This window comes from Meriones unguiculatus, chromosome 3 (genome assembly GCF_030254825.1).
Source record: "Meriones unguiculatus strain TT.TT164.6M chromosome 3, Bangor_MerUng_6.1, whole genome shotgun sequence".
NCBI classification, from domain to species: domain Eukaryota; kingdom Metazoa; phylum Chordata; class Mammalia; order Rodentia; family Muridae; genus Meriones; species Meriones unguiculatus.
In genome coordinates, this window is record NC_083351.1 from 163992616 (window position 1) to 164136794 (window position 144179).

The following is a 144179-nucleotide window of genomic DNA, read 5'->3' on the forward strand; positions in this document are numbered from 1 at the left end:
CTTCAGCCCAGGCTAAATAATGATGTGATTCTCCCTGTACATTAATCCATAGCAATAAGGATTTTAAGAAATACCATTAATTAAAATAATGAATATAATTTAATAAAGCAGGCTTACTTTTAAAATACTAAAAATTTGGAAGATATCACAGGCTATATAAAATGCCATCAGAAGACCTTCCTATGTTCCTATTAGTAAAAAATTACCTTGTTTTTCTACTTACTTAATAATATAAACTATCTTTTCTATTTCAGAAGGAAGAGAGGACAAAACGAATTGATGGTTTAGTGTGAGCCTTTTGGTTTAATTGTAACTGACAATACTTTAATGACATGGTGAAGACTTCCATGTGACATCTCCCTACCTTAGAAATAAAGACTTTTCAACTGTTTCCCCTTTCCTAGTCTGTTTATTTATGAAAACGTGAGGGTTTTACGTGCCATTGCCTAAAACAGATTCTATTAAAAATCACGAGCAGTGGTCACTGTGGAAGATGAAAGCCATCCGCAATGGACATACCACACTAGCGGTTGGATGCCTCTGTGACCTGGGCAAACATTTTCAACATAAACACCGTTAATTTCTGCCTGCTCCCCGTGCTCCTTGCATGCCTACTTAAGGGTACTAGTGAAAAACGTAACAGACAATAAGAAAGGAAGTCATTATGTTGTCATAGGATGCACGAAAATTCAACACGTATTTTCCCGAGTCTCACTGGCGTCTCTGTTCATTTGCAATGTTTATGAACGTGGCCACAGTGCTGTAGTTGCTTTGATGGAACGTACTTACCTCACCTTTTCCTTTTTAAAGTGGGCACTGTCTGTCTGGCAGGCCCTATTCCGGGAATGGTCACTATATATATGATCACTGATCTCCAGGTGCTTTGGCAGAGAGTAAGAGAGAGATTAAAAGAGCAACGGCACTAAGTTGTGACCTGGAAAAGGTGATAAAGTGCGGAGAGAACTAATGGGTAGGTGAGGTCAGTTTGATGGAGGAAATTGTACAACCATCGCGGAAGATGAGGGAATATTCTTTTCAGTCCAGGGAAAGGGCTTTCCATGAAAGGAAACACAGCAAATGAACCGGGCATGCCAAGGCAGCATGAATGGTGCCTGAGAGAACATCCGTTACCCTTGGAAGCAGATATTTTAAACAGTCTGTATAGGCTGTATGTGGAAAACCACAGAACAGTTTTGAGAATGATTAAAGAAGACATTTTGGGGGTTGGTCTGATGCTTGTATTTTGATGCTAACTAATGGCCCTCGAGATCTGGTTGCTGCTCAGGTACACCTATACTTGTGTGTAAACATGCCTAAGACATTATTCCTGATTGGTTAGGGAAGAAGGCCTGTGCCTGGGCAGGGTGGAAAGAGGTAGGCGTGGCTACGGCTCGCGGGCTTTGGAGACAGGAGAATCATGGGAAGGAGAGAGACAGATGGGAAGAGAGGAGGAAGAAAGACGCCAGGATGGGTTAGCGTGGAGAAGGAACCACGTGGGCTGGGAGGAAGGACTCCGAGGATGGCATGGATGGAAAAAGCAACCCAGCTGAAGGATAACCAAATATTTATGGAATTATGGATGGAAGATAGGCAAGACAGAAATGGTTAAGGCAGATGGCATTTGACTGGGGGCCTGGAGGTGAATGGGGAGGTTATTGAGATAACGTAGGTGGAATTATTTGCCCAGACCATGGTGTCATAATGCAATTATAAATCTAACAGGTGTTGTGTCTTATTGATTGTGATAGTGGGTTAGATAACACTGCTGTAATAATTATAGGGCAAATTATAAACATTATATAGCCAGATACCATTTATTGCCAGCAACAAAGCCATTTAGAGATGATGAAGGATACCTTGCATGAAGGCTGGAAGGTGAAATATCAGTTCTTGAACTATGATTTAATGAAATCCAGTTTAAGAAATTATTATTATTATTATTATTATTATTATTATTATTTTACAAATTGGCAAACCAAAATTGACAGCCAAAATGGAAGTGTTGTGCCATAACTAAAATAGCCTTGAAAAAGGGAGAAAGTATCAGGGCCAATACTACTTTATTTTAAAGTTTTTATAAACCTACAGTAATAAAAATAGAACATTTGTGTAAATATAAACAGTAAATGTAACAAAATTAAGTGGCCAGAAGTGAACTCACTCAAATATGGACAACCGATCCTTAAGAAATATGACAAGGCAAGCCACAGGAAAGGAAAAAAGCTTTTCCAACAAATGGTTCTGAAACACTTGAAAATCTTCACTGCATACCTGAGAACAGAATGCCATGCTTTATACCATAAACTAAAGTGAATCATAATGTGAAATCCAAAATTACAAAACTTAGGGAGAAAATATTTTGGTTTGAGAGGTAAACATTCTTCTTAAATGTCATATCCAAGTTATAATCTATAAAGAAATGAATTGAAAGTTTTATTCAACCCTAGAAGACATCATTAACAGAATGAGAAAGACGAATCCGAGACCGGGGACTATACTTTTGCAAGGCATAGACAATCAAGGCATCTGAGACAAAGAGCTTACTCGTATCCAGATGATATTAACCAACTCTCAGGACCAAACAATAAGTAAAAACACAATAAAAAAAAGGGAAAAGTAATTAACCGACCCTCCTCACTCAAGCTGTATCAAGTGAGAATAATGGCAAATCAAATAACCACCCAGCCAAACAAATAAAGTCCCAAACAGAACACAAAAACATGCCAGACATAATCATTAATTAAACATAAAATATGAGCACACACTTATTGAAAGGTTGTCCCTCAATGGAGGAATGGATACAGACATCGTGGTACATTTACACAGCAGAATGTTACTCAACAATTAAAAACAAGGAAATCATAAAATTTGCAGGCAAATGGTGGGGTCTAGAAAAAATGATCCCGAGTGAGGTATCCCAAAAGCAGAAAGACACACATGGTATATGTTCACTTAGAAGCGGATGTTAAACATACAATATAGGATAAACAGTAAAATCTGTACACCTAAGGAAGCTAATCAAGAAAGAGGATCTTTGATAAGTTGCTCAGTCCTCATTCAGAAAGGCAAATGGGTTGGTACACCAGTAGAGGGAGAAAACAGGGAACAGGACAGAAGTCTATCACAGAGGGCCTCTGAAAGACTATCCAATAGGGTATCAAGGCAGATGCTGAGACTCATGGCAAAGCTTTAGGCAGAGTACAGGGAATTTTGTGAAGGAAGGGGGAGATGGAGGGACTTGGAGGGAACTGGGGCTCCACAAGGAGAGTAATAGAACAAAAAAATCTGGGCCCAGGGCTGTTTTCTGAGACTGATGCTCTGACCAAGGACCATGCGTGGATATAACCTAGAACCCCTGCACAGATATGGTTCATGGAAGCTCAGTATTCAGGTAGGTTCTCTAGTGAGGGGAACAGGGACTCTCTCTGACATGAACTCAGTGGCTGGCTCTTTGATGACCTCTCCATTTTGGGGGAGCAGCCTTACCAGACCACAGAGGACAGTGCAGCCAGTCATGATGAGACCTGATAGGCTAGGGTCAGATGGAGGGGGAGGAGGACCTCTCCTCTCAGTGGACTTGGGGAGGGACATGAGAGGAGATGAAGAAAGGAGGGTGGGATTGGGAGGGAAGGAGGGAGGAGGCTGCAGCTGAGATACAAAGTGAACAAACTGTAATTAATATAAAAAATAAAAAATTAAAAAAAGAATGGTTGTAATTAAAATAATGACCATACCAACTATCAAAAGCTTTTTAGAAGCCTTAGAACTCACACATTGCTTACGGGATATAAAATGGCTCAGCTATTTGTAAAACAATTTGGCACTTTCTTATAAACGTCAACACACATATGTTATGGACAACACCCTGTCTCTAGATATGTAGCCCAAAGAAGATGTTTCTGTTCAAACAAAACACACAAATGTTCCAGCTTTCTCTGAAATGACTTAAAATTGAAAGCAACAAAATGGTGCAATAGATGGGCTAGTGAGCCAGTCATGGAATATTAATATTTGTACAATGCAATACTACTTAGGAAATAAGGACAACATATCAACACAGAATGACTACAGCTTTCTGGTACTGTTATGGGTTCGGAAATAGCCACACACTGAGCACTCGAACACCAGACTCAGCTTGATGGAAGTTTAATAATGCTCAACAAAAACCGACTGCTCAGGGCCACATCTGGTCTCGGGAGCGAGACGCAGATCTGTTTCTAAGACAGGCTTTTCATGTGAAAAATCACAATAGGCAACAACTCGGTAACCAGGTGTATGAAGTGTGTGTGTGTGTGTGCGTGTGTGTGCGTGTGTGTGTGTGTGTGTGTGTGTGCAGCACCACACCATTTCAACCAGTCAAACAAAGCCTTTCCAAGTATATTGCCTCTAGGTAGCTAGACAAAGCGTTTCAAGCTGATTGACTAGGACACAGTCTTGGGGACTTTCCAGCTCCCCATCGTTCTGGGAGAAAGGAACATAGCAGGACATCACAGTTCCAACTCTAACAGAACACACATGTATCTTTAACCCAAGCAGAACACCCACTTAGCGTCTACTGTTTTATTCGAAGCAGCAAGTACTGAACAACTGAATTTACCCTGGTCTCAGGCATGTCGGGCCTGAGAACTTGAACTTAATTTCACCTTAAGATCAAAATGGAGACTCAAAAAAAAAAATAAGTGGCTTCTGTTATGCTAAAGATGAAGGCAGATGTTAACAGAGGAGCGACGGTTATGCAAAGAACCAAAGGAGGTCTCAATGGAGGGGCTACAGCGTGTAACAGGCCAAGCAGCTTACAAAAGTACTGTAATGAAAAGTAAGATGGGTGCACATTTTATTTCTCCATCCATACCAAAATATAGAGAATATAAATCATTGTATAATGATAGGTTGCAGATCATGGTTAATTTGGGGGAGGAAAGAATGGTCAGAGGTCTGAAGGAATTACAAAGGGCCCTGAGGTAATTTTGGAGGTGGTAGATATTTATTCAACATCTTGATTGTGATGATGGTTTTACATAAATTCTTACCACTTTAAATTTGTGCACTTTACATACCAATTATACTTCAGTGACGCTGACTCACTAAGTTCACTCAAAATATTGCAGAGTTTAAATTGCATTTTTGTAATTTCTTACAGACTGAACATTATGTTACTGAAAGAGAGAATTTCAACCTGGCCGAGTCAGCTCCAGTCCCAGAACAAACCCCAGGTTCCTCTGTGTGAATTCTACAGAGCATGGGGTGTCACCGTGCCCAATCTAGAAATACAAATTCCATCTCCGGCTTCACAGGCGACCCCAGGGCATAGAAGGGAGCTACGGTTGTGACCTCTGTGGACAGCAGTTCCTGTTCTTGTCTTTTTTAATCGGTAACTCTTTCTGACATGGAAGCCAGACTCCAACCCTCTGGAAGCACAGAGTGCAAACAGACTTGGCGTATGAGTTACAACTCTGTAGCAGAGTACCTGACAGAAGCAACTGGGAGGGAGGCTTTATTTTTGTTCGTGGTACAAGGGCTCAGAGTTTATCATGGTGGACAAGGCACAGCCAAAGGGTCACTCTATGCGGCAGGAGTATATAACAGCTACTTGTTACGTGGGGTTGAGCAGAAACCAGAAATAAGGCCTCAGAGTGATGGCCACGCTACCCTCAAGAGCTATTCTCTAGTGGCTTGAGTTCTTTATCACTCATTTTCCAGAGGCTTCACCACACACACACACACACACACACACACACACACACGCTAAGAGCCAGGGACCGGGCAGTGGAACCTGTGAGCCTGTGGGGACATTTCACTTCAAAACTGTAACAGTAGAGAATAGAGTCTGCCATCTGCTGGAGTAGAAGCGATTGCAATCGCCAGACAGCAGCAGATCTGTCTCCTTAAAGAAGAGGAGATCATAAAACCGGAACCTTTCATGTAGTCACAAAAGCTAAAACAGACAGAAAGCAGCATTTCATAAAGCCGCCAAATGCAAACAAAGACGATGAAAAAAGAAAGTACTCACAAACGTGCCAGAAACAGTGAACACAGCTTCAGTAGTGTGCTTTTACCTTTCAGGAATTCCCTTGAATGTAAATGGATTAAATTCAATCTAAAAAATACAGACTGGCTGGCTGCATTTCACAAGGAAGCCAAGTGTATGTTGTTTGTGGGACTCGCTTCACTTATGAGCGCGTGCGCAGACTGAGAGTGGAAGGCTGAGAACAGACATCCCATGCAATGAGCACAGGGACAGCAACGCTTGGACAATAGGCCTTAAGTCAAAAGCAGTGAGACGAGAAAAGAAGGCAATTGCAGAGCAATGCCATGGAAGGAGGCTTTAATTTCCCACCTTTGGGCACACCAAGATCCTCCGGACAGAAAAGAGTCATGGAAATTTTAGATTTCAATTATGCTTCACACTAAACAAATGTTAAGAGACCTATGCAGAACATCCTACTTAACAGCAATAGGACACAGAAGGCGTTGGTGTCTACACAGCTGGAGTCTACCACAAACTAGTTGGAACCATCCTCAGCTTCTACAAAAATCAATACAAAGTGAAAGCATTTGTAAAGGGAATCACCTGAGTTAAGGAGTTGACAAGGCTGATTGGCTGATCAGAGCTGCGATTGTGAAGGGCTGGAAAGTACAGGTCCACAGCAAGATTGCCCTGGGCTATCTTTAGTTGTTTTAGTAGGCAGTGATCCTCCACGTTCTACATATGACCTGCCATTATGGGGATCATCAGGTAAAATCCTCTTGGGAATGAGCAAGCAGACACCTCTACTACCTCAAAAGCTAAGTATCTCACCAGAAAATACCCGAGGCCCATCCCAGAGACTTCTCCATTTTACTGTAACGTGCATGCTTGATAATTTTGCATCATAAATTTCAGAAATACCTTAATTGATGATTTTTCTTTGTTCTCTTACTGTGAAAACCTCACAAAGCCATTACCACATTGGAATGTAACACAAATCTGCGTCCCCAGGTCATTTCCATCCATAGTTAGGTCTAGAATCTGGAGTAATTTTATTATCTATCTATCTATCTATCTATCTATCTATCTATCTATCTATCTATCTATCTATCCATCTACCTATCTATTATCTATCCATCCATCATCTATCCATCTATCTACCTACCTATTTACTTATTTGTTTATTCATTCATTTAGTGTGTGTGTGTGTGTGTGTGTGTGTGTATGTGTATGAACACTTACAAACTCATTTTATTTTATTTTGCTGAGACAGGATCTCACTATGTAGCCCTGGTTATCCTAGAACTCACTATTTAGACCAGGTTGGCCTTGAACTCACAGAGATCTATCTACCTCTTCCTCCCAAATTCTGTGATCAAAGGTGTATGCCACAGTGCCTGGCAATTTATTTTTTACTAAGTCCCACACTAACCTGGCACCAAAACCACTGAAGGACATTGAACGAAAATAATATAACAGAGAGAAAAAAAAATTCTCAGCAAGGTTCCTGAGGGAGTAGATTTCAACAGCACCTCAAAAAAATCAACCACTATGATCAAGTAGGGTTTGCTTTTGAGACCTGAATATTTCCACGCACACGCACACACACACACACACACACACACACACACACACACACACTAACAAAGATGACATGCTACATTACAAAACAAAGAACAAAACCCACGTGACCATCTCAAAAAATGGAGGAAATGTCTTGGTAAGTTTAGACATCTATTCAGGCCTAACAATTTCGGATTATCTGTGAAAAGAGTGCACCTCAGCTGAAGGCCGTATATGACAAGACCACAGATAATGCTATGTACTGAAAAATATTTCTACATGCAGAATCATATTCTCAGTATAGTCCCAGAATTCAAGTGACTGGTTCAAATGGCATGAATATTTTAAAATTATCAGTCCTTACGAAAATCTTGTTTTCTACAGCTTTGGTTATGGGAGCTCTTGTTTCTGCACCTGTTTCCAGATTTTGATGTTTTCAGTGTTGTCGTTGTTCTGTTCTAGAGATTTAGAGAGCTTATTATTTTAATTTTCCTTGAAGACAAGTGAAACTTGCTGTGTTCCTTGTGCAGGAGCACCTGTTTGTGTATGTGTGTGAGCGCATGCATGCGTGTGTGTGTGTGTGTGTGTGTGTGTGTGTGTGTTAGAGCCTCTCAGTGGTCTGAAAATCATCAAATGGAATATCCTGGTGACTAGAGAGTCACAAGGTCTCAGCTATACTCCCCAGCACTTGGACAAGAAGAGTGCACTAGCATGCCTGGGTTTTACACAAGTTTTGGAGACTAAGCTCAGGTTTTCATACATTCTAGGCAAGCACATTATGCACTGAGCCACCTCTCAGGCCCACAAATGTGATTGTTTTTATAGTGCATTTCCTTTTCAGTGTGTTAGCTAGTCTTTCCCTGTTTAACATCTGAATCGTTTCACAACTTTTGGAGGTAGGCTTATTTAATTGGGTATTATGCACTTAGTCTGTAAACTTTTTCTTTTTTTCAAATCAAAAGATTTTTTCCCCCAGTGAAACACAGCATAACTTTTTCCCTAGTTAATAATTAGCAAGAAATTTGCACCATGACAAAATAAAATGCCTGTGCATTTTAGAAATAGATTAACTAGGTTACTTTTTAACAAATGTAAGGTCAAAGAATACTATAAAAGGTTGATTTTCCCCCCAGTCACACCAGTCTCCTGAATATGGCCTCTCTTTTTTTTTTTAATTTAAACATGAAACACTTAAATCATATAGGCTTTATTTTTTTCCTGTTCTCTTTGACTGAATCCCTAGCCCTACCCACAAAGCCTCAGGACATAGGTAAGGAATTTACTTGTGTATCACCAGGAATGGCTAAATTAGAATAATTTTCTTTAGCTTTTAAAAAAACTTTAGTTACACACATGGTTTTATTTATTTTTTTCCTCTCTTTTCTTAGTTTATGTATGCTGATCAATAATTTCAAACAACCCACCACAGACTTTCATTTTGGTTGTCATATTAAGTATTCTGCTAGGTATTTGTGCTCAGAAATAGCCAGTAGTTGATATAAGAGAGAAAGTGTTGTCTTGAGATATAATTTGGACTTTAAAATATTAGTATTTTTTGTAGCAGACATATTTATTCTAATAGAAGAACAATACATACAATATATACATTCATACACACACATACATATAAGTATAAAATTTATACATAATCTTTAAAAATAGTTTTGATTGTCCATCATGACTCTCACCTAGATGGTAAATACCTTCAGAGTAGATGAGACCCTGCTACCCTGCTTTCTTCTTCATCTGTCTCTCTGTCTGTCTGTCTGTCTGTCTGTCTCTCTCTCTCTCTCACACACACACACAGCAACAGACTATAGCCTGTTATAGTGTTAGCCTGGAGGAAAGGGCAGTTTTTACATTTTATGTCCAAATGAGGAAACTTTGAAGTTTTCCTATCCAGAGGAAGGTCTTTCTAAATCCTTCTGACCAGAAAGTCACATATTCTGTACTTGAATATAATTTGCTTTATATCAGCCCAGAAAACATGCATTCAAGTGACATTATGCAGACTGAGCAGGCTGTATCTGTGTATTGAAAAAAAAATATATACATACACATATAACGTATATAGCAACAATTAATGAAAAGAAGAGGCCATGAGTTTGAAAGAGAGTAAGGAGGGATACATGGAAGAAAGTGGGCTGAGAATGATGTAACGATATTATGATATTATAATCTCGAAAAAGAAATTAAAGATGAACATAATTCTCACAAAAGCATCCAGCATATTGCAGTGTTCCTGGCCTGCGTTTTATTCACCAGACTGTCCACGAGGTACCTGGTGATGCTAGGGAGGGGACCGTAGTGAAGAGACGCTGGTTCTTGAGGTCTGCCTCTGCTTTCCTCACATGACAACCCATTTCAGGTCCTGAGATTTTTGTCTGTTTAATGGGTTTCGCGACTGTGCTTTCTCTCCTTTTTGTCGGTCCAGCTGCTTTTTGTTTGTTTTTCCAATAGAACACTTACTACAGTCCCCTGGTGGTCTTCCGACTACCCCGTCCAATTACTATTCCTTCTTTCTACTTGACAAGTAGTTCCTGTCGTGTTCCACTTGTTAGGCACCAACAGAGGGCCCAGCGCATGGGAATGCCCTGTTGCCTGGTATTTCACAGTGTGTAAACACGGTCTTATTACTGTCCCATACGAAGATCTCAGTGCTTCGAACTGAACCCACACTTCTTGGGTTTACAGGCAAGATCATCGCAACTCCCTCGTCATTATTATGAAATAGATTGTGCTTCCCCAGATACGTCTCAAGGCCTCTGGCCGCTGCGCTTTTACTTAAATATTTCCTCTACGCATAAGACGGGGCATCTTACTCTCTTTACTTTCTGAAGTGTTTTCTCAGTCTTAATTCGTATGGCGCTCCCCCTAAATCGTTTCTGGTTCTTTGCTTTGGGATTAAAGCATTCGTCATGCATATTTAACTCTATTGTAAATTGGATTATAGTCATGTGTGCAAGCTGGTTCCGCTGCGTGATTGCTCCAGGAAGGTGGCCTCATTGAGCAGTGTTGACTGTTCCACAGTGCCCAGAACAATGTTTCATAAAAATAACTATTCCAAAAGTGTAGTCTGTGTGAGAGTTGTTGGGAGTGGTGGTACATGTCCATAATCCCAGCACTCGGGGAGGCAGAGACAGGTGGATCTCTGAGTTTGAGGCCACCCTGGTCTATAAAGAGAGTCCAGGACAGCCAAGGCTGCACAGAGAAACCCTGTCTCGAAGAAAACAAACAAACACAAACAAACAAACAATTTGGTCTATGTGGACAAGCATAAATCTTCTGTGATCTGAGAAGATAGCTGTGATTTCGGGGGACCATAGAGATCACACGACTGAAAGCTGCGCTAATGGCCACCGGCCTTGCCTGGATGACATTACCTATCAGCTGATCTTCGTGTAGCGTCTCTTGTCATAAATGATAGGCACGTGATGTGGAGATGGCAAACCATCACTGGCAAATCTAAAATCTGGCCAGTTTGAGATGAAGTCAAATAAATTCAATAATAACTGAATACACACTCACCTCTGATTAGGTCTCGTATTTTTTTGGTGTATGTGTGTGTGTTTTACATTCCTTGTCACATTTGTTAAAATATTTCCACCATAAGTGCTTTAGATTTTCACACTTGAATGCCATGTAAACGTGAAAATATAACCTCAATGACTTTGCTTTTCAGATCACCTCAGCGCTACCCAGAAATTCATAGACGAGAACACCGCTTACCTGTGAGTTGCTCTGCATTCCTTCCCTTAGATGAGACGCTCCTTGTCTTGTTATAGGACATGTTCTAGGAAAGCACAAGCTGCTTAAATATAATTTAATTACACAGCAGCTGCATAAGGAGTAAACACGCTCAGCCTTTTCTGTGAGTTATTTTTAGACACAGCTAGAAATTCTGCAGAAGATCACTGTGTACCGTCCCTGAACCGTTGCAGGACCATTATCGCAGTTTCTCAGTATGTTCAGGAAGCATCCTTTGATGAGGTGGAAATGCTGGTGAGAGCCATGGTGGATCACAAGAATAGGTGCTTGGCTGACAGTACACTTCCGGAGTGTTCAAAAGCAGCTGTAAGTAAACTGCCTGTGATCTTTTTTTTTACCATTTATTTACCTTTATTTTATGTGCATTGGTGTTTTGTCTGCATGTATGTCTATGTGAGAGTGCCCAATCTTGGAGTTACACACAGTTGTGAGCTGCCTTGTGGGTTCTGAGATTTGAACCCATGTCTTCTGGAGGAGCAGTCAGTGTCCTTACTCACTGAACCATCTTTCCAGCCCCCAATTATTATCTAAACAAGACATAAGAATGCTGCTCTGGACACATAGATTTCATATTTAATTGTGTGTGTCTCTGTGTCTGCCTTACATGTGTGCATTCCAGAAAAGGCTGTCAAATTCCCTGAATCCTGAGTTACAGGAAGTTATGGGCTAACAGTGTGGGTGCTGGGAAGCACCCTGAATGCTGAGCCATCTCTCCAGCCCTGACACACAATTTTTATTGTGCCTAATTTCAGTATTTAGGGTAAGGTACTTTCCTAAGGGGAAATGCAGTTCTGTCTCGTGATACATAGGGAGACTGAGCTACGCACTTTCAGTCTCTATGCCTATGACTCGTTGACACTTTGTAATATCTACATGGGCAAAAGAAGGGGTAATATTCTCAGACAACTGCAAAGGGTCAGAGGTTTTCTTAGTTGTTTCTCTTGCTGTGTGCCCTACTATCACATTTCCTCTTCTGGACTGACTCCACATGAAATCTCAAGAAATGGCTGACCACCATGACCAAAGCCACATTGACTTTGTGACTTTGGGAGATAAGAAGAAAATGCACAGAAGATGTTGTTTGGTGCCAAGGACAATCTACAATTGCCATTTTCAATTCAAAGAAGAGAATTTACTAAGCATGTAGCAAGCACAATTAAAAAAAAAAAGTAACAGACAGATGCAACATGTAAACAGGAAAAGAGTATCAAACCAGACGCTTACAGCATCTACAGAAGTGTCCGGCACAGTGAAATTGAAGAGAATAAATGAAGGGAACATTACCAAATTGTAAAATACTCTTAAAATACTCAGCAGGAATGACTGGGTTATTGGAGTTCCCAATAGAGTTCTTCAGGACATCAGTGCTCTCTCAATGGATGAGCATCTGGCTTCTCCTCCCACTGCAGACATCTTTATATCAGGGGAAGAACGACAGTACCCTCTGTTGGAAGGAGCACATTGTCCTTAAGGCTCTCAGCGGCTTGCTGGGCTCCTTTCTCCCCGTCATGGAATTAGGTGGCCAGCCTGCCCCAGACAGGGAGTTTTAGAGGACAGGTTACATGCTTGAGTCCGAGACAAGCAAGAGCTTCCTCGTTACCAGAATCCCCCTTCAACAAGCTTAAGAAGCACACGACACCTTACTGACATGAACTTAATGACATGAACAGAACTGTAATGTAGATGCTACAGAAATAGTAACAGGCGAAGGCGGCCTGCGGTAGGATGGGGTTTCTCAGAGTGTGGGAGAATCTTCAAAGGCTTTAGGTAAACACATCCTGTAGATAACTGTGGGGAAGCTGTAAGCTTTCCCCCAAAGGTGACATTACCCTTCATTGTTTCCACTGAGCCTTCTCAGGAAGTGGAAGAGAGCTCCATCCTGACAGAACACTGCCTTCTTCTCTCTTATCCAGAACGAGGCTATACAGGACTCAATCTGCGCTATGGAGGGGCTGCCCCAGAAGCGTAACTTTTCTCACTGCTGTGACAACGCCAGCATTCCAAGAAGACTGTGTTTCTTCTTCAACAAGAAAGCTAACGTGGAATTTCTACCCCCTTTCCCTACTCTGGATCTAGAAGTGAAATGCCAATCTTATAAAAATAACAGTGAATCTTTTCTAAACCAGTAAGTTTAATTTTGGTGTCAAAGGATTTGAGGTATTATTCTTACTAGGCTAAAATCTATTTTTTTTTTGAGCTTTATAATTTTATCTTCCAAGAAACTTCTGCTTTTTCTTAATTTTTGCATGTGGTTTGTTGATGATTATTAGGCTGATTCATTCAATGTTTATTGGGTCAGGACCTGTACTCAGTGAGGCTGTGGCTATGGACCTGCTTTTAAGACCCTTACGTAAGCGTCTTTTATCTTATAATATGCAGGGAAGAGGTGTATGCACAGATTTGAATAGCTAGGAAACATAGAAATGGAAGTATTTTCTTCTCAAGGGAAGTTTCAGATTTTACCTTGGGAAGACTTAAATTATTAAATATGTAGCCTCAAATTTCTTGCAATAGTATAGTGGATGCAGAAGGAAAGATTTTTTTTTTCTTTCTGGAAAGCTCTTGTGCTTTGAAACAATCACAAGTTTGCTTAAACTTAACTTTTTTATTTAATCATTTTTACAGCCTGATCCAGCCCCCTCCCTCCTCCCAGACCCACCCTCATGCCCACCTCCTCTCCTCTCAGACACGATCTGTTTAGATGACTGTTTTTCTCTAATATGGTAAAGACAGACTTCCTATGTAGCAGGAGGGAAGAAAGGAGAATACACACTGTGCAGAGTTCAGGATGAGAACTGCCAGGGTTGTCCTTAATTTGGAGTTAGTGGCTCTAACGTTAAGGGCTGGAAATTACCAGTTCTGCCGTTTCCATCATTTTTCCAACTTGCTTTTCTTGCCATCTTGTTCCCCTCCCTTTCTTTCCCTTGTCAACCATCCTGCCCCTTCTCCCTTTCCCATCCTTTCTCTCTTAAAAGCCTTAATGTCTTCTAGCTATATGTATGAGGTTGCCAGGAGGAACCCCTTTGCCTTCGCCCCTGTTCTTCTAACTGTCGCTGCTCGGTTTGAAGAGGCAGCGACCACGTGCTGTGAGCAGCAGCAAAAGGCCATCTGCTTTCAAGTCAAGGTGAGTACTACGTTTGTCTCCTCAAAAGGAGGAGGAATCGGCTGATGCCACAGCTCCAGATCTTCCCTTAAAATGAAATGTTACAAACAAAAACAAAAACAAAATAACAACAACAAATCCCATGCCTGCCGTACTCAACATTATCTTACCACACTCACTGATGTTAGAAACGCACTCTTCACCAGAAACCCTTGAGAGAGATTCACTAATTGCCAGGGTCTCACTTTTGGCTTTGTTTCCCTTATAAATTGGAAGAAAGTCCAACTGTGCAAGTGTCCAGGGTAAATGGTGACGTGGTGCCTTCTGTCTGTGACAACCTGTCTTTTGTCGTTCATAGTAAGGTGGAATAACGCCAGTAGTGAGAGTCTCCTCAGGGAACATACTACAAGCCTTCTCCTACCGAGCGCCACGCTGTCATCAGGAACACTGGCCCTACTTTTTTAATGTGCCACAGATTCGAATTTCTCTCAACATGCAAACTTACTAAGATAAGAATTCCATGTATTTTCTGTAGCTGGAAATTTTCTGGAGTAGTTTCTTCACATGTAATTCAATTACTAAGAAAACAGTGAGATTTCGGTCTTATTTCCACAGAATCTTCTTTACCTTTCAGGCAGCTCCAATCACACAATATTTAAAAGCATTGTCTTCTTATCAAAAAACTGTTTGTGGAGCCTTTATGAAATTTGGACCCAACATCTTAAACTCTATGTGAGTTTTGTATTGTGTCTCTTTTATTTTCTTGCTTGTGACCCACATATTTTTGGTTGTTGTTGTTTATGTTAAATATCCAATGACTATTTCCCAGTTCTTGAGTGTTTGGGGTGGGTGAGTTTACCTGGATGGCTGAAAATGAGGTCATTAGGGCAAGATGGGGAAAGGCATTAGGGATGAGCAGATGCCACAGGGAAGGAGGCTGTTCTGAGATACACTTGTAAAGTTTGCGTGATGGTTTTTCTATAATTGCAGTCAGCTCACATGGGATGTTTGGCTGTAGTAATTGTGGGAGACAAAGCCCTTCTAGGGCCATTTTTAGTTAGAATCCAGAACTGGAGGTGGTGGTGGCAAAAATACCAGCCTGCGATGTGTGGGTTGCGAGCCCTCTGGGATTTGAATGTTCCTTTTAAAGGGGTTGCCGAAGACCATAGTAAATATCGGTATTTATACTATGTTTCACAGCAGAAGCGAAATTACAGTTATGAAGGAGCAATGAAAATGATTTTATGGTTGGTGGTCACCACCTCATGAGGAACTGTATTAAAGGGTCACAGCATTGGGAAGGTTGAGGACCACCGGTACAGACCATGTTAGCAATACCATCAGCTGTTAGATAAGAGCATCCGTGGAAACTTTCATTCTCACGCACTTGGTGTTACAGAAGTAAAGGCCTTCTTCGTCTGTTGGCTATTCAAATTATTTTAATGGTCTATTAATGATCTTTTCAGAAACATTGCTGTATTCAGTAAAAAATTCCCCAAGATTGGGTTTGAGGACCTTACTTCCCTCTTAGAAGACGTTCATTCTATGTATGACGGATGCTGTGAAGGGGATGTTCTGCAGTGCCTCCGAAGCCAGGTAAATTTCCTTTAAAATAAAGCAAAACCCAATGATTTTTAGCACTTATTCTTTTAGTTTTTTATATTCTAATTATCACATTAAGACTGCTCGTCGCTATGAGGTTCGGTGCAATACGGTAACACATTGATGTGTAGATGTTCCCTGGTCAGCTTAGGTATTATCAGTCCGTCCTGTCCTTATCTTTAGATACTTCGAGGCTCCTCTCTGCTAGTTCCTCATAAAGTGGGCACTAGGTAACTGTGAACAGGGACCTCACCAGACTAGAACTCCTGCCATCTGTCACCCTTAACTCTCCCTGTCCGTTGGGAAATAAAACAGAAGTCCCCACAAAACCTCAGACAATGACATTATTATTACATTTTTAAAAATGCTGCTTTCTTTGATTTTTCTAAGGGTTTTCTTTTTTCAAATAATTTCAAATGACATTCCTCTTTTCTCCCTTTCATCTTTCCTCTCTTCCTTTCTTCCTTCCTCTTTCTTTCTAACTGACAAATAAATATTGTGTGTGTACACATATATATACACAAATATATATACACACAATATATTTACATATGTATTGATGGCATGAAGCAAAATATTTATATATATATATAGTAAGTATGGCTAAAGCAAATTACTTAATATATATTTCTATATTATTCTCACATATTTTTGTGGTAAGAGTACTTACCATTTACTTCCCTAACAATTTTTAAATTATAAGGCAGACTCTACTAGACATCTATAAAGACTATGCAAACATGGTAGCTATAGTTGCCATGATCTACAGTAGAATTCCTAAAATTATTTCTCCTATAGATCTGAAATTTTGTTTTTGACCAACATCTTCCCAATTCTTGCTCCTACTCAAGCATCTGATAACCCTTAAAGTGACATTTTAAAGGAATATACCAGCAAACATATTGTTGCAGAGTTGAAATTGTTCGTGCACTTTAAAGGCAATACAATACAATTTCATTAAAAATGCATGGATTTTGTCTTAGTTAAAACTAAGTTTTGCTGTGATGGCTTTAAATTTGTTTTACTTACAGTAAAGATGGCGTGTTGCTGAAATGACTTGATTTTTAGGGTGTTGGGAAATATCTGTTTTAAATTAAGCAGTGGACAGAAGATGTCCTCCTATATTATTTTACTCTCGAATTTAACCCAGTTAAAGGGATGCCACTCATAATTTATTTTTGAAGTATTTGGTTTGTTTATGGAAACGTGGGTTTAATAATGTTAAATCGAATTTACTAAATTAGTATAATAATTTAAATTTTCTGTGGCTTGAAGCTGAGACCAGAGGATCATATTGTATTTCAAATTTCCTCCCCTTTAATGTCTTTATGGAGAAATGCAAGAAATTCAATTGTCATTAAGTGAAAATAGGAATGAATTCTTGGGAACTCAGAAAGTGCTGGGCCTAGAACAACACTGGTTTCAGACGAGATACGAGTGTTGGAAGTGTGGTACCAACATCTGTACTCCAGCCGAAAGGCCACCAGATTTCAGATAGAAGGATTAGGTTGAGCCAAGTTAGGGAGACCTTAAGTACCCAGAGAGTGTGGGACAGAGTAGGGTGAAGGTGCCAGAGAATCTGGAGAGGGACCTGAGAGCCAAGTTTGTTTATAAAATTAGCAATGTGTGAATAGATAGGCCTTGCTCCCTTATCCCCAAGCTTTACGGAGGTAAGAATGGTGATGAAGAATGAGAATGAGACAGGACAAGATTTCTCTCTTATGTACTATATATAAATTTATAGTAACCGCATGAAGATGACTACATGAATAAGAAAGCTTCTTTTATCTGGAAAGTCTCTGCTTGGTAGTTTCTCTAATGGTAAATTTCTTAATCAGTCTTTGAGGGTTTTTTTTTTCTGACAATATACTTTGACCACATTCTTTTCCCTCCCCTGACTAGATCCTCCCCACTTCCCTACCCATCCAAATTTATGTCCTTTGTTTTTCGCAAAAAAAAAAAAAAAAAAAAAAATCAAAATCAAAGTAAATAAAGCAAACCAGACCAAAGGCAATACCCAAACAAAACAAAACAAAAGGGACACACACAAAAATGGAGTTCAGTTTGTGCTGCTCCTGAGCTTGGAGCCTGCTCTGGAGTATGGTTGATAAAGCCAGTGTCACGCCATTGGAGGACACGATTTCCCTCTCGCAGCAGATAGCAGCTGTAAAGTTGGGGCTGGGGCTTTGTGTTCACTTTTCTCCCAAGTGTCTGGAAGATGCTGTTTTCTCAGAAACAAATATCACCTCTGACTTTTCTAGTCTTTCTGCCTCTTCCACATAGATCTACGGACCTTTTAAGGAGGGGTGTGATAAAGACATCCCGTTCAGGACCCAGTGTTTCAAAGGCTCTCACTCCCTTTACATTGACCGGTTGGGAGTCTCTGTGTTACTTACCATCCATTGCAAGAAGGAGGTTCTCTGATGAGGGTCGAGCGATAGACTGATCTTTGGGTATAGCAATAGGTCCATTAGGAGTAATTTTATTGCTGTGTGCACTTTTACCAGAATCACAGTTGTAGGTTTTTTCCCGAGGCCCATGACCTATCGAATGGTGGGTTCTTGGCCTCTTTAGTAGTGTCAGTGTCATGTATGTGTTCCATCTCGAAGAGTGGGTCTTAAATCCAATAAAAAAGCAGTTGATTACTCCCATAACATTTGTGCCACTATTGGACCAGTGTATCTTGCTGGCAGGTTGCTTCTGTGGGTGATAGTGATGGTTACTTTTTTTCATCTGGTAGCATGCACACTATCTTCCAGCCCTAGAAATGCCAGTCAGTAGGGGTAAAGCTTCTTGTTGGGCACTGCCTAGATTTCTTCATATTCAATGACACAAATAAGTGGTGTCTTCGACAATATCGCCTTGCCAACAGGCTGTGGAGGATAACCCATAGAACTTGTAATAGCCCATTTTTGGGGGGAGGTCACTGGGACACCTTTGGCCAACAACTCAGCAAGATGTAACCCGTTCATGTTACTGGGGGTTTTACTTGTTAACCTAAGATGTCTAGTTGGGACATTTTCACCTTCATAGTAAGGTAACTCCATTAAATTCCTTCCATACCTGTCTATATGTATGTATATATATGTGTGTGTGTGTATGTGTGTGTGCATGTATGTATATATATTTATATTTAGGAAGCTTCTGCATAGTAGGTCTCACACAGCTTTTCAAAGGGCCTTTAGTTTTAGTTTTAGTTGTCCCCTCCTTTCCCCTTTCTGCCCTCTCACCCTCTCGTCATATAATCCTTCTATTCTAGTTTCTCCTTTGTTTCTTTATAACACTATAGTCCATTTCCTCTTCCTTGGAAGATCTCCTCCTTCTTTTAAAAGAGATTCACTATTTATATTTATGTCTCTATGTGTTTGAGCACCACGTTTGGGCAAGTGCTTACAGAAGCCAGGCTTGCATTCCCTGGAACTGGAGTTACAGGCAGGCACGACCCACCATGTGGGTGCTGGGAACAGAACCTGGGTCCTCTGCAAGATCAGTCAGCGATCGTCACCTCTGAGCCATCCCTCTACCCCCTAACCAAATTTTCATTCATTTGTCAAATGTTTGCGGTGTTGCTATGTCCTTGGAAAGACAGTTTTAATTCACAGGAGGACTAGCTTAGTAGGGGTGCATTACTGCATCTTCAGTGGCCCCCCCAGAAAGCACAGACAGCCCTCATGGGGCACAGCAACATTAGAAGATAAGGTGAGAGTGGGACTAGTGAGCTGGCTCAGCAGGTAAAGACACTTGCTCTCGAGGCGGAGGACCTGAGTTTGGTCCCCAGAACCCTTCTGGTGGAAAGAACCAAATTCCACAAGTCAGATGTTTTCTTCTGATCTCTACACATATGCCATGGCAGGCATTTGTGTCCACTTCCATAAAACTAAATAAATACTGTAATTAAAAAATGAAGTTGTCAATGTATCAGAGAGGTGGGGAAAAGCACTTGAAACACTAACATTTAACAATGAATGTAAGTTTTTGACAGAGCCTATTGTCTTTCATGATTATATGACCTAAATTCCTAAATAAGAGAAAACAGCTACACTAAGTGAAAGTTCATGAATATTAAGTGAACATGAAGTTTAAATGAATATTATCAGTCTAATCAGCTGATGTGCTAATGTTACATTTAGGATAGACTTTGTGAGCAGCCGCCATTCTTTTATGAAAGAGAAGCCAGTCCTGAAGAGGACCTAACAGTCAAAACCTTTTTTGTTCTTTTCTTTTTTTTGATACAGAGCCAGGTGATGAGTCATATTTGTTCAAAACAAGATTCCATCTCAAGTAAAATCAAAGAGTGCTGTGGAAAGAGAACACCGGAGCGTGAAGACTGCATAATCAACACGAACAAGGACGACAGACCTGAAGGCTTATCTCCCAGAGAACCCAAATTTACTGACAGTGAAAATGTGTGTCAAGAACGAGATTCTAACCCGGACAAGTTCTTTGCTGAGTACTATACTTCTTTATTGAAAGTTGAGAAGGCAAACAAAAAAATGCTGGCTGATTTGGGTGGAAGGCTACGACATCATGGTTTACCGCAATCACACAATTTATAAAGATCATGGCTCGTGCATGCAATATTCTGTACAATTTTAACTAAAAGCCATGATAGTATTATAGTGATGGCTGTGATTTACTAAATACTTTATATGTGCCAGGCAATAGGCTAAACATATCATTCAGATTATCCATTTAATTCCAAAACCCAAATGTAGAGTAAGTTCCGTTTTCCTCAGTATTTTGAATGAGAAAACTGAGAAATAAAGGAGTTAAGTGAGCCATTTAGGATCCACAGGTAAAAATGACAGAGGAAGCAACTGCTTCGAGGGTTCCGTGTTTTTGAATATTTATTAGACTCTTGAGGGCTATTCTGTGACAGGGCTAGCTGCCCCCTCCCCAATTGAGACAGAGACCTATTGGTTTATTTAAGCAAGGTTTGGGCTCAGTAACTGGGCAGGTACAATTGAAACTGATTTTGTAAGCTAGTCTGGCCACCTCGCAGCTGCACTCCCCGAGTTACTGGCAATATTCGTCCTGTCTGGGCTGCACCTGCTCCGTCAGGGCCACACCTCTTTCTCCATCTTCTTCCTTCTCTCCCTCTCTCCTTCTCTCTCTCTCCCCCCCCCACACGCATACACAGGCACACATGTGCACATGCATGCACACATGCACATACACAACAATTTAAATCTAGATTCTGTGCTTGACAGAAACAAGCGGTATTTTTTTTTTCTTTTTGTCTTTCTGTGTCAGGCTTATTACTCTTAATATAATGATTTCCAGTTCCATATATTTTTTTTCCTGCAAATGCCATGGTTTAATTTTTTTTGTTTATGGATGAAAAATTCCACCAGGTGTGTATCACATTATCTTTACGTGTCTGCTGGTGGTCCCATCTCTTAGCTTTTGTGAGGAGCAAAACAACCAGACACAGATGTGCATAGGTCTCTGTTGTATGTTGACCTGCAGACATGACATAGTTGACCTCTGTTGTATGTATGTCCTGCAGACATGACATCGTTTTGTTACATGGTTGTGTTATTTTTAGAATTTTGAAAGATGCCCACACTGACTTCCACACGTTTTTTTTTTTTTTCTCTCTTTTTCTTCAATGATCTCTCTGGTGTGTGTTGTTAAGTTTTCATATGCTATTGATTTGTAGTTTTTCTTTTCACTGTGATTTCATGAAATATAAGAAACTACCTCAATCCCTTTGTATTTGCTAAACTTGACTTGTTTCCTAGATTGTGGTCTATTTTAGAGATGGTTCCATGGGCTACTGAAGAATGTGTATTCTGTTTCTGTGTCAAAATGTTCTGTATACGTCTGCTCAGGTCATTTGGCTCTATAGTTGACTGTAGCTGAGGGCTTTTGCTTATTTTTAGCTTGGATGAACTGGGTAAAGATTTGAGTGACTACTAAAGTTATTCACTATTAATTTAGGAGAATGTAGTTTAATGTCTATTAGTGTTCTTTTTATGAAATTGAGAACCTCAGTGTTTGATGTCTATGCATTTATAAGTGTATCTTCTTGATAAATTATTACCTTTATCAATATGCAGTAACTTTTCTAACACTGCGGCTGGTTCTGATTTGAAGTGTAGTCAGCTATCAAGTAAAGCCATCACAGCTTGGGTTCTGGTGCTCATTTGCTTGAGAGATTATTGTCCATCCTTTGACTTTCAATGTGAGCATCTTTATCAGTGAAGTGTATTTATTTCATGTGGCCAAAAGATAGTTGGGTCTAGAATTTTAATCCAGTCAACTAGTCTGTGACTTTTTATAGGTAAGCTGAGACCATTTAAGTTAGGATTATAATCAAGAAAACTTTCCAATTCTTATCATTTTGTAGGCTGTTTTGCTAGTTGGTTGGATTGCAATTTGTCCTTATTTTCTCTCCTGCTAGTTTTAGGGAACTGAGGTTTCACAGTGTTCAGCATGGCAGATTTTTCCCCCAGCTCTTGTGTGTTCAGCTATTCTCAAAAATTTATTTCTTTCTGTGATTTTGTGCTTGGGGGTGCCTTCCCTCTTCCTGTATGTGTAATATTCCTTTAGATATAAACTGAATTAGTGCTAATCCTGAAATGTCCCCTTAACCATCAGTTTTAAAAGGTAGCTTTCCTGCACATAGCAACCCCGTTTGTCAGTTATTTCCTTTCAGGACTTGGAGCACGTCATCCCATGCTTTCCTGCTACAAGAGATTGACATTGCAATGAGTTTGTTTTCATGAATAAGTCTTTTGTCTTGTATTTTTGACATCGTGGCTATGTTATTGAGGTTCTTCTCCAATCATGTCTCCCTGGGGTTCTAAATGCCACTTAAATGTGCTTAAATGTCTGTATCTTTCTCCAGGCTTGGGAATTGGAAGGTCAGCTTAGCTCTTTCTTCTGTCCTATGATTTCTTGATGGTTTACCCCTGTGCTTGGACAGTGTGGTTATGTTTTTTTTTTTATTTTAGTTTTGTGTGTTTATTGATACTTGAGTGTTATATTTTGTCAGCCTTGTCCTCCATCTCAAATATACTTTCATCTGTTTGATTAACTTGATTGGTGCTGCTTTCCACAGTGTTTTCTTTTTTATTTGATTGGTGGATTTTTTTTTTCCATTTCCAATACTCTTTTGTGTCCTGGCCTAATATATCTTCCACTTTGCTATCTTTCCACCCTTATTGCTATTTTTTTTTAACTTTTCTCTTCAGGTCCTGGGCAAATTCAATCTGTTTGGCTTATCTTTCATTGATTGATCTTACCAGAAAACTTTTGAAACCTGCATCTGTGTATCTGCTGGTTTTGATGTGTCTAAAAGTCTTGATCCCCGGTACCACTCAGCAAGGAGAGGCAAACTGCTTTTGGAAGTGACTTCTGCCTCTCCCCAACACCACCTGTCAGGCAGCTGTGTGGCTGAAGCTGCACTTAGTTTTATGTTTTAGTTTTGTGCATACATGTGTATCTGTGTGTGGATATGTGCACATTTGAGTTCAGGTATCCATGGAGGCCAGAGGTTACCAGGTTCAGGTTCTTGATGACTACAGACAGCTGTGAGGCACGCAGCGTGGGTGCTGGGAATTTAACTCAGGCCTTCTACAGGAGGAGTTCATGTTCTTACCATCGAGCCATCTTCCCAGCCGTGTTGCCTACTTCTGGTTAGTGTACCATCTATTGCTTTCTCTGGTCTAGGCTCCTTTCCATTTCTTTCGTAGGTTTCTGAAGCTCTATCTCTCATCTGTCTTTGGAATACAGTGTACTCGTTATCATTTTACCCTCTTTAGCAGCTTGTATAAAGACAGTTTCTATCCCACCATCTTACTAAAAGTCTCTAGAGTGATTTTTGTTTCAGATTTAAACAAAATCTAGGGTATTTACACTTACATTATGAGGTATGTTGGGGATAGGGCCCTAGTTTAAGCATCAATTTCATTTACGCTCCATATACATCTTATGTGCATAAGCTAAATGAAATGAAAATGTATACCAGGTTTTTAGTGCACTCAAAAAGTTTTGGGTCCTGAGGCATTTTGGGGTTCCAATTCCAGACATAGGGAAATTTATCCTGTCGCAGTGCATGTAACCAGCCTAGGGCTTAGTGACTTCAGGTGCAAGGCAGTATTTACCTTAGAGGCCTAGTGCAGTTGAGTGAGAATGTGTCTGTATGTCCAGGATGTCTTTACGATGGAAGTTTGATCCAGAGTACGTACCTACTATGACTTCATTAATGCCCCCTTCACTCCTTTCCCCTTCGCCTCTGCCCCTCATGTCATACACTCTTATGGCCTTGGATCCTTTCCCTGAGGTCAACCTGTGCTTTGTAGCTAGGGAAGGAGTAACTCCCATATTTGGCAAGTGACATGAGGAAGTGATTGGCAAGGCCACCCTGTGTCTCCCAGTCATATTCCAGGAACAAGGGCCTGAACCCCCTACTCCAAGTCAGAAGTGTCAACTCCAAGTGCTTTTCTCAGGACTGATCATTAGGAAGTCTGGATCTATTTCCCAAGCACAGTTTACATCGTGCTGTGCCTATGACACTTCGTGTGTTAAATTACCTAGTAACTATTTCTATATAATTCTATGTTCTTTGATGAAGAAACAATGTTAGTCTGAAATATAACACAGAAAAAAATCAGTGTAAAGTGTTCTATGAAAGACTGGATTTCAGACTTAGCTTTGACAACAGACATAGATTTAGATTTAGATTATACTAGATTTAATGAAAGCGGAATTGGGTGCTTTGTTCTTTCTGAGTTCTGACATCACAAATGTTTGCACACGTCAGGTTTACTTATGAATACTCCAGGAGACATGCTGAACTGTCTACACCGGAGCTTCTAAGAATTACTAAAGTGTATAAGGATCTCCTGGAAGATTGCTGCAGCAGAGAAAGCCCGGCAGCTTGTTACCGCCATGCGGTAGGTCCCGTCTACGTGGATCAGAGAACTGAAAAACCACGGTTTTTATTAAAGCTTTTAGAGTATATTATATATAATTATACAGGTAATATATATAATTATAATATATTATATATAATAATACATAATCACATGTAATGTGTTATACCTAATATAGTTCTATTATAATTGTAATATTAGTTTAAATATTTCTTTCATCTTTCTTTCCCCACATTTGCATAGGTCTCAAAAATAAAATTGAAAAAGTACACTTCTTGGGAAGTGTTTGGACCTTCTATTGTTTAGTATAAGAGGAAAGTTTTTCATTTTGTATCAAATGGTGCTATATTTGTTTGATATTACAGTCACAAGTTTAGTGACTTAAAAGAACAGAAATTTAGTCTCCCCGGGGTGTCAGTGTATGAAACAAACCACACAGGGCTCAAGTCAAAGCAGTCAGAAGGCTGTGTTCCCTTCATGGGCTCCAGTGAGCCTGTGACTTCTGGCTTCTAGCACAGAAAACTTTTCCCTTTGTGAACTTGGCGTTCTCTCATAATGGTGTGGTTTAGTCACCTGCCCTCCTACTGTGTGTGGACACAGAGCATTTTAGTCATGTGTTTACATTCTTGTAAGACATCCATAGGTGAGAATCTCAGTCTACACATTTTCTCTAATATTTGTAGTGTTTTTCTAAGGATAAATCATCAGGTGAGGGGTAAGGAGGTAATGGGGTCAAAATATACACACTTTTAGAAATATTTGACACAAGCTGCTAAGTTAACTTCTAGAAGGTTGGGTTTTTTTTGGTTTGTTTTTTGGTTTGTTTGTTTGTTTGTTTTTGGCCAGAGCTGATTCCCAGAGCCGTGCTTGAGCAACTTGTTTCAATATCACCTTTGCCAACATTTGACACACAAGTTCGGCTTAATAGATTTATGTGTCAAAAAGTATTCACTTGATTTCTAAAATTACATTAAAAATTCCCTATACAAAAGGGTGGATATGATAAAAATAATTGTATGAAATTCTCAAAAACTAGAACAAAATTCTCACATAAATTTTGACATGTTGTTTTAAATTTTCCATAAACGTTTATATGTGTTTGCTTTTAGTTTTGTATTGAAAGCAATAGCTTTTCATATTGACAGTGTTTTCACAATTCCTTTGTTGTGTACTACTTTTGCTTTATTTTATATTTTTCTTTCACATATTATGAAAATCAGTTTATAATCATTCAAATTTAGGCAATACAATAAGAAAACTAGTTTGTTTGTTTTTTGCCATTTATGCTCTGTCCTTAGCAAACCACCGTGTTCCTCATCTTTGGATGAATCATGGTACTAGAAAATGCTCTTTTTTTCATGGGGACACATTTGGCCCGCTATGTCCATGTGTTGCAATCTGGTTCTCTCTCGCAGCCCCAGGAAAATGCCCAGTTTAGGCTGTGACCAAAAATGGTCAAGCAAATAACTGAAGACAGCTATGGGAGGTTTCAAGTTCCAAACCTAAATGAAGGGAAAAGGTACAGATAAAGACAAATGCAGCGACAATGTCCTACAGCAATGGTTATTAGTGAGTCACCCTAGGAAAGCTGCCTAAGTCCACACGGCTGCGTTCCTTTATAGCGAAGAAGAGAACAGCTTCTCTGGCCACTTCCAGATAAGGATCAAGTACACATATTGTCAAGATAAAGTTTAAATTATACCTTGTAAGTCCTAGAGCCCTAAAAAATTATGAGATATTTGAATTGTTTATCTATAGTGCAATAGTTCAAATTCTTGCACATACATACAAAGCTATGCTCAATTTGGTGAATGTATATTCACTAATTACAGCTTGGACATAATCTGTAAACAACAACAACAACAACAAAACAAGGTGACATGTGGCTTCCTTCAATTTTACCTAAAATGCTTGTAATCAGGATTGTTTTTAATTTTCAGGAGGATAAATTCAATGAGACAACTGAGAGAAGCTTTGCAATGGTTCAGCGGGAATGCAGACACTTCCAGGAGCTGGGGAAGGATGCTCTGAGATCCCAGTAGGTTGTCTGCATAACTGGGCTAACGCGGGTGGTTGGGATCAAATAATCTCTCAAATATAGAATATTAGGTCAGTCTTTCAGTTACACCAGTTTCATCAATTCTGCAAAAAAAAAAAAAAAGATCGACAGAAAAGTCAAGAATTCACACTGAGCCTTTTCATGAATCTTTGACCAGAAGTGAGGCACAAATGAAAAAAAAAAAAAAAGAATTCTAGATAACATTCCTGTAATGCTTTAGTGTCTGTGAACTTGGGTTCCTCACCTCCAAATCAGGATTCCTGGATTCTGTCCTATGTGAGAGGACAATGGAGAAATTTTCAACTGTTTCCCAGAAGACCGATGGTTAGCTCAGGGATCAAGTGATTACAGAATTACCAGTGGATTTGTTTAACAGTGTAGTATTTATTCTTTTGGTACTTTTATGAGAATTCTAGAATTATGCACAGTTGATTTAGATTTAAAAATAACGATCAGTGCTGGGTTTATTAGAACTCAACACCTTCAGTTCAAACAGAACACAGTTTAAAGTGTGACTTCATTATTCCTGAAATGCTGCTGTTCGCTGTGGCGCCAACCCCAGCCCATGTAGAGATCTTTGTAAACGTAACCTTTATTCTCCTGTTTCAGCTTTTGTCTCAGAGGCTCACTGCCTCTGTCTGCTAACCTAGGCCTAGTCCTGGAAGCTTCTAGCCTCTGTACAATCAAACGTAGGCCTAGAATGTTTTCAGCCTCTGAGGCTTACTGCTGAATAAACTTATTCTCTCTCTCTCTCCCTCTTTCTCTCTCTCTCTCTCTCTCTCTCTCTTTTTTTTCCTGGACTCTGGGCTGGCTGATTCAACTCAGCTGTTCTGGATCAAACTCCTCTCCCAGATGACTTATTCAATCTGGCCTCTCACTCGGCCTCTGAATTGCTCTGCTTGGCCTCAAACTCACTCCAACAATCTTCCCTAATCTCCTACCTCCTTCTCACTCTCTGGCTCATCCGGTCTTCAGCTGAGTCTAGCTTGTTCTTTCTCTTCAACCTGTCTCTGTAAGACTCTCCTGGTAAAACTGCCTCCCCTCTCTGTCTGTCTCTGTCCGTCTTTCTGTCTCTCTCCCATTGCCCCTTTCCTCTCCTCATGAGAGTTGGGCGTATCCTATTCTGTCAAGTCTTTCTCTGAACTGTCACATTTTTTATGCCACCCAATCAGACATCCAAACATGGGTGCTTCCTTCTACAAACTAACTTTACCTTCATTGTTTGGGATTAAAGGCATGTACCACCACATCTGGACCTAAGCTTTTCTTTGCCTGAAACTTGCTCTATACCAGGCTGGCCTTGAACTCATATCTGCTTGCCTCTGTCTCCTGGATTTAAAGGCATGTTTGTATTCCAGCCAGATCACACAGACCTAGAAGGTCTTTGGATGTGATCTCTTGCCAGAACAGCCATGTTCTGAATTAAAGTTCCTCTACAGATCTTAGTTCTCTTTATCTTATTCCTAACATGTCTGTCAAATGTTCCTTTAAGACTATTTAGTGTCAACACAAAATATTCCAAGAACTTTACTTACTGGCCAAGGTCATTCCTGCCAAGGATGTTCTGTCCTGGCAGGAAGGCCAGGCTGTTTTGGTACTGACTCTCATGAGATTGGTAGTCACTGTTCAAGAGACAATGGGTATATGTGCTTCATCCAGAGCCGAACAGATGTGTATTCTTTCAGTTACCTTGCCAAGTTCACGAAGGCAGCCCCTCAGCTCTCTGTGGAAGAACTGATCTCCCTTAGTAAGGAAATGGTGGCAGCGCTGGCAACCTGCTGCACCCTGAGTGAAGAGTTCGCTTGTGTCGATAGCTTGGTGAGTACAGCCCCGTGTGCCTGACCATTCCCTTGTTTATTTTAATTCGAATTTCTTAAAATTAAAATATAATTATATCATTACCCCTTGCTCCCTTTCAAGTTCATAACCCCTTTTTCTCTGTTTATTATTGTTACACACACACACACACACACACACACACGTAACTAAAAACCCTTGTGTCTATTTAGTGTTACTTGTATGCAATGCTTTTAGGCCTGACCATTGGGTAACTAAATTGGGGGCTCATCCCAGGGGAAGACAAATGCTTCCTCTTGCAGCAATTGTCAGTTGCCTGTAGGTCTAGAGATGGGCCCAAGAAGATTTCCTCTTTCCACATCAGCGTGGTTCAGTATTCTGCCTGAATTATCTCTCGTCTCTGTTTTTAAGATAATCTCCTTTTCCAGTGCTAGCTGGCCTCACATTCACTATGTCAATCAGACTGGTCTCAAGTTGTGGTGATCCTCCTGCCTCCGCCTCTCCAGAACTGGGATTACAGACCTGGTGCTTGATTTTTCTTATTTCCTCCCTTCCAGTGTTGAATTACACAAATTATTTTACCTTTATCTGTTGCTTGCAACATTGTCCAAGCAAAAAATATTTACTTTCTTTTTGGCTTATCGTGTGAGTCCTTGAGAATCAAGAGGGAATGTGCTGAGTCATTTTCAAGGATTCTTCAAATTATCTTCCTTCTTTTTAAATTGTCAGAGATGATTGGTTAGGGCAAATGATTTAGGAATCACAGGAAACCTTATTCACTTATTCTGTGGTTCTTACATGTGCGAGGTGGGATACTACTATACCACTTCCCAGTGGTGTTACAGTTTTGCCTTTGTCCCCAAATGGAGACTTTAGAAGAGAAATACTCCTTTCTTCCCAGTCTTTTAGGAATGGGGTGGAGAGTATGGGCATGGGGGTACACCCAGAAACCCATGTTATCACTTTGGAGTGGCTCTTCACAACTCTGTGTACAATAGAAAATGTGTATGTGACACGAGAGAATTAACCTGTAGGCATTTAATTGATGTAGGTTGAATTTTTCCTATACAGCCTTTAAATTCTTGCAACACATTTAAGCCTCATAGGTACTTGTGTTTTCCTAAGCGTGGTTGCTGGTGACCTTAGAACTAGCTATTTGTCTAATCATATACATATTAACGTGTCCTTTGGAATTTTAAAATCATGTCCATGTTCCACTTCTCCTCGGTATAGGCGGATTTGGTTCTTGGAGAATTATGTGGAATAAATGAAAACCGAACTATCAATCCTGCTGTGGACCAGTGCTGCAAGGCAGACTTCGCTTTCAGAAGGCACTGCTTTGAGCGTCTGAAAGCTGACACAACCTATGTGCTCCCATCGGTCTCTGCACTTGTATCTGCTTTGGATGCAGACTGGTGCCAGACTTACCAGGAGGACCTTCAGGATAAGAAAGACAGGTACAAACTCTCTCCCGGCCCCTCCCTTCTACAGCCGGAAGGCACAGCTAGCTGTCTTGGAGAATTTACCATGATGGCTCGGTACTTTGGCTGATGCAATTTGTTCTGTTCAACAAATTATTTATACTGTTTCTAGCCACAAAACTACATTGTGTATTCATTGCTATTGTTTATAAGCAAACAAAGGTTATCCACCAGGCTGTCATTCGGAAAGACAGGTCAGGCATTAGCCTGAGGGTTACTGTGCAAATGAGCTAGATACTTTTTTTTTTTTGAGAAAGAATGATACGGATATTTTGAAATATTATATTTTATTTGTGTGTGTGTGTGTCTTCGCACACACTTGCATGAAGGCAGTGAGTGGCATTGGCACTCATCATGTACACGAGTTGAGAGGTCAGAGGATAAGTTGTGGCAGTTGGTTTTCTCCTCCCATCATGTAGGTTCTTGGATGAAACTTGGGTCAACAGGCATGGTGGCAGGCACTTTTACCTACCGAGCCTCCTCACCATCTTCATCGGTACGGATTTTTGTCTTGAGAATTTCAGCGTTTTCAAACAGGAGAGATGCAAAGGGGCAGGAGTTTTATTTTTATTTTCACGAATGAAGACCCGTGATTTTGAATTTAAACACCTGTCTCTACCAAGTGTAATAGAAACAGCAATTAACTACTGAGGAAAGGGAATTGATTTTTGGATAAGAATCTTGTAGAACACCTACCATGTTCAGCAGGGTCCATTTGACTACACGGTCCTCAAAGTGTCCATTCTATGAATTAGAAAGTTTCCTAAGACCCTTGTAGAAATGGACCATTTAAACTTTTTACACTCACCACATTTGAAGCCTAGAACATGTGTTTCTATAACAAACACTTGGAAGAAGAGCTACAGAGAGGAATCCCTCACCGACTCTGTTGGGTGTATTTGAACACAGGTTTATGGTCAACTTGGTGAAGTGGATGCCAGAGATAATGGATGAGGAGCGCTTATGTTTGCTCGCAAAGTTCACGGCTGCTGGGGAGAAGTGTGGCCAAGTGCAGGAGCCTGAAGCCTGTTTCAGCCCAGCGGTAGGTAGGTAGTGTTCCCACTGAGATTCCACAGGTGTCTCTGGAAAGATGAACAAGAGAGAATTCTCTTTGGGATCTTCCTCTTCTCTGCTCAGATCCAAGAGTCCTGAGTTTGAGAACTCAGTAATCACCAAACTAAACTTTATTAGATATCCATGATAGAAGCTTTTCAGCATAAGAAAAACTGTCAAGCAAACTTGGTTCCAAACCTTGCTGTCTTTTCTGTGTCGCTTAAACAAAATTACATCCCTCATCTGCGATTGAGTGGCAGGGATGAGCACTTTCCTGATGATGGCCAGGTCCAGCAGAGGAAAGAAGGAGTCAGCAAGGGAGGAGTGAATCAGGTACAGGGTCAGGGGAATCTTACATCCTAGCTGACTGACAGAGTGCTTATTTATACAGAACTCTGTAGGCAGGGAAAGATACATGTTGTTCCACAATATAGAACACATAATTTTTGTCCCTGGACATGTGTTTTAACTTCCCCTTGATCAAAAGTTTAGCCACTATGGATAAACCATGACAGAACAGAGTTGTTTTTTACAATCATTTCCCCTCACCAATCCCACAACCCAGCTTTTAACAGTCTTGCAGTTTCAAGGGCACTAGACAGAAAGAAAAATCTCCAACCCAGTCTGGGCAGATTGCCATGTCCCAAGCAGTGTATTATCAACTTTTAATGGTCAAAGTGCCAAGTGTCATCAGGCCCAGAAAAAGTCCTCTTGCCAAAGCTGCTGCAGTTATTATTCAATTTCTGGCATAATAAGTTTCTATTTTATATTTTTATAAAATTTGTTTCTTTGTCTAATCTTAATATTCTTTTGTTTCTTGGTTATATGGCACTACAGTGATCCTGCATAAGCTAACTTGTCTAAGAAAAGGGGGGCTCTTAACTCTTCATTCTTTTTTCATTTATTCATGCCATTCTTTGTCTGTTAGTATAAGCTGCTGTGTAGGGCAGGGATAGCTCCAGTCAATCTAACTTTGTCACTGTATCTTTTCCTTGAGGAACATATCATATGCCCCCAATCTTACATGCCATGTAAGCACCTATACATGTGAGCGTATAGTAGGGAGAGACTTGTAATTTGATCTGCTGCCAACTCCTCTAGCCCACCAAATCTTGTTTACCTTTTTAAGTTTACTTTGCTCTGATTATCTTGTTCCTGAGTAAGGACAGGGGCAGATGTTCTGAGACTATCTTAGAGCTGGAGCCTCGTAAGGAGGCCTCTGGTGTCTATTTGTGAGCCACGACCTCCAGGGCATAAGGACGACCTTCACGTAGGCCAGATAAGGGTATCTCCCTAAAAGCAGGAGGGTAGTGTGCTCAGGGCTTTCCTGGGGAAGCTTAGAAGCAATGCTCCTGGGAAAAGGCATAAACGGTTCATAAGAACTTTCCCATCAGTTCACTATCCCCAAGTTGTACAAATATCAAAATCCTTCCAAGCACGCAGCTCATGGAGAGCAAGACCTAAAGTGAAGGATGCACGGAGGTAATTGCATTGCATGACTCAGTTTTATGGCTCTAGATCTTTGTCAGGCAGCTGTGCTGGTTTTATAACTTTTTCTCTTCCCATTAGATATGGCTGTGCCAATCATCTGTAAATCAGGCTGGTAGTAAGTGTGCTGAAGTGACACCATTGCTCCTGACTCCTTGACTCTGATTCTCTTGTCATCTTAATGAAATGGGGTCAAGGTGACTTGCCAAGGAAGTCGCGGTCAGCTGAGAAGGGGGATGAGCAGGAAGGGTAGCAGGAAGGGAAGGCTTTGAAGGTGGCTGTGTCATCTTTCTAGATCTTCCCAAGGTCACTCAGTTGACGGTATATGAGGGAGATATGGATGAGGGAGTGGGAGGAAGGGAGGGATGTTTCCCAGCTCCTCTTACTCCCGTGGCTATGGCATCTTTAGTGACCTGCTGTGGTGTGATCCTTGTGCCTGTGAGTATCAGGCCCAGTGGACAGCTCGTGGAGGGCATGATGAAGCCTCCAACTTCCTTTTTCATTCTTCATTTCCTAGCAGCTCATGGTATAATTCACAACTACTTCACAGCTCAAGCACATACATGCACACTCACGAACATTATACACGTATTTCATTCTGCTTAAGAATCCTCTATTTTGTTGAGTGACTTAGTCTTTGGAAATACTATGATAAAATTATTAGTTTGCTAAAGTGTATTTACTTTAATTAGAGGATATTAATCTCCATCTAGCATTTGTCTGAATGTGTCCTTAACAGCAGCATAAAAAGAAAGATGAATTTATTTGTTCTTCATAAAAAGACTTTCTCAAGGTTAGTTAAAATTCTCTTTCTCCATCTCTCTCTCTGTGTAAGTATGTGTGTGATTTATATCCTCATTTAAAACTCAGATGAGCATGCTCCCTAAATTTAAACATGACTATCTCAAACATTTCTTCCTATGATTTTCTTTCTTTCTTTCTTTCTCTCCCAGGGTTCAAAAATTGATAATGAAAGTCAGGCTGCTGAGAAGCAAATATAAATATGAGAGGTAACATTTCTATCTCAATCAAATGTCCAAACTTCATGGGAATGTTCGGCCCCCGTGCCTTTTTCCTTCTTGTGTATCAAATGTCTGTTTCTGATTTGGCCCACACACCTAGGAGCTCACAATGCCCAGTGCAGGCACTCACATGTCTCTCTGGGTGCCAAACAGTGTATGAAGGGCAGGAATGCTGCATTTGTGCCAGGACTGTGCAACCTCAGAATAAGCCTGAGTGACTCGTGTCTCTTACTTTCAGCGTTCTTTTGTCTGAATCAGAAAAGAGAGTCAGCCGAGTCTCTAGAGAGGTAAGCCTGGTATGGTACACATTTCTATAATCACAACACTTGGGATGCTGGAACAGGAGGATGGCTGGAAGTCCCAGGCCAGCCTAGGCTACATAATGAGTTCCAGGCCAGCCAGGAATATTTGCTATAGACTACAGACTTATCTCAAAGAGCTAAGGTGGGGGAGAGGAAGAGAAGTTCTAAATTCTCAGGGAGTACTAGACAGACCGACTACCTCAGTGACCTTCTTTCCAAAATCTTTTTTGAGAGTCTTAAAAAAATCACTCTGCTGAGGCATAATCAACATATAAATGAAGAGCCTTGTAAACAAAGCTATTCATGAAGGATGCCCCTTTCTCTCAAGTTTACACAAGACTTGTGACACCGTTTTCTAGATGGAGAGAGAGACCTGGACCCAGGAGAGGGCTGGCTTGCAACTCCATGTACAGCTCTTAGGTCACACTAGTGATATCTTATTAAATATATGGTGATTGTCTGAGTTCTGTTTCTTTCTCTGCATGAAATATCTTTTTTTTTTCTTTCCAGCCAGTACCAGCTTACAGTCTCCTTCTCTGTTCTGAAGTTCAGTTCCTAAGAAGAAGGGAATAGAAGGTTCTTCTGTAACCCTTACTTGAATCATGTTCCTGTAAAAGGCAATAAAGTGAAAGTATAATGATATTTTGCAGATGATTTCCTCGACCAACCAGATCACAAAATTAATCAATTTTGGCGCGGTTAGCAAAGTGCGTGCTGCTTGTCCTAGTTTGGCTTCTGTTGCTGACAGACATCATGGCCAAAAGTGACTTAGGAAGAAAAGGCTTATCTTACTTTATGGGTTAAAATCCTTCATCGAGGGAATCCAAGGCAGGAACTGAAGACAGGAACCTGCCAATTCCACCCCCATCTCCTCCCATGCCCCTTCCCCAGTCCACTGATAAGGGAGGTCCTCCTCCCCTTCCATCTGACCCTAGCCTATAAGTCTCATCAGGACTGGCTGCATTGTCTTCCTCTGTGGCCTGGTAAGGCTGCTCCCCATCAGGGGGAGGTGCTCAAAGAGCCAGCCATTGAGTTCATGTGAGAGACAGTCCCTGTTCCCCTTACTAAGGTACCCACTTGGAGACTGAGCTGCCATGGGCTACATCTGAGCAGGGATTCTAGGTTATCTCCATGCATGGCCCTTGGTTAGAGTATCAATCTCAGGAAAGACCCCTGGGCCCAGATTTTTTGGTTCTGTTGCTCTCTTTGTGGAGCTCCTGTTCCCTCCAGGTCTTTCTATCTCCCCCTTCTTTCATAATATGCCCTGCATTCTGTCCAAAGTTTAGCTATGAGTCTCATCATCTGCTTTGATACCTGAAGGGATGAAGGAGGGGGCTAAAGCTGGGATACAAAGTGAATAAACTGTAATTAATAAAAAAATTAATTTTAAAAATGGAACTAAACTAGAACATTGACATAAAAAAAAGGACAGGAAGCTGGAGGCAGGAACTGATGAAAAGACCACTGGGGATCAGTCCTTGCTGTCTTGCTTTCAGGCTCTCCTTTAGTTATGTTTCTTATAGAGCCCACGTCCACCTGCCCAAAGGATGGTACCACCTGTAATGTCCTGGGTCCTCCTACATCAGTTTCCAATCCAGAAAGTGCCTAACATACATGGCCAGAGGTCAATCTGATGGTGACCATTCCTCAACTGAGCATTCCTCTTCTCAGGTGTGTTAAGTGACAACCAAGATTAGCCATCCCACTACAATCACAAGGAGTTTGATTCCCAGCACCCACACACGGAAATGTCAGGCATGTCAATATGCACTGTCAATCCTGATCCTGGGGAGAGGACAGAAACAGAGAGACTCTCTGAGCTTCCTCGTTAGTCAACCTGTCTTAAAGAACAATGTGGACAGATCCTGGGAATGGTACCTGAGACTGACTTCTGGCCTCCATATGTTCAAGCACACAGGAGCACCTGTGCCTTCATACATATGTATGCGTGGGCACATGCAAGAGCACACACACACACACACACACACACACACACACACACACATGCACCCATGCATGAGCGTATGCATGCAATGCGCATGGACACAACTGAGCAGTCATGATCCAGTTATCTTGTTGGTATCTCTCTTACACTGCTGGACCTCCTTACTCTCTGGAGGTCAGGACTCTGCATATCCGTGTGTGGGAACAGTGTTTCTGAGCCCCGCTGTTGCCACAGAGAGGAGGAACCAGGGATCTGAGGGCATGAGCCTGTGTTAGCACACCATGGGCCCCACTCAGAGCCAGTTTCCATGGCATGTGCAAAACACGGCTCCAAGCGCTTTCTATGAATCACCCCATTTAGTCTAACAATTTCAGAGTACATATTTTTATTCCCATTTTATTCCCATTTTGCAGGACAAACTTGTGAATACTGCTTCTTAGGTTCATCCATGTGATGTGTAGTAGAAATCTCTTGGTCAGGGATGGCAAGATGGCTCAGTGGGTAAAAACCTAATGACCTGAGTTCAATTCCTGGGCCCCAGATGGTGGAGGGAGAGAATCAGCTCCCATCAGTTGTTCTCTGGCCTCTATCTACAGGTACCCATACACATATGTAAACACACACAGTAAAGGAATACACATAGAGAACCTGAAGAACATTTACAATGTCAGCAGCAGCAGGACGGTTTTCTCTGTGTTCCACACCAGAATTCCTACTCTGCCAGAGCTGTGCACGCATAGCAGAAGTGCCAGGAAGCAGAGCCTGGTTCTGAGTTTGGCTGTCTTGGCTTCTCTAACATAAAAGCCACAGTCAGCGCTTCATGTGTGCCCACAAAGGTGATGACGCTTTAACGTGTAACCCAGGATGCCATCCACAGGGTTATCCTGGCATAGTGTTTCAAACAGACTTTCAGAATCTCACTCGTTTATTCCAAAACAGTTATTAGAACCTTGCTGTGTGGGACATGGCAGATGAGAGAATGTGAGTCAAATGGATGAGGCTCTTGTGTCATTCTGAAGTGGGGGAAGGTATCAGGTCAGCAGGCAGCCAGGCTATAGTGGATGGAGCAATAAGAAAAGACCCTTGCCCTTTGCCAGAGTACTGTGATGGCTGAGGTTGTGCATGGTGGCTGGAGATAGCTCAGATTCTTACTGCTGTGTATGGCCTCAGGGTCTGTGATCCTGGGCCTCAGAGTCTGTGATCCTGTGTGTGTGTTTTGTTGTTTGGAGGTTTGTGTATGTGTGGTGGCTAGAGATACTTCAAAGTCTTACTGCTATGAATGCGATGTAGGGCCTCAGAGTCTGTGACCGTGTGTGTGTGTGTGTGTGTGTGTGTGTGTGTGCGTGTGTGTGTGTGTGTGTGTGTGTTTTGTTGTCTGGGTTTGTGTGTGTGTGTTTATAGTTTTTATTTTTGTATGATATGCTACCTTATTAAAAAGAAATGAACTCCATTACTGTCTTAACTTACCAAGTACATTGGCCACCGGGTGATAGCACTGAATTTATTTACACGTTCACAAAGCTTTTTTTGTGCTTTGATTATTTACCAATATGAGCATAAGAAGGGGTTTTCATTTAAACAACAGGTAAGAGATTATGAACAGGAGTGAAACAGACACAGTTGGCTAGGTTAACTCTGTGCCTAATATTGGAACTGCTTTGGGATCAAGATTCTGCTGAGGGCGGCATATGTAAAACTCAGATTCTGAAAGCTGCTGCCTCCATAAGAACTTTTGTCCCAAAGCATATTGTCACGCCAATGGAGGGCACTGCCATGCCAGAGAGTATACACACACACACACACACACACACACACACACACACACACACACGATTCCGGTGACCAGTAGGATGATAGCCGAGAAGGGGGAAGAAGGGCTATCCTAGAGCCGGAGTTTCCCTTCGCTTGGAGGAGAGGGGATTTGGAGCGAGGGAGCTCACACAGGACTTGCATCAGTGAGTAGAGCTCACTTGGACTTGACGCAGGGAGGGCTCTGCAGCAGTAGAGGTGCCTGTGAGTACAATAGGCCTCACGGTGCAGTCGTGCTCACTAGTCGTGGGCAGTGATCGCTGGGGTTGTTAGGATATCCGGTCCCCGTCTTTGTCCTTTTGAACTACAATGCAGGCAAGGATTACGTTATTCGGCTTGCTGTGACGTCATCACTGGTGGGCATATTAGAGATGCTTGCAAGCCCAGTACTCACTGCAGAGTCTGGGGCAAGAAGATTGAGTCTCAAGACTGACTGGTAGAGAGGGAGACCCCATCTCTAGCAGGCCAGCCAGCAAAACCACAAATCACCGTTTTCTTCTGTATCTGGAGACCCTCCTTTTGCTTAATCTCAAAGGCTAGCCTAAAATGTTGTTTTAAAATTGTTTGCTTTCTAGAAAAATGCATAGAATGAGTTACACCATAAATCCCATCCCTTGGCCACTGTTTAAATAGTCCTCACCACTTAGGTTAACTGTGGTCCCAATTCTACCCTGAAGACTTAGTATCTTTTTGCATTTTCAAGAATCTCTTACGAATACTCAAATATCTATGAGAGGAGGGCTCTTCTGGTGGCTTCAGTTTAGCTGAGCTGGGGGGTGGGGCACAGGATGTCTGAATGCAGTGGCTGTCTGATGTTTTTATTCAAGGCATTGGTTCTGGTGTAACAGTTCCTTTTCTGATTAACCCAGGAGAGGGAGAACAAGATTTTTTTTTTTTTCAATGCAGTTTATTCAGGAACATTGAACAATCCTCGGACCCCAGGGAAAGCCAGCCCCCAGCTTAAAGAGCCTCTGGGTAGCCAACCCAGGCGTGCCACGGGGGCAATGCAGATAGGTCCACATACATGGAAGCAAGCCAGATCCTCGGCCTTAGCCAAATGTGGAGTTGTTCGTGACAGAGAGCCCTCACCATCGGGAAGGTGGAAGGCGGAAACCAGCTCCATCTTTAAGGCATAGCATTCCGCAGCTCTCTACAGTTCCCCCTTTTTGTTTTAGACGCATCAGGCAAGAGTAGAGGTCTGATCTCTGATATTAGAAATAAATTGGGACTTTGTACCAATGTTCATTTAGGTGTCATCCACCCAAAGAGCATCAGACCCGTCTGATACCTTTTTCTCAGAGGCGGGACCTGGGGCATCAACCCGCATGCAATCAGACATGCTCTTCTCTAGGTCCAAAGCGGCTGACCCTGAGTGCAGTGCTTAGCCTCGCATCCTGAGCGTATCATTTTAGCTTTTTATGGTATCCAACCATGCTTGGGGAGAATGTCCTGCTTCAATGGCAGAGAACAAGATCTTAAAGGAAACAGGGTCTTGAAAATATGCCTGGCACTGACTCCTGATTGCTGACCACTTGTCTGGCCGAGGGTAGCACATGTTTGCTTTCTCTTTGCCTCTTTAGAACTTTGCACATGTAAACAAGCTTTTCTATGAAACGAGATATTGTAGACTGGCATTTACCAAACATGTTGATCAATTGTTTTTACAAGGCCTGTGTGTTGTAATCTTGAACAAATCATTGGTTGACATTGCCTGTACTCATTAATGAATACCAATATTTCTTCGTTGTCCTGAATTTCTTCAACTTTATGTGACTCCGTGGGAGCCTGAAGGAAAAGAAAAGTTCACGAGAAAAGTTAATGGTTAACCATAATTGCTTGAAAAGACTATCAAATCTTCATTTCTCTTGAATGGTGGAAATTCATCTGAAACAATGGAGATTGTTAAAACTCTGTCTCTTATTGTTTTTTTCAGCAACATTAAATGTGAGTCTCTCCAAACAAGTTTGCTACGTGCAGGTAGGAAATCCCAGGGAGAGCCTGTGTAGCCTCTGTGTAAGGATATGATGAGTAACCAAGATCATTACTGGCATGTGCCCAGAAAGGCTTATCTTTCTCGGTGGTCATCACTTTCAAAAGAGTCACAGAAAGTTGCTGGACACTAGCGTGTGCAATGGCTACAGAAAGGGGGCTAATCCATTGAGGCCACTCTTCTGGGACTATCTCATTTTAGCTTTTGGTCATTGTTGTTGTTTGTCCCCATTCTACATGAGAGGATGCTACTCTTGAGCCAATGTTTGAATTGGCTAAGTGATTTAAACAGAGCAAAAATATGAATGACTGCAGGAATAAATAGAATAAAAGCTACATTATTTAGTGCCATTATCACCAGGCAGTACTTTGTATATGTTTTCATTTAATATTGTGTATGTGTGTGTGATGTGTTCCTGTGCAATATGTGTTCGTGCGCACATGCCTATGTGTGGTTACATGTGCACATGTATGTATAGGCTGGAGGTTGACACTGGGTGTCTTTCTCAATTGATGTTCAACCTTAATTTTCTTGAGTCAGGGTCTCCTATTGAATGTGGGGCTCACTGATTGGCTGGAATGTCTGGCCAGTGAGCTCCAGGGATCCTCCTGCCCAACAATAGGATGACTGACGCAAGCCACTGTGCTGGGCTCCTATGGTTGATTCTTGGGATCCAAACTCACGTCCTTATGATTGTACAGCAAGCATGGTGTTCACCGAGTCGCCTTCCCAGCCCCTCATTTAATCTTTGTACCCACCCAAAGCACTCAAACTTATACTTCATCCATAAATGCGAAGAGGTTATTTTCGTCCTATCTTTTATAAGTAGAAGTTCAAATCTGAAGAGCTGCCTTTAAAGCCTTTGTTTTGTGTAGCAATAGTAAGAATGAGTGATTGTTTACTTACTTCACAGAAAGCTGCTTGTTTCTTTAGAAACCATTAGTGTGAGAAGGAAGACATAACTCCATTGAGAAGTGTATATCTATGTGGTGAGTGGGTGACGAAGATGGAAATGATGAGCAATACAAACTGTGGGACACACTTTCTTTGCTAAATTAAGCAAACTTGTCAATGTTGGGGATTATATTTCCAACTGTTGACATTTACTCCTGGATGTGCTAATAGCTTCTAACAAAGAAATAAAAGAGTTTTTGTTTTGTTGTTTGTGTATTTGTTTGTTTGGAGACAGAGTCTCCCTGTGTCATAGCCCCTCCTGTCCTGGAAATCTTTGTAGACCAGGCTGGGCAGTGAACTCCCAAATATCTGCCTGCCTCTGCCTCCCTGGTGCTGGGATTAAAGGCATGTGCCAGCACTGCCCGACAGAATAAAACAGTTGAACCAAATCACTTGAGTTTAAATAATTTAGAACATTGTGTCTCTGTGTGAAAGTGTAGACCTGAGGGTAATCAATCTTGTGTGTATGCTTCAGATGCCATCCATCCTGATTTTTAAAAAATATGTGTTTTTGAGATCATAATCCAACTACATCATTTTCTTCTTGCCTTTCTTCCCTCCAAATCCTCCTATGTGATAACTGTTCTTCAAATTCATGGCTTTTTTTCCCCCTATAATTTTTGTTGTTGGTGGTTGACATATGGTATTAGATAACCAGTTCTCGCGGTCTTCCTTAGCTGCCTGTAGTTGTCTATCTATCAGGAGGTCGAGGCCTCACGAGCTTCGACATTTCTTATTCTTAGCATTCCAACACATGGAAGCCAGGGGCCCCAAAGCGTTCAAATCACGGCAATGAACAAGCCCTTTTCGAGCATTTAACACTCTCATGTTAAAATGTGTACTGGTGTCCTCCTGTTTCATGTGGGTTTTGATTGGCTTGGAGCTTGCCAAGCTGTGTAGGCCAGCTGGTTGGTGGTGCCTCATCAGCTCTGCAGTGACAGGCCTGCACCACCATGCCTAGCTCTTTTTTAAAGTGTCTGTTGGTGGTTGAACTCGGGTCTTTGTGCTTAGAAGGCAAGAAGTTTGAATGCAACTACATGCTATTTACTTATAAACAGTGAAAGAGTTCAGCTATGTCCAAATATTAAAAAACAATTCACAGCAAATAGCTTAAGCTCAAAAGAAGATATAGACTGCCAAATCGTTCTTGTCATTACCGATAATGAAAATAAATCTAGAAATTTGTGATTAAAATAAGTGCAGATTGTAGAATTTAAAGGAGGTTTTCAGGCTGGGAAGTGTTTTAGTCCATCTGAGCTGCTGTGCAAAATAGCACAAGATGGGAGAATTTTAAACAGCAGAAGTTTAGGTATCACAGTATCTGAGGCTGAAAAGCCCAAGCCCAAGATGCCAGCAGATTCATTATTTCTGCCCAGTAAGTGATAGCTTTTTGCTATGCTTGCATGTGATAGAAAGGATGAATGAGCTCCCATAGCCTCTTTTATAAGGATGCTAATTCCATGGCTAAGGGTCCCACCTGATGACTGTTACAAACTCCTGTCCTAGGTTAGCATTCCAACACATGGAAGCCAGGGGCCCCAAAGCGTTCAAATCACGGCAATGAACAAGCCCTTTTCTTCCCAGTAAGGCAGCACACTGACCACCAGGATCACCTAGAAGAGAACTTAGGAGTCGCGTGAGTCTGGATATCAGCATTCTCTTTGTTTGAAATTTGAGAAGAAATTACTTTGGGAGGGTAGGGTGATGATGATCTGACAAAGAAGGAAGGGGGCAAAGTCACTGCATATTTAATACTCAGCTTTTATGTTTCAGTGCGAGCATCATGGTCGCTCAGTTTCTTCAGGATGCAGCTTACGGAGAAGTCCAAACCTTAGCTAAAGGGCTGCTGGATCTTGCTGAAAAGTGTAAGAGTCCAAGGCCACATGAATCGCCTGCAGAGTGTGCTCGCCAGCTGGTAGGTGGAGCATAAACTGTTTTTTGTTTTTTGTTTGTCCTCCTAAGCTAGATGATAAACCAAAGATGCCGCTATAAACAGGATTGGTTGAGTAATTAGGCAGGACACTAGAAAGCAAGAATATGCGTGTGAACCACATGCCAGATATAAGCTTTGTAGCTTCGGAACCCACGTTTAACCAAGTTCTCTCTGGGGGCCTAGGTTTGGAGGGCCAGGCCTTCAAGAGAGTGAGTCACAGCCCGGAAGAGCAGTGAGCTTATTTGTGTTGATTTCTCTGGCTGAGTCACCAAAATGCTGGGGTCTGACATCTCCATGCAAAAGACTTTGGGAAATTGATTTAAAATTAAAAGTAAGAGAAATTTCTTTAAGAATAAGAAAAAGAAACAAGTATTTTTACAGATTTCTTTCCCAGTCAGTAGAAAATGAGGAGCATTATCATTGCTTCGTTACAAAATATTTGTCTTGTGACCAGCAATTTCAGTAAAATAGGAATTTCTTGGGGAAAATATTTTAGTTTTTAAATTGTGGGGGGCGGGGGTTGTTTGCATGTGTGTCTGAGACACACATGGGTGTCAGAGGACAACTTGTGGAAACTGTTTCTCTCCTTTGACTCTGTGGGTCCCAAGGCTTGAACTCCGGCCGTCAGATTTGGCAGCAAGTGCCTCTAGCCACTGAGCCATCTCATGCCCCCTTCCTGGGAAATGCTCGGTCAACACTAACATTCTCTTAGAACAGAGTCTCAGGATCAAGTATTTTCATGCTAAATAATGTAACATAGAAAGGAGGAGTGACTTTTCCCCTTTACTCGTGGAGTTGTTTTGCTTCATCTCTTGGGGCTAATGCCCGTGTATCATGTACTAGACTCTGGATAATGAAGGCACATCCTCAGTCTACATTTTAAATGGAGGCTCTTCCGGTGGCTATGCTTATCTTAGAACGATGCCCTTTTAATTTCCGTTTCAAAAGATGACTTTTTTTTTTCTGAATTTATTTATTTTTTTCAAATGTGAAACGCACATGCCAGTTGAGGTTTACCAAAACCCCACACGCTTACTGCCACCTAAAAAACATTTGAAAACACTGAAATCATTACACTTCCAGTTGGAGAGCTGACAACGAACACACACTGACTCAAAGTTCAATTCTTAAAATATGTTCCCATGGAAACAAAACGAAAAGTGAGGAGGAAATAAAGCAAATTAGTAGCTTTTTTTGGTGGATAGTTCTCATTAAAAATATCTTGCCCTGGGTATTCTGAATTATATCTAGTTACCTTTCAAAAGCCTTCTGACTGCTTGACAATGAATCACTTTCAGAGAAGGGAAATGGTAAATTCTCTGTGGTCAGAGTGAGTTTAGGTTTAAAAACCAAAGAGAGGCTGGGAAGATGGTTCAGTAAAGGCACTTGCTGCTAATCCCGACAGTCTAACTTTGATACCAGGAACCCCGTAAGGTGGAAGGAGAAAATCTGCCCCCTCAAGCAGTCCTCCGTCCTCTATAACTGCTCCAAGTTTCAACTTTCCGTGGTGAGGGATGCTGGTCTCCTACACTTCCGGTCTCTTACGGTTCCCCTGTATGTCACCCTTTCCTCCAACAGACGGCCACCTTCCTTACACATATTTGCAACAACCAAGGGCTGGTGGACAACCACGTTCTCACTGACTGTTGTAAGGTGAAAAATACAGCACGACTCAAGCGCTTTCTGTCCTATAAGAAGGATGATGCAGACAGCAGCGACACACCCCTGAGTCCAAGGCCTGAGCTGGCCTGTGAGATGGCTGAGGAGAATAATGCGTCCCTGAAGGCGAGGTAAGCCACTTCTCCCAACTGTTGGAGAATGAAGCAAGCTCATAGGGAAAGGAAAATGGTACATTCTCTGTGGCCAACAACTGGCACATGTGAATTTAGATTTAAAAATCTAGGAGGGGCTGGAAAGACGGCTCAGTAAAGGTAATTGCTGTTAGCTCTGACAGCGTAGCTTTGATACCAGGAACCCATTTTAAGAAGACTATTTCCCAGTTTTTAAGACGGACCCTTTTTTCATTTACCGTACTCTGAAAGCAATGTTTTATTCTATGGAAGTAAAATGGAACTTGAGCTATGATACATTTGTTTTTCTTCCGAAGAGGATGGCCATTAATACCCTGTTGGGTCTATGAGGCCTGGCAATGTCTGCTGTGGATGATTAGAAATGACTAGGCCCTGTAAGGGCTCACCTCCTTGATTAGAGAGAGCAGTAGAAAACAATATTTATGGTGTTGTGGTGAGATACAAATGTTAGTGCTAAACAGATGCTGGGGTTAACACAGCATCACAACACGGAGGAAGGCAAATATGAGGGCTTGTGACTAGGAACCAAACAGCCAACCTGACTAGAGAAGAGGAAGGACAAGACTTGGTGAAGAGGGGAAAGCCACTCTAGTCGGGCTCCAGCTGGCTCCCGTGAAACCCGCTTGCCCTCTGTGAAGAACAAGAGCAAGGAAGGCACCCTTATCCTTTCCCGTAGTGAATGTCTTAGCATCGTGGGTAGCGGCACTTTGTATACGTTTTGCACCTGAAGCATCAGATAGTAACAGATTAAACTGGAGGTAAGAATGCCTCCGAAGGAGGCTGCCATCTGTCCAGGGGGGTGGGGGAGATCATCCCAGGCCACCCCAGAGATGGCCCAAAGGGAGGAGAAATGAAGTCCAGATTCCAGGCCGTCCTTTGCTTGTGCTATTTGGCATAGTTTACCTTGCCCTGTGGAGGCTTGCTTGTCCGCTGCATCCTTGCCTGCTGGATTATTGGTCCAGTGCCGCTGCGTGAGTTCTTGTTCTTAGGAAACATAAGAACCAAGATTGCCTCAGTGCTTGGGATAGGAAGGGATTGAAAAGGTGGCATCTCTGACTCTTCGTGTACAAGAGAGGGTCCAGAGGGCTAGGCTGACCTAGGAAAGCCATAAAAAGCAGAGATCACTGGAGAGAGAGGCCAGTAACAGGCCCCAGTCCTGGGGAGCTGTCCCTCAGACATGACACCTGAGAGGTGCGCTATGGGGTCTGTCATTTGAGCCAAGAAACGAACAATAATTGTAGATTAAACAGGAGTGAGTCTTCGGCTAAAGATAACAGACCATGTAATCCCGGAGCGAGAGAGAATATTATGGTATTACCAAGACGGTTGTCTGGAATCCTAATTAGCATGGAGCTGCATCTGCTCAGAGTCAGGTGCTAATGAGGAGTTAGGGTTTAGGGCCAGGAAAGGACAAGGGAACAGAAGATTCCTGTGGCTCCCATGGAGTGCGGCTGTGGCATATTACTTGAGTCAGGCACTGAAATGAGGAATAAGTCAGAGCTCCAGCTGCTGGATCCAGAGCCTGGGAGCTCAGTGGTGATCTCGTGGTAGATTTTACCTATGTTAGTCTAGGTAAACGAGGAGACTAGACAGCAGTGAGGTGAGTAATCCAAATCTCTTTAATCCACCCTTCCAGGGGGCAGAAACGCCCTCAGAGATTTCTGCAGCTTCATGAAAGAACCATGTACCATCAGACAGTTAGAAGAGACTAAGGGATCATGTATCAGGCACATTCCGAAATGTGTGGCATTAAAGGGGCAAAATATGAATATGGTTACTCTCATGTATTAAAGAGCTGTTGCTTACACAAGCTTCAGGCAATCCCAATGCATCCCCACAGCAGATAAGAAGCACAGCCAGTACAGTGAAGGTCACGGTCAGGGACTTGGGTCACCTGGACACCTAGCTCCCAAACAGAGCTGTTACTCCTTGCTGAAGGGTCTCCTCTTGGAGGCCTCCTGGCCAGGACTCTCAGTAGAGGCCTTCCTGCTCTCAGTCTCATTAGCTCTTTTTCGCCATTGCTCCGGGGTCATGAAACTCTAGGAGCTTTTCCCAGGGCTCCTTGAGGACTGGGAAGATTCAATATATATGGTAATTCCTTTTTTAATAAAAAGTCATTGTGCACAAACACGTACGTGTGTGTGTGTGTGTGTGTGTGTGTGTGTGTGTGTGTGTGTATGGGGGTCAAGGGATAACTTTGTGGTGCTATTTCTCTTCCTCTCCCCTCACATGTGTTTCAGGTACCATACCAAATTCTAGTCACTAGGTAGCATGGTGAACCTCTCTACCCTAATGAGCCATCTTGTTGATCCCTATGTTGATCGCTGTTACCCCACCTGGCCTGATCATCGGGGGAGACAATAAAACAGAAGACCCGGCAGTCTTTCTTTATCTCTCCCCTTTTGTGACCCTAGTAAATAGTTAACTATAGTGTGACTGTGACTTTCATGCTGGCTTCCAGCCTTACTTGGATACTTTGACATCAGTTTTTCCAAGCTCAGCTCAAATCCTGACCACTCTTATATGCTGAGTAACTGAATCTCAGATGCCTCTGCTTTGGATTACACCCTCAAGAACATGTGTTTAAAGAAAGAGGATTGAGAGTCTCTCAAAGGAATAAGTGGTCAAGCCTAGAAGTGAGGCATATCATGTCCATCCATATTTTATTGATAAAAGCTGCCAACTTTACTACAAGCTGGAAATGTAGTGTCCTGAAATACACGGGAAAAGGAAATGGATTTGTGTGAATGTACAAGTTTTGGTCTATGGTGTTGACTTTCGTTGAATGCATATTCATGTATGCGTGAGTCTGTTTTTGGGGAAAAAAAGTTCCACAGACTAGTGTGAGGAAACACAATTTCAGGGAATTTAGTAACAAGTAAAAATACGGAACGGCAGGTGTTAAAAGACAATGACATTGACTGCAAAAGTCTAGAAAGGGCTTCTGGATGACCTTGAGAGATTTCTGACCACCATGAATACTTGTAAAGCCAATTCCTGAACCAGATGAATAATCGTGCATTATAGTGAAGCTTAACCTACTCAGCTTCCTACCTCTCCATCTCTCTGAGAAAGTGGGGAGATTAAATTTCTGATTATGTTTACCCCACTTGTCACAGTCACTTCATGGGCACCCAGGGAATGATTCTGGTGACTTGTTCACAGGCAACATTTGATGCTTTTAGGCAAAGTTCCACCAACTCTCAATCACCAGAATTTTCAGAAGTTTCATATAGACACAAAATGCATAAACGCTGTGTGTTCGGAATGGCGTTGCCATATGTGCCTGAATGCCAAACCATACAGCATGGCAATTGTCATATTACAGGTGCAGCTATGAAACTTCTAGAAGACATCCATTCTTATATGGACCCACTATCTTGACCGTGTCTTCTTGCTATGAGTCAGCTGTTCAGTCATGTTGTCAGGAGGAAAATAAAACAGAGTGCCTGCAGACAAAGGTATTGTATACATTGCTCAGTTGTCGCTTAAGGCTTTCCTATGGAAATTGGATTGTAGATCAACAGCATAACATCAAGTCACAGCATGTCAGAGATGCAGAATCCAAAGCTCTTCTCCAGACCTAATAAATAGAGTTCATTTTAAAAAGAAACAGATCTAAGTCTTGAAATGTGACAGCTTTTTTTTTTTGGATGAAATATGTTTAATATTTTTTTATTTATTACAATTTATTCACTTTGTATCCCAGCTGTAGCCCCTACCCTCATCCCTACCCAATCCTACCCTTCTTTCCTCCTTCATCTCCTCCCATGTCCATTCCCCAGTCCACTGATAGAGGAGGTCCTCCTCCCCTTCCATCTGACCCTAGCCTATAAGGTCTCATCAGGATTGGCTGCATTGTCTTCCTCTGTGGCCTGGCAAGGCTGCCCTGACCTCAGGGGGAGGTGATCAAAGAGCCAGCCACTGAGTTCATGTCAGAGACAGCCCCTGTTCCCCTTACTAGGGAGCCCATTGACAGTTTTGAAAATAAATGTTTAGGCATCCCAGGCACTGTTGATACATAACAGAACAACCCATACTTTGGAGGTGTAAAACAATGATAAATTTTTTTATTGCCATTAACATTGTGATCAAGAATTCAGGGAGTAATTCCCTTGGGTGTTTTTGGCTCTTGACCTTTTGTATAACTGTAATCAGATAACACCTGGATCTGGGAATCAGGAGGCATTGGAGTCCCTGATCACTAGTGCACCCTCTCTTCTTCTCTTCTTCTCTTCTTCTTCTCTGTGTGCACAACCTCAAGTGTGTGCATGTAGTATTTTTGCTAGGGCTACATTGGGCTGTTTCACAGCATGGTGCCCAGAGGGCAAAGGCTTTGGAAAAGAGTCTTCTAGTGGACAAAAAGGAGGCTGGATGGCCATTTGTAATGTAGCCTCAGAAATCATTTCTACCACATCCTCCTGTTTGAAACACTGTAAGACCTCACCATTGGAATGGGCCATTATGTAGGCTTTACTTCTTGATGGGGTAATGATGATCAGTCTATTGTCAGAAAACCACAGGGCAGGAGATGTTTCAGCCTTTTGGGCCTCATTGATAGATGCAAACCAGTGATTAGTTTTAGGATTAAAAAGTTTGTGTGCATGTGCTCATTAAAGGCTCTAAACATAGAAACATTCTAAATATTAACAGAGCCATGTTAGGGCCACAGGTGTGTGGGGTTCCCCATTGGTGGGGAGAGAACATCAGGCTATTTTTCTATATGCTGTGCTGAAAAATAACGGTAGTTTGATAATCACTAAAACAAATAACTCAAGGCCAACTATGGCTGTTTTTGTCTTGATGTCTTCATTGTTCACAGTAAGAAACCATCTCATTTCCTCTAAAATTCATAGAATTTTATCTCTTTATTCTACCTATCTCCTCCATGTATATTAAAAAACAAACAAACAAAAAACAAAAAGCAATAGTGTATCTGAAGAGATTCTGCCCTGGGCTAAAAACTCCGTGGTTGCAACTATCTTCACTGAAGCTATTTCTTTATGTTTCTGACCTACCTATTATTATCCTGGTGGATTCTGGTTCCTTCAGAAGCCAATTCTCAGTTCCTAAGCAAGGCCTTCACTTCTCTTTCCTCTTGGTTTTGTTTTAATGAAAGCCTGGAAGTCCGTGGTTATTTACTGAACTGTTTCGTTGTTTAACACTTCAGACTAAAATACAAATATGTTTGCCTATTTTCCTGAGGGTCTCTGAGACTTCACCATGCTCTGATCACAGGCACAATTGGTATGCGATATAATCGGCAGAACCAGAGCCACTTGGAACGGATATCACAGCGACACTGCACACACCGCAATGGGGAAACCTGTTAGCTGGCTTATCGCATCTGCTCATGGTCAACACCGTAGGGTGTGCTGCGCATTTAGGAAAATTTTCCAGTGAAGAAACCGAATGTGAAGGAAACATTGTGACCTGTACGCTACACTTTAAAGTAGAAACTTAAGGTTAAAGAAAACAAACCTTCGGAGGTGAAGAAGTTAACATGCAGTGCAGAATCGAAGCATCTATCGCAGCCAAGCAGTTTGATACACTTCCAAGATAAAATGGTTAATGACTTCCATAAAAGAAAAGTGCGGCCACCAGGCAGTTTTTGAGTCTCTTCTGGTGGCTCTCTAGACACTAGTTTGCTTATGAAGATTTAAGACAATTGATCTCTGGGGAAGTTAGGTGTTGTTTTTGCAAAAGCCTTGTCATGTTATTCCTCTGCGGTTATTCCCTCTTAAGTCAGTAGGCTGAAGACTTTCTAATGTTGAGAACGTACATGATTTTTGGTTTTCTATCTTTTCCTAATGATGTTATTAACATTTTCTGTTACTAACACATTTCTTTAACAAGCTGTTTTCTGTTTGCAGCTAGAACCCATCCGAAAATATATTAGAGGAATATCTGTGAGACATCGTCATTTATGTGGAATTGGGATCAAATTCAATGACAAAGTAGCCAGAGCAGTGTAAGTGTTCTATGTGAATTCGTGTGCTTTGTTTCTGCTAGGTCAGCTGTTTTGACTACTTTGAAAAGCCATTTACTCATTATTTAACAGTGTTTGCCAATATATGTCTGGAATCCTCTATATCTATGCAGCTTATCTGTTTAAAAATGGCACGAGAGCTGCGTATGAAATCACAGTCCTCAACTGTCCCCATTATATCCTTCATTAGTTTATTTCATCAGCTCAATGAAGGATAGATTTGGGGCACTAAGATGCAAGGACTTAGGGATGGAGATGAAACATAGATACTGTTCTTGCAGAGGACCCAATTTAGGTTTCCAGTAGCCACATCGAATGGCTCACAATCAATTAGCTGTAACTCAGCTCTGGGGAACCTGCTGCCCTCTTCTGGACTTCTTGGGCACCTACACTCACACATGCACATTCTCATAATCAGGCACACACATCCAAATCATTACAAATATAAATAAAACTTAGAAAAAATATGCAGAGACTTGGCTGGGCATGATAGCATATTGCTAATGCTATCATGAGTGGTAGATACAGGAACATCAGCAGTTCAAGGTCATCTTGAGCTACGTAGTATGTTCAAGGCCAGCTGGGATTATAGAGGGTAATTATAACAATAACAACAGTAATAAATAAATAAATGTGCAGAGACTAACTGAATCTTTATAATAAAGAGTAGAGGAAAAAAACCTTTCTTAAAAAATTAAAACAAAGGGATGGAGAAGGTCCTAATGAATCCTTTCCAGCTTGAACTCATGTATTTTTTTTTTAATCACCATTTTTCCCAGTGAGTGACATCACTGGGCTTCCTGGAGAGCAGGGATATTTTATTTCTGGAGAAACTCCTGGGACTTGACAATAGGGACAGATAAGCCCCATGCTTCATTCATTTTTCTGTGTGATGAGATTAATGTTGGAAAGAGGCTGTCATATTTCCAGGGCTATCAAGTTTACATTTCAATGTCTCCGCAACTCAACATCTTTAAATGATGAAAAGTACTGTATTTGACGTTATTGAGATTTGATCTTTGTATGGGTATGAATGATCACCAAGGAAGTTAAAATTTTTTTCTTAATACCTGCTAATGTCTTTAGACACCTTTGGTTCCTTGAAGTAGAACTTCAAAATATTGAAGAAAGGAAAGGAGGAAATGATTTAATTATATTATAATCTCAAAAATAAAATAATTATATTATTAAAATAAAATGAAAAAAAAAACCAAAATACTATGCTCATTCTAAAATGATACTGTTTAAATGTGCTTAATTTTCTTTACAGAGAGTTGACTCTGCTCACTAAAAAGCAACCTAAAGCTAATTTTTCTGAAATTGCCAAATTGACCACAGATATTAAAAACCTGCATGAGACCTGTTGTGAAGGAAACACAATAGCGTGTGTACTGGGCAGGGTAAGGCAGCTCTTCTTTCTTTGTATCTTTTTAATGAATTAGGTTTGTTATTTGACAATTTTATATATATGCAATTCATACTAGTTGCTATTATCCTCTCTCACATTAACTTTACAAAGTTTAAAATTTGTAAGCAATGACACAGCGGTAAATAACAAAACTAGAAAAGTAATGATTACTTCTTTTTATCAGTAGACTACCATCTTCCTCCTTTCTGTCTCCAAAACATGCAGCAATTCTCCTCCTTCCCTTGTCTGATTTCCCACATTCCTTTACTTGTTGGATTTTAGAATTGGCCAACAGCTCTCTTCCAAATTGCAACTATATTTAATTCACTGTTGTTTCTTGCAAAAGGCCTAGAATTTCATCTGACATCAGCCAAGGGGGAAAGAAAACCTATCAGTGTACAGGTTTATACATATATCAGCGTGGGGCATACAGGACATGAGCACGTGGACAAAGACCCAATATCCGAATATAAAGTCACCACATCCCAAGGAAGGAACGGACTGAGGAGTGCCAAAGCCTCCCAAGGCCTTCTCAAATCACAGGTCGTGTTCTTACCGGTCTGAAGGTCTGAAGGATGGCTGGTTCTCACCACAGAGAAAGAACCCCAAGACTAAGACAAAATGAAGCATCATTTCATGAGAAAGCGCAAATATCCGCTAGGGAAAGATCTCTCCCCCAACCACATAGTTCCCATTACAGGACAATATAGAAGTTAGGAACCGAAACACAGTTAAAATGGGCAAGCAGGAGGATCCCTGAGATGGCGAATTCTCACACTTCACTTCCACTGGGACATTGTGCTGGCTCAAACAACATGCTTTGGCAGTCATCATGACCGTCAGAGCTACACTCAGCTCTGCCACTCAGGGACAGCAACAGCTGCCCCTTCCAGTTCCTAGAGCTCTAGATGATGGCCAGAATCATAGCCATCATTTTTTGTATGCTTTCGGGGGGGGAGGTGCTGGCTCTTTGTGATAACCCAGGGCCTTCTGCTTGCCAGGCGAGTGCTCCACTGCTCAGCTCAATCCCTTAGACTAGCAAATCCTCTCTGACTAAAGAGTAGGTACATTTTGGTCAAAAATAAAGGGATGTGTGGCCCTGACAGAACCCACCCAGCCCAGACAAAACAAAATCTCAGAGAACCCTTCACACATATATCACACCTGTGGCTTGCCTGTGACTGCATGACTTCTGCTGTCGGAGGCTGGGTAAGCAGCAGGCATGCCAGACAGTCTGCACTTGCCTAGTTTTATTGTTGCGTATTCAAAAACAAGTTAAGGCAATCCTGTCCTGATCTAGATTGTAATGGAAACAGCTCTAGGGTTGCCGGCTTGCCAAAGACAGTGTTTATATACACGTGTCCAAAGAGTTTTCATTACACACCAGGGAGGTTTTGTTCATTTGCGTTTACTCAGGATCGGTTCTGAACATTAATACGTAGGTACTACGTTCTTACCTTTGGATGATCATTTGATTTCTATCTTTTGTCTTATTCACCGATGGATTTTTTTAAAGTGAAAGCACTTTTCATACAAGTGTGAGGACTGGTGTTCTGGCCCTGAGACCTCCTGTAAAGCTGAATGTGGTGGCATATGCTTGTGGTCCTAGTGTGCCCTAGTGTGAAAAGGGAACTGGAGGCAGGAGACTTCCCACAAGCTCTCCTGTTAGTCCTTGTTAATTCAGAACATGGCTGTTCTGGCAGGATATCACATCCAAACGTCTTCTAGGTCTATGTGATCCAGCTGGAATAGTTATGGCTTTAATCCAGGACACAGAGGCAAGCAGATATGAGTTCAAGGCCAGCCTGGTATAGAGCAAGTTTCAGGCAAAGAAAAGCTTAGGTCCAGGGTGGTGGTACATGCCTTTAATCCCAAATAATGAAGGTAAAGTTAGTTTGTAGAAGGAAGCACCTGTGTTTGGAAGTGATGTCTTATTGAGTGGCAGAAAAAAGTGACAGTTCAGAGAAAGACTTGACAGAGTAGAATACACCCAATTTTCGTGAGGAGAGGAAAGGGAAGCTACTTAAGGGGCAATGGGAGAGAGACAGAAAGACGGACAGAGACAGACAGAGAGGGGAGGCAGTTTTACCAGGAGAGTCTTACAGAGACAGGTTGAAGAGAAAGAACAAGCTAGACTCAGCTGAAGGCCGGATGAGCCAGAGAGTGAGAAGGAGCTAGGAGATTAGGGAAGATTGCTAGAGTGAGTTTGAGGCCAAGCAGAGCAATTCAGAGGCCGAGTGAGAGGCCAGATTGAATAAGTCATCTGGGAGAGGAGTTTGAGCCAGAAAAGCTGAGTTGAATCAGCCAGCCCAGAGTCCAGGAAAAAAAAAAGAGAGAGTGAGTTTATTCAGCAGTAAGCCTTAGAGGCTGAAACATTCTAGGCCTACGTTTGATTGTACGGAGGCTAGATGCTTCCAGGACTAGGCCTAGGTTAGCAGATGGAAGAAATAACAACCGAACCAGGAGAATAAAAGTTCCTTTTACAGTGCTGCTAACACTCCAGTGACTCACAGAGACACTGCTTCAGACAGGTGGAAGGCTAGGACTGACACTCGAGGGTGTCCTCTGACTCCCACATGTGCACCATGGCACTCACACACCCACATACTCAAATATGTACACACGAACGCACTGCACACCCGTCAGAAAGGCACAGTGAAAACGTATTTCTTACATTTTCGCCATTTTTGCAAATCTTATTTTGTTGTATGTCTGGACTTGATGTTCATGTGTTTATATTAGAGTTTTCTCATTCAAGCTATGACATTTTAAATATGTATACCTTATAAAATTTTGATATTCGTTTATGCTAGTTGCTAAAAAGGAATTTTATTTTTTTTCCTTTTAAAATTTCTAACTTTAAAAAAAAAGCTTTATTTTTGTTTTATGTGCATATGGGTATTTTCCATGTGTGTGTATACCATGTATGGGTAGCACCCCAGAGTGTTTGCCTTGCGTGTGTGTGTGTGTGTGTGTTTGTGTGTGTGTGTACCACATATGTTCCACACCCTATAGGGCCAGAAATGGGTCAGATCCCTTGGGACTGGAGTTACAGGTGATTGTTAGCTGCCAAGTGGGTACTGGGAATTGAACCCCGGTTCTCTGGAGGAGATGTGCCACTGAGATATCTCTCTCAGTGATGTTTCCAAACAGGATTGGTGTGGAAGGGCTTGAGTTTGTCCATTGAACCTGAGACTGAGGTGGAGATAGAAAGTAGCAGGACGCTTTTCTGTTTCTTCTGCTGTGTGTCAGCCTCCATGCTTTTCCAGCAAATCCTCACAGGGCTATGGCTATGTGCATTGGGAAGCTCAAAATTTTGGCTGCCCTGAGCATGCATAGGCCTGGGAACAACCATGGAAGTGCTGCTGCATTGGCTTTTGCATCTGGGAAAGCAGATGAGTTCAGAATTACAGAATCTACGCACAATGAGGATTTGCTGTATTTGGAAAAGCCTTGAGCATCAGAATTACCAAGAAAAACCTTCCCATTAAGCATACTGCAGAAAGAGGACTTTTGTTTACCATGTGCAGGCTGGAATGACTCCAGAACGGTGCCTTTCCAAATATAGCAGTGAAATGCTGTCATAGGTGCAAGATGATGATGATGTGTCTAATAGAAATCATAGAAGATGAGTTTCCTCCCTGCCCATGTTGTGATGCTACTGGTTATGAGTTCAACCCTTAGGAAACAACAGCCCGTATTATATAAGCGCCTGGCACAGAGACATGCACTCAGCAAGGCTGTGTCTCGGTTGGTTAGTCGATTGGTTAGTGGTATGGCCAGGGGCTCATGGGAACCCTGAACTTTTCCTGGAGTGACATTGATACAGTATGCACCAATTCAGTGTTTAGACTGAGAATCAACTGTTTATTTTGTCACGTATTTAATGGCTTTCTTTTCAAAACATTTCACTTATTAGCATTTTCCCATTTAGGGATAATGAACTCTAGATATACCATCATTGGAAATAAAAAAAAAATCAATTATTATAATTGTATGTTTTTTTTTCTTATGTATTTGGTCTTCTTTTTAATTAATTGGCTCTAAAAAGGAATGGTTTGATTTATTGGCCTTCCCCAAAACAAATTCTTGGATTTACTTGCTGGGTTTATGCTTTTAATCACATTGACTCTCTTCTTGGTGTTGTCTGTTGCTTCTATCACAGATGTTTTCTTTGTCTTCTTGGTGGAATTTCCATTCTTTTAAAAGTAACTGAGTTAAAAACTATTTGATTCGAACAATAATTTATTCCCTCCCCCCCTTTTCTTTTGCCGGGGACTGAATTGAGGGTCTTGCACCCCCTAAGCTGTTGCTACACCAGTGATGGAAACTGCCAGCCCAGCCATTTCTTTTGTATCCTATCCTCCACTATTCCTGTTATCTTGATCTGTTTCTTTCTTGAGTGAGTTATTTCTCCTACTGCTCTGAGGAGAGATCTTAGAGTGCATGTGTCCAAGCCTTGTCTACTGTTTCCAGCGCTTGCTACATCATACCGTGTTGATTCACAGCTCCACACTGACCAAAAGGAGTGTGTTTATCCCCAACATCTATCAGCGATGTTGTTATAATTTAATATTCTCGTGTCAACCACTGGAACTCAGGAAGGCTCTCTCGGCTTCCCTCTGACTCCGCAGCTCCGTAGGAACAACCATCTAAGACTATGTGGTCATTGCCACCATCACTCACTTTTTAAATGCTCGTGCCCGACGCTGAGCCTAACCATTTCAATCTTATTGACAAAAAAACTTAGAGCAGCAGTTCTCAGCCTGTGGCTTGCTGCCTTTTAATGATCGCATATCAGATATCCAGCATCTGAGATAGTCACATCATGATTCATAACAGTAGCAAAATTACGGTTATGAAGTAGCAGTGAAAACAATTTTATGCAGAACTGTAATAATGGGTTGCAGCGTTAGGAAGGTTGAGGACCCCTGACTTAGAGCATCTAATCGATTCTTGAGAGATATTTCATTTATTTCCCACAGCATTGAGTATTGGTCTAATACCTTTTTTTTTTTTTTTTTTTTTTTTTTTTTTTTTTTTTTTGCAGACTAGGATGTTAAAGCACAAAAAGTGAGAAAGTTCCCTAAATTTCCAGAGTCAGGAGGTGGCAATTCAAGGGCAGCGCCTAGCTGTCAACCATTGCATTCATTTATTTCTCCACAACAGACGGTGATAGAAGTTTTCACCTTGGAGTATCTATGTTCTTATGGTTTCTTCCATCAGATTTCCCCTCTTCTTTTCTTACAATCCTATAAAATTCATTGTTTCAGGCATCTCTGTTCCCAGTTCTCTCTCTCTCTCTCTCTCTCTCTCTCTCTCTCTCTCTGTGTGTGTGTTCGCGTGCACTGGTAGAACTGGAGAGTCACCCAGTAAGGACTCTGTCTTCTCTTCCTGTCTAGGCCGTTTCCGACATACATCGTATTTCCTGCCTCTCTGAAAACTAGGTGAGGCCACTCGCCTGAGTCCTGGTTGAAAGTTATTCAGACATTTCAGGTCAAGCTCTCAGCTGTCTCCTAGGTTCCATACTATAGCACACTTTCTCCTGTTATAAGCATGGGCTATGGGCCCCGGAGGACAGTTGATGAAATATCTAGATTTCTAGGCTCCTTGACAAAGAACCATAACAGGGACACATAGTTAGAAATAGAGATTGTTTCTTTTGAAAGGGAAAGAATGCCTGAGAGTAGCAATGGGTGGGTGATTTAAGGGGGAAAGCACCCTCCAACGTCACCCTCCACCTCCCCCAACCCCACGCATCAGGCCTCCACAGCACGACCCTTGTAGGATGTGTCCACAGTACTGTCTCTCCCTCATTTGTACAGTCTGAGCCTTTTCGCAGCATGCTCTGTTCATTAGGTGAAGTCCAGGTGAAGAAGGGCTCCCTATCTGTCTTTCTCTGAAAACTGGCTCCTTTTGTGTTCATCTTGATGTTTCAGTCTCTAGCGCCGACTCTCCCTTCACAGTCTCTTCCTAGTAGCTTTTAATGCTAAGGCCATTGCCAAAAGCCACAGGTAGCAAAGCTGGTCTTCTCTCCTGGAGGAGGTTCACCTTTCCTCCCTCCCAGGAGGGAGCAACACCCTGATTTTGCTGAGCTGCTGAGAACACACTAGCTCCCTGGCAACCCAAAGCACACACTTCCCTCAGAGGCTCAAACTGACCCATAATTTGGCTTCTGTATACCACTCTCAGACTTAGAGTTTCGGGTTATTCTTTCCTAGATTTTCCTAGCACCTGCTAAGGCTTTGGGCAAAGCTCCCTGTAAGTGCCTTACAGATAGATGCCTGAACTCACCAGCCACAGGAAATCCTTCAGTTTCACCCTTCAACCACCAGGCGCATCTGTTTTTGCCCCTGAAAGTCAGTGACTTATACATCCCACTCTCCCAAGCAATCCCAGATCTTCTCCTCATCCCTTTTGCTCCCTTTTGTCAACATTTTTTTTTTTTTTTTTTTTTACCTCTACCAGTCAGTAGCCCCTAGGGTAACCAAGCCTCAACTCAGTTTCTCAACAACTCTAAGATGACCCTCTCCCAGCCATGTCATGCTTTCTTCTAAGATTTTTATATACATACAGGAACAAATAATTCTAGAAGTCTTTGTTTTTACTTGTTTTAAATTAACTTCTTGTCCTTTGTGACTTGGGGCATTCAAGACCATCCCTGTGACCTCCATCTTATTTAGGTTGCCTGTTTCTCTGATTTCTTCCAAAGAATCATATTGAACTCCTAAATATTACCATTTTATGATTGCTTAGTTTTTTGAATCTTTGAGGAGGTCATGTAGAGACTAGCTCATTCACACACAGAACCAATTATCTGTGGATTTAAGCAGATGTAATTAGGACAGCAACATGGAATGCATTGAGTAACAAAGAGAGAGAGAGAGTGTGTGTGTTGTGTTTCTGAGACAAATGCTTCACAGACTGGAGTCTTAGAATAAGAACAACAATAGAAAGAAAATAGAACCCTCTGTTTGTAGTTTTTGGGCTAAATGTGGAAGCATTAATACAAGCTGTCTTCTCCTATCTTCTTAACAGGTAGATAAAAGTTTGAGACACTAAGTAAGGTCAAAAAGACATTTACTTCTTTCCAAAATGAGTTATAATGAATGTTTCTTTGGGTTTTCCAGTTTGTCTGGGGTAAAGCGCTGTGTGGTATCAAGTTTTCCAATATTCTAATTACAGCAAACTACGTTGAAAATGAAGCAATCAAAGAATAACTGCCCCTCCCCTCTTGTCTCCCAGGACCAGCTTATGAACTATACCTGCTCTAACCAGGCCATTTCATCCAAGTTTGCCGAGTGCTGTGAACTGCCAGAACCATTCCGTGGGGAATGCATCATCAACTCGGAAAATGACGACAAACCCAACCTTTCACCCCTGCCACTCAGGAGGTTTACGGAGGACCATTCTGTGTGCGAGCACTTCCGTGGCCAGCAGGACGACTTTCTGCAAGAGTAATATAGCTTTCCTCCTAGAGCTGACGGATTCCTTTGAGAGCAGTTGCAAACGTGATCGAAAACGGGGCCAGGAATGGACAACACGGCTGAGAGGAGTCTGAAAGTTGTCGGTAGCTGTTCAGCTCCGCTCCTCACGCCGTGCGGGAATGTGGGTTCGGTGGTTGGGAGTAACGTGAAGGGGAATCTAGACGGTCCTTTATTCTCAAATGCGAACAACTGGCGTAAGGCTCTAAGAAAAGAGCGTGATTATAGTCAAATGGTATAAGCACTAGGTTGAGGGGCTTAGAGATAAATAAGAGGATCAAATTGGTATTTCTGGCAAGCACGTCCTATTAATATTCACTCACAAATGCACCCGACATTAAAGAGTTGGGATATTAGCATCATTGGTCGCGATTTGTGCATTAGAGCAAAGTGATTCCAACATATAATATCAAGACAATAACACTGTGCACTTAAAAGGCTTCCAGAGTCACTTGTGCAGCCATGAGAACAGAGTCTTCCTCAAAGTTAAACGACCTAAGTTATATTTTACAAATTAGGCCTGATACTAGCTGATAAAATCGAATAGCACTGTCTGAAACCACTCATATAAATTCTTCATCTTTGGTACTGACAAGTCAACGGACTTGTGCTGACTAGACTCGGTAGTAAAAGGCAGCTGAAACTGTCAGTTGTGGGAACCTGTCTGGTCTATGTGGCAGCTTGAACTCCTAGGCAGGGTGCTCCAACCGAGAGCTGAGGTAGTCGAAGAGGAAGCATCAAAGGTCTCGTCTTAATCCTGTAAGAGTTTTGAAAATGTTCAAGAATCCATTTTATTTTCCTTTCTAAAAAGATTCATTATTATCATTATCATCATCATTATTGTTGTTATTAATTGTGTATATGTGTGTTTCTGTGCTTACTGGGGCTAGCAGGGTCAGATTCCCTGGAACTGGAGTTACAAGCAGTTGTGTGCTCCTGTATGTGGGTTCTGGGAACCAAACTCTGGTCCTCGCTGTTAACCACTGGGTCATCCAGCCCCCATTTTTTTTCTGATGACCCAGATGAGTGTGTAGATTACAACTGTACTACTCACACTTAATTGCTTATTTGAAAAAGAGGGGAAAGATGGTGATTTAATGCCTCAAGACTATACTCACAGGAGGTCTTTTTTTTTTTTTGTCCCAAAGGTAACTGGAAAATACATCTTTACATATAAATACTTGAAACTGATGTCATATAGAAGTATCTATATTCTGAGGCAGAAATTACTAGCGAGCCAAGGTCTTTCAGGTTCAAGTGCTGAATCTGCCATTCCCTATCGCATGAGTTTGGAGAATTATGTGATTTTACCAAGTTGGTTTTCTTATCTCAAAGCATAGCAATAAAAGCCCCTCTGACAGGTTCCTAAGTTTTCTAAATGCCTTAAAGTCAATTCAATTTCATGGTCTCCTTGGCTTTTTGAAAAGCAAAGCAAAATAAAACAAACAAACAAACAAAACAAGACACAAACGTATGGCCTGTGGGTTTTATTTTTGTCTTCTCATGTGTCTCATACAAATGCAGGTTTCTTTATGAATATTCAAGAAGACACCTGGAGTTGGCAGTTCCAGTGATTTTAAGAGTGTTTGCAACATATGAACGCTTACTGGAGAAATGCTGCAAGTCAGAAAACCCGGTGGAGTGCCACAGACATGGGGTGAATTCCTTTTTTATTCATTTAGGTTTTTTAAACATGTTTCTCAAGAAGTTACAAACAGTGGAAGTCCCAGTGCTGTTGGCAGCACATCCTTTTGCAAAATGAGTTTTACACATGTTGGTTAATCACGAGCACGAGGCAAAAAGCAGAATTCTCCCTAAACCAAGGGCATGTCATCACATGTACCATAGGGACTTGTCTGTCTTATAGACTGTTTCCTGAGACCCCTGTAGAATCCTTACTGAAGAGAGGATTGGCACAGTAGCAGGATGGTACAGCCCATCTGGGTCCCATGTCTTGGGAAAAGGCTTCCCTTGCAGCTAGCAGTCTGCTGGACCACAAACAGCAGCTCTTGTTATGCATTTTTACGGAGAAGCCAGAGTTGGAACAAGCTTCAGCTTCGATAGTTATCCATGCAACACCAAGGCCCAGGCAGCTCCGATTTTTGTTATGTTAACTGATGGTTTACACGCAGGAGACCATGGCGAGAGTGGAGAGGAAAGGCTTATCTTTCAGTGTGTTTCTAGAGAGAAAGTTATGAGGCCTTGCACCCTCTCAGAACATCACTGTTAGGCTTCTGTGCTGGACAGTTTTATGTCAACTTGACACAAGCTAGAGTCATCGGAGAGGAGGGATCTTGTAGAGCGCTTTCTTAGTGATTGAGGTGGAAGGCCAGGTCCACTGTGAATGGGGCCATGGCCGGGGGAAGGGGGACAAAGGGTGGGAGTCCTGGTTCTATAAGAAGGCAGGTGAGCAAGACAAGGGGAGCAAGCCAGTGAGTAGTATTTCTCCTTGGCCTCTGCGTCAGCTCCTGCCTTCAGGTCCTGACTTCCTTGATGATAAATGGTGGAAGCAAAGACTAAATAAACCCTTCTCCTCCCCAAGTTGCTTTGGTCACGGTGTTTCATCACAGCAATGGTAAAGACAGCTTCTCCAGTGATCCAGCTGTGTCACAGTGAGGGTGCCTGGTTGGGCAGTGGCTGCATGGCGGCCTTACCATAGCACCCAGGTGAGTCTCTCAGTAGAGAAAACAGGCAAAATGCTACAGCTACTGAATGTTTTCTGTGGGTAAGAAGGCTACAGTTCAGAAGGTTAGGCAGTTTGCCTGACCTTACACAGGCAGTAAAGACAGGGGTAAGAATAAAATCCAGGCCAGCAGCTTGCAAATCTGAGGGAATTTTCTCTGTATTGAATCCTGCTTATTAGGATAAGGTACACTGTGTTGGCTTACTAAGGGGATGTGCTCCTGTCTAAGAGTTGAGCCTCCATGGTTATGAATGTCCTCTTACTGGGGCCTATTTCATGGTTCAAGAATGCTTTGGTTTATCTTTAGCTCTGAAAATCCCATTTGGTTCCTTTTGGCTCCATTTGTGGCATGTTTTATAGCCATGACTGATATGTTTATATTAAACCGTGATGTCTAAGAGTGCATCAATGTCTCCATACCTGTAAATCTGTGCTTATAGGTATGTGTTCATGTTGCTAATATAAGAAGCCTAATTATTAAATGGAACAATGAATAGACAGACAGACACACAGACACAGACACAGAGAAAAAAGATCTGGAAGCCACTTCTCCCTTTCTCTTTCTGGCTTGAGGAGTGATCTGCCTTGTAGTTATAGAATTTGACATTGAGGCCCATAGAAGGGTTTATATTATGGTAAAATGAAATCTCAGTCTCACTGTTTCACTTGTTTCCCACAAAGCGTGTGATGATTTCTCTTTCAGAAAACCATGATCATTTTTCTTTGAGTTTTCCAAACCCACTAACTGCAAAAACTAAAAACAAAGAAAAAGCCAAACCAAAGAAACAACAGAAAAGCAAATGTAGTTATTTTGTTATTAAAAATGTAGCAAATATTTTTATTAACTATGAGGGAAAGTGTCTTTGTAATCCTACCTCAAGACATATTGTCCTGACCCTGGGAAAACACTAGCAACACCTTTTTTTTTTTTTCTAGAAAGAGATGCTCCAAAGAGTGGCACTTGACAGCCGTGACCGTGTTAAAACTTACTGTGACTTGCATGAGAAGCTGGGCAGTCGTAACTTCCAGAACAGGTATGTTCCTGAGACGTCCCAGATCTGTCCCCGTCAGTGACTACTGGTTAATTCCCAGTGCTAAGAGCTGCTCAGAGTTTTCATCCACTCTTCAGCTGAGTATTAGCCAGTCCTCTGTGCTGACTCAACAGATATTTATGTAACCTTGGAACCTCCATCCTGCTTCCAAGGCCAGTCCCCCGATGCCCCTGAGATAAGGGAGTAGAGCAGGCCATGCAGGGCCACCGTGAACGCTCATACCTGGCCATGGGGCTGTGACTCGGAATCAAACCTGCAGCGGAGATTAGAATCTAGGCCTCCTTTGTCCCTCACTGGGCAGGTTCTTCAGGTGGGGTTAGTATTTTGACCACCAAGTGCAGAGCTAGATGAATGCCTTGCTTATCTGTCCAAAGGAATCTGAACACCTTGGGTACAGAGAGCCCATTGAATCCTATTTATTAAGGATTAAGTAATAAAAAAAAAAAGTCCCCTTTAGGAGTCTCTGAGGTCTTTCTAGAATGCTCTATTTAGAAACACATTACCTAAGAAAAGTTCAGTTTGATTCAGTATCTCACCATACTGAGTCGAAACTAAATGCGCAAAATAATGAATCACAGAAAAGTATCCTGGTTCTTTTAGGCAGGTTTTTCGGTTTAGTACCTGCCTTTTATGTTGTGTTCCTTTGCTGATGCCCACTGCAAAGATTAGATTTGTGGTTCTCCAAACTTAGAATGTGACAGAATCTTCCAGGAGACTCTAGAACCCAGGCCCCAGGAAGTCTGGTTCAGGAAGTCTGAGGAGAGTCCTGCATTTCCAGCCGTCCCCAGGGAGGCTGACCCTGCTGTAGCAGGGTCGCTCCTTAAGGTCTTCTGTCTCCCTGGACGCTGTAGAAACCATGCCCTTCTTCCACACGCGTTTCTGCCGGCAATGCAGCAATTAATTGTAGTTGTCTGTGGTCTTGAACGTGTGGTTCTATAGCCTTTCTCTTTCAAACCACTTCATGTCACGCATCTTCCTCACTGCTTTCCCAGTTCAGGTCATTTTTCTTTACCTGTGTTGCCAAAATGGCCTTAAAATGGTTCCATTCCTCGATCTGACCCCTGGGAATCCCCCATGCATTCTTCTCAAAGAAGGCATCACCTTAAGACGATGTAAAGCTGATTTCATATCTAGCTTCCCCCCCCACACCCCCAGTCCCCAAACCAAAACCAAAACCGTGAATGACTTCCCACACCCTCCTCTCCTATCCCCTGCCCTTCACCCGACCCCTTCAGCAGCTCTGGCATGTCTCAGCTCTAGTGACCTTCCCTTCGGATGCCCTGCCTGACCCCCCCAAAAGGCGCACTAGGTCATCTTTTATGCACCGTTAGGGAAACACTGTTAAGAACAGAATTTGCCAAGAAAGAAGTCACTCCCCCTGGTCACAGCTAAGCAGGCACACCACACCACGCACAGTTAGTGGACTCATTCCCAACAACGACTGGTCCTCAAGAAGATCTGACAGCCCCACTCGCCAGTTTGTCTGACCGAATCTCCAGAGGTCAACAGTCGCCCACCCCCGCCCCTACCCCTACCCTTGCCCCCAAAGCTCTTCTTACACCTCTAAGCAAGGAGATAGTTCTGCAGCTTGCAGCAGCCAAGCTTCCCACAACGTCCCCAAGCCAAGCTTCCTGCCCCTGGAAGCTGGGAGAAACGGGAAGTGTCTGTGTCCCTGGATCCTGGGCCCCCGAAGAAGGTAGTGCTGGCTCCTAAAGCTGATGAAAAGGAAGATGCGTTTTTCAATACGTTTCAAATAGTGTTGAAATCCTTAGGAGGTTTTCTGAGGTGAGCGCACTAAGGATGATGGAGAGGGAGGCCTGAGCCCTTTGGAGGTTCTGACTCGGCTCCTCTGCGCTGCCCATACCCCGTCCTTGTCTGCCCCTGCTCGCTGGGGTGTGAATCCCCGGAGAACAGGGCCAGCTTCCTCGTGGTTGCTGTGCTTCTGCCCCGCACAGTTTCTCAGATAAGTTGGCTAAAGCAGGGTGTGGGTGGGGGATGGCGATGGCGAGAGTGAGCGAGAAGTTATCCTTTCAGGCTCACAGTCCTGCACACTAAGAAAGCCCCACAGATGTCTGCCCAGGAGCTGGTGGTGCTGACGAAGAAGATGGCGGCGGCTGCTGGCAGGTGTTGTCCACTCACGGCTGAGCGCCAGTCCGCCTGCGTGGAGGACCAGGTAAGCACACTCGTGAGCGACACGCCTGCCACCGCCCTGAGGTTCTGCTCCCCGGTTCCTGGGAGTGAACCTCATTTCCCTGGATATCTCCACGACCTACCAGAGGGCATTAGGAATTCCCAGAGAGGGTCTTTGCAGGCAGCTCACGCCAACTGTCTTTAATTAGCAGCAGGGAGGACCGGCCCCTCTCAAACTACTGTCGTTAGATCCACAAAACTTTCCCCTGGGTCGTATACAAGGTGCTTGGGTCTTAACGTTGACGGAACTGACTTGGTTAGCTGTTTCAAAGATAGCTGCGGGTGTTCGCTTAATGTTGGCAGAACCACAAGGGGTCCTTAAAGCAGCGGGGTCCTCAAGGCCCTGAGATTTAGCTTCCCAAGACGCACGGATTCAACATTTCTGGTCCCTTGTTTGGTGATAATTTCCTCTGTCCTATATTCATAGTGGATTGTATCCTTTTTGCTAACTTGCTGTGCTATAGCCTTTCTCCTAATAAAGCATATTTATTTGAATTAATAATCAAAAGTTATCATCCAGCCCTGCCTCCACTTTAGCTTTAATTTTTTTTTTTTTGGCATGAAATCATGCCTTCCTCGGGGAATTCATTTGATTACATTTGTACGTTCCCAGAGGAAATTGTCTTGGCTACTTCTAAAAGTGGATACATTCGTAATTCATGAATTTATTAATAAACACTTATGTTTATTAATTATATGTTTATGCTGACTGGCTTGAATAATTTCACCCCCACCCACGTAAGTGACAGGGCATTTGGGTGGCCAGTATACTCCGAGGGGCACACAGGCAGAGCTTCTAGACTCTGTGTGAGGCAGCACCAGTCCCCCTGATCACGCGTTTGAACAGCCACAGAGCCTGGGCTTCAGTTCTCGTCGGGAGACACCGGATTCGGGCTTGTTGAGAAGTGTGACCAGCAGCCGCACGTTTGGGTCACATTAGGGGGTGAATTAGTCGATGCTGAATTAGTCCTTTGGGTGGATGTAGGAAGTATTATCTCCTGTTGATGCTGGCCTATCAGGTGGCAGAGGAAGGAGCCTGTCAGAGAGCTCGGGCCTCACTGAGAACCTGTTTCCCACAAAGAGTGAAATCTTGGTGGTGCTAGAAGAGTGGGGATGCTTCACTATAACCTCACTGTCTACAAATTAATAATAATAATAATAATAATAATAAACACAACCTCGATGCTCCTGCTTTAATTCTCTTCCGAAAAAGGCGAAGCTGATTCTCGGAGCTCTGTGCAGAAGGCACGATGCCAATCCTGTCAATGGTGGGGTGGGCAGCTGCTGCGACGGCTCGTTCGCCTTCAGGAAGCCATGCTTTGATGACCTGCAAGTCGACGGAACGTACGCTTCTCCACCTTTATCTTGTGACCGAGTCATCAGCCTTACAGAGGACTTGTGCGGAGCGCAGGGGGAGGAACTCCAAACTGAAAAGCAAAAGTAAGGCTGTGTTCACTTTTTTCTTTCCTACTAACAAGGGGGTTGATATGGAGAAATTTAGCCAGCTGCTGATACGACTCTAATGAACACAGCAGCTAAATTTCAGTTGGAAGTCAAGTGGAATTACATTTACCAAACAAATTATCCAGTACAGCTGCTGCATTGTGACCCCTGCTTGATCAGTTCACAAGAATGAAGCAAATCTGTAGGAAAATGTTGGCAAAGGGTAATTTAATATAAATTTTCCAAAATGTCGAAGCCTAGGCATTGGTCTAAGAAGGTGTCCTATGCAAAAACAAAAACTAAAAAAGTTTGGAAATTATTTACCTCCTTCCATTCTAGGAAATTAACAGCACTAAAAAGAAGTCAGAGAAATCTTGCAGTTAGGCAGTCTGGTCTGTTCTTCTTAAGAGTCAGTTATGGGCCGTGAGAGGCCGCTCAGTGGTACACTGGGCTTGCAGAAGGCCTTGGTTGTGTTCCCAGCATTCATGTCGGGTGGAAGTCGGTCACAGACTTGCAATTACAATACAAGGGATCCGAGGGCCTCTTCTGTACTCACTTACTTTTAGACATACGCACTTTTAAAATCAAAATTGAGTATTTTTTTAAATAGAATCATTTAGGGGATGTCAAGATGACTCAGTGGGAAGAGGTGCTTATGCACAAGTTTTATCTCTGGATCCCACAAGAGGCAGGGAGGTCCTCTGACATGTACTGTACTGTGGTACACGTATTCCTGCACACCACACACACACACACACACACACACATACACTCACACACATTAATTAGTTAAAAGTTTAAAATGAATAATTTAGACAATGTAACTTAGAAAGATTTTGCAGGACTTGTCTGTTGAGGAGGTCCTTTGTTCTGTCCCATTACAACGGGGAATATTACCTCGTTATATGTTGCTATATTCACCAATGGCATCTTCAGCTGCTATTAGGAGCATCTGTTTGAAACAGTGGGGTTTTGTTTGTTTGTTTTGTTTTGTTTTGTTTTGTTTTGGATGATAAAAGGAGGTGACAGCTGGTGGCGATGCATCAACAGTGAATGCAACTCTTCAAATCTTTGTTGTTGTTATTTCTTTTTTGAGGCAGGGTCTCATGTAGTCCAGGCTGGCCTCAACTTACTAGTAAAGGATGACCTTGAACTACTGAGCCTTCTCTACCTTGGAGTTTGGATTACAGGCATACACCTGTTTTATGTAGCACTGGCGATTGACCTTGAACTCTGGACCTTGGGCTCGCTAAGAAAGCACGTGCTAACTGAGCTACCTCTGCAGGCCTTCCTTTTTCTCCTGAAATTTGATAAGGCTTTGTAGTGACTTACTATAGTACAAGACAGCAAGGTATCCATAGATATTAACCATGTAAGAAATAAACCTTCCAGTGCTACTTTTTATGAAGACATAAAGTCACAGCATCATGAAAACAAGGGACTTTTAAAGTCTGTCTGACACCAGCAAATTTTGGAAACCCTTCAAAATACACTGCATAGTTTCTTCATAAATATTCCCAGTCACAGCCACTGATTGCATCATTAGAAATGTTTAGTTATTAAGAAACACCCTTTTGCTGAATAGAAATGTTTTCTTGTCACTTCCCATTACAGTTCTACTTTTGAAACTACAGTGAAGAGTACTTCATAGGCGTTCTGTGTTGTGAAACACATATTTTTCATATATATTTTTTCTTGTTTTTTTTGATATTTTAGTATAATTACGTCATTTTCCCTCCCTTTCCTCCCTCCAATAATAAGAATGGACACATTCTTACTACCTGCTGGTTAAGTCTTGAAGGTAAAACAATTACATTCTAAATCTGCAGTTGGACCTCCAGGGAGGATGAACAATGCCTTGCAAACTTGTATATGACCATGGAAATGTATATATGCCTAGAACACTTACACTAAATATAAATTGAATATTGGTTCTTTCCATTAAATCTATGGTAAGTTAGTGACAGTTAGTCCAGGCATGACGTGAGACTATAAGAAAGAAGTCAATTTCCCCTCTAGAAATCAGGGTGTGCCGCTCCTTGGATTTGCCCGGATACAGGTAGGGACCATGTTATGTCATTACTCCATCAATTCCTCCCTGTAAATCTATGAGGTAGGTAACATCATCACACCATTTTAACCATGAAAAACCCAGGGGATGAAAAAGCACGGCTCACTCTGAGACCGCACAACAGGTACAGGAAACAGAAGCTGAGGTCACAGAAAAACTGAAGAGGTAAAAAGAAACTAGAAACTGGGCATGCTGGGACAAACCTGTGGTCCTAGCTACTCAGGACCGTGGTTGAGTCCTAAGCAAGCCTGGGCTACACAGTGAGTCTGAGGGCAGCCTGGTCTACATAATGAGACTGTCTTCAAATCTGAAAAAAATTAAGTCTGGAGATACAGCTCAGTGTACATACACAGTATCTAGCTGAGTACATACCCTCCCAAGCGTGAGTAAGGCTTTGTCTTTATTCTGCAGTACTGAATACAAGAAAAAAAAATGATAATAAAAGTTCAAAGAAAAAAAATGTAAAAGCAGGTATAAAAAAATCATGCCAAGCCGGGCGTGGTGGCACACATCTGTAATCCCAGCACTCTGGGAGGCAGAAGCAGGCAGGCCAGTTCGAGGCCAGACTGGTTTATGAAGTGAGCCCAAGACAGCCAAGGCTACACAGGAAGCCCTATCTCGAAAAACAACAACAAATTGCGAAAAGTTAATTTTAAATAGCATACCAACAGAATTTGTTTTAAATGAATTGATAACGTAGTGAACATTGAATACGGCAGAAACAACCTGGAAACAAACTGGTCGTAAGTAATAAGGGTCAAAATCGGACAAAAATTTAAACCAAAAACCCCCTGAAGTATGGAAAATACTAGGGACCCAGAGGCTGCCTGGCGAGACTGTGGCTGGGGAGCTGAAGGGCAGAGGAGGCGAACAACTCCAAAAGGGCCCGAGTGTGTGACGGTGGTGGGGGTGAGCCCCGCTGGAAGGCAGCACCGCCCTCCCACCCCCATCCCCGTTATAGAAAGGGCGGCGGCTTGTGTGTTCCCGTCTGAACCTCATTTCCGGAAGTCCTGAATCCGAGCGATGGGAGAGGGAGACCCATTCTTGCTTTTCAGGCAATGGGCTGTGTCCCCCTGTTTCAGGGCGAAGTTCCAAACTCAACCCTGGTGTTCTTCCCCCCTCTTCTGGCCATTCTGAGAACTGCATCCATAAACTGAAGGGCAGGCGGAAAGCAGCCAGCGGGGAGGGAAAGGAAAGGTATTTCCATAGACCAGCCTGGAGCATTTGGGGGGTGTGAAGTCACGGAGATGTTAGGGAACTCACAGCTGCGAGACAGAAGAGAGTGGGGGGGGGTGTACGTGAGGAAGCTTCGTTATAACTAAGACTTCGTTAGGCTAGTCAAGACGCCACAGCCTGCTTAGGTAGCATTTCCGTGCCAGTTAGAGCTTAGGAGACGCTCCTCTGCTTTCCCAGCCTCCAGAAGCTCTGCAGGCCCTGACACTACTCTGGACTCACAGGGAGTAGCCCTGCCCTAAACCATCACCCTCCAGGCTCTCATCCCTCTCCTCTCAGGAAGGCTGATGCGCCTTCGCGGTTTGCAGGAGAAAACAACGCTCCAGTACTTTTCCAGAGACAGTCCGCCACACTCCCTGTATGACTTGGAACCGAGTCTAACGGAGACCCAGCAGGCAGCCAAGGAGCCCCTTCCTGAATGCACACACCAATTCTCTCTCATTACGTAGACCTCTTGTCATGGCTTTTGGGATGGAAACTCTTCCCACAGATTTGTGAGTTATAGCCAAAGATTCTGAAAACACTGTTACAAATGCAAGCTGGAGGGCACTTTCAGATGAGAACAGAGATCATAACACTATCATCAGTAAAATTACGGGACACAGCACGCTCAAAAGATGAGCACACTCGACAGCTGACAGCTACTCACATTATTTTTAAATATTTCTTTTTAAAAATATCACTGTGTATATTATATCTACAATTTGTCATTCATTATTCTCCACAACATTTTAATGACCCTTTAATGCTCTATCAGATGAATCTAAGCATTTACTGTTGTTGGACATGAAAATTATCTTCAATTTCTACTATAAATTACTACCAGGAAATTTTGATTTATACTCTCTGTCACCATATCTGGTTTTATTTAAATCCCTTGGACATAGAACTGGAGAAAACATTGGCTTAGATGCAATGGCCTGAATTCCCTTGGCTCTGCTGTGTAACTTCTCAGAGGTAGGCAAATACTATGCTTCAAAAGCCAACCATGGTCTTCTGGAAGTATCTCAAAACAGTGTGGCCTGTGCTGTGTCACTGCCTCAGCATTCTGTGTCCTCAGGTGAGGTGAAGGTGTGAGTTAGTGGGCAGGGAAGATAGGAACTTCTGTGTTCTGAGATAGAGTTTCACTATGCAGCTCCAGCTGACTTGGAACTCCCTATGTAGACCAGACTGGCTTCAGACTCACAGAGATCTGCTTGGCTCTGCCTCCTAAGTGCTGCGATTAAACCTGTAGACCAGGCTGGCTTTGAACCCTCGGAGATCTGCTTGGTTCTGCCTTCCAAGTGATGGGATTTACAGTATGCACCATCCTGCCTGACAGAAACAGGACTTTTTAGGGAAGCATGCCAGTCGGGCAGGACACCAAGATGTCCTCAAGATGCTGAGTCTGCGAGCTACACTCACCCAGGGTTTGTAGGACCTTGGGCACCATTTGAGTCAGATTTGGGGAACCTTACCTTACCTTGCTTCTAGAGCCCAGCCTGCCTGGCTATGCCAAGTACTGCCCAGAACCTGTGTGTTTGGGACACACATGGCAGCAGCTGGGAGACAGTAAAGAGCAGCAAGCACTTCAGTCTTGGAAACAAAGGTCCCTGTGACCTGCTTTGTTTCAGGCCAGCTCCCCATGTTGAGACAACAGGGAGGAGAGCCATGCCTCGACCTGAGTATTATAGGGACAGAGAAATAGACCATAGCATGGCCTCTTTGTTCCCACTTGATGATAACTATCACAGCTATTTCTGCCACTTGGGGCAGCCCATGTCATTCTAGTGAGCCAAGATGTATGTGTGTGTATGTGTTGGGGGGGGTGGCTAGGGTTTTTCATCTCCCAATATTAGTTCCAGTTTTGTCTTTGAGTCAGAAAAGCCTGAAGTATTTACTGTCTGAACCCAGGTATAGACTGTCATAGACGCATACCTTAGAACTTTGAAGTAGTTGCTTTTATACCCATTTATTATAGCACTGGCAATTACCAGTGTGTGTTTGAAAAAAAAAAAAAAAGAGTGGTTTTGAGATAAGTAGTATAATACTGATTGATGCATATGTCCGCTTCTCTCTCTCTCTCTCTCTCTCTCTCTCTCTCTCTCTCTCTGTGTGTGTGTGTGTGTGTGTGTAGGTGTGGGTGGTATGTGCATGTGTGTGTATACATGTGCAGAGGCCAGAGGAGGACATTGGGCTCCTGCTCTATCATGCTCTGTGTAATTCCTCTGAAACAGGGTTTGTCATTGGTCCAGGATCTAGGCTGGCATGAGGAAGCCCCAATCACCCTCTGTCCCCATCAACCCCACAGGGCTGGTGTCATAGACAAGGGAAGGAGGCCCAACTAGCTTCCTAGGGAGATGCTGAGATCCAAGCTTAGAGTCTCATGTTTGCACAGCAGACTCCCTTACTGGCTGAGTCATACCCCAGCCTCCTGTTTCTTATTCTTCCTTCTCATTTTCTTTGTGGTTAAATTTCTCTTGTCCGAAGCAGGTTAAAAAAAAAAGTTGCTAATGTAAGCAATGTTAATTAGAAGGCTTAGATGTGGATAAGTAGGAGTACGTAGACCAGATTGAAATTCTAAGTGTTCATGGTGGCTGAAATGCTCTTGCCAGCCACAGGGGAGTCATCTGCGAGGGAAATTGACAGGCAAGCCACTGTGTCCTCAAATCCACTCACAAGTTTTGTCCTTAACAGCATGCAGGAGGCTCTCAGTTTCTGCCCCGCCAGGCTAGTGATGTTCACATGGAAGTTAGAATGCAAAATGAAATGGGGTAGAAAAATAAGGTACTGCGCTTCACCCGTATACAAGAAAATGGTGCGAAATAAAGTCGCTTACCTTAGCAAGAGCCGTATAACGATAGTGATCACCATGTTAAGGAGGTGGACTTGCAGAGAGGTGTTTCTATAAAACAGAGCTAGAGATGAGCATTTGCGCATGCTGGGAGACCATCGGGTCACTTTTCACTCCCTTTAACCTGAAGAGAGTCTGGGTAAGGAGATGGCAAGGATGGTGAGGAGACTCGAGGATGGTCGATGGACCTAAATCAGTAGGATGGCCTTGCAAACTCAGGCGCTAATGCCCCTCCCCCATGTCTGCCTCAGGCTCCTCAGTAACCTTGTGAAGCAGAAGCCGTGGGCTGCAGAGGAGGCGTTCCAGTCCATTGGCGAGGACTTCACACACCTGGTGGAGAAGTGCTGCCATGCAGAGAGGAGAGAGATGTGTTTTCAGGAAGAGGTACCCATTCCAGCAGATATGCGGAGGGGCTTGGGAGGGTCACTGCAAGGAAAACCCTGTCCCCATTGTGGCCATGAAGTTAGCAACAGTGGAAAGGAAAGACCATGGGCCTCATGGGTGGGAGTGACTGACCATACTATGCCCGAGCTTTGGGTGTCTTTATATTGCTGTATGTTTGGACAAGCTAAAAGAATCAGACACAAACAGACGAATAAGACACAACCACTATGGTGCCAGATGGGGGGAAGAAGTGGGAGGATGAACCGAAGGCCTGTTCATTTAAAAATGAAGAATCCAAAGAAATTAACAGTTTAAACATCTGTTCAAGACACCTGTGAGATTTTTTTTTTTCCAATAGGAATTTCTGGGGTCACAAACAGGAATTGTGGCTCACTGTTGTTAGAAAGCGTAAGCATAATCAGTGGGCAGAACTTCACGAACAGAGGAGCTGAGGAGTACAGAAAGGAAAAAGCAGGATGAAACTGCACACACACACACACACACACACACACACACACACACACACACGCTAAACTATTCACCAGGAGGCCAATTTTCTATAATTAATACCACTTATGTACTTAACAAGTAAATGATTTTTCACAGGACTGTAAAGTTGCACAACCTGAGTTGCTCAGGACATCATGGGATGCAGCTCAGCAAGTCTGTAGAGAGTCTCAGAGAGGAATCAGTGCAGGGGAACGGGGGGGGGGGGGCAGCTTGTCTGAGGACGTGAGCGGGCAGTAGACGCGCTAGGCGGCAGGGTCTGTGTTGGGGCATGTGAACACGTAGTTAAGAAACAGGCTCTTGTACAGTTAGGAAGGCAGGCTGGGGCTAGTCAGGGCTGGGGCTCCTCTTAGCAGTGGCTCTCGGGAATATTTTTAGAGGTGATAGCCTTCATTATTTCTTTACCTACTCGAAGTGGCTCCCTTTTGCTTGTTCTCTGGAACTTGGGCTTCCAGGAAAAGCCAACCATCTAACAGAGCTCTCTCAGTGATGGGGTTATGTGCCGATAGGTCTGCTCTAAGTTGGGATAAAGGTAAATTAAACATTCAGCTAACATGAGTGCCAGGCAGCACAACTTAACAGTGCTATGCACGTTTGAGCTTAGTTGCTCAGTCTCCTTGTGTGGCTGAGTGGGGCTCACCCCTGCTGCCCAGCACCTTGAGGGGATAGCACACACATTGCAAGCTTGGGGAAAGAGAAGAATTCAAATTGAAGTGTGCATGGCTTTCACATAAACTAAAGTAAAACAGAGAGAGCGGGAGAGCTCTAAGCTAAACCAACATAAACAACATAAACTGGGGACCATCCAGACAGTCTGTGCTATAGTAGTTAAGCTGTAGCATTTCTTCTCCTCCTCCTCCTCCCCTCCTCCCTCTCCTTTCCTCCTCCTCCTCTTCCTTCTTCTTCTTCTTATTTATAATTTATTCACTTTGTATCCCAATTGTAGCCCCCTCCCTCATCTCCTCCTGGTCCCACATCGTCCTCCCCTATCCCTCTTCCCTAGTCCACTGATAGGTGAAGTCCTCCTCCCCTACTGTCTGACTCCAGGTACCATCAGGACTGAGATTTTTTTTTTTAACTTATCAGCCATAAAGGTCAAATATCATTCCCTTTCTTTTTTTTCCCCTTCATTCCTTCTGAGATTCCTTCTCATTCAAGAAGGCCGCAGAAGCTATCTGAATGCTATACTATACTAATTAAAAGTTGCTAGGATAGATAAATATTAAATAGATGTTGCACTGAGTTGTCTCTCGTTTGGTCGTTTGGTCAAGTTTACTTTTGTGTGCTCGTTTCAGGCAAGGCCTCTTAGATTTTAGCATGTATAATCTGGAGGGCTGCTAAAATGAAGCGAGTGTGCTCTGCCAGCAGAGCTGCTGATTCAGGAGGTCTGTATGGAGTCTGAAGACAGTTTCCCAGGCACTGCTCCTAGAGGTGGTGCGGTGTGATGTGGTGTGGACCACACTGCTGGAGCCCTTTTCCACCGTGAATGGTCACCCTCTTCCCCTCCCAATAGTAAGTCTGACAGTGAATGAGAAACCAGAACAAAGGATGATAATAGAAATAAAGAAATCAGCTGAGCGCAGTTGGACACACCTGTAATTCCAGCACTTGGGAAGGCAGAGGGAGGCGGATCTCTGTGAATTCAAGGCCAGCGTGGTCTACAAATCGAGTCCAGGACAGCCAAGGCTACACAGAGAAAACCCTGTCTCAGGAAACCAAAGAGAGAGAGAGAGACAGAGAGAGAGAGACAGACAGAGACATAGACAAAGAGAGAGAGAAAAGAAAGAAGACCACTTGAAAAAAACAGCATAATTATGAAAAAAATACGGGAGAATTGGGGGATATTAAATGAGTATTTAAGACTATAGTATATTTTAAAACAAACAATGTAATGTATAAAGGAGCTCAGTTACCTAAAAAGGTAGAAATCAATAATGAAAATATTTTGTCGTCTGTACCTCTGGTTTCAGAGTTGGTGATCAGATTTTGGGTTTGACTAACAACGAAGAACAGTATGTTGGAAGGTCCCAAGAGTCTTCCTGAAGCTGGGATTCCAGGAGAGGGCTCAGCCTGCTGGACACCTGTAGAGGCTAACTGCGCCCCCGCCAGCACCTGGAAGCCATTTCCTTTGTTTGTTTCCATAACTGACACTGACTGTCAGTTATGGCAACTGTAACTGTTCTGCCTGCTAAAAGAGAAAGTGTGTGCTTGAAACCTTCCCTCCTCCCTGTGGCCAGTGAGAGGGGAAAGCATTTTAGGACAGGATAGAGGACTCACTGTAAGATGTAACCCCACGACAGAGGGAACGTTCTAAGAGGGAAAAGGAGACTAACCAAGATCAATGTCAGAATGCTGGTAAGAATAAGAGGAAAACCTGGAGACAAAATAACTGGGGACCCAGTCCATGTTTCCTGATGAAGAGAGGCCTAGGGTGGAGAGCTTCCTTCCCCTCCTACCCACACACCTGGGTGAATCTGGACAGTCCAAGGGAGAAAAGCTCCACAGTTCAGGAAACTATGGGCATAAAGGAATGAGCCTTAGCAGGCACAAGGAACATACTCTATTCACAGAAGTTCCTTAGTCATGCGAAATCTCCCATGAGGAAGGAGAACCATGGAGACCCATCCATCGCCTCACAGAACGTGAGAACCAAACAAAGTCAGAGTGATTTAGCACAATTTGGGTGTGATGGAACATAGCTGCTAATCAATGTGGAATGAAAAAGAAAGGTGAAGCTTTGCTCTGAGATGTGTCCTAACACAAGTTCATGCAGAAAGAAATGGTAATTTTAATAGTCAAGATTGTATGGATAAGTCCCCCCAGCTTAATGGGTCTACTGTCAAAGCTACTGCGAACGGTACGATACAATTATGAAGGAGAAATGGTGATCTGATTAAGCAGGATGATTAGCTAAGTATATATTGATCAGGTCACTCTGAGTTACTGACGTCAGTTTCTTTTGGTAAATTATGTGTTTGAATATTAAGTAATACATGATGTGGCTCAGAACACCTTAAGAGGAGCAAAGAGGAGAAGGGCACATTCCCTGTTCTAAGAGACAAATCTTTAAGTCTTTTCATCCTTTTTTGATTATAATCTTGGAATAATTTTAAGAAATATTATCATCACTTAATTAATTTGGTGTTAATTATAGTGAGTGTTAACTTACACTCACATTGACCTCCACCTCAAATCTGTCTGCCTGTGTGTCTGTGCATCTGTCTGTCTCTCTCTTTCAGTTAAAGTATTATTAGTTCACTAATTGATTATATTCTAGTTTTTGGTCTGTTAACTTGACTTAGCATCTCATGATTTTCCTGGACCTAATTAACCTGTCTAAACTTTCTTCACTTCCAAATGCAACCATTCTCATCTCGTAATGGTGAGAAGTCATAAAGGTAAGAAGGGCAGGAAATCATTCCTTCCACGTTGCCTGGTTTAAAGAACCTGCTTCTCAACTGTAACACATATGCTCTCTGCTAACAGGCTGCTACTAAAAATTAGAAGCATATAGTCTATTCCATGGCAGGCCTACTTGAAATATTATTTACAACAGCAGGCTGGGCTGCTGGTGGTTGGCGATTTCTCCTGTTATCTTTTAAAAGATGTTACAGCGAAGATGTTACAGTGAAGTCGTGTCTCTTTTGTAGCCTACCATTGCTGGCATAAAAGTATGCCACATCTGTTTAGTTTTATAATTTGAAGTTGTAGTTTCCTGATACCTACTTTCTTATCAGAATGAGAGTATTTAATTGCCCTTTCCCATGCTCCAACGCTCCCTCCCTCCCCCCCCCAAAAAAAAAAACAAAAGAAAAAAGCACAAAGCAGCTACTTTTTACCACACCATTGGAATAGCTCTGGGTTTTACTTATGTAGTTTCTGTAATAGAACGTTGCATTTTCTTTCAGTTTGGACTGAATTGATTTTAGATTTAATTATTGGCTGGCCCCATGGGGTTATCTTCTTCACGAAGCATTGGGAAAACTGGAGTGTTTTATTATCTTATACTGGCTCCTTTTTTTGATTGCTTAAAGTTTTCTGAGTAGCATATGCTAAACTTATGTTTGTCAGTATGCATGTTGGCATCTTTTTTTTTTTTTAGTCTGAATACCTAGGAGAAAACCATTGTGTATATTTGCACACACACACACATACACACGGGGGGGGGGGAGAGAGAGAAAAAGAAAGAAAGAAAGAGAGAGAGAGAGAGAGAGAGAGATAGTTAGGATTGAAATTAAGGTCTCACTCATGATAAGTGCTCCACCACTCAAGTATACTTTAGACAGGGTCTCACTAAGTTGCCCGGACAGGCCTTGAACTTGTAATCCTCCTGCCTTAAGTTCCTGAGGGCTGGGCTTACTGGCCTGTGCTACTACAGCTGACATTTGGTTTTTCAAAGATTATTTTCTCCACCTATTTGCACAGTGCTCTTTCTGGTCTGCCAGTAGAAATTCTTTAATTCTAAATAACAGGACTAAATTCTGGCTAACCTGAATGAAAACAAGCTTATTGAAAGGACATTGGTAGCTCCGAGACTCTGGGAGGTCAGGAGGGTGGTGGATGCTTATAAGGGCCAGTCCTTGAGAGGCTGAAACCAGAAGACCCAGGTTCAAACCAGCCTCAGGCACTCAGGCAGGCTGGCTCTTCTCAGAAATGGAAAGGAGGGAAGGAGAGGGCAGTGAGGGTTGGAGAGGAGCGCCTCAGAGCAGCTTGGCCTAGGCACTCCAGCCTTTTGCTGCTGCTACCTCTTCCTCCGTCGCTGTTCAGAGCTCCCAGCTCCAGCATCAGTCACAGCTGCCTTCTTTTTAAAACTCAAATTGACAAGCACCCGGTTGTTTGTTTGTTTTTAAATGTTATCAGTTTTTAATTGGTGATTGTATTTTCCTGTATTTTCTAAATCATCAATGGGATTTTATTTTATTTTATTGTAATATTTTAGTTATACTGTAATATCAGAATGGATAGAAAACTTATTGCTATTTTATTTTTGGAGTGTGGTACATGTATTCATATGTCTGTGTACCTATGCACATACATACACAGGCCACGGGAGGATGTTGTGTGTTCTATTACACGCTGCCTTATTCCTTTGAGACAGCGTTTCTCATTGTACCTGGAGCTCACAGTCTGGGCCATCGCAGGCCTAGGGAGCCTCCTGTCTCTGCTTGCCTGTCTCTGCACTCTGCACTGAGGCCACAGGCTTGTATGACCACTCTCAGCTCTTACCTGGGTGCTGGGAATCCAAACCCAGGACTTCATACAAGGGCGCTTATGGAGCCATCTTCTCATCCCTAAGCATGTCTCAAAAGGGAATCAGCAAACTGTTCTGTGCAGGGAGTATACCGAAAGAAGAAGGACTGACAGTCACATCGCAAGGGCTACAGGACGGAAGCTGGGTAATTCCTTCTTCTCATAGATGCTTGTGTAGGTGTGCTTAGCAGTCTACAGAAGGCCTGGCGTCACAGGAGGCCACGGAGGGGAGATCTTGACTGTGTGAGGAAGAGACCTCTTTTTTCTCTTGTCTTTCTTTCTTCCTTCCTCCTTCCCTCTCTTCCTCCTTCCCTCCCCCCTCCTCTTTCTTGGAAGAGTGTTACCACATAGCTCAGGCTGGCTTGGAACTCACTATATAGCCAAGGCCAGCCTGGAGTTCGGAACAATCCTCTTGTCTCCGTCATCCCAGCCCTGGGGTTAAAAGTGTTTGTGAGCATGCCCACCCAGCCTGAGCCTACTTTTTCTCCAGCAGTCTTGTGTGAGCTTCATGTGAGGCCATGTGGTTTGGTTTCATTCTGGACCATCTTGGGGCTAGACTGTTTTCTGTTTTTCTGGGCTCAGGATGTAGCTACATAGCTTCCTGATGGAGCCTTCACTTAGCACATGGCCCTAACTTTAGTCCACAATGCCATAAGAGAATAAATAAATCGGTTTTCCTGGATGCCTTCCTCCTACCTTACTTTAGCCAGAGATGTATTTGCACATTTCTGGTCACTATAACAGTTACAATTTATCAAGAAACTATGGAATAAATGACATCAGAAAAGATAGACATGGAGTAGACTTCTGTTACCGGTAGCTTCAGAGACATGAAGATCAAATAAGGTCTTGGGTTAAGCTTTTGTGGTGACTTCCCATGAAAACTGACCTAAAAACTCACAGGTTATTGAAAGAGGAGGGATTTCTTAAAGTCCAGAAGCATATGTCCAAGCAAGTCTGGAAAGATGCTGATCTGCCTAAGTGACGGACTGTGATGATGCCTGAGGCCGGGAGGAGGGACTAAGTTAACACAGCCAGCATTCTCCCAGGAACGCCAGGGAGCTAAGGAATGCAAGTCAGCTCAGGTGTGTGCGCACAGGTATGAGGATAGGTGTGCGTGTGTGCCACGTGTACCTGTGCATGTGGGTGCATGCATACATGAGTGCATCTGTTTGTATGTGCACACATGTACATGTGTGTTATCCTGCAGAAAAAAAAAAGTTTGCCTCAAGAAGAGATGAAAATATTTCAGACCTGAGGTCCCGAAAGTGAGAAATGACTGCGGTTAACTGAGTCTTTAAGTGACTAGGCCTGTGGGGAAGGCTGACGCCCAGGGAAGGGGCATCTTGTAGCCACCTCCCACATCCAACATGGAAGCTTGAAGACTTTTCCGCTTAGGGACCAGGACTACATAGTCTTGACTTCTCCTTCCCTCTCACAGTTACGCCTGTTCTTTTCCGTAGGGACAACAACTGATCACGAGGTGCCAGTCCCTCTTAGAGGCCAGCACATCCCAGGGCGTGTTGCTGTAGGGTCACCGGTGGGTGAGATCAGCACTACTGAAGATGACAAGTCAATGGACCGCCGCCGCCTCACTGGCTCAGGGGGTAGCAGAACGCCGGCTAGTCCACACTGTCTTTCCCCTCCCCTTAACAAATGGCTCCTAGAGGAGTCCCTCCTGACGCAAGACCCGCCTCTCAAGTGCAGCAGAGAAAAAACCATTCAAGGCCTCCAGCCAATTTAATATGCAGCTGTTATGCCAGGTTCACGGGACCCTCAGAGACCACCAGGAGACGACTCCATGCAATTGCAAGAAAGCTTTATTATGAGAGCGATCGAACTCGGGACCCAAGTCTCACTGACGCAGCAGTAGAGGAGTGGGACCCCAGCTCTGAGTGAACAGGATTCTTAAAGGGAAAGTCTGTGAGCCGGGGGTTTCCATGGCAGCAAGCAGGGGGCACAAGTCTTGGCGTTAAATAATTGGGTGAAGTTTAGCAGGGCGGGGTGACCTTTTCTGAGGCACACAATCACAATGGCTAAGGCATATAATCATGATGGCTATTTTTCTAAACCACATCTGAAACATTGGGGAGAATTTTCCCACCCGATTCACAAGCGATTCCCATTGATTATTGCCAGGGAGTTTGTCTCTATTTTCTATGAAGCATTTATTCTGTTATATTTCCTAGAGGCTGTTGCTAGGAGAGTTAACTTTGTTTTCTGCCAGGTGTACATTCTGTGATATTTCCTAGTACCTGAATTCAGTTCCCAGTCAAAATCTTTATTTCAAAATGGAGTTATATTTTGGCTAACTTAAACTCTTTACAGCCACATCTTGCTGGGAACTGATTGCTGGGCCCCTGCAGCGAAGACTTCCAGGTCAACACGCAGCTGTCTGTACCACTTCTGGGGATGACTGCTGATGAGCTGAGGGAAATATGCTGATGAGGGTACCTTTGTGGATGTGTTCTGCCTCCTGTCTGTGTGCAGTGTCGACATTGCCAGCAACGGCTCTTGATACATTTATATTAATTTGGGCATCTTTGGGTGCCTGCTCTTTTCTCCGGAAATTCTACTGAAAATAACAGGACTCATTGGGACTTTTAAATTTTTCTATGATTCTCTTATCTGATAAAATAAACATTAATAGTTTAGTGCTTACTAAATAAGTGAATCATTTTGATTGAAGAAACAGAAAGCTTTTCATGATGCTCTTTACTTGATCTTAATTGTTTTCTTCCTACTCTAGAATTATCAATACGCTTACATACATTAGCAACATTCACATTTGTTGACCATCCCATCCATGCATTCAACGCACGGTGCAAAATACCGTGGTGGAGACAGAAGAGACAGCTGCTAAGGGCACATACAGTTCTTTTAGAGGGCCCAAGTTTGGTTCCCCACACCCACATTTAGCAGATCATTGTTGCCTGTGTCTCTAGTTTGGAGGACCACTCTTCTGGCCTCTATAGAGACTTGTTCTTATGTATAATGCACACACACAGAATAAAGATAAACATAGGAAGCCACTGATGTGTCGATCTAAGACTCAATCAATTTAAGCATTATAATAAAGGCATAGTTCACATTTCCGGTATTCCAAACACGAAGCAAGCAATCACAGTGCACAGGGGTTGGAGACCACTTGGTGAAACTGAGACCACGAAAGGTCACCGAAGGATAGAGGCTTACCCAGAACTAGACAAGCATGGCTCCAACAGCTGGACACATAGCAAAAGAGACTCAGAGAATGTGAGTGACCCATTTGGCCGTGGTTTTTGTATTGTGTTTGAATCTTGTGTCTTTGTGTCTGAGTGTGGGCACACGCCTGCCATGACAGATGTGTGACAGCAGAAAGACAAACTCACATGTTGGCTATCACCTCCAACCTTTTTTGCCACTGTGTTCACTGGGCTAGCTTGCCCACGAGATTCTCGGGGTCCTCCTGTCTCCACTTCCCATCTTGCCATAGGAGCCCGGGGATTACAGGGCTGCATCTGGCTTTACTTGCATTCTGGGGATCTGAACTCAGGTCCTTATGCTTTTGCGGCAAGCCCTGTACCCACTGAGCTATCTTCTCAGCCCCACTTGGCTAGCCGTAAAACAAAAATAAAGTAACTGAGGGCAATCAGGGTTAGTGGACGAGAAGGCTGCAATGGGGGAAGGGTGTGTGTGACATACACTGATTTGAATATGACAGATCCTTCCACTCAGTACTTCTTACACGCAAAGCACCAGCATTTGTTTAGCGAAGCAACTACAAGCGTCTCCCTTCTGCTCCTGTGTATTCTGTTGACTGGAGTAGAGACCATTAAATATTGCTGTGCCAGTGTTCTTCCTTGTCATTACTCCCTAAACAATACATTGTAACAGCTATTTACATATCATTTGCATTGTCCTACTTATAAGTAAGCTAGGGGTGACTTAGAGTATCTGGGAGGCTGGAGGGTATACACAAATTGTCCATTTTATAGGAAGTACTTTAACGTCATTAGATGGCGATGTCTGAAGCAGGGTCTTGGAACTAGTCTCCTGGGATTCAGTGCTCAACATCCATCATGCTGGCCATGGGTTCCAATCCTACCCATTCCTTCTGATTAATACCTTAAGTCAATCTCCTAGCCTTTCTAGGATTACTTTCCTCATATATAAAGTGGAATTCAAAGAATAACGTCTTAAGATTGTACACAGGTTGGTGTATATAAGCTGGGCAAGGCAGAAGGCAAATAGGACAAGAATTATATGAAATCTCAGGTTTTGCTGATCAAATATTGATGTCAACCTAAAGTATTAAATGCTATTGCATGTACAAATGATTACCATTAAAGGCTGCCTTGCTAATTCCATCCTATCATGCGTTTCCCATGTACTTATTTCAACACGGTGAAGTTAGGTCTGCCGTGTCTCTCCTTCATCGGCTGCCTTGGAAATGGAATGCTTACTATTTCAGTTTCTCAAACCAATCAGCACAGCCTGCAACTGGATTCCTCTGTAATGCCGGCTAACTGAACATTTCAGAGGCCTGAGCTCAGGAAAGATATTTTTGGTGGTGGGTTTTTTGGAGGGGCAGTTGATGTTAGATAAGAAAATAAACATAGCAACGTGTCCAGCTACTGGATCAGACTTGTGAGCAAGGAGATGTACGTACAGTAGAGGTTGTAAGAATACTTTAGGTAATTCATGAATGCATGAATTGTCTATTCATTTTATTGAGCACCTCCTAGGTACAAGACATGATATGAAGTACAAAAAGTACAATGATAAATGCAACAGACTATGATTAGTGTGTAACTCTCAATGAAATATCTGGGTCACCTAAAACAATGAGAAGCCCTTAATTTTGGACAAAAGTTTATGGTTTTTCATTATACAAAAACAGCTGAAGTAGATTTGGCCTCAGAAAGCGCAACAGTCATCTAGGGCTATGAAGCCATTTTACCGTTTAGCTGAAGTTTCTGATCTCACAGTTTCTGAAGACCTGGTACCCCAGTGCCTCTAGCAGGTTCTCTGGCTCAGGAAGTTGCGCCCAAGCGATTAGGATAAGTGCCGCCTTTGAAGGCTCCAGACCCACTTAGGAGACAGCTGGGGAGCCTGCTGGCTTTCTGCGGAAAGCCCCAGCTCTCCATCAAGGCTCGATCTTGTCCTAGGCTTTCCCCAGGACGGCCTAAGGAAGTGATCCAGCGGGCATTCAACGAGCCTCAGCAACTCCGTGATCGAATCTCCAGTCCCTCGCTCTCCCTCTCACCTGCCTTGCTCAGTCCCTTAGAACTGCTGCTGAAAGCGTGGATAGTTTAATGTTCTCGATGTGATTAATTTGCCTGGGTCAAGTCAGTCCACATCCTGGTCTAACCTAACCTCGCATCGAATGCCACACGTTTATAATCGTTTTTTAGGGAAAAATAAGCAGCAATCATTACGTCCTGACGATCTGCAGAAAGATTAAGGAGGACAGATAGTAAAGGGTTTTTTTTTTTTTTTTTTTTTTAAACTTCGCAAAGGTAAGGTCAATGGCTCATTTGAATAATTAAAAATATTTTGCATCCAGTGAGAATCTGTTCTTGTATGGACTTCTTACTTTTTGTGGAGCACGTTCATGCAACATATCTTGCATTTCCTGATTGGAAAATTAATGCATCATTATATAATGTTTAACACACAAGAGCTAGAGAGACAAATCACAAATAATTGCATAACTTGGTTTGGGTTTGTGAGTGGATATACAATATCCGTGTCCGTGTGCAAAACACAAGTAAATATATAACCTAAGAGACGGATATTTCACAATATGGTTTTCTATTCTTATCTTCATAAAGAGATCTAGATTATAAAAATAAAAATTTAATGATTGTAACATTTTGAGCAAATTTTTTTTTGCCTTTTAAATAATTTTTTTCTGAGCAAATGTTTTGACTTTTACATATTTTTTTTTTTGTTTTTGAACACTTAACTCTCCTTACATCCTTTTGTCACAATAAACGTCAGTGTAATAACTTTGAAGAACGCCTCTGTATCTCTGATGTCTATACAGCATCTTACAAGGCTAATCTTACATCTAACACATTCAGGGGAAAAAATCCATTTGCTGCAGCACGCGTCGTCCCTACCCGTTGACTAGTTTGATCTTTGCGAACAGTGATCTTGTTGAGCCGATATGCCAGTTTTTATTTTCTCGGCCCCAATTCAGTTTGAGATCAGCCCTGTGAAAACCCGGGGGGGGGGCAGCGGTGGGTGGAGCGGACCCTTTTACAGCTTCCTCCGCGCCCTGCACAATATCATACTTTGCCAGCAGAGGGCGTGCTAGAAAACCATTGCGGTTTCTCGGGCTCCAGGAAAGAGTTTTCTGTTTGCATTCAGAGATTTCTCCAGGGCTAGCAGCTAGGATGCCAAATGAAGTAGTTTGGGGACAGACCTGTGTGTACCTGGAGAGTAACTCACAGGACAGCAAGGACTCTGGGATGCCTCGCCCGGCTCAGCTGCAGCAGCTTGGCTTTATCCACAGCAATCATCAGCAACAGCTGGGCGTCTGGGGGTCATGTGTTCTTCTAGCTAGTAACAGGTGTATTTGCGGTGTATTTGCTTACAAAGGTAAAAGAAAATGAATCCAACCGATTTTTAAGACACTTAAAACAGCTTGGAAGTTGGCCTCAGGAGAATAGAAGGGCAGGGAGCGAATGAAGGGCCTGGGTTGAGAAAATCAGAATTTAAGGTTGTTTTGTTTTGTTTTGATAAACAGTATTTACTTATTTTTACGGGCGTGGGTGTCTTGCCTGCCCGTATGTCTGTGCAACCTTGAGCTTGTAGAGCCCACAGAGGTGGGTGTCTTATCCTCCAGGACTGGCACTGCAGACCTTTGTGAGCTATCACATGGGTGCTGGGACCTGAACCCAGGTATTCTGGAAGAGTAGACAGCGCTCTTCAACACTTAACCATCTCTCCAGCCCTGAGTTTAGGTTTCTTTACAAAGTCCCAGACCATTTTATTCTGAAAGGACAGATGGAGCTAAAACCATCAAGGTCGTAGATTACGTCTAAACTTTCTGTAAACGCTCTTACACAGCCATGAAACACGGTCAACTGAGACCCCTGCAGGCTTGAGAATGTGTTTCTTGTTGACATCAAGAACTGGGAGTGTTTATTTCCAGTCACTGGTGAGGGTCAGCCAATATCTCAGTTCTCGTACGAGTGAAAGATAAAGCGAGTTTCAAGCGCATGACATCAGCAGGGGCCGCTCCAACCTCGGAATGTGCTACCAACGATATGTGGACTGCATGGTACCCAGGCTTCCTTCAGTTACTGAGAGGGGGTCCAGTCTTGCCTTCGTCCAACTCTGAACCGCAGCCAACCTCATCGTTGCGAAGGGGAAGGAGGTCGTTTGCCATTGGGTTTTCCACAGCTGCGAGGTTACAGGTCTCAGAACCCGGGAGCCGACCGTACATTCATTCAACAGTGTCCTCTCCAGCTCAGCCAGGAGGGCCAGCTGGCAGGAGGGGCTGGGCTTCTAGACCGTGGTCTCTGTCTTCGCTGCCTGCTTCCTCTGGAGACACTTCAGTATAAAGGCCCTTTCCGTATTGAATCTGCAAAAAGGAAGAATGGGTGAAACAGGGCACCTGGCGCGCCCTGAATCTACCCCCGGCGCGCACCCCTGCCTCACCTGGCCATTATCCTTTCAGTCTCCATTTTCTCTTCCTCGTCTAATCTTTGAAGGATGGATTCCAAGAAAGAAAAGTGAAAATTAATGTACTGAGCCACCTGAAAAGGAGAAGAGAGGGGCTTATGTAAGAAGTGCTGAGTCAGAGGGAGATGCGAAAACGCAGGGAGGCTGTGGGCGGCCATACGTTACTGCTGATCTCCTCTGCATCTTTATCCATGAGGAAGATCCGGGCATTGCTTTTGGATGGGCCTTGTAGGAGCCTCTGCAGGAGTGGGACATCGGTCTTCTTTAGCTTTCTCTGCTCTGCAAAGGAAACAAAAGACGGCCACGCCCCATTACCCACGCGACGCTGTAGGTGGTATATAGTGCTGTATATCTGTTTTTTTAATACATGTCTATACTAAAGCTTAATTTATGAATTAGTCATAGTAAGACAGAACATCACTAGTAACAAAACAGAACAACCCCACCAATTATTCTAATAAAACTATCAGCACTGTACTTTTATACTTCCTTGATGACATCACCAAAAAAAAAAAAAAAGACAGACACACTGTGGCGCCTCACTCTGATAACTAAGCTGATGCTAAGTGACTAAAGGGGAGGTTGCGTCTCCAGTGTGGATACAATGGACAAATGGATGATTCATCCCAGGGAGAGGCAGTGCTGGACAGCGCAAGAGTTCATCGCTATACTTTGACAGTATGCAATTTAAAGCTTATAAATTGCTATGCCTGGAAAAGCCCACTCAATATTCTTGTACTATGTCTGACACTGGCTAACAGTAGCCACACGAGGTGATATTTCAGATGAGAAGAGATTACTATAATTTGAAATGGAAAAAGATAAAAATTAAAAAAAAAGATAAAAAAATATAAAAAAAGATAAACGACAAATGAATTTCTTCCTCTCAATATGTGGTCTGGCTTACAAGTTCAAATAATTTGACCTTAGTGTCAGCTAGGTCGTTTAGACAAAGCTGTAGTCCTACTGACGGAACAATGGCTCCGTTCTTTATAATTTTTCATTTGTTCATCCACTTGTTCATTCATTCATTGACACAACATTTATTTCCAAGTTCGGTTAATGTAATTCCATCATTATAGTTGTTCTTAATTCTTCCTTTTGTTTCCTCCTCACATTCAATTCTTGGGTATTCCAAGAACTAAAATATAGATGCGGAGTTAATGAGATTCGTCCTTGTCATTTATCTGTGGGTTTCATCCATTCAGCCATGAAAATGAGACAAAAGAAAATTGATACATTCTCAGAAGTTCAAATTTAAAAAGTTAGAATAACCCCACCACAAAGCTACTTCTGATATTTTGTCAAAGTAATCTCCTATCTGGGATTTCCTTTTAATAAAAATGACGCACATAGAGAAGCCCAGTGTCATTCATTTTTTTTTCTTACTTCTTTTCTCAGAATGATCAAATCTGTTTCTTGTTTCTGAATTCACTTTATTCCCATTTTCATTCCCATTCAGTGTGTGCTGATTTCTTCTGCGAAGCCACAGGAAGCCCTCACAATTCTGCTCCTCCCCTCAGCACAGTGGAATCCTCTCTTGGCCTTTAAGCCTAAAGCTAACTTGGTTTCACAACCCCATTCATGTCCATACTTTACATTCCTAAGCTTCTTGCTTCATGATGATGGGGAACCATTACTGAAAACATATCTCCCGCAGAGTTCTGTTCATGTTCTCTCCCAAGGGAGAGCTCAGATTCTTACAAATGGGTCAGCCCCAGTGACAAGTAAGAAAGAGCAAAGTAACAAGGTCAGAGAGAAGGGCCATGGAGGGATGACGAAAGAGCTAGGGCAAGGAGGGGAGAAGGGAGTAAGTACAGAGGTGACCAGACAGCCCAACTCCTCCTGGAGAGCCCTTCATGGAGGGATTCCTGAAATTCTGACCTCCACTCAGACAACGTAAAGTCCGGCAAACAAGCAAAGTCCTTTGTATCATAAACTCTTGGAAGATATTGATCCTTAGGTTATCTGTCTGGAACTGGAGAATATATATGGTATTCTGGAACCATTTCTCCATGGATGGGAGTGTAGCTCAGGGGAACAGTATGTAGTTAGCTTACACTAAAACTCTGTAATCAACAACAATTACAATGAGCCCTTTCCTTCCTGTCTCTTCTTTCTTGTGTTTTCTGCTTTTTCCCTCCCCCCCCCTTTTTTTTTTGACAGAATCAAGTGGCCTGCTCTTCTGCCTTTCTTATGGACAGTAAAACCAACATGGCTGGAGCAAGCAAATTTTCTTACCTCCTGTTCCAAAAATAATGTAGAGAGCAAAATCCCGAGGGCTATTCTCAATCTGTCAATAGAAAGAAACGAATAAATGTAATTGTTTCAGATGATGTTCTCAGATCCAAAGTATTTGCCTGTGTCCCACTTGGCCCTCACTTTCAGCGTGAAGTCTTCTCAGCTCCTGGGGGAAAAATGTGGATTTCCAGGCTGTAGTTGCTCTGAGGAAAAGCTCCATCAGCACTGAACATAAGTTGCTGATTCACAGCCCATGGCTCTTTTTCAGAAGAGTTGCATTTATGTGCCTTCATTCGTTTCTCTACATGCGTGATATAGCTCAGGTCAGTACTAGCAATTACCTTAAATTTTTGGAGAAGTTGCTTTATTACTTCTTCAGTCCTCATGTTACTATTTGTTCTGACCTTAGTTTCGGATCCAAAGGTTGGGGTGAAAATGGATGTCTAAAAGAACAATAACAAAACCATACAAGACCTTAAGACTCTGTCAATCAACAGTGGTCAATATCTTGAACTTGAAGTGTAGGAATATGTAATTCTGAGAAGTGTTGATTCTACTCCTAATGACGTCACAGAGTTCTCAAATAAACACAGATTTAATAACAGTTATTGTATAATAATAATTATTGTACTTAGTAATATAATGCTAAACATTGTATACAACTATTCTAAGCCCTTCATAAATAGTAACTTAATTCTTATGACAAGTAATAAAATAATTTCAAATGGTATGATATAAATGTCACACGCGTGTTTAGGGGGCTGAGAGGTGTGTCAGTGTTAAGGGCACTTGCTCCTGCAGAGGACTTTTAAGTATTTTCCAAATGTATGAGTACACAAGCATTTTCTAGAATATGAGGCATGAGAAAAATCTTTGAATGCATGCTTGAATTGCATACATCCCTTATGATGCTTTTGTCAGAATATTCTAGCGTAACAGAAAAGGAATGAAGACCCTTTAGAAAGCCTTAGTTTGAAGAAAGCATCCGAACCCATATTTTCCCACCTTTCCTAAAGTCAGAATGCTTTCTAACAATCATTATGTTTGTCTAGATCCCAAATTACAACATAATAATAGGGGAATCTGATAATTTCAGAACAAATAGGCGCTATTGCCTGGTCCTGGACATTTGTTAGATTTCCCTGAACATGCCAAATCATCTCTGACTTTATAAGTTGATCTGGAAGAACTAAGGATATATTTGATACCTTCAACAAGTAGAGGGAGAACTAAGGATATATTTCATACCTTCAACAAGTAGAAAGTCTTGTAAGTGTTATAGAAAGGCATGTATACATTTTACACATCTTAGCAAAAGAATATCAGAATGGAAATTTTATCTCAACTGTAGCCACACTTGTACAAACATTTTGTGTGAAAATACAATATCTAAAGGGCAGGCTACAAAATGTGATGTAATTAATTAATTTAGTTTTATTTAAAAAATTTAATACAAAATATTTGATCGTGTTTTCCCCTCTCCCAACTCCTTCCAGATCTTCCTCATCTTTAACTTCTTGTTCTGTTCCCTCTCTTATTCTCTCTGAAATAACAAAGAAAACAACAACAAAAAACCCAACAAGACAAAAAATGCCCTGACCAAGCCAAAATGAAACAAATATGAAGAGATGTAGAGATGGCTCAGTGGTTAAGAGCATTGGCTAGTCTTCCGGGGTATCAGGGTTCAATTCCCACCACCCACATAGCAGCTCACAACTGTAACTCCAGTTCTGGGGGATATGGCACACTCACACACAGAGGCAGACAAGCATGCAGGCAAAACAACAATGCCCATTTATGAAAATAAAAATAAAAATAAATAAAGAAGTGTTCATTTTGTGTTTGCCAACTACTCCTGGGCATAGGACCTGCCCTGGACTATCCTGATATACCCAGTGACACGCCACTGGAGGAAATGGCTTGCCCTCTGCCAGCAGGCATCAAGTGCAAATAGCTACTTGGTTAGGAGTGGGGCCCTTGTCTAGTTCCTCCCATTTCAGTACAATGGCACTAGCTGGCTTGAACCTTTGCAGGTCTTATACATGTAATTGTAATTAATTTAAATCTGTGCTTAAAAACAAAAAACAAAAACCAAAAAACAAACCTAACGAAGAGAGAAAGAAGTGAACAAGGCCATGTTTAAACTCAGTTTACAAGTTACTCCAGGGAAGGATTGGTAAGTGTTAAGTGCCCACTGCTGTTGTCAGTATGACCGATTTAAAATCTAAGTTGAAGTAAACGGTATTGTTAGACAATGGACACCATTCCTCACTAGTGGAAGTGCAGCTCACCTCATGGTTATAGAAGTGTCCGTTGATAGAGGCTCTGTGGCTCTGTCTGTCTTTTCTATACATCGCTGGAGCCTTTGTCCTTTTTCTCACCAATGCTGCCTCGCTCATGGTCCTATAGAGCAATGGGGATTCTGGCTCCTCCTCTGCTTGCGGCTTCAGAGTGCTGTGATAAGATAAACAGTCTGGGAAGAGTAAAGATCACAAGCCCGTATCATTCAGCTGCCTGTCTTCTAAGCTGCCTAACTCCTTGCATTGGAGGGGCACCGGTACGCTTCCATTAACAAGCGGGGCTGCTGTTTCCTGGTTGTTCCAAAGCACTGTACTTCACTGCTTGGCTTGTTTTACACTGACTTATTATGGGGTGTGTGAAATTGGTCAGGCAGCAAACCCTGCTAGTGAGCAATGGCTCATAGGATTCATGTGATCACACGATTCGTGTTCTCTTAGTCTGACTTTATTGGGGGTATAAGTTATACAGAATTTTAGCATGGAAGAGCTGGAAAAACCTGTTCTTCTGTCAGGTTGGACTGAGACAGGTAGGATACAAACATGGTGAGCTGAGTAGCTTTCAAATGAACACAGCAATTCTAAGTTCAGGGACCAAGCCTGAATCTCTGTTTTGTCCTGATGCCAAGCTTATTAGACCTTTCCTAGGAAGACAGACTTTGGGCCTTAGTTCCCTTTCCTGTGACGTAAGGTACCAGGCCCCCTGGGATGCTTCAGAAACAAATATACATGAGTTCATCGAGTAGTGCTGTGTAGAAGGCAAACATTTAGGAGTCATGTGGTATGTTGTTAAAAATACAACACAGGAATAAGTCTTTGATACTGACCTTCCGGGGAATGTCTTCCTTCAGACACCAGACCTTGGCTCCCGTCCAGCTCGGTGATCCGATAAAGGTCATCAAATTCTCCCCAACGCGTCATCCTCCTGCCGAGTAACAAATCTTGTGAGACCGATTCCATATGATGGGTCTCAGAAGTACAGAGGTACTGTAGGTAGATATATTACTCAACTATAAAATAAGTTTGTCACGTTACAAAGCTTACATCCATACCTGAGTGATAAGCATATGTTTTAAACATACTCTGTGTATTTGGGGACATAATAATTCAGCTATATACTGAAATGAAAAATTATGAAGATTCTATAAAATGGATATTGGTATTGGGCTGGTGGAAACTAACAGAAGCCACTCAAACACAGGTATCTCATCAGGTTTTAGGGAGGTTTAGATAGAAGATTGCCATTTACACTCACGAATAAAGTACCCAGAGCATTAAAATAGTTATATAAGGGACTCTAATATGATAACATATGCTGCTTATCTTTAAGGCCTGAACTGCTTTGAAAAATACAATTTACAGAATGGAAATGTATGAAAAAGTTCTTCACTAGGAAATCATTACCTCATGTGGAAGATTAGCAAGGTTACCAGCAAAAGTTCAAGTGTTCAGAATGCATGAAACATGACCACCATTCATTTTGATTTTATTTATCTGGCCTTAGACAAGTTAGTTTCACATTCTCCCTTGCCCTCACTGTCTTCATTTCCAAAATCAGAGTAATTGTAGTAGGATAGGTGTATTGGCAGGATTTAATGTGTTAATTTTCCCTGAATATAGTTAAGCACTCAGTATAGATCTAAAATATTGTCAAAATAATCTCATCTTCAGTGGCATCACCATCACCATTACCACCACTATTATCACCACCATCATCACCGTGATCATGACCACCTGAACTCTTTTCATGATGAATCATGCACAACTTTGGGTCCAATGCATTCCTGGAAGTCTCCAGGCAAATGGACCCTATTATTTGTGGTAATTAGTTTGTCCTGGTTTGAGCCTCTTTCATCAAATCCTTTATATTATGAACTCTAAGTATTTACACTGAGGCTATCTGGACCTTAACTCTACCTAAATGTCCATGACAGGGGTTTGAATGATAATGGTCCCAAAAGGCTCATGTATTTGAAGACTTGGTCCTCCATTTGCTTGGAGAAATGACGACAAATTCAGGAAGATGAGTCTTGCTGGAGGAAACACGTCATTGGATGAGCTTTGAGCACTTGTTGGCTTGTGCTGCCTCCTGCTCTCTATCTGTCTCCCTGCCTCTCTGTCTCTGTCTGTCTGTCTCCTTCTCTCTGCTCCCTGTGTATGCCTGACAATGTGCTCACCAGCTTCCTGCTCCTGCCGTCATGCCATGCCTTCTGCCCTGCCATGGTGGGCTCTATCCCTCTGGAACCAAAAGCCAAAACAAACATTTCTTTCTTGGGTTGCTTTGGTCATGGCACTTTATCTCAGCGACAGACAATAATCAGCACACGATGGAAGCCATCTTATACACACTAACAGAAGGCAGTGGCAAAGCAAGGCTATTGCTTCCTTCTTGATCTTGGAATTCTCTTGAAGTCTTCTTGTAACTCTTGTTCTGTTTGATTCACAACAGCCATAAGAAGTAGATAATATGTTCTTAAAATATTTGTGAATAAATTTTTGAGCAAACTCTACTGGCTGGAGGAGCTCTATGTACTAGCAGTGCAGGTCTCTTCTCACTTTCTAGCAATGTGACATGTAGTATTGAACATTTTCCCCAATTTACAGCATGGTAGAAATCAAAAGTAGTCGTGTTTAATCACTATTGGAAGAGGGGTGGCAATGGGAACTAGATACCATCAAGAAGCTAAACCTAAAAGGCAAAGCAACAAGATGCTGTTTCCTACAGAGGACCAGCAGTCCTACAAATAATGGCTATATATGATCACCACAGCTGCTCGGTGACTCTGGCAAATGTGACAGCCAGCCCATCAGTTGTCAGTTTCCTTAACTTCCTGAAGTGCAGTGGTGCCACGTAAACCCAGGAGCTGGAACATGGCTCAATATATTCATTTTTTTAAATTTAATTTTATGTTTATATATATATTTATTTATTACAGTTTATTCAACTTTGTATCCCCACTGCAGCCCCTTCCTTCATCTCCTCCCAGTCCCACCATCCCTCCCTCTTCTTCTCTCCTGCCCTTCCCCAAGTCCACTGATAGGGGATATCTTCCTCCCCTTCCCTCTAACCCTAGCCTATCTGGTCTCATCAAAACTGGCTGCATTGTCTTCCTCTGTGGCCTGGTAAGGCTGCACCCACCAGGAGAAGGTGATCAAAGAGCCAACCACTGAGTTCACGTCAGAGACAGCCCCTGTTCCCCTTACTAGGGAACCCACTTGGAAACTGAACAGCCAATGGGCTACATTTGTGCAGGGGTCTAGGAGGAATGGATACAGAGAGTGTGGTATATTTGTACAATGGAACACTACTCCGCGATTACAAACAATATATTCATTTTTGCCTCCTTCCTTCATATTGCTCATTGCAGAGGTTTAAAAACAACTAGTTTATAGTTTGGGATGGTGTAATTCAAGAACCATTCCATACACTGTGCACATGACTAAGCTTTAAGGTGGTTGCCCATACTTTTCAAGCAAGAGCTGGTTAGAACTTTAATGCCAAACACCTGGACATGTCCAAACATGGAACAGTTGTGTTGCTCTGTCCAAACACCAGGAAGTGTACCATGAGCAAATCTAAATGACAGGGGTGATAATGAGTTGTAAAATAAAATGAAGATGGAAATTTGATAGGCAAATGGAATGCAGCTACTTCCCTATATATAAAACATAAAAAGCCCATTATTGATGCAAATCAAATATGTACCTGTTCACCTCTTGCTCTTTGTATCATTCTGCCATGGCAAGTCTAAAATGTGCCAACACTGACTTTAGAAAGATGTCAAAATAGAAATGAAAACCAGTGAAAGCAAAAATAACCCTACTGAGGCTCTTCTTGTCTGTTTTGTTTTCTTTCTTTCTTTCTTTCTTTCTTTCTTTCTTTCTTTCTTTCTTTCTTTCTTTCTTTCTTTCTTCACACAATTTCTGTAAGAAAACATTTGGCCCAGATCTGAGAGATCTAAGTCCCTCCTACAGAGCCATTTCCATACACGCAGAACTGGTCAGTGCTCACATAAACTGATTTATTTTTAAGTCTCCACCGTCCTCATTTGGCTAGTATTTCCTCAGCATGACTCATTTCTAATGATTAAAACAAACTAACATGACAAGAGTGATGATTTTCTTGAAGGTATGGAAAGGCACTCAACTGGAGTCCTTCCTGCAGCTGAGCACACACTGTCCGCGTCCTTCTGTGTCTACTAACCCACGGGAGAAGGCGGATCTGAGCAGGGGTGTTAACTTCTGTCCACAGATGCCCAGCACAGGCAAAGGAGAATGAGAGGAGTTTTGAAATAAGGGGATGGTCAAATTCTTTACACAATTCAATTAAGACCCAGAATTTAAATGAGTCACCCGAAGGGAGGTGATCCAGGGAGGGTATCTCAGCCTGAACTGAAGCAGAGAACGATGCCTAGGGTGTTTATGCACCATCATAGTCAGGGGACAGGGAAAGCCATTCTATCTGTGTTGTGCCTTCATGATTGTAGGAAGCTGTCTGCACCAGGTCCTCTTGACTAATCAATCTCAATCAAATGATGCTTGATCAGAGCTCCCTGCTTCCTGGTATGAGCATGCAATGGCTCAAGCTCCCTCTGCTATGGAAGGAGTCCCTTCAGTTAGCATGCCTCTCCTACCATGAAGGAGAGGTTGGAAACTGTGAGCCAAAGTACCCTTCTCCCCCCGAATGCTGTTTCTGTCATGGTTGGCCACGGTGACGAGAAGAGTTACTAGTGTACCAGCAATGTTCTCGGTGACAATGGACTCTGCCGAGGATGCAGTGTGAAGGTGACAGTTTATAGTCTTCTACGACATAGAAAAGATCATAAGATCACCATGTCCCCAAGCCCTGGCTCCTAAAGCTCACCCCACAATTTCCATATTTTTAATTTAAAACTAGTATTTTGAATTTGAGAAATTAAAGCATATCTTTGAATAGCTATTAAAATAATAATGACCTAACATAACAGCATAAGTGCCTTCTACCTCCTTGACGTATCGCCTTAATACCTCATGCTTATACAGTTTTAATGAAGCAAAATGAATTACAGTATAGCAAATGGAGTCGGCTCTTCGAAGAAATTTGCCGTGAGTTCTTAGACAGATGTGAAATATGATCACTAATTTTCCAAGTTCATAACCTGTGTAGTATTTTTTTTTTTTTAAGCAAGGCTCATCACTTTTAAATGCTGCTTCTGTCTTTGGAGTGATCAGCCTTGTCAATCGTCTTGTACCTTTGGGGTGCTAGGCTTCTTGGATGCCTGAGGCTGTGGCTCCATTTGTGCTCATAAGCACCATGTCCTGTGCCCAGCAGCAGCCGTTAGGTTGGTTAGGAGACTAGTGAGAAGAGGCAGAGGGGGTGAGGGGGCCGTCACACACAGCGGGTGTAATTTATTCACAGGTTTCTGAGGATTTCATTTGATCTTATTACCCTCACTCACACTGCCTTTCTCCATCTATCATATTTCTCTATCCCTTTTTCTCTTCCTCCATCCCTCTATCTCTCCCTCTCCCCCTCCCTCCTTCTTTCTTCTTCTTTGTGCTGGGCAGTGGGATGCAAAGGCAATTCAAGATGTGTTCCATGCTACCTAGAAACTCACACTTTAGATGGGGGACAAGTTGTGTAAAAGTCTAATAAACTGTATGTCCTGGAGATAAAAAAAAAGAAAAAAAGAAAAAGAAAAAAAAGAACAAAGAAAAAAGCTGTCAGTGAGCTCAGTGTAGAGAGGAGGATCATGGAGGGCTTTCAGGAAAGTGCGTTGAATTTGCTAGAGGTGAGTCAGACAATTAACTGTTGATAAGTAGGCTGGCTTTGAGGCAGGCCGAGTAAGGAAAATTAGAAATGGCATGAACTGTTTAGGGCATTGCAAAATGTTCAGCCCTGTCCAAGAATGATATATGAGAAATGTTGGAAAGGTAAAAATCACGGCGGGACAAGGCAGTACCTACTTTTCCCTACTTGTGGCCAAAGATCAGTCCACACAAACGCATCACCCTGGCAGCTTGCCTCTCCGTTTTCTTCTCTTCCAGTAACAGATAGAAAGATTAGACATGTGAAGAGAATTGTCATGGCTCCGGGTGTGCCAGAAAGGAGGTGAGGATGAAAGATGCAAAAGAAAGGCAGCAAGCCCTTTTGTGACTATTCTTTGGAATAATTATTAATTTAAAAAAAATTATAAAGGGTAATGACAAAGCCCACCCAAATCGGACATGCAAGGTGCAGTGGCCTCCATCCATTCTGGGCTGTTCTGTGCAGCGAGCTTCAACTGCACATTGCTGTGATCTGCTAAGCGGCTCCCCTTGTCTTGACCATAATTCAATCTTCTCTCCAGAAAAGAAGAAGACTCCTTTGTTCCAAGGAGTGGACAAATTTGAGTTTTCTTCCCCACTTTTGGAGGTCAGGTGGGGACTAGCCAAATCTTCTTGCCTTTCTGTCTTGCCTCGTCCAGTGACCAAATGCAGTCTCCTGGGAGAAGCACTGGGGCAGACAGGTCTCTAAGCACAGGGTCTGGAGAACCATGGAACAGAGGTCCCTTTGGTCCTACCAAGTGGTAAGGAGGGATGGGATCCTGCACAAATTCACCTAACCCCCAGAGACACGGTTTCCAAACACCTAAGTGATGGAGATGATGGCCATGGTGTTAAATTGCTCTAAGCATCTATGCACAGCCATAGGCAGCCTACGCTAAGATCACACACAGCAAACACAGATGGTGAGGCCATCTAAAGAATAACAAGGGAAGATAGCTTACCCTTTGCTGGTAAAGGTTTCTGGTGAGTTCAACAGATCAATAGAAGAGATTTGCTTCTCATCCTGTATCTTTAGCTGTATCGGCCTTTTTACTCCCCAGAAAATATCCAGCATCCCTTCAACAATCAGCTGTCCATCTTCAGTCTAAGGGAGAAGCAAATAATCACAGGAATTGTTTTCGCATTATTTATGGAAAGTTAAATGCTTTACTTGATGATGTAGAAAGTAATTCTGTAGGAGATAGTTCTAGGTTTAAACATCTTCCAGGATAGATTATTTGGCTTCTGAGCCTATCTGCAAAACAATTCTAATTTGAAATAATCTTTTATTTTTAAGACAGTATACCTGACAAAATAAGCCATGTTGTCTTTGGCATGTCCGCCAATTAGCATAGTGCATTAAAATGCTTTCTGGCCTCTGGTTCTTGGATTAAGTGGCATTATCCTGCTTTTGGTCCATTTAATTTAAAAGTAAAGCACATTTTAAAAAACTATACTGAATTAAAAGTTAGAATAAATGGTTACTGAGAGACTTAGCAGTTGTTTGAATAAATAGGAATAATTTAAGTCATATAGTTATGTAGAACAACAACAAAAAAGAATGCTTATGATAGGGGCATATGCCTTTAATATCAACACTCAAAGAGGCAGAGGTAGGTAGATCTCTGTTTGTTCCAGGCCAGCCATAGCTATATAGTGAAATTCGATCTCAATAAAATAAACAGTATGCATACAAAAAACTTTATATATGACACAAAACAGAGCAGGGGAAATCTGTGTTTGAATCCCCAACACCTGTATAAAAAGCGAGGCCTGACTGTGTATGCCCACAGTCCCAACACTGGGGGCTGGAGGCAATCTGAGCCCAAGAGATCTCTAAACAGTCAGCTAAGCCCAGAGTGGCAAGCTATGGGCTCAGTGAGAGATGCCGGTTCAAAGCAACAGAGAGAGGAATGATCCTGTTTGGCCTCTTCACATGTGAGCGTGGCATGCATGTTGCATACTCATGGGAGTGGGGCATGCGTACTTGCTTAATCATGTGCATGCAACACACACACACACACACAAACACACACACACTCTTATGAACACATTTCTGAAAAATCAATAGTTTTGAAGTACTCATTCAAAAAAGAAATAGTATAACAAAAGGAGTAATGGGAAAGAGATGAAAAATTAACAGGGATACATATGTATTTTGCAAATACTTAAATGTTACAAACAATGAAATTTCCATATAATTTTTTTCAAATCTACTTTTACACGATACATAATCTCTTTTATATGTTAAGTATCTTTTTATTAAAGTAATAGATTGTTGTTTTAGAAACTTTGAGATTATGGAAAGTCATAGTATAAGATCCTGACTACTGTGACTATGAAAAGCCAGTTGCTAGGCAGTATAAATGACTGAACTACTCTCTAATATTTTTAAATTCTTGTCACTGTGAGATATTGTACTCAACTTGTTCACATGTCAACCTCTACTCTACAGACACAGCCTGATTCGTTATAATAATCCCGTGCTGTTGGACTCAAGGGTAGTATCATAATTTCTCACTGTAAATGAGAGGTGTGTGGAAAGGTGTCTCAGCGCACACCTCTCTACACACATGTAAAAAAGTAGTGCATCTGCCGTTTATAACATTATCACTGTTTGAGAGATATTCCATTTTAAAACAGAAAGCAAATGTGTCCTTAAAATTATTTTTGTATGCTTTTCTGCATTAAAAATGCTTAGCAACGTGCAGGCATTCCAGCCCTCATATTTAGTGATGTAGTCTAAACATGAAAATAAGAATAAATTAAAGATTTACCTGCTTCCAGCAATCCTGACTCATTTACATGGTTATAGAATTGGTTTTCTGTGAATCAAGCTGTTGCATTTTTTTAATGGGCTTACCTGTCCATACAAAATATGCAGATTTTTTTGGTTTTCATAGAAAACATTATAAGCCTCCAGTAAAGAATTAAGTTGTTCCCTAAAAATAAATAAAGAAAGAAAGAAATGAACATTTTCCAATTACCATCAATCGTAAGCCTTAGAGTAGTAAGACACAATAACAATACTTTTACTTCTTCATAGAAGTATGAGATTAAAAAAAAATGTTTCTGTGGAATTGTTATTATCCTGCCATTTTAATTTAAGGTGCACCATGGAAATCTGAAGCACTCTTAGAACATGAACACATTTAAATATGCTAATTAGTAAGTAAAATGTATGTGGCTGGATGACTGAGGACAGTACTGGTGGGAAAGCTTGGTCAAAGCAGACCACTATAGAGCAAATATGGCTTCCATTTTTGCTTTGTTTTCACAACAGTTAACCCACGGACACTAAGCACCCACAATGCAACTGATGTCATGGTTCTCTCTGATGTTACAAACATGGTAGATCAGTGGATTAGCTAATAATGTTGACTGCTTCAGAGGAATGTCTCTCAGGTGACAGAGAGACGCTGTGGGGGCACTGCTTCCTCCCACCTCTGCCCTTCCCTCTGAGTCATCGCATCTGGATTACAGAAATGACCTCCTACAAGGCTACCCGTACATACTGTGTTCTTGACAACAGAAACTATTGTGAACTCGGCCATCTTTCTCCTTTGCTCACAACTCCTCAGTATCTTCTCAGAATAGAATTCAACATCCTGTTGCCATGGCGACTTGAGAGTGAGTAGGTTTGATCTAGTCCTCCATCACCCCATCTACCTCACTCTCTATCACTCTTTCTTTCACTTACTCTGCCTGGGCTTTCTTGATATCTCTTGGACACTCCAGGTCGCAGGCCTTTGAACTTACTGATTGCTCACCTAGAATGACCTCATCTTCCACCATCACTTTGTTCCCTCATTCATTCGTTTTCGTTAATTTAATCAAAGCCACCAATGGGGATGTAGAGGTGGCTGAGCGGTTAAGGTCACTGGCCGTTCTTCCCGAGGATCTGGGTTCTATTCCCAGCATCCATGTGTTGGCTCAAAACTGTTCATAACACCAGATCCAGAGGACTCAACGCCCTCTTCTGGGATTTCTACATATACTTCAGGCACCTGGCACACAGGTATACATACAAGCAAACCATCCACACACATAAAATAAAAATACATTCACACCCCGCCCCATTTAAAAAAAATAGACATGTGTGTAAGGAGTCTTTCTTGACTATCCATTCTAAATCCCTGCCTCTCCCAACATTTCATATCTTGCCTTCTTCCTTCACCTCTGCCTCTGAGGTGTCCTCTAATGCTCTGTAAATGTGACTTCTGACTTCCCTTCCCCACCCCATCCCTTCCTCACTTCAGTGCTTTCTTTGCTTTTGTGAGACGAGGCCTCACTATGTAGCCTTGAGTGGCCTGAAACTCACTTTGTAGACCAGGCTGGCCTGGAATCTACATCACCCCACATGGTTCTGCCTCCAGAGTGCCATGATTAAAGGCATGAGCCATAAATGGCTGTAACTTTGAGTTTTCAATTGTGTGTTTTGTCTCCTCCACCAGAATGAATCTCCTTGAGAGTAGGGATGTTGGGAAATTTTGTTCAGATTTCATGTATCCCCGGTAGTATTGTGTTCAGTGTGTGAAGGGCACTCAGTTAATTCTGGTTAAGTAAACTTACCAGAATATTCTCTTCTAAAGCAACAACAACAAATAGTAGCAAGGTGAAAGAGAAAAAGCTTGGTTTGTGTAAACCTATTTATTGAAAAAATATCCTGTAACATTTTGCTTCCAAGTATTTCATGGTTCCTAACTCCTTGACTTTCAAATACCTTTGCTGTTCTCATAAGAATGCAGCCTCCACGAGAGCCATCAGCTTGGTTTCAGCCAATGATTAGAGTAGATGTTTCATCTTAAGCTGTTATCCAGCAAACACTGGCTGGAGATTGAGCAGCCAGCTTTATGAATATTGTTTTTACATGTTGGAATCGTAAAAACATGCTTTTGGTACTGACTTTCCTCACTTGCAATTTTCAATGTGCACATTTCCAGGGATCCATACGATCCATGCGATGACCACAAAAAAGGAATCCCAGAGAAGGCCTCCAGGCTACTGTTCCATTTCACAAATAACTTGCTCCAAATTTTTATTGTTAATGAATATTTTGTTTTAAATTACACTAGATACACTGATTTTGTTCCTTTAGGACCATCACTCTGAAATAGTTCCCTTAAAGTTGCACTTTTGCAATAGAGCCTCATAGCCCTTTAAGAGCTTTCATTCTTTTATGCCTATACAGCACAAAGTTGTTTAGGGTTCACTAGGGATTCAAGTCCTGATATGCTGAGCTAAGAGCGTCATTATGAAAGCACACGGAGCCTTATATAATCTCACGCCCTCAGCTTCTGCTTCTGGCAAAACCCCAGTAGTGGGAAAGGCACAAGCCTTTGAAGCATCACTCAGGACCATGAAGTGGAAACACTGGGTCCCTGAATGGAGGCGAATGCTTTCCACAAGGCCCTTTTAACTGTGTGTATCTTACCAGAAAGGGGATTTAAGTCCATGGACCCAATGAAGGATGGGTGTACCTAACCATGGGAAGGAATGTTAGCCTGTGATTATATTAATATCCTAGGTTGGTTAGTTGAGACTAGGGGCGCAAGGAGATAAAGTGTTGCCACCTGATGGTCATCTGTGTCTGCTAACTCAAAGTAAGCATAGTAACGGAAAGGCTGAACTAATGTCATTCATCCATTCATGCCAGAATCACTCAGTCATCCATAGAAGCTGAGCACACGATGGTCCCTGTGGTGAACCTAGGTGGGCAGTAACTAAACCAGAAGAGCTAATCAGGTCAGAGGAACGTTTCTAAGAACCTATCATCATTTCTTCAGTCTGTGTGAGCAGCTCCGAGATGAGGTTCTGAGGATGAACTGGGGATTTGGAAGCATGAGCACTTTAAGAAACTTAATTCATTCTCTGGGCAATGGGAGCTAGTGAAGTCTAGCAAGAGGAAGACAGGGCAGCGCTAAAGCTAGTAGGTAGAGAGCTGAAGGTGGAACTTGACATGGGACAACATAGAAGCAGCAAGGGATGTTGAGGGCATCATAACTCTGAGCCATAGGTTCAGGAGCAAGCCTGGCATTCTCTGAGAAGACAGGTGGATGACACATACATATGGAATGATCTGGAGCCCAGCAATTCTAAAATAACTGCAGGACAGGCACTTATCCTAGGAGATGAAAAGCGTTATCAAGGTTTTAACTTAATTTTATCAGAATTTTAAGAGTCCATCTAAGTGAGCCCACTCTTAATGAATAAAAACAGATTGTGCCATTTTCTGCCTCCACTTTCAAATAGGTCCTTACCTAACCCAGACCGAGCAGTTAGCATAGGCCATTCAAATACCCTGATCAAGCTTTAAGATGGTAGCTTAGAGAAGGGTTACATTTCTGGTCTTTAATGAACCAGGGATGTCTAGAAGCCACAGAGATGGCAAAGAAACAGAAATGAAATTCAGACTCATTTGAGTGAGTCATCAAATCTTGACTTCCTGGGAAAAATTTGTGAGTTTTTTTGGAACGTAAAATATCACCTCACAGAACATATAACATGTTCTTAAGGACATCTTCACCTACTATATTAAGGGGAAGGTGTTTTGACTAAACTGAGAGATGTCAAATTTTCTATACAGACTGAACTCCTAACTGAAGGACTTCATGGAAACATCAGCTTCCACTGCAGAAAAAAAGGCATTCCAACACTGGCACTTCAGGGTGGGAATCCTGGGTCATGCTTATGGGTACCCAGAATTCCCTAGCGTGGATTCTGGAAGAGAGCAAGCCAGGGCGGAACTGACCAGGGGAGGAGGGATGCTAAGGGCGCCTGGCGCTCTAAGGTCCTGTTTGGCTTTAGTGAGTTATAGCACAGGCGAGTGAACTGTAAAACGCTCGGGTGTACTTTGTACCCTGTGGCAGGAACTGTAGCAGCTCAGCAGATGGGAGCTACCCACATGCTGATGTGTGCCAGCAATAACGAACTTAGCAAGAAATGAGTTCCCCTTTCTTATCTCGCTATTCAGCGGTTGAGAAGAAACACTTACTTGATTTTGCAAACTGTGATAAACATGGGCAGGAGGAAGGATGATGGGTGGGAGGGAGCTATACTTCACATGCAGGGACACATGGAGGCCAGACTTGGGTGGCAACGTAACAACCACCTCTCCTTTGTCCAGTGGTTCACAGCATCGTTAAAAAGTGGCTCTTCTACGCTCTCCCTGGAAACCAATGAGCCTGTTCCATTCTTGAGCCTTATGACTTGGACCCCAATATGCTCAAAGTCCAGATACTGTCACATGATGTGATCCAACATGAACTTCAGAGACAGCCATGTACTGAACATCCATGACGACGCTTGGCTGTGTTTCCTACATCTGAGCCACTCTCTGGGAGACTCGTTAGAAAATGTTGATGATTCAGCTGAAGTCACTGAACTGCATCCTGGCCTTGGTGTTAGGTGACATTCTTTGTGGACTCTCTCGTGCTTTAGAGCAGGACTGTTTTACTTGAGTCCCTCACATCAGGTGGCTTACAGACACCTGTAACTAAAGTTTCAGGGGCTCTGAAGCCTCTGTTCTTCATGCATGCACACAACTAGGAATTAAACATATAGATACAATGAATTTCTGGTATTAAGTTTATGTTCTTTATTTGTGGGTTGTAATGCTGCACACTTTCCAAATCGTGCATTAAGTGTGTAATGTATTTGTGATTTCTCACAGTTGACAGCCACAATACAAACTATAAATGGCTGCCTGCCTCTGGAAAGGTAGAAGCAGGAAACATGAGGATAACAGAAAGTAGATCCCTATCAGTCAGCCAGCTAACGCACCTATGTCTGCAAGCATTGGCAAAACTCTCAGAACCCACTTTATCCTTCCTTGCTCTCTTCTGGAGATGAAATTGCAAACTTGAGCAAGGTCTCCTCTAGAAGAGACCTTGGGTGCCAGGTCTCCTTGCCTTGGGCCTCTTTTTCTGGCCGAGCTGTTGAAGAAAGAATGCCTTACCACCTGGCACACAGACATCCCTCAGCTAGCAAAGTAGGTTAGTCACATTTCCATTGCAAATGAAGGGATTGGGTTCCACAGTCTGAAAGCTGGGAGGCCTCAGAGAAGACAGCCCTCCTAACGGAAGCAAATTTTGCCGCTCTTGACGTCAGCGTCCTCTGCAGGGGCACATGCCTGCAGTTTCTGTCCTTTTCAAAGAGGGAGGGTTCCTGGCTGCACTAGAAACTCTACCCTGGAGTGTCAAGGGTCACCCTTGCTCAGGAACAGGAGGTGGGGAACTATGGGGTAGATTAAAAAACCAAAAAACAAACTAGGATGTTTTAACTAGGAAAACTGCACCATACAAGAGGGCTCCTGCTACTGTAACAATGTTACTAAGCCACACACAGCATGTGGACAGGATAGAAAGATGGACTGTTTTTTTCTTTTCATGCGTTCTTTTGAAGAAAGCAACCTGGCTATATTTTTGAGTCAGGCCTCACTAGGTAGCAGGGACCAGAACAAGGAGGGCTCTGTCTTGCCATCTTCTCCTCTGGTGGGTGACACTCAGCAGCAGGGGCTGGGTCTCTGTGTCGATGCTATTTACACAGGAAAGCCATTGCTCATGCTTCCATGCCAACCCAAAGGACAGACCTTTTGGACCTTTTTATACATAAATGATATATGAAAGGAATATAAATAGTATATACCTTTCTATAGGCTGATAAAGATCAGACATTCTGACTAGAATTACACTGATTGTAATAATTCTAAGTAAGTATGTTTAAACAAATGGCTGCGGTGCCTATTTAACATATCAAGGCTTTGTTTAAAATCTAACACTCACTGCCATACTTATTTCTACACACCGGGGTTCTGCTGAGACACTGAAGGGTAACAGGTGTGATACAAGCAGGGTACGGGTACAGCCTTGAACACAGCACCGAGGCCTCTGCAGCTGAGAATAACTTTATGGCTGAGAGCAAGGGAAGAAGAAAGAACAGTGGAGCACTGTCCTGTGACAGAGGGTAAGATTCTGCAAAGGATACACGATTCTATGTATAGCGCTCAGGGAGAGGACCCTCCAGAGAGGGTGCTCAGGTGGTAAGAAAGAGTAAACTGTGTTTGCTATGATGGGATCATCCAGCCAGGGGAAGAATGAGGGAGAGAGGCCAGGCAGACACACGCCTGTCCTGACTGGAGTGTGGGACCAAGCCAGGCACTTCTGAAGGAGAGAAAAAGACATGATTCAAAATAAGGCTGTAGGGGTCCTGCCAGCCCCTGAAGCTATACGGAGGGGTGCGCATCTCGCTCTGAGGACAGCAAGAAACCTTTGGAGGATTTAGGCAAGATGATGGCGATCATGTAACAGAGAAACATCTGATAGCTCAAAGAGAAGGGGCTTCCGAGTGGAAGCCCCAGGAGCAGGCTGCTGTAGTTATCCAGCCCAGAGATGAACTAGCTTCAACTGCGAAGGGCTGATGCGGCTTCAGAAGTGGAGGTGTTTGGCTGAGCCACGAGGGTGGGGAGAGAGCCGAGAGAATGATTCCGAATGCCTGCTTTTCATTCACCCCTGATGTACTCATACATTTCAAGTTTTCACCTGTTTCTAAAACAAGGTTTAGAAAAAAAACAGCTTTTGAAAAAAAAAAAAATAACAAGCCGCCTGAAAAGCAAACATGGCTGCGCCACAGATCGCTGGTCATTGTTTGGACAGGCTCACGTGGGCTGCGAGACAATGGCCTCTGTGTGTGAAAGGTGAGGGACTCTACTGGGAAGGAAGACCCACAGTGGCTTCAGCCTCTGCTCCTTCTGGAGGAGGAACCCATCTAGCTCTGCTACTTAAATAAGTAACCCTTCCAGCCTCAACGGGCCTGTGAGATTGGTGCTGGAAGCTGACCAGTAATTCTCGGGACCACTGATGTGAGCAAGCAGGAGGTCCAGGCCGGAGCCTCCCATCACACGGCCTTATGGCCACTGCCTCGCTCGCAAGACCCTGACCACCGATTCTTCTTGTTCTGCAACAAATACACCGACCAACTGTTCTTCTCTTCTTCATGACACCCATCTATCGCCCACATGATCCCCACTGAGCAGAGAATGTCTAACCACGTCGTCTGCTTTGCTTAACACCCATGAATGCCTCTCTGTAGCCCTTTGAAAAATCCTCCGATCCTTATCATGACACACGATGATCCTGTGTAGCCCCTCTCCTGCTTTCTTTTTAAGAGAGGCGTTGAGATCTGAAGAGCTGGCTTGGAGGAGGTTAAGGGCGTTTTTCTGCTCTTCCAGAGGACCCAGTTTTGATTCCCAGCACCCATGGGGAAGATCACAACTTCGTTTCCAGAGACTCTGATGCCTTTTCCTGGCCTCTCAAGATACCAGGTTTGTCACACTGTGTACAGACATCCACTGTGTAGACGGGACATCCATACACATAAAATAAATAAACAAATATATATATAAGGTAAAGAGAGTTATACTCTCGTGTGTCCTGTACCTCAGCTGGCCTGGAACCTTCCGCTTGCTGTAACTCACTGAGCACAGGATTCTGACGCTTCCTGTACCAGATGCCTCTTGATCTTGCTTCTCTGAGTTAAATCCCTCCCTAGTCAGGCCTCAGATCTCGCTAAGGTGAGGCCCTCCTCGTCTAGAGTGTTCACCTCACTTGGTTTCTACACCTCAGACCTGCATTTCCCAGAGAGAACAGCAGCTGAAGCACCCAGGAATGGAGCCACGCAGACACCCCATCCCAGTCCCCAGTGAAGATCCAGGAACTCCGCAGAAGGGCCTGGCCTCTGGGCACTTTCCTGGGCTAGCTGAGAGCTGCAGTGTCAGCCAGCAGGCTGATTCTAGAATGTTCTGCTTTATGCAAACAGCCTAGCTTTTCTTCTGGCAACAGCTCATGGCGTAGCCTCAAACCTCATTTGCTTAGGGAATAACATGGAAAATTGAATCCCAGCTAACTCCTGGGGGGTGTGGTGTGGGGAGTGCTGTGATTGAGGACATCAGACGTTAAAGTAAATTCTATATAGGTAATAAACACAGGAGTGGGGTGGGAGAGTCGTGTTTGAAATTTGACTTCAGACTCTGTGGAAAAATTTCTGTGAATCCTTGAAAGAGCTTTGAATCCATTAAAGTGACAGAATGGGTAACTATAGAGCAGATAAACAGCAGGGGGCTGTCATTGACACACTCAGTGACTACTGATAATATATGTTTCTGGGGAAATATTGGCTCTAAGGAAATTTTGAGAGGTGCCCTCTTTCCAGATATCTGGGGGCATTACTGAAGTTTCTGATATAGCCCCATATGTATTGTTCATTCTTTTTAAAAATAATAATCTTTCATTTTCACCAGATCATCAGAAAGTAAAACTGTGACGATTTTAAGACAATCTCTACACAGAAAAAATAGCTCTAAACACATGTTTCAAACCCATTGTCTCTGGCTCATTTTATCCTCTTGACTGTTTTTAAACCTTTAGAGAAGCCTTCCGCATCCTCATTAAACCCTGAAGTGGCCTTCCTGAGAGTAAGGGCCTCTCCTCACAGACCTGTCCTCAGGGCTGGCTGGGGCTCAGTGTTCATTCTTTTGATCAGTATGCTCTGGACTCCCACTGGCTCTCCAAGCCAGGTAGGAGGCAGCCTCAGGAACAGGGTCCCTTTGTGTATAATTTGTGCTTAGAAGTGTAGGTGGCTTGTTCTTTTGTCCCAGCAAAGGGTACCAGCCAACACGCCTTGAACAAAAACTGTAAAGAATAATGTACTTGCATACACTCACGGCGTCATGCTAATTAAGCCTATTTACCAAGGACAGGGATGCACATGTTTCGGTTGACATCAATGTCTAAGAAGCACCGAAAACCTAACAGGTTTTGAAATCCGACCTGCATGAATCTGGGCTGAACTTTTTGTTTTTGTTTGTTTTAAATACAGGGCTGATAATTATTTACTTCTAAACTCTTCCTGATTTAAACGGTAAGATGCAAATGCTTTGAGAGCAACCAAATGGAACCGTATTTGATTTGGAATATTTGCATGGGCACCGAGCACAGTGGTGACTCCGGGCAATGGAGCAGCACACTGGAACCGTGGTCACTGGAGCTTGAAGCGAATTGATGCCAACACCCTTGAGCCAGGAAGTCTGGAAACAAATTTTCACCCAGTCCTAACATACCAGTGGCTGGCTGACTGAAGTGCTGTGACCCATAGGACCTCTTGTTTTATTACTGATCATGTGTTAATTCTCATTAAAAGTGCTGAAACCAAAATTTTCAATTAGGTAGATACTATTTTTTTCATATTTTAAATTTTATTATAACAACAATTTCTGACACTTCTCTGCATTTTTTGGTGTAGGTAAATGAAAATATTAATAAAATACAATATCTGTTTTGTTTACTCTGATGGCAAATGTATCCAGGGAGCTGAGAAACTAAACTGGGTAAACGGGGGAGGGGCTGTTTCCAGATGTGTGGATATGGCATGCCACATTGCTATCATTTTTGACGACAGTTTTGCAGAGATTTCTTATGGTTTCTGGGATGCTCTGATGGGAAGCTGGAAGCTGTCAGAACTTCATCCCTCCCTCCTCTAGGGACTTCAGCATGTGGGAGAGTCACATGATCAGTGTGGGGCTGAGCCCAGCATCTGTACTGTTGGTGAGAGTCTGATTCAGAATCCAGGGTTCTACAGACCGCATACTGAAAAAGTCTCTCTGGATACATAGAGCCTGTGGAATTATGCTGCTTCCTGATGTTGCTCAGCCGTACCAGGCTCCAGTGAGCATGCAGACAGCCCGTGGTCTAAAAGACATCATGGTCTATGGAAGACAAGCTCTTAAGCTCTTCAACCGACCGATTCGAAGATGAGAAATAAAGCTCACTACAATCTTGTCACCTTTGGAAATGCCTGGTTTTATTGTGACATATTTAATTGCAGATAAATAATACTGTGGGACTATACGTGGGTTTTTAAATGCAATCTTTTTTTTTTCCTATATTATAGCTGAGTATTAGAAAATGCTTGTCAAAACGTTTTCAGAGATGGAAATATTAATTTTATGTATTAGGCGTTCAGGCTAGGTTTGTAAGAAAGACAAATGGACTGGTGAGCTGAAAGAAACCCTTCCTTCCCCTCCCTGCAAAAAAAGAAAGAAAATAGAAAGCCAACTGCAATCTGGCAGGGGCTATGGCAGTGTTGAAGAGCTATTTTAATAGTTTAGGTCAAGTTAAAGTATTATCTGTTGCCAATAACTTCTTAATTGACTTTGCTTTCCTTTGTCATTTTGTCTAAGCAATATTCATGAAACCATTCTTATATTTTTAAGATTTATAAGATTTATAAGATTTCTTATATTTTTCTTATGCTATATTTTATACTCATACTTAATATTTTCTTATACTATAATTTCTTAATAGTTTCCATAAGTATTAAAGTAAGGTGAGCATCTATGTTGCCCCTAAAAATTATTATACCAAGCTCACCCACTGGTACAACTTTGTGAAAGAGGCTAAAAATGTGTAGTCCTCACCCTCAAGTGATTTACATTTTTTCCAAGTCTATCCCAGAGCTCTTATCAGAAATAAGGAAGAAAGGCCCTGAGACCTTCAGTTGTTGGCAAGAGCATGTGTTCTGGGGAGCTGATCTGTAGAGGCAAACGCATGCTGTTTGTACACATTGATCCAGGGGCCATTTCTGTCAACCAGCCTTATGGATAAAAACAAAACTACAGCCACCTAGAAGACAGAAGTTAGGGCATGACTACAGGGTGGTGTTTCTGTCTTACTGAAAGTGACTGTATCAGTCAAAACATTTTAGGAAGATTTCCTTTAGTGGTATGGGAAAATATTTATAATCTAACGAGGGGCCTGTAAAATAAGATACAGTGTGGTCTCAGTTTTATAAAATGGAATCTGCTTGAGGAAAGAAAAAAGCTTAAGTTAAACTGAGTTTCTCCATTAATGTTTGATCTGGATACTTTTATTCTCTAAATCCTCTCAGCTTTTTAACTCATGTAAATATAAGAGAAACATGTAAAATATTTAATCAAGATGGCTGCATAAAATCATTGCTAAATCCCTTGCCTGTGAGCCCTTTGTTAACCTCAGCAGGCATGTAAGCTGGGCAATCTGTCACGGTCCTTTTCCTACCTCTCTTGCTGCCATGGTTCAGGCCACCATCATCTCCACTTTTAACGTTCACTCTGTATCTCTATTTAGGCCTTCTTCAGTGTATCCCTCACAGCCAGACCGATGTTGTCACATCTGTATTCAGTATCTTAACATTTCTCATCTTTTTTGGTGAGAAAGGCCAAGTCTCACAATGGCCCCCGAAAGGCCATGTTTTCTGGGCGGTCTGTGCCTCTGATCTCAGCTTTGTTTACTCTCTTTTTCCTCTAGTTCCTCTACACTGGCCTTTCCTGTACTTTCATGCTCCTCCTTCTGAGCTAGGGATGCTCACAGCTGCTTACCCGAGGCTTTTTCTTCCAATCCTGTGTCTTCACTTAGGGTTTTCCTTGAATCCTTCCTTGAGTTAGAAACTCCCTGCCTGTCTGCCTCTAGGTTCTTCACTCACGTTCCTGCTTTATTTTTATGTTTCCCTTATTTCAGCATTTATCTTCATCTTGACTGCACCCTCCATCCCCTGAAAGTAAGGGTTTCATTTGATTCATTGATGAATACCCAGTGCTCATTACAGTCTTTCCACAGTGTGACGCCAGTGTCTGTGCAAGGAATGAAGGAAAAGTCTCCCTTCGAGTCAGCTTGTCATGTTTTCTTTCTACTCTTATATTTCATATTTATCCTCTAGTGGTGGCTTCTGACCACCTTTGTGGCCCTTTGCTTTGCTAATCTACCCCACAGCATTGACATTTCTCACGCGGTTTCTACCTCTCCTATCCTTTGACTTGGGCTTGCCATGGTACCATTTGAGTCTGTATGACTTCTTTCTCTTTCTCAGCATCTGCCTTGGCTTAGTCAGGTTCAGCTCTCATCTTTCTAGTTCTTAAACTTCTGCTGTCCAAAAAGCAATAGAAGATGCTATTTATTGTCTGAAGAAAAGTAGGTAAGGATGTTGGCTTTATCTTATGTAGTGCATGTCAAGACGAAAGTGGAATGTGTCAGAAATGAAAGACAAATATAGAGAGCTAAGGACTGAACACATGATTTGTGGCCTCAGAACAAACTCTGGGTGTATTGATATCATTCATGAGGAACTTTCTCTCCTTAACTCAGTCTTCATAAATGTTTGAATTATTAAAACTGAAACATAATTTTAAATGAAATCAGACAACTGTTAATGAAATATGAGTAGTCATTCTATGACAGGGTATGACTTAGCAGTATACATTAAGCTTAGGAAAATACTTTATTTTCTTATCTAGTATCTTACCTAATGGTTCACAATACTGATCTCATTGGTCATAGGTCATTCTTAGAAAAGCCTGAATGGCATGCTCTACCAGTGAATGGAGCAGAATAGCATGTCAGATGGGTGTATGCTTACCTGGTTATGAATGTCCTCTCGTTGACAAAGATCCACGAAGGGTACTGGTCATCCATCATTGTCATCCTTTTCCCCCTTTCCAAAATGATCTGAGGATGCCCTAAAACATTAGAAAAGCATTAATGCTTTGTTGCTGGGAGATATCCTTAAGTTCGTTTCTTATTTAAACCATGTATTTGCTTATGTCTCTATTGTATATGAGAAGGTTTTAAATCCATGTGAGGGATTACAATCCTTCTACTGCAGCAACCTAACCCCAAGTGGCTGAACCCTGGATCAGGTCAAGATTCCAGGTGCTGATGTCAAGTTCTGGCTAGAGAGCTGACTAAGGATGATATAAGAGCCTCCAGCTCTCCTGAAGGTTCTGGAACCTGAGATCAGATATCAACAATCACCTCTATTACGAGTTCATATCAATGGCATAAGGGTGTGATCACAAATATTGAGCATACTTTCTGCTTTCTCTATTTTGCATCCACACATACATATCATTGCTTTGAGCCTGAAGAATCACAGTCACTATATTCAGAATCAAAAGATAGGCTGGAAAGAAAAGTTCAATTTTCTTAATAGAAAGTACCTAGATGGTATTATACATGCTAATTCCCTGGGATACCAGAAGGGAAGAAAGGAGGAGGAGGAGGAACAGGAAGAGGAGGCAGAGAAAAAGGGGTGAAGTAGGAGGAAGAAGACAAAATAGATGAAGGAGGAGGAGGAGAGGAAGAGGAAGAGGAAGAAGAAGAAGAAGAAGAAGAAGAAGAACAAGAAGAACAAGAACAAGAAGAACAAGAAAAAGAAGAAGAAGAAGAAGAAAGAGTTAGATAGTTATTCTATTTAACTAAGAGACAGCTTAAGTCTCTTAGCCTGGCATCTACATTTTCTTTACTTGTTCTTCTCAAATCTATCTTTACAAACCCTCTACGGAAGCATCTCTTCAATGACAGGTCTTGTGTAATGAAATTTCATGCCATCAAGTGTGCCCTCATCTGTTCAGCTTGATCTCAGGCAGTCTTCACTGTGGGTCCAATGTGTCCCAGTTATATGGTGACCCTTCTCAAGTCTCCCCACTGCTGCTTTATCGGCACCACTCTGGTTCTGGTATTCTGCTTCCTATATGGTCATTACTGATTTATGTCTCACTTGCTTTTCGATTTTCTTTGTTCAAATCATGGTGTTCTTCTAGTTAAGGGTGTCTCTTTGATGATGGGTCATTGCCCAAGGTCTGTGTCATCTAGGGCTCATGCTAGAAGGGACAAAAATCTAGCTAGGGTCCTCTTGATACTATGTTGCTTTATGGCAAAGACACTATCTGTAAGCTTAACAAATCCACACCATTTGATGGATTGGGATGTCTGGTTACACAGACCTTGCTCTAGCGTCTAAAAGCCAAGTTTCCCTTTGTCTTTTTTCTCTTTCTTTCTTTCTTTCTTTCTTTCTTTCTTTCTTTCTTTCTTTCTTTCTTTCTTTCTTTCTTTCTTTCTTTCTTTCTTTCTTTCTTTCTTTCTTTCTTTCTTTCTTTCTTTCTTTCTTTTTTTTTTTTTTTCATTCTTTGAACCTACATAAAAGCACTGTAGATCCCACACCAAGATCACCCAGTGATGATGATGTGGCCCAAACACGATCTTCTCCTTCCTGGATCCACTTAGGGGTTATTTACCCCTAAATTTGTAAATTTGTTTAATTTACCCTGCCCCATGCCTCTCCTCCCATTCTTAACATCTGTATTTTGCCAAACTGTCCATTTTGTCTGCCTCAAAGAACCATTAGATGATTCTGATTTTTCTCTTCCCCTGGTATACTTTCTTCTTAGCCTTTCAAGATGAAACAGCAAGAACAGCTTTGCTCTCTTTTTGTGGCATCTCACAGCTCTCAGAGTCTTGGTCTGTTCTGTGGACTTCATTAGGTGCCCTTTAAATAGCAGCTGTTTTGGGAGTGTATTCCATCTTCCTCTTCCTAACTATATTTCCAGGTAAATGGATCTGTGTGCTAATCCACTCAGCTCCTGCTAGGACATGAGTCCTAGACTCATGCTACCACCCAGTTTCTAGTCTCAGAGGCATCAACTTCCTCTAGGCACGGGTTTTTCCTGGTCCTCAATCCTTTCCTGGATGTCCAATTAGGCACCCAAACTAAGTCTCAGTCTTACTCTTCCTCCCTCCACCCTAAACACATTTGAATCCACAGGTGCATTCTCTTTGACTGTACTTTTAATATATACTCTGAATTCAGGACCTGGGGCTCCATCTTGCCCACTCTTACATGGTGAGGACCCAGAAATCACCACATAGAAGCCAGATGGCAAATTCTCATCAAATGCTGAGGAGATTCGGAAGCGTGAGGTGCCATGTAATAGCGAAGTGAAAAGGAGAAGTGATGTACAGAAGAATCACTGCAGGAGCTGCCCCAATGGTTCCTTCTCTCTGTATTCATAACAAGTCTGAAATAGCATGAAGGAAGGCAAACAGTCTCAATTCAAGTTTATCATCGGATTGTGACCTGTGCTAGAGTAAGTCGGAGCAGATAGGTTCCTCAGACTCTGGAAGATACAACCTTAGGGAAGAAGGCAGTTGAATAGAATTTAACGGACAAGAATTTAAAAACTGCGTTCATAAGTAGGGTGTGATAATTGAATAAAAATAATATTGATCACGTATGGCCCTAAATCTGCCTAACGTGTTCAGAGAGTTCCAGTAACTAAGGAGGAAGAGAATGTTTGCTAAAATCTTGGTTTTGTTTACTCAGAGAGAGGCATGGGTCTGTACATTCAAACAGTTTCTCTTCTCTGTTTTCCTCGCCTTGTTCACCAAGACTCAGCAAACCAAACCTTATGGCATTCTGATGAAAATCTCAATTAAGATACGATGGGCTTAAGGTCTGAATCAGTTATCTCAAAAGCTCAGGAAGAAAGTGATAGAGTCAGAAGCAGCAGAGATAAAGAGGATGTAGGAAAACAAGGAAGAACGGAAAGGCTAGAACCTTCTGAGGTCATTCTTAGGGCGTTCAGTTCTTTGGTGGAACACAATGCCCTACGACTTGAGAAGGAAGATGGTTGCTACCAACACAGGCTTTGCTTGGACAGTGAATCATAGTCACTACCAGGCCCAGGGGCGAGAATTGATTGACTTAGACTGTGTGTAAAACAAGAGCACTAGTTTAATAAGTTTGGCTATTTACTTTTCCATTTTGCCCCATAGGTTGGATTTCAAGAGAGGACAATTTGACAGGGTAATCAAGTCTTAGAGAGGCCTGGAGAGAAAGGGCAGGTTTAATTAAGGGGAGCCAGGATGAAAGATGCCCAGGGAAGTAGAATCATTCCTAGCTGGCAGACAGATCTGGAACCTTCAGAGTTATTGACAGACAGCATCAGTGTGTGGGCTGCCCTGGATCCGAGAAAAATAAAGAAGAGCCTTCTGGGGTTCATTTCCTCCAGGTCTATATTCCTGTTTAGACATGGGCATGCCTGAATTTGCCAGTTACCATAATGAGGCCAGAGGTGAGGGAAGGAGGAAGGGAATTCAAGTCCCCAGTGAATGCAAATACACGTCATTCAAAATACCTTCCAGAGCCCAACCATGGATGACTTCGGTGGTTACTTATTTAAAGGTGGAAATTTTAGTTCACTCCTTTGACTATCCAACTAAATATTTCCTGAGTTTCTTCTCTGAGTGTGCTGGGTATAGAAATGTAGCCTATATCTGAATGTACAGCCATGGGTCAGGTTCTTTTAAAAAGAGCCAAATAGAAAATAAAAATAAAACAACATCTCCAGCTTCCCAGGACCTTTCTTGCTTCTGACCTTCTATAATAAATTATCCACAGTGTGATAAACACTTAACTGGTCTCTTTCTTTATTTACCCATACCTCGTTTTCCTTAAGTTGACGACTAGAGTCTTCTATTTTTATTACTTCTTCATTTTGTTATTATTACTACTCTCATTTTTCATCATTTGGTGTGATTATATGAAGGGTACACAGGAAGAATTCATAAAATATTAAATACACTTAAACTCAAGGGAAATGTTCAAGTATTAATAACTGAAATTAAGGGCTCTAAGAGGATGAGTGATTTTCCTTTTGATTTTACAAGTATGTTTTAAAAACATATGTAGGAAACTTATAGTACAAATGTGCCCACAATAAAAGTAACTAAGAAATAATAATAATCCCAGAAGTATCCCACGGGAAGGGCAACTATGCATTTTAAATTATGATTACAATAAGGACTTTAAACATGGCATCTTTTTTTTTTTTTCTTTTCAGAGAAAATTGTTCTAGCCTGGAGAAGCAATGAGAATGTACAAATATGTCCTTTGCTGTAAAATAAAGGTGCTTTCTCACTGCTTGGAGAATGGAAGAGCAGAGCTGCAAGCAATTACCTCTTAGGGGAAATGAGACGTAGCTCTGAGGTAGCATCTGTAACCACCCATTATCCATTATTTGAAAGAAGGAAAAGAGTTCATAGAAATATGGTTTCCAGGAAATACCTGGCTCCATAGTCTTCTCTCCTACAATGCCTTGTTTGTAGAGATGATTGCCTCAGAATTCAAGGCTGGCTTTAGATCTCTGCTCTTCCTTCCTCCACCTCCCAAGTGCTGAGAATCTAGGTATGTGTAACCGCAGTTAGTTTTAAATTTTATTTTTCAATTTCAACTCTTGAATTTAAGGTAGTATTAAATAGGCTATGGCTCAAAAGACTAGACTTCTGTATGAGCACCCTGCTCTTCTCAGTTCATATGAACTGTCACTGGAAATGCCAAATCTCTAAAATCTGCTGCATAGTTCCACGGCATGGATACGACACACTGAGTTCTTCGGAGTGAGCGCCTTGGGGAGATGAGGAAAGTGGGGTTAGAAGAGGCGAAATGGTGTTCTGGCAATCAATTAGGGACTTCAGGCATCTTGTTCCCTTCAGCCAGAGACTACTGCTGTGGTGGGGTTCAAAAATTCTCTGCTTCAACTGAGGTTCCAAAAGGAAATTCTAAAAGTTGATGTCCTGAAGACCACGACTCACTTTTCCTAATCACTTACTGGCTGCTAAATAATGAACACTTTCTTTTTTGAACGTCCTACTGGCTGGGCCTAGAGTAACAATGAGCATTTCTTCCACACAGACCTGACTTCTATGTCTGTTTGCTGGAGTCAGTGATGCCGATTGCTGTGGAAACTGCAATCATTGACAGTTGTGAAAGACAGGTTCATTTTTGCAAAAGAATAGTCTCTGCCGTAGATTTTAATACAAGGGAAATCATTGAGAAGCACTTTTTCAGAAGCTGTGTTTTCGATACTTGGATATTTCATTTTTATTTTGCTAAATCCTATTATTCTTTTGTATGCTTTTTTTTTTGAGATTCTCATACATGAATATTGATTCCATTTATCTTATTTCTTCCCACACTCTTCCACCTGACTGTTCTCATGCTACCCTCTCTCAAATTCACGATCTGTTCTCCTTTAAATTATACATACATATACACACCTGTAAATATAAACACAAGCTCTGAATCCATTAGTGTCACTTGTATTTTCCAGCTACCCATTTGATAGAAGACTAACATCCAGAGTGCAGGGAACTATTTTAAAAAAAATCCAAAGAGCCAAGAAAACAAAGGAGCGAACCAAAAGACAGGACACAGACTTGTCCTGGTTTGCTCTCTATTGCTGGGATGAACACCATGACCAAAAGCAATATGGACAGGAAAGGGTTTATTTCTGCTTATAGTTTCTAATCTGTCATGAAGGGAAGTCAGGGCAGGAACTCAAGGAATTCCTGTAGACAGGAATTGAAGCAGAGACCAAGGAGAAATGGTGCTTACTTGCTTGTTCCCTACGGCTTATTAAGCATTATTCACAACAGCCAGGGAAAGGAAATCACCTGCATGTCCTTCATTGATGAATGGATAACATGAATTTAAAAAAAAAATTGAAACTTCCACATGAAGCCTAAATTTGTGTTTCTGAAGTCCCCAAATCATCCAATTACATTGTAATAAAGTAATTTATACAAGTAAATGGACTGTTAGCAGTAAACACCTAGTTTATTATAAATTACTCATTAAAATGAGTAACTTATAATAAACTAAAGTAAGAGCTGAGTATAAAACATTAAATGCTATGTTATTTGCATTATATAATGCTATTTGCAATTAGAAAAGTTCATTATTTCCTAAACACCCTGGTTATTTTTCTCTCTGGTTGAATGCAATATTCTATAATTTGTAATAAAGGGATATACACCTTAGGAACAGCAGATAAGCATATACGTATGGCATATAAGTTAATGACGAAGACAGTTTTTATGAGGTAAGAGAGATTAATCTCAATATTAAAATATTAAATATAGGCAAATAGATTTATCTTAATTAGGCACTTTTCTTTATATTGATATATCTTTTAGGAAATATAAAATCAAATACTTTAAACTGTATCCAGCAGTTTCTATTCAGCATAGTAGATGAAAAGATGTTTAGTTAGTATTCTAATTTAGTCTAAATAAATTTGATTATTTTATAAGCTAAACTGTGCTCAATAGTCACTGTTAGATCCTAGAAGACAGCCGCACAACCGTTTGGCTTTAGAATTCTACCCATTCTTCAGTCACTATCTAATTAAAAATGCATTGGGAAATTCAAATTCTAGAACGGAAAAAATACTTAAGACAATGATGATTTTCATTGCAAACCACTTAGCAACATTCATAAAACTAACAGCAAGAGCCAGAAAAGTACGCATTACGAGATACTTTATAAAATGAAACCACTTGTCATTTAAGCTGTAGATTTAGAGACTGACAAGGCATAGGGACCAGACGGTTAGAATACAAGTGAAATTCACCGTCATTTGTCTGTAAATTCAGTATGTGTTACAATGGAAGGGGTTGGCCCAGATGGGCTAATTTGGTGGAAATCGTTCAAGAGCAGTCTTTAGTGTGAAATTTAAAGGCCAGGGCTCTACAGCGTGAGGGACATAGTAATTTTCCCACTTACAGGTGTTTTCATTTCCCCGGAAATAAGCATGAGTTTCACCAAATAAAAGTGAATAACATAGAAGTTTAAACTGGCCACCGGGTTCGCGAAACACTTGAAGGTGACCGAGAAGCTAGGCAGTGCCAGCAAGTGGTGACAAAAAAAGTGCCATTTATGGTGCGCCTGCCAACTGCCTAATCCCCTAAATCCCCATCTGACACACAGTATCATCCCTGCTTTATAGATTCGGGGAAGTAACTTTCAAAGTGGCAAACTAGTAACAAATCTTGGCTCTGTGACTCCCCAGGTTCAGGATCTTGGTGTCCGCGTAAATATTCTAACCTTTTCTGGTGAGGTCTTCCTTATACCCCAAATCCTCTCCAGCGACTGGAGGGTGATTTGCCTCGAGGAAAGGAATATTTCACTGAACCCTCCAGTCAAAGGATCTCTTCCTTCCTTGCGATGTGGTCATTTAATGCCCACTTTAAACGCAAGAAGATGCAGCCCAGGTAAAGTCAATGAGCTGGTGTTTTGGGAAAGGGAGGGCAGGGTGGCCTCCCTGCTCCAAATCCCGCCCCCTCCCCCTTCCTCTCTCCCACCCTCCCCACAAGCTCACCTTGTCCAGGAAAGACTATTCTGAGAAGGATTTGATTTAAGGCCAACTCATACCAGCGTTGAGGTTGCATTTAAGCTCGTACCCATTTACCCTTCCTAAGGATGGACTGGGCTTTCTGAGGACCTGCTCTCAATTGGCCCCCCGCCCCCGCCCAGGCGCGGGTATGTGTGTGTGGATTGAGTGGGGCTTTCCCCCTCCACTCCCAAGTTCACCTGCTGTTATCACGCGGGGCAGATCTTGTGATCCGGCAGCGCGGAGCCTGAGGTGGCCAGCGTCCCTGGCTGTCGTGGGCAGGAGTTGCTGCCCATGGGAGTCCCGGCGTCCTTGTCACTCACCGGCTCACTCACGCGCTCCGGGCTGGAGCCGGCCCCACACTGCCGTCCCGGCGCAAGTCCCAGCGGCGGTTAATTATTACCAGCTCATCCACCGAGGGGTGTGAGCAGCCGGAGCCACGCCCAGCGACTCTGAGCGCATGGGGAGTGTTGACTCTCTCCTCCTAGCCCGCGGGCAGGTACACCTCTCTCTGACGCGGTTCGCTTAAGTGGGCTGACGTCGGGGACCTTCGTCGCATGATCTTCGCTGGCGACCTGTGCTGCAGATAAACGACACCAGCTAGGACCCCCTGCGTTTTGTTTTTGAAAAGCGATTTCACCTTTCAGCTGGAGATTTCTTACTTTTCTTTCCCTTGCTCTTGGCTTCCCCCATCCCTTGCCAGCACCTTTGCACCCAAGACATCCCCCCACCCCCTTAGGGTGCGCCAGAACCTCCCAGGAGGCTTGCAACACCAGGGAATGTGCTTGGCCTGACCATCTTACTTAGTGGGTCTTGGGTAGACATGCTGTTGTTACTCTTTTATTCACCACAGAAGCGTCCAGTAGCCAGCAATTCATCTACCGAATTGGGTGTGGGAAGTTTACTTTTTCTGTTTCAAAAAGAACTCAAAAGAGTAGCAGATAATAGATGTTGTGGAAATAGGGGTTTTATTCACACACACTTAATAAGAAAAATATCAGTTTCTATTTTTGACAGTTTGAAAAACCAATTCTTTTTCAAGCGTTAAGTTTTTGGCTCGCAATTGTAAGTTTGTAATTGAATTACAAAAGGCATTTAGTGATTTTTCAAGAGACCAGAAGGCAGAGTTGACTGGTGGCGTCCTCTGTGCTGGAAAGCTGAGTGGACAGAATGACTGACGGTGGCCCTAGGGTCACCGTGCTTCTTTGATGTGTCTGTATGGTGCCTTCCATAGGATTCTGCTCATGCAGAAAGGGCCAGACAGTTGAGTTAGCCTGCGGCCAGTGAAAAAGATCAGGGGCTTTGAGATTTACCATGCTTTGGCCAGAAGGGGTACAGGGTTCCAGTCCAAGCATTAGGGTCCTGTTTAAGGCCAGGCTGGGTATTACTTGTACTGGTCTGCCCACGCTGGCTCACAATCCCCTGGTGTGTGGTTGCTGGTGTGGACTGACCTTTGGATGATAAGGAACAAGAGCTGCAGTGTTTACAGCTCCGGTTTCTAGATCCTGGCTCCACCCAGTCACCTGTGCTCAAAGGGATCACCTGCTTCTTTTCAGCGAGCCTTTATCTGCAGCCTTCCAACTGGATCCCTTTGCCCTTTGAATGCCTTATCCTTGTGTAGATACATAGTCTGTCTTCGTAATGCAGAGCCACCTAACACGTACAATGTGAACATTTTAGAAACCTCAGAAATGAAGTGGAAAAAAATATTTGCCAGTCTACCTCTGAAATAAAATATTGTAAGCAATGGGCTGAATGTCTGGACTGACTTGTTTGCTCTATGAACATATCAAAATGTGGCTGCAGAGTTTGTTGTTTTATAACCTACTTTTATCTTATAAAAGATATTGTGAACAATTTACCATATGTCAAGTCAGATTATTTTATTTTTCTTACAAGGCGTTTTTAAACAGTGGCGCTGTAATATGGATAGAACATTATTTATTTAACCAGCTGCTTATTGTGAGAAAATTTTACTACTGACCCACACTACAGCGAATGTGTGTGTATAATGGCACCTAACTGTGATTATGGCCTTCAGAATGAAGCAGCAAGATGAAAAGGAATGCATACTTTCAATCATTTTAAAATGTCTTTTGCTTTTACGTGTTTTGCCTGCACGCGTGTACACCACGTGCTTTCAGCGCCTCCTGGGTTGGATGCCCTGGAACTGGAGTTCCAGGCAGGAGTTAGTCACCGTGTGGGAGCTGGGAGCAGAACTTGTGTTCTCCACAAGAGTAGCACCTGAGGAGTTTTTAAACCAAAGAATGAGCGGTCAATTATAACCCTAGGGCTATATGCTATAGTGAGTTACTCTACTTCTTTCCAATTATTTATCAGTTTGAAAGTTTAAAATTCATAGTTTAGCTTGTTGTTTGAGACAGGGGCTGACTTTGTGGCCTTTGACTCTCAGCTCTTTGCTTTATTCCCTGGGTGCTGGGAATCCAGGCAGTTTACCACCATCCTCAACTGGTACCTACTGCTAATATGTACAGAGTTTGTTACTGGTAAAAAATTTGCTCTTTGCTCATCTTCCTCTTATTGACTTAAAATGTCTCTACATGTGAAGTATATCAACTCTTCATTATATATACTGTGGTTTTACTTCCCAGGCTATTTGTTTACATCCTAGTCTTCTTTTTGGTACTTTTGGCACATAAAAGTTTCAAATTTTAAATAGTTAAATCTATTAATTTTCTTTGCTGTTTTGTAACTGAGTTTAATAAAAGCTCTTCTGTCCATATATGTATGTATTTTCTTGTAGTATTTTTCTTGGATATTGCTTATTCATTAAATTCTGCCCATTTGGATTTCTTACCTTAAAAACCATAAAATTTAATTCTGACTTCATTTTTCTAAGCTTCTCAACTGTTAAATAAGTCATATTGATCAAATAGTATAAAGTATTGATTCCTCATGGAGGCAAGGATCCTGCCTACAGCTCTGCTTCATTCCCTACTTAATATGGAGCCTGGGAAACCCAGTCTTAGTCAGCTCTTGTTCCTTTCTTTTCCCATGCCTGGCAAATTGGCAAGTTCTGATATAATATCTCCAACACTCTCACCCTACATCCGAGCAATGGTCCTGGACTGTACACTTCAATGGCCTCCTAGTTGGTTTCTCTGCCCTCACCCTGTCCTATCCTGGCTCCTTCTCCACCTCAGCCAGCAGGACCTTTTACAAACTATTCCGATCACATCACACTGACTCCCTTTGCTAAGAGCCGTTCTAACATTTGCTCCATACACGTGAATGAAATCTGAGTCTGAGCTTCTTACCAAGACATAAAAGGTCTTCTTCACCCTCATCCACAGCGTCGCTTCTCTGATTCTCTGGTGCTTCCTCCCTGTGTCCTTGTTATCCAGGTTTAGGATTTCTCCTGGAACAGACCAACTTTGTCCCTGCTTCACTGCCTTTGTGCTTGGTACTGTATCTGCCAAGGAATCTCTGCTCTGGTCACAGCGTCTTCTCATTATTCTGATTTTTCCTCAAATACTGTCTCCTCAGAGAGGCCTTCCAGATGACACTATTTTAAAGGAAGTCTCCATTCTCTCTCTTTCCCAGCATCCAGTTTTTTTGTATTCTTGGCAGTTATCATTGCCTGAGTTCATGTCACGTTTCAGGTTAATTTCTTTGTCTTACACCCTCCTCTCCTTAAAACCTAAGCTCTAAGAGCACAGTGATATAGGTTCCGCGCTGTGGTGTAAATTATGTCTTCTCAATAGTCTCAGGCGTCTGAACACTTGGTCTCCCAGAGTTCATGCTATTTGAGGGAGTTTAGATGGGATGGCCTTGATGGAGAGTGTGCCACTGAGGGTGGGCTTCTTATTAAAATCTTCCCCCCACTTATAATTTGCTCCCCATGCCTTGTACTTTTCCTCAAGGATGCAAGCTCACGGCATCCTGCTCCTGCTGCTATGCCTGCTGCTTGCTGCCATGATTCCTAACCAGGATAGACTCTCGTCTCTGGAACTACAAGACCAAAGAAAGCCTTTACTCCATAAGTTGTCTTTATCATGGTGTTTTCTCACAGACACAGGAGGGTGACTGATTCAGGTGGTCTGTCTTCGGTGTCCAAAGTAATGCTAGGCCCATATCAGAGGCTCAAGAAACCTTTCATTGACACATAATAACAGTAAAGGCAAACATGTATCAAGTAGACATATGTACGTCATTATGTTTTCTCATTTGAAGTGGCACTTTATGTGATAAACTAATGTAAACTGAAACTAGAGTTTATATTTTCTTTTACTGACCAACCTCTGCAGTATTGTTTAAAAGAAGGAAAACCCCAACCATTCCATTTTACCCATTAAAGACTCAGGAGCCGGCTGCTGGGGTGAAAACCTGCTAGCTCAGAAAGGCAGAGAAAGGACCCAGCTGACCTTCCTTCTCAGCTCAGGTCCATATGGAAAAAACCTAAAAGGCTCACTAGCTCAGCTGATAGCCCAGGAGGAAAAGGCAAAAAACAAAACAAAACAAAACAAAACAAAAAATCCCAAGGCTGAAGACTTGCCAACTCAAAGCCCAGAAAGTCAGGGAGCAGAGGAGTTGAAGACTAAACTAGAGCAGAGCTTGAGCTAACAGCCTTTTCTTCTTCTCCAGGCTGTCTTAAATACCCCTCAACTCAAAGTCCCTCTACTCTTTAATCCCTGTCAGCTGGTTTCTTGCTCTGCCTCTTGACCTAGGGTTAACTTTATTAAATCCTGTACACAGAAAGCTCTTGGATTAAAGGTGTGTGCTAGGGCTCAACCACACCAAATAAACAGGGTTTTACAGTTCACAGTTTTGGGGTTCACAATGGGATCAAATGTCCTGTGACACTGCAGAGTCATCAATCATCAATATCAAACTATTGGCTCTACAGAATGGCTCAACCTGACTGCCCCTTCTAAAAATCCGATTATTTTTACCTTGTCATACCACAAATAACAGCTACCTACAGAACACTGGGAGTTAAGCATGCATTTACTCTATTCGCCACAGAGTATCATTGAGATCTTCTAGGTCTAGTGTATGTGTATTAGGAACTGATAGTTTCATGTCAAAGACAGGCTCCTAAAGTAAAGTGTTTTCTGTTGGTCGAGCTGTTTTTGCTTTTAATTAGGTTATGGATGTGAGTGTTGAAATGACTATAGTAATGGCTCGGATTTGCTTATCTCCTCCCCCACCTCCACCATATTTCCTTTGGATGGATTGACCTGAAGCCACTGCTTGGCCATGATACTTGTTTTGGTCTATGGATCAGTACCAACCAAGGCTTGAAAGTTTTTTTTCACTGGGACTTCCTGCTCCTGCTCCTAAAAATGCCCAACAATGAGAGGAATGAGCCTGGGTTAGCATATGGATGATTGGGGACTCTTGGTTCAGTTGCCCGGTTACCCCAGCTCATTGCTAGAACCAGAGCCTGAGCCAACTTACAGCTGATTAAAAACTCAACAAGATTACAGATACAAAGAAAACTGCCCAGCTGCCCAGCGGAGCACAGTATACATGTCAGTCAATCGGAAACTGGAGCCACACTAAACATTTTATTTTAATCCACTGAATTTGGGGTATGCTTTTCATATATACATTTACATGCTCATTGGTATATTGTTAATTAGAAAGTTAACAAAAAAGTAAAAAAAAAAAAAGGCTGTAATGTATTTCAACCACATATAAAAAGGAAACAGAAAAGAAAGAGAAAAAGAGATTTGGGTTACCATTAGGCTGAGTGGTTTCCATAAGCAGTGAAGTCATATCTAGAAACAAACATTTGTCCATTTAAACTATGTGAGCCAGAGAACAGGGGTTGAGCTGTCAGTTTGGCTCAGAGTTTTCACCTGAGGCTTTCCTTCACTGGGGGCTAAGGGGAGTTCCAGCGGAACCAGGGTAGCCCCTGATAAAGAGGAAACTCCCATAAAAACCCAACTGGAAACCACCTTGCTTAGGAAGCTGTCCTTACCGTGAACCAACAGATGATATTTTTTCCAATATAAAAAGTTTAAAATAGATCTATTTTGTAATTGGGAATTCTTCTAACATTATAACAAATTACCTTAACTACAATAGATTAATTCCCGTGGGAAAATTCCAAACATTTATGCAGAACTTGAAGAATAAACACTTCTGGTTTCTGTTAAGGAACATGAAATAGCCTTTCTGTGGAAATAGATTTCAGAACCTTGATTAAGAAAAAAAATAACAAACAACTCTTTATGGAAAAAAGGTAAAGGAGGAAAAATTTCCTTCTGGAATCCCCAGCTTGAATTAAAGCAATGTTTTTATTGATTGATGTACAGTCATTCTAAACATCTAGGTAGCTGAATATTTTAGGAGCTTTGCCCTACAGCTGCTACACTGCAGAGCTAAAAAAATTTGCCTCAGAGAGCTGCCGTACAGCTGATTCTGCTGCTTAAGCAAGGGAAATCGCTGTATTGAGGAGTAACAAAATGATTTCCATTTTGAAAGCAACACATAGCTTCTTATTTTTACAATAGACAGTTTTCCAATAATGTGTGTGCCAGCAGGAAATCGGCTTAGACACTGACTGAAAAGTTAATCTGTGTCAGGCTGCTAAAGAGCTGTAACACGCGAGCTAAGAAGATAGATGCTGCCTGGAGGAGCTCACGGTCTTCAGCCAGGGAAGAAAGCTTGGTTCCTTTTGTCTGTCAGAGAAGAGATTTCCAAGCATACATAGGCCCTTCAGAATTTCACCAAACAGCAGGAAACACCAGGTATCAATCACAGTGCGCCTGTCAATTGTAAGACTTAGAAGAGCAACAGGTTTGTTTTAATCAAATGTAGGGTTTGAAAGGGGAAGAGAATTGTTTCCAAATAAATGAATGGGGCAGCAATCTCTGTCCCACTCCCAAAGCGACTCACTTTAAAAATGAGTGTATGCAAAACACAAGAAAAACCAACGGACTGTGAAATGGTGGTTATTTTTCTAAATATACATTTGGCAATTTTAAAGTAATCCATAAGAACATGGACTCTTTTCAGTACATTGTATAAAATACATTTTTTCCTCATAAGATATCGCAGAAGATTAAAATGTCATGTTTTACCAATTTTGAAATTCCACGCAAGTCTTAAAACCTTCCCAGTTTTAATTTCTAACATGGCAAACACAGAAGACTGAACCACATAAGCAGGTGTTCTTTGTGGCCCTCTGCTTGATGCTGACAGCGAAGAGGAAGGTTTGACATCTGACCTTACTGTAGTCGCATTGTTCAACAGTCTGGGTGCTAGAGCTGCAACTCTTTCAGGTTGAGTTCAGGAGTCCTAGCTACTTTTCCCCCAGAAACAACATGAGAGAGAGAGAGAGAGAGAGAGAGAGAGAGAGAGAGAGAGAGAGAGAGAGAAAACATGGACTTCCATACTTCTTCTATAGTATGTACGGAAGTAAGTGAAGAGCTGCTGGCCTTGTAACATAACCTTGAGTGGCAGCTGTTTCTCTGTTACGCTGAGCTTTGAGAAGAGGGCAAAGACCTGGAAAGCAGGAAGAAGATGCTTCTAAGACTTATGCTGCCACAGCTGAGGTAAGGAGTTATCCCAGCAGGGAAACCACTAAAGGAGAAATGAAAGTAGACTGAGAGCAAGGGAAAGGAAAAGCAATTCCGAAAGAACTCAGAATTTAAACATTTTAAATGTTTGTTCTTACATTATTTCTCAAATGCTGTTGTAATCCCTTCTAAAAGACACATGACTTCTTCTCTCCCTCTCTCTCCTCTCAAATGTGAACCGCAGAGGGAAACTAGTAAGTGGGGGGGGGGTTAATAATTGAGTGGTGAAAGCTAATGAGCACACATCTCTCAGGGGACAGAGAGAGAGAGAGAGAGAGCTATGACAGACACAGACAGGACAGAGCCAGCTCCACAAGTCCCAAAAGCCAAGGACCTTGACCAGCCCAGCACTTTGCAATTACAGTAGTGCCATCACCTGCCAGGCTCATATTTTTGCATTGTTTTATAGTTTTTTTATTCTTTTTTTTTAAAAAGAATTTCTCTTTCTAAATTAATACGACTGCTGGAGGCAGCAAGCCACAGCTCAAAAAGATCTGGCTTTGGGCTTAGACAGAATTGAGAATTGAGTTTGGTCCCAAGCTTTGCCTATAAGGGTAATCTATATTACTGATTTCTTACCCTGTCCCTGGCATAGGATGAACTCCTCGTGATATGAGTCAGCAGAAGACATTTATAGACCTTGTTCTTATGAAACTCGGAGGGTCAATTTGGAGACAAATGTTACTTGAAAATGATTCCAATCGATGTGCAATTACACACTGAAATAGTTCTAAACAGTATTCCAGGTTGAGTGGAATGGGAGGGAAGCCCTAAAAACAGTTGTGGCAGGAAGGGACAGAAAACTCAAAGACTCAAAGATAAAGCAAGTATAGCTAGAATGAAGACAGCAAAAGCAGAATGCAGAATGCAGAAGTCTCTGTTTCCTTGTGTATAGAATGAGGCTAACACTATCTGAATAGTAATATAAATAACACTATTGTTTATTTATTTGTTTATTTGTTTACTTATTTATTTTAAATTTATTTATTTTTGTTAATTATAATTTTTCACTTTGTATCTCAGCTGTAGCCCCCTTCCTCATTCCCTTGCAATCCTGCCCTCCCTCCCTTATCTCCTCCCATGCCCCTCTCCCAGTCCACTTATAGGGGAGGTCCTTCTCCCCTTCTATCTGACCCCAGCCTATCAGGTCTCATCAGGACTGTCTGTATTGTCTTCCTCTGTGGCCTGGAAAAGGCTGCTCCCTTCTCAGGCAGAGGTGATCAAAGAGCCAGTTACTGAGTTACTATCAGAGACAGTTCCTTTTTACCTTACTAGGGAACCCTCTTTGACACTGAGTTGCATAGGCTACATCCATACAGGGGTTCTAGATTATGTCCATGCATGGTCCTTGGTTGGAGAATCAGTCTCAAAAAAGACCTCTGGGCCCAGAATTTTTGGTTCTGTTGCTTTCCTTTTAGAGCTTCTGTCCCCTCCAGGTCTTTCATCTCCCCCTTCTTTCATAAGATTCCCTGCACTCTGCCTAAAGTTTGGCTATGAGTCTCAGAATCTGCTTTAATACCGTGCTGGGTATTAAAGTCTTTCAGAGGCCCTGTGTGGTAGGCTCCTGTCCTGTTCCCTGCTTTCTTCCTCTTCTTATGTCTATCCCATTTGCCTTTCTGAATGAGGATTGATCATCTTACCCAGGGTCCTCCTTCATGCTTAGCTTTTTTAGGTGTACAGATTTTAGTATGTTTATCCTATATTATATGTCTAGTATCCACTTATAAGTGAGTATATACCCTGTGTGTTTTTCTGCTTCTAGCATACCTCACTCAGGATGATCTTTTCTAGTTCCTACCATTTGCCTGCAAATGTCATGATTTCCTTGTTTTTAATTGATGAGTAGTATTCCATTGTGTAAATGTACCACAATTTCTGTATCCATTCCTCAGTTGAGGGACGTCTTGGTTGTTTCCAGCTTCTGGCTATTACAAATAAAGCTGTAATGAACATGGTTGAACAAATGTCCTTGTTGTTGTATACTTGAGAATCTTTTGGATATATGCCTAGGAGTGGTATAGCTGGATCTGGAGGTAGCACTATTCCTAATTGTCTGAGAAAGCATAAGATTGATTTCCAAAGTGGTTCTACAAGTTTATATTCCCACCAGCAATGGAGGAGGGCTCTCCTTTCTCCACATCCTCTCCAGAATGTGTTGTCACTTGAGTTTTTGATCTTAGCCATTCTGATGGGTGTAAGGTGTAAGGGTCATTTTAATTTGCATTTCCCTGATGACTCAGGATACTGAGCATTTCTTTAAGTGTTTCTCTGCCATTTGATATTCCTCTATTGAGAATTCTCTGTTTAGCTCTGTACTCCATTTTTTAAATTGGATTACTTGATTTGTCACTTTTTAACTTCCTGAGTTCTTTATATATTCTGGATATTAGCCCTCTGTCAGATATAGGGTTGGTGAAGATCCTTTCCCAATCTGTAGGCAGTCTTTTTGTTTTGATGACAGTGTCCTTTGCTTTTCAGTTTCATGGGGTCCCATTTATTGATTGTTGACCTAAAAAGAGCCACTGAAATCAGAGGCAAGGCAAGGCTGCCCACTCTCTTTGTATCTCTTCAACATAGTACTTGAAGTCCTAGCTAGAGCAATAAGACAACTAAAGGAGATCAAGGGGATACAAATCAGAAAGAAAGAAGTCAAAGTATCACTGATAGTATACATGAGTGACCCCAAAAATTCTACCAGAGAACTCCTTCAGCTGATAAAACACCTTCAGCAAAGTGGCTGGATACAAAATTAACTGAAAAAAAAATTAGTAGCCCTCCTGTACACAAAAGACAAAAGGGCTGAGAAAGAAATTAGGCAAACTATGCCATTCACAATAGCCACAATTAACATAAAGTACCTTGGTGTGACTCTAACCATGCAAGTGAAAGACGTGTTTGAAAAAAAAAAAAACCAAAAACTTCAAGCCTCTGAAGAAAGAAATTGAAGATAACAGAAGATGGAAAGATTTCCCATGCTCATGGATCAGTAGGATTAACATAGTGAAAATGGCCATCCAGCCAAAAGCAATCTACAGTTTCAATTCCCATCAAAATACTAACACAATTCTTTACAGAACTTGAAAGAACAATTCTCAATTTCATATGGAAAAACAAAAAACCCAGAATTGCTAAAACAATCCTGTACAACAGCAGATCATCTGGAGGTATCTCCATCTCTGATCTCAAGCTGTACTACAGAGCAATAGTAATAAAAAACCACATGATACTGGCATAGAAACAGAATAGTGGATCAATGGAATCGAATAGAAGACCCAGAAACAAACCTACATACCTACAGATACTTGATTTTTGACAAAGAAGCCAAAACTATACAATGGAAAAAAGACAGCATCTTCATCAAATGGTGCTGGTCTAACTGGATGTCTACATGCAGAAAAATGCAAATAGATCCATATTTATCACCCTTCACAAAACCAAAGTCCCAGTGGATTAAAGACCTCAATGTAAAACACACTAAATCTGTTAGAAGAAAAAGCGGGGAAGAGCTTTGAACTCAGTGGCACAGGAGACAACTTCCTGAACAGAATACCTGAGGTTCTTTATGGGTTAGCAAGAGGACATGATCCAGCTAGCCCTAGCTCATTAACTGGTGACTACAGCTGGCATTAGGCAATTGCTACAGCGTTCAAGACAGTTTATTGAGCTACATGATGTCAGCCTTACATTCTCTTTATATTTCAAGTATACTGTCCTTCAAGACCAAGGACCAGCAGATAGGCCCTCCACTGACCAGCAGGCCTTCAGTTTAGTGAGGAAAGGGGGCATGGTTTCTGTTGCTCTTGGTAATGCAGAAGCTTGTTACTGGAGGAAAAGTTATGTAGGAAAGGTAGAGTGGGGGCTCTGGGGGAGGGGAAGATGTTGAAGAAACTCGGTGTTCTAAGTCTTCAGGAGACGTGTCCGGGAACGCGGCATTCCTTCGTCCTAGCCTGTCATTTGTATCCTGCAGGCAGAGGTTCCGACTTCCGGGGCGCGCAGCTGCAAGCCCAGGGCTGAACAAGGAAGCTTCTGTAGAAGAATCTCTGCAGAATCAGTGGACTCGACTTGAATGGCGCGGCCGGATAGACTTGCCTGGGCGGTGCCTTTTAGATGGACTCCAGGGAGCACCCAGTGGCCCAGGGCTCACACCACACATTGCCTCAACAGAAATCCCATCTCCAGCTTGACTTCTCGCCGTTTTCATTTTCCCAATCTGAGAACCAGGGAGAGAGCAGACAGTAGTAGTCTCTACTTAATACCATTGTATGAGGACCGAATGACTCTACAGGGCGCTGTGGGCCTGCAGTCTGCCACAGAGTGTTTTAGGGTTTCTCTTGCTGTGGTGAAACATTGGGATCAAAAGCAAGAAGGGGAGGAAAGGGTTTATTTCAGCTTACAGTTTCACATCACAGTCTGTCACTGAGGGAAGTCAGGGCAGGAGCTCAAACAGGGCAGGAACCCGAGACAGAAGCTGGTGCAGAGGCCATAGAGGGGTCCTTCTTACTGGCTTGTTTCCTCATAGTTTGCACCCAGGACCATCAGCCCCTGGGTGGAACTGTCAGTGATGGGCTGAAGCCTCCCCTATCAATCACTAATCAAGAAAATGCCCTACAGGCTTTCGGAGGCATTTTCTCTATTGAGACTCCCTCCTCCCACATCTCGTGAGCTGTGTCAGGTTGCCACAAAACTGGTCAGCACAGAGAGCAAGTGTGTGCCAGCTAGAAAAATGACAACACCCAGCACTTACCAATGTGCTTACGAACACACACACACCACACACTCTCATTGTGTTACTCTCAGGATGTGAATATTCTTTGGGTGTTACAGGCAATTAAAGTTCTTTGATTCAGCGTGTTTCCAAATACTGTAGTTACTAAGGGCAACAGACAAAAAGAAGAACAATATTTGAATCTGTACAGTGTCTTTCGAAAGAGACTAATGCTGGTTACTGGTGGTACAGAAGACATAAAGGATGGGGAAGATTGTTTTTGAAGCATCTCTTCTCTCCCCAGGTCATGTGTGAACACGGATTTACTGCACCTCATCCATTGCCCCAACTGCTGGGTACCCACCTCAGTGAGAGCAAGGCTTAAGGCGGGTGAAGAAGACAGTAGGATGGGAGTTGGGAATGCAGCATGGTCACTGAGCTGGGAAGTTCAGCCTCCTGTGCCTTGGCTACATGCCTGCAAGCATCCTGGCTTGTGGACACCTGAGCTTTCCTAGACAGAACTCAAGATTTGTTTCCAGGCTTCTGGCTTCTGAAATTTTTTTTCTTTGGGTACCCAATCATGGACAAGCTGACCCATAGCTGAATAAACAGAAAAGTCAACCTCACCAATAAAAGTGAGGTCACAAGGAAAACCATCATTCCCTCAATTTGTGACTCTGTGTCAAGGGTGTCACAACTTAACTGGGCAGAAACACATGAGCACAACCCACTGTTTGAGCCAGTGCTATGGGAGGAAGGCCAGAACTGTCCTCCACTGATAGACTGCTGGAGTGGTGTGGACAAGCCGCAGTGAAGACCAGCAGAAGGGCCCAGTCATAGGGAAACCCCAAAAGGTTGTGAGAGTTTGCCTCCAGGGCTCCACTATGTTGTTACAGTATGTGTGTATGGGAAATCCTCTCATACTTCCGGTGGGGGAGGGGAAAGTAACCATATGAAATGGACCATTTGAAATCCTGGTATACTTTAAAAACTCTGATCTCAAGAGACAACATTTTTTTCCCCCAAATCTGAACCTCCTGGGGGTTTTATCAAAACTGACCCAAGAGAAGATGAAAGCCCAAATCCGGCTCTTTGCTCTATGAATGATAAACCTATTTCCTGGATATCAGAACTTTGCGCCTGTGTGAAGAAGTTATGAGTGATAAGTTATTTTAAAGGTACAGGAAAACTTTCCCAATACTTTTGAGATTATGCAACTAATAGTAACTCTACCCATTGAAGGAGACTTTCCTCCCATACACGCCTCATAAAGGAGATGCAGCAGGCAGTAAGTCCCTGGAGTCTTCTTAATTTCCATGTGGTCAAACTGGTGTTTGGAACATATTTTTAAAACTTGCTATGTGTTACATTTTGTGTCCGGAACAGTGTCACTGTTTTATTGACTGTTATATTTCTTTCTTGTTTGTTGAGAGCACATCCAGGTGGGCTGCTTACTGAAAATACAGAAACTATGCTAGATACTTCCAGATTTTACATTACAATTGTTGAAACTGGAGGCTCTATTTGCTTTGTTGTTGCTACTGCTGCTATTTCTGCAGCTACGTTTTCCTGAATTTTTTAATTTGAGGTGGAAAAGCTTTGGTATTTCGCATTTGGAAATTTAAAGCTTGAACTCGACTTTAAAAACTTCTATCGGATATTTTACTTTTGTCTTTGCCTTACACAGGAAGTTCTTAATTGACTTTTGAGTCAGCACGTACTGACTGTTTTACAGACATTCCATTTCCATGTTGCTAAAAACACCAGATTCTTCATTCTGTTGCTCTTGATGACTAATGCTCAATGGTGTTCTACAACACTGAACGGGGGAGAGCAGCAGGTTGGAATGTATAGCTTTGACTGCATTGCAAGGGGAAGGTGCAGTGGAGGCCTTGGTAGCCACAGAAAGGGAAAACACACCCCATAAATACTCAGTCTCCAGCCTCCCGGTAATAGGCGACTTATGTAACTTGCCCCTCTTCCTGTCTTGTTCCCTTGTGTGACTCTATGATACTCTCACTGTCATAATGCACAGCACTTCTCTTTAACGCCTAAGTGTCATTTAGGACATTAAATAGTCCACATTCTGCCATAGAAGAATTTGAATGTGTAACTTGTAGTGCCTGAGATTTTTTTTTTTTTTTCAGAGAAGAAAAGAAGCTTGTTAAAGCAATGGAGAAAGTATTTAAATAACTCTTTAATGGCCTCTGGGATTTCCCAAGAGGGGCTTCTTGCTAAAGATCTTGTTTGATTTGTGAAAGAGAGGTCTACCTTTATGGTGGGTATACACCCAGTAACCTACACGGGAAATTAGGTCAGGAAATTCAAGTTCTCCAGGTTCAGATGGCCCTGGGCACTGTGCACAGGACAGGTTCTCAAACTTAGAGAGCGCCAGTGTGCCGAGGATGTCCTAAAACACAGACAACCAGGCTTCAAGTCTGGAGTTTCTGAGGAGGAAAGCCCACGGTGAGCCCGAGAGCTCACATTGCCCACACATTCCCAGGTGATGTCACTGGTCCCCGACTAACCTTGGAATGGGGACTGATCTTTATCTGCCTTCTCTTTTCGATATCTCGGTGTAAAATTCTTTTCACTCTCATTGCTGGCCCCTTTTTCAGGTGAGGGTGCTCTAATCCAGCGACCCGACCGCTGGTCAAAGGAGAGTTCTCAACCTGTGGCTCACAACTCCTTTGGGGTCAAATGACCCTTTCACAGCGTCTCCTAAGACCATTGGAAAAGTGTGGCGATTCAGAACAGTATCAAAATTACAGTTAGGGCGTAGCAACAAAAGTGATTCTATGGTTGTGGTCACCACAGCATGAGGAATTGTATGAAGGGCTCACAGACTTAGGATAGTTGAGGACCACTAGACAGTAATGAATGGGAGGAGGTGTCGCTGACCCCAGGTCTGCCTTGCTTTCACAACTCTGGCTAATGTCATCAGCCTTCCACAAATGGGGACATCAAAGAAACACCTGCACGAAAGAAATGATCTTTGTTGATTTAGTAATTCCTAGATGACAAAAGGGAGACGGCTGGGGGGTGGGGGGGTCAGGAGATAAACCTGGGTTCCTGGGCTGGAATCTACAGCCGGGGCACTTATGCCAAGTGCAGTTCTGGTGGCTGGAGAGATGGCTTGACTGTTGACAGCACTTGGTATTCTCCCAGAGGGCTCTGGTTCTATTCCTCAGAGCAGCAGAGTGGCTCACAACCATCTGCAGCTCCAGGGGGTTTGTATTCGATGCACATACAGAAGAGCACCCCCCCAAATGTACCATATAAATTCATACCATATGATACAAACTAGTACGATGCAATTCATTAATACAGCACAGCGAAACCAACTCGGAATATAATAGTGTTTTTACTGCAGCGCCAGGCAGCTACATTTTAGGGCTTAGACTGTAGCGCCCTCTAGCGACAAACCGAATTAATTTTTTTTTCTTTTCTTTTGTAGAGTGTCTCAATATTTCGATTGCCTGAGAACTGTGGCCTCTCAGAAGAGAAAGGAGCTGAGAAGCACTTAAAGACATGTCCAACGTCTTTAGTTATCAGTGTAAATAAAAAAAAAATGACTCTGAGATTCTGTCTTACACCCATCAGAATGGCTAAGATAAAAAACTCAAGTGACAACACATTCTGGAGAGGATGTGGAGAAAGGGGAACCCTCCTCCATTGCTGGTGGGAGTGCAAACTTGTGTAAACACTTTGGAAATCAATCTGGTGCTTTCTCAGAAAATTGGAAATAGCTCTACCTCAAGACCCAGATATACCACTTCTGGACACATGCCTGAAAGATTCTCCACCATTCAACAAGGACATCTGTTCAACTATATTCATAGCAGCTTTATTCGTAATAGCCAGAATCTGGAAACTACCTAGATGTCCCTCAGCTGAAGAATGGATATAGGAATTGTGGTACATTTACACAATGGAATACTGCCCAGCTATTAAAAACAATGACATCATGAAATTTGCTGGTAAATGGATGGGACTAGAAAATTTCATCCTGAGTGAGGTAGCTCAGACCAGAAAGACATGCCTGTTATGTACTCATTTATAAGTGGATATGAGCCATAAAGTACAGGATAACCATGCTACAATCCACAGACCCAAAGAAGCTCACTATCAATGAGAGCCCAAAGGGAGGATGCTTTGATCTCATGGAATACATGTCAGAAGGGGATGGAGGTAGGGAACTGGATGGGATAGGGGATGGAGATCAGGTGTGGGAAGAGAGCAAGGGAGGGGTGGGGTGATGTGAAGGACCGAGAGACAGAACAGGAATCTGTGTGTGTGTGTGTGGGGGGGTTCCCAGTGAGGGGAGGGAACAACAACCCTCTCATAAAACCTTTTACCCAAAATTTGTCCTGCCTTCAACAAATGTACGGTTGAAGATGGAGCAGAGATTGAGCCCTGGGAGTTCTGTGGAAGAGTTGGGGGAGAGATTGAGGGAATCAGAGGGATGAAGGACAGCACAAGAATACCTACAGAGTAAACTACCCTGTGCCCATGGGGGCTCACAGAGACTGAACCACCAACCAAAAAGCATGCCTGGGCTGGACCTAGGCCCCCTACACACATGTAGCAGATGTGCAGCTTGGACATCATGTGGGTTCCCTAACAATGGGAGTAGGGGCTGTCTCTGACTCTGTTGCCTGCTTCTGGATTCCCTTCCCCTACCTCCCCTACCTGGACTGCCTTGTCTGGCCTCAGTGGGAGAGGACACGCTTAGTCCTGCTGCAGCTTGAGGTGCTAGAATACGTGGGTACTCCTTGGGAAACTCCTCTTCCCTGGGAAGAAGGAGGAGGGGGAATGAGGGAAGTGAGGTATGAAGGTGAGACTGGAAGGAGAGGAGGGAGGGGGCTGGAATGAGGCTGTAAAGTGATTATACAAATAAAATAAAACAAAATGAAAGAAGGAACTCAGTCCAGCTGACTGTCCTAAAGCACAGCTGAGGTCCTGAGATACGAGACTCCTAATTTTGTATTGACATCAATTGTGATGACACAGTACTGTGGTACTGCTGTTCACACAGGTGAATAGTGAAAGACGAATACTAAAACCTGGAGGACATTGAAGAAGATATCAGGTGAAGAGGCCTCCCATGCTTGTGCATCTGCAGGATTAATATTGCAAAAATGGTCATCCTATGAAAAACAATCTGAAGATTCAAGGTGATCCCTATCAAAATTCCAGCTCAGTTCTTCACAGAAATTGGAAACAAAACAAAACCCAATTTTCAACTCTATAAGGAAGCACAGAAATTTCAGGGTCTCTAAAACAATCATGCATAGTAAAAGCACTGCTAGAGCCTCTGCCGCCCAGATTTCAAGCTGGATTACAGAGCTATAGGAGTAAACACAACATAAGATTAACATAAAAGCAGCCACGATTGCCAACAGAATCGAATTGAAGACCCAAGATTAATTCCACACACTTATGGGCACCTGGTTTTCGACAAAGAAGCCAAATAAAACAAAACAAAACAAACAAACAACAACAAAAACCAAAACAAAACACACACACAGAATACAAGACAGAATCATCAACAAATGGTACTTATTAAACTGAGTGGCCACATCTAGAATAAAGAAAATAGATCCATATCTATCACCCTGCACAAAACTCAACTCCAAATGGATCAAAGACCTCACTGGAAGATCTGATACCTTGAATTTATAATATAAAAGAAAGAGGAAAATAGGTTGAACTCAATGGCACAGGAAAGGACTTTCTGAACTGATAGCTCGGGCACTGAGACCAGCAATTAATAAATAAGATCACACGAGGCTGAGTAGCTGTTTGGCAGAGGGCACCACCATTTGGGCAAAGTGGTGTCCTCCAGAATGGGAGAAGGTCCTTCCTGGTTATAGGGATGATAGAAGATTGGTACTAGAATATGTGAAGAATTGAAAACAAAACAAAACAAAACCAAACCCTGCTCATTAAAAAAAAAAAAAAATGACCCTGCTAAAAATGAGATACAGAACTAGGCAGAGCGCTGAAACATAAATGTCCAAGAAACACGTAAAGAAAAGATCAACAGCCTTAGCTCTCAGGGAAGTACAAACTAAAACTGGACCACTCATCCATTGCTGGCGGGAGTGCAAACTGGTACAGCCACTGTGGAAATGAGAACACTTGTTCCTCAGAAAGGTCTCACTGCACACTTTTGTCTCATGACAAGTAAGAGGAGTTATTGGTCAGGTTGGTTCTACAGCCCGTATACAAGAGCCTGAGGAAGCAGATGCTGGGGCTTAAGAAACAACACAGAAAAGTAAAACAGAAAGAGAAGCCTAAGACATAGAGAATTTAGTAGAAACAGGCACCATTGCTATTTTTAGGAAATTGGGAAGAGTCAGTCAGAGATTCAAGGTCACAGTTAGGAAGCAGCAATTTTGATTTAAACTTATCTGTCTTGGGGGATTTTATGAATGTTTGGAGGAGCTTCTTTTCTTTTCTTTTCTTTTCTTTTCTTTTCTTTTCTTTCTTTCTTTCTTCCTTTCTTTCTTTTTCTCTTTTTCTTTCTTTCTCTTTCTCTCTTTCTCTCTCTCTCTCTCTCTCTCTCTCTCTCTCTCTCTCTCTCTCTCCCTCTTTCTTTCTTTCTCACCCAGAGAACTCATGCAATGACCTGCCATTTCTCTTCCCCAAAATAAGCCTCCTCTGCCAGCCTCTTCTCTGGCTGCTAGCCCTCCATTCCCCCTTTCTCCAGTCATCATGGGGTGGCTATCCCCAACTGGCCCCGGTAAGTCCCAGAAGCAAAGCCAATGGCATGCCTCATCAAGATACTTAGCTTTTGCTTAGATATTTCCCTTCTTTGTTTCCTATTTCTTATGCTCTTTCTACCTTCCCTGGGACCTTCTCCTCCCACCTGACTCTTTTCATTACATTCCAATTTCTGCTTCCCTAAAGATAAGTGTATTGAAAAGAGTCAGGTGGAAGGAGAGAAAAGGAGAGCAGGGCTTTGGGGCATGTGAAGAGATGAGAGGAGACGTCTCACTATGCTGTACCGGGCAGTCAGTGAATCCTGGAGCTGCCACGCCACCTTCCCCAAAAGCACCCTGGAGGGACAGCAAGGCAGAGGTGTTAGTCCAGAGGTTCCAGACATAGAGGACTAGGCTTGGAAAGATACTCAAGACTCAACCACTCAAGATGGCTGGCTGCCCCATGACAACTGGAAGGAAGGGAGAGAGAAGAGGATGGTACCAGAGAGCTTGTTTTGGGGAAAGATGAATAACATATAATTTCAGGAATTATGAAACTACAGCTACGCAGAATAGGCTCTTCCAAACATCTGTGAAGTTATAAAAATCCTCCAACGGTTCCATCATCCTCCACACAGCGCCACTGTTGACACTGAAAAGGAAGCTAGCAATGATTACACTACCCCATAGTATAAACACGAACAAGTATAAATGTACAACAAGATGCACACCTGTTCATACGTGTATGAGCTTTTTAGGGAGCTCAGAAATAGTAGCCCTAAGCTGGGCAGTGGTGGCTGGGCAACGGTGGGGCACACCTTTAATCCCAGCACTTGGGAAGCAGAGACAGGTGGTTTCTGAGTTCGAGGCCAGCCTGGTATGGAGAGTGAGTTCCAGGACAGCCAGGGCTACACAGAGAAACCCTGTCTCAAAAAAGCAGAGCAAAACAAAGCAAACAAGCAAAGCCCCAACAAAACAAAAACAAACAAGTAAGGAAAAAAAAAGATAGAGTAGTTCTCTGGCTTCACATGTCCAAGGAACTTCCTCACTGGGAGGATTTCAGATTCCAATCTGCTGATTTTTCTCCTTGCGAAAAGGGAAATGGAAACGTGCTGACCAACTGTAGCGAAAGTGCTCGCAGCAGCAGCTTTGGTCATGATACGCAGGCCCAGATGGAAACAATTCAAACGTGCAGACATCTCCGAAGAGCTCAGTAAACCGCTGCGTCTGACGGATGACGGAGTGGAAGGCTGCGGAGCACTACGAGAGGACTCATTCACGCGTCAGAGTGAGTGAATTCCAAAAAATGTCACTCTGTGCCCGAGAAGCCAGCCGGGATGATCGGTGACGCATGAGTTCGATTACCAAGGATCCTTACAATCATAAAACTGTAGCGGCAGGATATAGAAAAAAAAAAAAAAAAAAGCCTGCTGGAAGCGGAGGATGGCGTGAGGGGCTGACCAGGGAGCACTACTAGAGAGCTCTGGGGATGAAGGACACTGTCTGCCTTCCTAGGGATTGTACAACAGGGACTATTTGTCAGAAATCGGCAAGTGGTGCCTAGAAGTTTGACTGTTTGTGTTGTGTGGAAATTAACCTTCGGAGCCTCTGACTCTGGTAAAGGGAGTCAGGAAAGTAGGAATGCGGAGCGTAAACCAGCGTGTGACGGAAATCCTCGCCGGATGCGCGGGTCCCATGGGAGGTCTTGATGCTTTTCTTGGTCTGGTGAGCCCACAAGCTGACCCACCTCCAAGTCATTTCCCCGTCTCCAAATTCGTAACTGGGATACGTGCCCTTGAGAGCTGTCACAAGTAACATTCTCTGGCATCAAGTGAGGGCTGAGTTAGTGGAGACAATCAATGGACACACCTACCCCATCCTCGTCAGCTGCTCACCTTGGCCCAGATAATTTACAGACGCGCACAGCATCCCGAAGACCAGGCAGGGAAAACTAGTGCCAGCCTCACAGATCTAGAGGACACGAGAAGGGCGGTGCTCATATTTCACGTTTTGGCTCCTGAAGAAAGCAAGTGAGACTGACGGATGACTGTTGTCACCGTCACCAATCCAGTCAGGGGACAGCCCTGCCCATCGTAACCCTGGTGCTTGGTAGAGCGAAGGAGCCCGACCTCAGTTAAACTGTATACATCCATTGATTTGGCGACAGCACTCCCTTCTCTCATCCAAGAAGAATTCTCTCTCAGATGGATTGAGCAATTACACACGTCCGTGGACTCTCCACAAGTCTTTTCTGCTTGTAACATAATCTAAACTGATCGCCCTGATTATCACATTCATCCTCTCTGCCAGTGACCTCACTGTAAGTCACATGAGCAAGAATTGTCTGGCACGTTGGAGCTCCAGGAAGACACACGTGCTCCACAGGGTGGGAGTTAAACCCTAAGAAGAGGTAAGGCCTCGAGCCAGCAGTGCCAACAAATTCCTTCCTGTACCCCCTGCATCTCTTCTTTCTCTGTTGAAAATCTATCCAAATTTGAATGAAGAAAACGAGAAACTTTATTAACTTTTACACTGAAAGCTGCTCTTAACTTGGTAAAAAAACAACTCCTGCTCACATATTTATTCCTAAATACTTTTACAGACATTTTTTTTTTTTTTTTTTTTTTTTTTTTTTGCCTAGTGAATAAACTTGTTGTACATATTTAGACACTTGCAGATGTGATTTTGAGAACGAGATGGCTGCTTCTGAGGTTCCCAATCCGAAACAGGCAGTTTCATAAAACCCTCCTATCAGATGGAACCATGCCGGGTCGTGTTGAAGCAAGAACCCACGGACGTGCCTGAACCCACAAAACACGTACATGGTTTAAGCTATAGAGCTGAGCCTACCTCAGTCCTGACTAAGCAGAGTGGCGGCCCTTCCTTTCCTCTGAGGACAGTATTCATCAAACCTTCATTTTCTTCCTTTCAGATAAGATCTAAGAGGCCTGTTAACACAACAAAGCCCTTTGGGGAGCGTTCCTGCTTCCCAAGCTCCCGTTGTCTCCCACGCCCACCACGGTGTTCTTTGGATTCAGGTATGATCCTTTTGGAGAACCTCAACCGCTCATCAGCTATTGATTTCAACTTGATACAGATAAATTAATTGGTGAACAAAACAGGTTGCCCCCCCCTCAAATAAATACCAAGAGAAAAATTCTAGTTTGATTTATCATAATCTATCCCTCCGGGCTAACTTTACTGAATTAAACAGTATCTTTTCTCAGTTCCCAAAACCCTTTAGACAGTAAACTGGGGAGCAAGAATTTTGACAAGTACTCGTTAACCTTCCTCTTCCCCTAACTATGTAACTAGATGCATATTCAAATATGTAAATTGAATTAGATCTCATGTTCAGCAGTATTACAGTAGAACTGTTTACAAAAGATATGATAATCCAGTTTCTGTTTGTCTCGAATATTCTTATATTGCCTTTTTTTAAAAAAATAGTTTTTTGTGTGTGTGCTGTGTATCGTATGTGCATTTGCTATACTGTACCTGTGGGGATTCAAGGATAACTTGCAAGAGTCAGCTTTCTCCTTGGATCACATGGTCCAAGGAGAAAGGTCCAGCTCAGGTCATCAAGCTTGGTGGCAGCCACCATTACCCAGTAAGCTGTGCTGTGCACCCGCAGGCCTGTGTTTGCAGGTATGTGAACTCATGCGCTGTGTGTACAGGCCTGCGAGAGCCAGAGGTTGATGTCAGGTGTCTTCATTGATTTCTCAGCACCTTATTTGCTGGGACAGGGTCTCTCTGAACCCAGAGCAGGCAGATTCTGCTTGTCTGTCTAGCTGGGGGATCACATGTCTCTGTCTCCCGGAATTATAGGCACGGTGCCCCACAAAACCCATGTTTACTTTGGTGCTAAAGATTGCACCCTCACCCTCACTCCCGTCCTCCCATTTGTGGGGCAAAGGGTTTATCCATGGAGTCATCTTTTCTGGCCCATGAAAGGACACTTGATACTTGGAGGCTTCCTTCTAACTAGACTTGGGCCAAGCATAACAGACGCAGAAGGGGAGCGTGCTGAGATGCAGATGGAACCTGAGCTGGAGAGGGATCCTAATAATGGCAGGGTCTGGGGGAAGTGTCTGCCACCCACCAGGAGCCAAATTCTGCCACCCTTGACAAGTGAGGCCAGTGTGGAGGACTGAGTTACACTGCACAAGGTTTCCCCAACCATTTTACACTTGATCTTATTTTACAAAGACAGGATTTCCTATCTAGCTTAGGCTGGTGTCAAATTCTTATCCCCACAAAGACAGGGACTGAAGGCATGTACCACCATGCCTGGTTAATGTCTTGACTTCTTCTGAAGAGTTCCATGGGAAGAATGGTTTCCCACGACTCGAGAACAATCTGTTTGGTCATGTTTTTATTTCTCAATGTAATTTCCTGTTCTTAGTAGCTACCCATGACTGCATTTCCACCAAATATGCAGGAAATGAAGCTTGCTTTCCTTGAGTTTGACAGAAGCTGGATTTCATGCAGTTACGCAAATGGGTGAAAAGAACACTGGCTGACTCAGCAGGAACATCTTTACTCATTATACCCTCTCCGGTGTATTTCAAAGGGTGACATGTGGGTGATCTCTGGAAGAGTTACCTGAGCACGGTGTTCCTTAGAGGCAGCTCTGCCTTTTCACCCTCCTGAAGCTGTCCACAGTGAGGCCCTCACTGTAGCCCATAAAAAAAATTCTTCACCTGAAATCACTTAAAGTACAATGAAATAGACTCAGCAGCCAAGAGAGTTTGCCTTCTTAAAACCCAATGGGAATTAAACAACAAAGTACATCTGGGGGTACCTAAAACCGAAAACAAAATGGTGACCCAACATCAGACAAGTTTGGTTGAGATCTTGCCTCTGTCTATCTTCATTCTGGCCTTGTCCTCATCCTACCTAAGGCATCACAGTCACAAAGATACCTTCCTTGCAGGTTAGTAAGCTAGTAAGCTTGCTTCCTTCCTTCCTTTCCTTCTTTCTTCTTTCTTTCTTTCTTTCTTTCTTTCTCTCTCTCTCTCTTTCTTTCTTCTTTCTTTCTCTCTCTTTCTCTTTCCTTCCTTCCTTCCTTCCTTCCTTCCTTCCTTCCTTCCTTTCTTTTTCTCTTTCTTTCTTTCTTTCTT

At 42.5% G+C, this 144179-nt stretch overlaps 4 protein-coding genes across 7 annotated transcripts in view; 3 read left to right on the top strand and 1 right to left on the bottom strand.

Annotated features, from left to right (window-relative positions):
* The window catches only part of Afp (alpha fetoprotein), a 17691-nt gene extending 17300 nt beyond the window's left edge, over positions 1 to 391 (top strand). The window contains exon 15 of the mRNA XM_021661257.2: positions 255 to 391. The gene's annotated coding sequence lies outside the window, so the exon portion shown is untranslated. The remainder of the gene's footprint in view (positions 1 to 254) is intronic.
* Positions 392 to 8678: 8287 nt separating this feature from the next.
* Positions 8679 to 34730, top strand: Afm (afamin). 3 transcript variants are annotated; one of them, XR_009591026.1, is made up of 16 exons: positions 8679 to 8801; positions 11214 to 11262; positions 11473 to 11605; positions 13213 to 13424; positions 14291 to 14423; positions 15037 to 15134; positions 15869 to 15998; positions 20240 to 20454; positions 24775 to 24907; positions 26827 to 26924; positions 28631 to 28763; positions 29976 to 30199; positions 31133 to 31269; positions 33718 to 33774; positions 34025 to 34073; positions 34599 to 34730. XR_009591026.1 is itself a non-coding variant. In XM_060381249.1 (15 exons), the coding sequence occupies exons 1-14, from the start codon at positions 8684 to 8686 to the stop codon at positions 33763 to 33765; spliced, it is 1857 nt and encodes a 618-aa protein (XP_060237232.1). In that variant the 5' UTR covers positions 8679 to 8683; the 3' UTR covers positions 33766 to 33774; positions 33887 to 33904. The 3 variants fall into 3 exon arrangements, 1 of the variants encoding a protein (XP_060237232.1); XR_009591025.1 differs by having other exon boundaries at positions 31133 to 31265; XM_060381249.1 differs by lacking the exons at positions 34025 to 34073; positions 34599 to 34730 and adding an exon at positions 33887 to 33904 and having other exon boundaries at positions 31133 to 31265.
* Positions 34731 to 37791: 3061 nt separating this feature from the next.
* On the top strand, positions 37792 to 83411 carry LOC110560479 (alpha-fetoprotein-like). The gene is made up of 15 exons (XM_060378816.1): positions 37792 to 37816; positions 39776 to 39819; positions 42298 to 42422; positions 42560 to 42701; positions 44298 to 44509; positions 47859 to 47991; positions 50404 to 50501; positions 51790 to 51919; positions 59173 to 59384; positions 60936 to 61068; positions 63031 to 63128; positions 65181 to 65319; positions 66550 to 66776; positions 73168 to 73300; positions 80521 to 83411. The coding sequence occupies exons 1-15, from the start codon at positions 37792 to 37794 to the stop codon at positions 80587 to 80589; spliced, it is 1920 nt and encodes a 639-aa protein (XP_060234799.1). The 3' UTR covers positions 80590 to 83411.
* Rassf6 (Ras association domain family member 6) lies at positions 80860 to 120456 on the bottom strand. 2 transcript variants are annotated; one of them, XM_060380923.1, is made up of 11 exons: positions 120295 to 120456; positions 112504 to 112592; positions 99923 to 100001; positions 98022 to 98164; positions 92100 to 92197; positions 91267 to 91448; positions 89317 to 89418; positions 88976 to 89027; positions 86895 to 87013; positions 86711 to 86808; positions 80860 to 86633 (listed from the first exon to the last, which is right to left on the bottom strand). In XM_060380923.1, exons 2-11 carry the CDS (start codon positions 112566 to 112568, stop codon positions 86558 to 86560), a joined length of 1014 nt encoding a protein of 337 aa, XP_060236906.1. In that variant the 5' UTR covers positions 112569 to 112592; positions 120295 to 120456; the 3' UTR covers positions 80860 to 86557. The 2 variants fall into 2 exon arrangements, with proteins under 2 accessions (XP_060236906.1, XP_021512108.1); XM_021656433.2 differs by having other exon boundaries at positions 112504 to 112603.
* Positions 120457 to 144179: the final 23723 nt, after the last annotated feature.

What these genes read in the sequence shown, in the direction of transcription:
- Afm (XM_060381249.1), top strand. Translation starts at nt 8,684, where the DNA reads ATGGCCTCTCTTTTTTTTTTTAATTTAAACATGAAACACTTAAATCAT. An exon ending in CCATCTGCTTTCAAGTCAAG is followed by an intron (nt 14,424 to 15,036) that starts GTGAGTACTACG and finishes TTTACCTTTCAG; the next exon opens with GCAGCTCCAATCACACAATA. An exon ending in AAGGATGCTCTGAGATCCCA is followed by an intron (nt 26,925 to 28,630) that starts GTAGGTTGTCTG and finishes GTATTCTTTCAG; the next exon opens with TTACCTTGCCAAGTTCACGA.
- Rassf6 (XM_060380923.1), bottom strand. Translation starts at nt 112,568, where the DNA reads ATGACAATGATGGATGACCAGTACCCTTCGTGGATCTTTGTCAACGAG. An exon ending in GACACTTCTATAACCATGAG is followed by an intron (nt 89,419 to 91,266) that starts GTGAGCTGCACT and finishes TTGTTCTTTTAG; the next exon opens with ACATCCATTTTCACCCCAAC. An exon ending in ACTGAAAGGATAATGGCCAG is followed by an intron (nt 86,634 to 86,710) that starts GTGAGGCAGGGG and finishes TCCTTTTTGCAG; the next exon opens with ATTCAATACGGAAAGGGCCT.
- LOC110560479 (XM_060378816.1), top strand. Translation starts at nt 37,792, where the DNA reads ATGGAGGGCACTGCCATGCCAGAGA. An exon ending in AGTCGTAACTTCCAGAACAG is followed by an intron (nt 63,129 to 65,180) that starts GTATGTTCCTGA and finishes TTATCCTTTCAG; the next exon opens with GCTCACAGTCCTGCACACTA. An exon ending in CTCCAAACTGAAAAGCAAAA is followed by an intron (nt 66,777 to 73,167) that starts GTAAGGCTGTGT and finishes TGTCTGCCTCAG; the next exon opens with GCTCCTCAGTAACCTTGTGA.